This window comes from Salminus brasiliensis, chromosome 8, assembly GCF_030463535.1.
Source record: "Salminus brasiliensis chromosome 8, fSalBra1.hap2, whole genome shotgun sequence".
Classification (NCBI taxonomy): Eukaryota; Metazoa; Chordata; class Actinopteri; order Characiformes; family Bryconidae; genus Salminus; species Salminus brasiliensis.
In genome coordinates, this window is record NC_132885.1 from 7,371,241 (window position 1) to 7,478,521 (window position 107,281).

General features: G+C 41.9%; 2 protein-coding genes across 4 annotated transcripts in view; one reads left to right on the forward strand and one right to left on the reverse strand.

Moving 5' to 3' along the window:
* The window catches only part of stat4 (signal transducer and activator of transcription 4), a 65,061-nt gene extending 59,706 nt beyond the window's left edge, over window positions 1–5,355 (forward strand). The window contains exons 41-46 of the mRNA XM_072686234.1: window positions 832–923; window positions 1,735–1,874; window positions 3,321–3,509; window positions 3,639–3,714; window positions 3,843–3,939; window positions 4,839–5,355. Of these exons, the coding sequence (XP_072542335.1) occupies window positions 832–923; window positions 1,735–1,874; window positions 3,321–3,509; window positions 3,639–3,714; window positions 3,843–3,939; window positions 4,839–4,859 (615 nt within the window). The 3' untranslated portion in view covers window positions 4,860–5,355. The remainder of the gene's footprint in view (window positions 1–831; window positions 924–1,734; window positions 1,875–3,320; window positions 3,510–3,638; window positions 3,715–3,842; window positions 3,940–4,838) is intronic.
* A 3,640-nt stretch (window positions 5,356–8,995) lies between these two features.
* glsb (glutaminase b) lies at window positions 8,996–90,153 on the reverse strand. Of its 3 annotated transcripts, none has more exons than XM_072685472.1 (18): window positions 89,740–90,153; window positions 62,719–62,809; window positions 60,897–61,018; window positions 56,001–56,130; window positions 55,787–55,866; window positions 51,278–51,441; window positions 46,288–46,346; window positions 38,051–38,083; window positions 36,759–36,817; window positions 36,415–36,481; window positions 35,194–35,244; window positions 33,530–33,706; window positions 32,350–32,481; window positions 28,994–29,086; window positions 15,134–15,195; window positions 13,091–13,167; window positions 12,297–12,360; window positions 8,996–10,882 (listed from the first exon to the last, which is right to left on the reverse strand). In XM_072685472.1, exons 1-18 carry the CDS (start codon window positions 90,030–90,032, stop codon window positions 10,708–10,710), a joined length of 1,929 nt encoding a protein of 642 aa, XP_072541573.1. In that variant the 5' UTR covers window positions 90,033–90,153; the 3' UTR covers window positions 8,996–10,707. The 3 variants fall into 3 exon arrangements, with proteins under 3 accessions (XP_072541573.1, XP_072541572.1, XP_072541574.1); XM_072685471.1 differs by having other exon boundaries at window positions 62,719–62,815; XM_072685473.1 differs by lacking the exons at window positions 8,996–10,882; window positions 12,297–12,360; window positions 13,091–13,167; window positions 15,134–15,195 and adding an exon at window positions 22,617–26,585 and having other exon boundaries at window positions 62,719–62,815.
* Between the last annotated feature and the right edge of the window lie 17,128 nt (window positions 90,154–107,281).

Sequence of the window (107,281 nt, forward strand, 5' to 3'; positions counted from 1 at the left end):
AGACATGAGGTTGTTGTCTGACAGCGATGATATGCTAGGCTCATTGGCCTCACACTTCGTAACAGGGATGCAATCACCTGGATAAATCACCTCACTCTCAACTATTGCCAAATTTACTAACACAGGGTTGTACAGTACAATCAAACACTGTCTCATGCAGTAATAGGTGACAGTCATTTAAGACAAATAGACAAAACTCGAGACAGGGTGTGCAGACAATACGTACAAAATACACTAAAGACAATATAATAAATGCACGTCTCTGCAGGTACATGTGCTAATGTGTGCACAGCAGCAGGGTGATTAATGCGCAAGCTAAGTTGTGTTAACCCCTTAAAAAAAGCCTATGTTACGCCGGCGGGCTGCAAGTATTATTACAAACTTCTATTACCAGAGAATTACCCCACCAGTAATTACTGAGCAATACACCTTACAGCGCAATAAGCCTGGAAGTGGTAAGGGATTGGGTTAGCTACTATAGTAAGATGTAAAGGAAATAAATCGGTAGTCCTGCTATTACAACTGGGTGTTGTGTGTGTCACTGGAAGAGTGCAGTGAGTTCAGGTGTGTATGCTGAGGTAGACCAGGTCTGATGTTGTAAACATATGTGAACTCAGTGTGCAGTGCATTAATCAGTATAGCAGCTTAGTGCTCAGGAAACAGGACACAGTCTGCATGTAGAGAAAACAGTGAACAGCTTATTACATTTACATTACACATCTCGGTCAGTAGTTGAGGTGTGAGGGGTCAGAGCAGGGAAGACACTGACCACTCTGTCTGTAAGTAAAGTAGAGCCTTGTTTCAAATTCAGACTGAATGTTTTTCTTTCAGTCAACCAGCGAGAGAGGAGTTGTCTTCTGGTTGTGGTTAGATGCAATACTGGACCTCATTAAACGATGCCTCCTCAACATCTGGAATGATGGGTAAGAAGAAACGTATGATTATTATTAATCAATTCTTTTAAAGTGTTTTTTTTTTTTAAGTTGAATGAAATCCTTTCAGACTAAGGCCTTCATTTACTTACATTAACCCAAACCCAAAATTATATTTAGGATTGTTTATTATTATGATTTGAATCATAAAGACATGAGCTGTTCACTGCAGTTTTACTGTGTAACCAGTACTGGTGTTATATTATGTTATATTATTTATTTATTTTTCATAGCTGATAAGAAGAAAGTGAAATTATTAACACATAAGAAACGTTTCGTGGCAAGAGTAGAAATGATCCGACCCATGGGTGTCTAAATTTAAATGAATGAATGAAAACATGGGGGCAGTTTTCTGCAGGGTGGTCACAGATTTCACAAAATCAGCCATAAATCTGGAGCAAATAATCCAACCAACATGCTCATGAGGGGCTTACATGAGTGGAACGTGGGCTAGGTGGGTTTTAAATGGGCATTCAGCAACAAGAGTGTTAATAAGGTCAGGATTTTGGACCATCACCACCACACCTCATCCAAAACTCCTTAACTCATCCCAAAAGTACTGGATGGAGCACCAACCATTCATTATTACAAAGAACACAGTTCTTCCACTGCTCCACAGCTCAATGCTAGGGGGCTTTACATCCCTCTAGCCCACGCTTGGAATTAGGCATTTTACCAACCAGGTTATGTTTCATAAGAGAGTCCTATTCTATTGGCAAGATCTGAGCTTTATGAGTGTGGATGAAGGCAGGCTCACTATTTGGCAAGTGGTCAAAAACCTACCTCTCTGAAACCCCTACAGGTATATCATCGGCTTCATTAGTAAGGAGAAGGAGAAGACTCTGTTGTGGGACAAAAAGCCCGGCACTTTCCTGCTGCGCTTCAGTGAGACATGTAAAGAAGGAGGCATCACCATAACATGGGTGGAGAAGTCACAGAACGGTAAGGCAAAAACTATTGATCTCAGCAGGAAGTGTGTTTATGTCTGTAGAAACACAGTCATTAATCATAGTCCTGAACCTTCCATAGAGGCTTTTCTTTCTATTAAAATAAAACGCAGTCCAAACTTCAGCACAATCCCTGTATAACACACCAACCCTCCATGACATTGCAGTAGTCGGCCTTCACAGTGTGCTGCTCGTCGGTACGTTTTTGGTATGGTTGCTGTCATAGAAAAATCCTGAACCTCAAAAATCCTGAACCTCAAAAACAGCAAACATTGAGAAACAGCAACAACAGGCAGGCAGAGTGTGGTGTAGAGTACTGTGGTCTCCATACTGACCTCTGTATTTAGTAGTACCTAAGCTTAGAGGGATCTTTTAAATTCTAGCCGATACAAACTAGCTAAGGGTATTTTTGGAGTGAACAGTGAAGCACTATTGTAAACGTCTGCTAAATGCCTTCAATTTCAATGTAAACTACATATTTCTCACCTATTAAAATATATGAGCTGTCAACATGACTCTCAATTTGAACAACATATAATTCAATCATAAATATCAGCATATTTACCTTTGATGAAACCTTATATCTCTAAAAAAAATCTTATTTTTAAGGGAAGACGATGTAAACAATTGTATTCCGGGTCAGTTTGGAGTATTTGGAGATACAAGTTTTAAACATTTTGGCAGCACAGCACTGATATGTGTCATACATATATGTACTAGAATTTAGAGTTTAACACATATAGTTAAAAATATATGGTCACTGTCCTGCAAAAGCCTTGTTTTTTTTGGCACTATCTCACAATTTGGTGCTGCCAATTATCCCACCCATTCATAACTCCCCTAACACTGACAATACGGTGGTGTTAAGAACTTAACAGCACCAATACAGGCAAAGCCAGCCACCGGCTCTTTTGAACTGGCTGGGCAGCCGACACGCTCAGAGGACATGTTACGGGTCCCCAGCTTCACCGCTCCAGCTAACTGTGTCTGTATTAGCCAACATTGCTTAAGGGGGATAAGAGGAGAGAGCGCCATCTACCCACCTGGAGAGAGCACGGCCAGTTGTGCTTTTCCAGACTCCGGTTTCTGATGGCAAAGCGATTCTTGGGCCATGGTGGTAGCACGTTAGACTGCAAAGCCATTTAGAGGCCTGCTGTTTTTCACTTTCTGACATAATGTGAATCTGCTCGTTATTGTTGTCAGAATAGAAATGCTCCAAAACTTGATTTCCTTTGAACAATGATATGTTGGTTAGACGACTGCAGTTTGAAGGGCAGGTTAAGAACCACTAGCCTAGAACTACTTGAGTCTGAGACACAGAGACTCTACGTTTTTCGATACGTCATTGGGTTGACTTAAAGACTAGTGATTGTATATTCAAGCTCTGGATAAGTTCTGGATAATGCTGTAAAGGTAAATGTAAATGATGTGAAACACACAGGTGACCCACAGACACACTCAGTGGAGCCCTACACTAAGGCTGATCTCATCGACCTGACTTTCCCTGACGTCATCCGGAACTACACACTAATGGCTGTTGAGAACATCCCTGAAAACCCCCTGATGTTCCTGTATCCAGACATTCCGAAGGATGATGCTTTTGGCCATTACTACAGTAAGCCGAACGATGGTAAAAACTGATGTTTCTGATAAGGTTTCTAGAAAAAGCGCTATACAAATACATTTCTTCACTAAAAAAATTAAATAAATGAAAAATAAATGAAAAATCTCTTTATTTTTCCATCTGTTTTGATTTCAGATTCAGAAGACATGGATGTGGACAATCCAATAATAAGTCCCTACATGAGGAGACATAAGATTATAGTGTCACCTTTGTAAGTTTGGACAAATGTGCTTTGCCCAGCCAACATTTTACAACAATTACACATGAATGTACTGGCTGTGTCAAAAGTAGCTCATTCTCTAAAATGACCTAATTGTTGAAATTCTCTCCTCTCTCCAGTCCAGTCACAAGACTTCAGGACAGCATGCTGCCTTTGAGTCCAGAAGCATTTGGAACGCTTCAGGATATGAACAGAGGCAGTGGAATTGATACATTGGTAATAACTTGATGGGCACCATTTGACACATAAGGATCCCAAAAATGGATTGATAATCTGCAAGCTGTACACCATATGTCCCAAAGTATCCAGACGTCCCTTTTAGTGAATTATGTGCACACGCACAAACCAAAACTAATCATTCGACCTCGGTACCTAACCTCAGTAATGCTCTTTATCTGGTGTTTCTCTAAAGGACAGAGCTACACTGTTAAGAGCTAAGTTAAGAGAATGCTCTACCTGTGTTCCTTTGTTAGGAGTCCTTTTCTAGTCATTATGAGAGCAGCCTGAACGCTCAGTCTGTGGAAATACTGCGCAGCACTTGAAAAAATAGAGGTGCTACAAATGGTTCTTTAAGTGATGCCATAGAAGAACCACTTTTGGTTCCATAAAGAACCATGTTTGTATTTGAGATGGACGAATGTGAAGAACCTTTCAAAGACCCAAAAACATTTTCTTAAATAAAAGGTTCTTTACCAGGTTATTGGTCACATCTCTATTGCAAAAATGGTTCTTTATGGAACCAAAAGTGGTTCTTCTATGGCATCGCTCAAAGGGTGGTAAATAGGCATGAGCATTTATTACCTTAACAAATAAAGCAAGCTTACTTATTAATACATCAAACATCTTAAATTCTCAATAGTGCATTCTAGAAATCCTTGGGATGATCCACCAGATGACCTCTTTGCTGCATTCACTGAAAATGTAACGACTGAAATTGACCTTGGGTGAGACGTGGTCTAAAATATTTGAGAACCACTGCTCTAAATAAAACTATGAAGGCTTCAATACGGTGCAAACTTTCTTTTGAAGAGTTTTGACCTGAACGTCTGCAGAGTCATGTTTGTGAAGGCAGTGGCAGCTTCCAACCTGTGAACTGTCCTCTGTTTTCTCCTCAGTCCTCTACCTTACCACACTGATGCTCACACTGTTTCACACTGTCATGAGAGCACAGGAGTCCTTCAAGATCCTCAACATGACGCAGGAGAAGGAGAAGCACATAATGAACTGTGAAGCAGAGGATGTAGTTTATACAGTATACAGTCTTCGGAATTGGGAGTTTTTTCTGCGTTTTTCTGTTGATCGTGGTGAAATAGCTGGTGGAGAATACGAGTGTGTGAAACGTTTTAAATGTTATTCTGTTACTGTGTGCCAACAATCAAAGCTTTATTTAATTGTAAGTCAGCTTGTTTTAATTCAGTGCATGGGATATTTGCACATTTGCACACACACACACACACACACACACACACACACATTTTACACTTTGAACTCGGTCATATATGATCTAAGAGAATCAGAAAGAGAAAAAGGCTCCAGATGCTGTTCATGGATAATGTCCCGTCTGGTGCACACCATGAGCAACAATACCTTATAAATATTAATAATAAATAGAGCCGTTTCTTTGAACATTAATTCTGTGTGTTCATTTCTTTTGTCTTTCCTGCACCCCCCCTATCTACACTTCCACCAGACAGACATTCATCTCACATCATCTACACAGTAAAAAATGTCTAATCAGCAAATCAGCCAACTTAACATGATGCAGTAAATTAACTTTACTTTTAGTGTAATTTCTTACTTCTGCATCTCAGTTGGGATTACATTACAAACCAAGTTCAGCAGTTCTCAAAAGCATTAGTAGATGAGCTGCAGCTGAAACTAATTAAATACTGTGTAAGATGTATAGTCTGTGGCTCCGCCCCCTCAATCTGTTTACTGTTTAATCCCATCTGCAGGTTAGAACTCCCCTATCACATGGTGGGGGACAGGGGGCTTGATATTCGCAGACTGCTGACCACGGAGGGCTGTGGTGTTGATAGGATTTGAACTTGTGATCTTCTGAGTTTATTCACAAGCAGGCAGTTAGACAGTCACTCCACTCTAGAACTGTAAACCATGATCATTTCAGTGTTCAAGAAAGAACAGGAAGGTGAATTTACTCAGAACTGTGTTTTTATGTAGTGTGATTTCACAGCTCTAGACCGGCCCTACGGTCTAACTGCTGCTCATGAAGTGTGAGGAGGTCACAAGTTAAAATCCCAGCAAGGGCTCAGAGCTGCACTGTCAAAAGCCTCCAAGTCTGGGCATGTCATGTGATAGAAGTTCTAACACTGACTAAACATTTAATCAGTTTCAGCTGCAGCTCATTTCCTCATGTTTTAGAGGCTCAACTCACTGTGTATTGTCGTCCAAACTAGTTAGGAGAAAGCTAAGTTGAGTTTACTAAAAACCCTTTGTACCTTCAAGGTTAGTTGCTTTCAGACTCAGGATAAGAAATGCTTGTCATGGAAATTCTATAAGATGACCCCCCGCCTACCACCCACCACCCACCACCCACCACCCAGATAAAGAAGAATTACATGCACTGTTGTGCTAGAAGAGGGAAGCATTTTGACACCTATATTAGCACCTGAGCCCACTCTTACCCCTTCAGTGGAACTTCTGAAAACCGCAGGACACGTCTCTGTTCACACTCAAACACTGTTCAAAACCGTGTGATAGACCTGACTCACCTTGTAATTAAAGGAAAAGGCAGAATGACATTCAGCTGCTTTACAAGACAAACAGCAACACCCCCAGTGTAGAATTTACAGTTATATGTATGTAGGTCATTCAGAATATGTAGTATATAATACTACGTACTTACTATATAATATCAGCCCAGGCTGTTACCATTCCAATTCCATATGCCAGAGAAACGGGTTGGTCAGCTTTAAAGGACGAGTGGAGATGTATGTATTTTTTGTAATTCTACTTTAAATTGAATTTTAACATTTTATATTATTTTCCTCTTCTTAACACAATTCCACAACTATTTATTTATCATCTCCGTACTCCCTAAAGGCTTTAGCGTCATCTCCGTACTCTCTGATGACTTTAGCATAATTTCCGTACTCTCTGATGGCTTGTGTTATCTCTGTACTCTTAGGGTCATCTCCATACTCTCTGATGGCTTTAGTGTCATCTCCATACTCTCTGAGGGCTTTAGCAACATTTCTGTACTCTCTGATGGCTTGTGTTATCTCTGTACTCTTTAGCATTATCTCCATACTCTCTGATGGTTTTAGCGTCATCTCCATGCTCTCTGACGGCTTTAGTGTCATCTCCGTACTCTCTGAAGGCTTTAGCATCACGTCCGTACTCTCTGAAGGCTTTAGTGTCATCTCTGTACTCTCTGACGGCTTAAGTGTCATGTCCATACTCTCTGAAAGCTTTATCGTCATCTCTGTACTCTCTGAAGGCTTTAGTGTCATCTCTGTACTCTCTGAAGGCTTTAGCATCATCTCTGTACTCTCTGATGCTTTAGTGTCATCTCTGTACTCTCTGAAGGCTTTAGCATCATCTCTGTACTCTCTGATGCTTTAGTGTCATCTCTGTACTCTCTGAAGGCTTTAGTGTCATCTTCGTACTCTCTAAAGGCTTTAGTATCATCTCTGTACTCTCTTATGGCTTTAGTGTCATCTCTGTACTCTCTTATGGCTTTAGTGTCATCTCTGTACTCTCTTATGGCTTTAGTATCATCTCTGTACTCTCTTATGGCTTTAGTACATCTCTGTACTCTCTTATGGCTTTAGTGTCATCTTTGTACTCTCTTATGGCTTTAGTGTCATCTCTGTACTCTCTTATGGCTTTAGTGTCATCTCTGTACTCTCTTATGGCTTTAGTGTCATCTCTGTACTCTCTTATGGCTTTAGTGTCATCTTTGTACTCTCTTATGGCTTTAGTGTCATCTCTGTACTCTCTTATGGCTTTAGTATCATCTCTGTACTCTCTTATGGCTTAAGTGTCATCTCTGTACTCTCTTATGGCTTTAGTGTCATCTATGTACTCGCTTATGGCTTTAGTATCATCTCTGTACTCTCTTATGGCTTTAGTGTCATCTCTGTACTCTCTTATGGCTTTAGTGTCATCTCTGTACTCTCTTATGGCTTTAGTATCATCTCTGTACTCTCTTATGGCTTAAGTGTCATCTCTGTACTCTCTTATGGCTTTAGTGTCATCTATGTACTCTCTAATGGCTTTAGTATCATCTCTGTACTCTCTTATGGCTTTAGTGTCATCTCTGTACTCTCTTATGGCTTTAGTGTCATCTCTGTACTCTCTTATGGCTTTAGTATCATCTCTGTACTCTCTTATGGCTTTAGTACATCTCTGTACTCTCTTATGGCTTTAGTGTCATCTTTGTACTCTCTTATGGCTTTAGTGTCATCTCTGTACTCTCGTATGGCTTTAGTATCATCTCTGTACTCTCTTATGGCTTTAGTGTTATCTCTGTACTCTCTTATGGCTTTAGTGTTATCTCTGTACTCTCTTATGGCTTTAGTATCATCTCTGTACTCTCTTATGGCTTAAGTGTCATCTCTGTACTCTCTTATGGCTTTAGTGTCATCTATGTACTCTCTTATGGCTTTAGTATCATCTCTGTACTCTCTTATGGCTTTAGTATCATCTCTGTACTCTCTTATGGCTTTAGTGTCATCTCTGTACTCTCTTATGGCTTTAGTATCATCTCTGTACTCTCTTATGGCTTTAGTGTCATCTCTGTACTCTCTTATGGCTTTAGTATCATCTCTGTACTCTCTTATGGCTTTAGTGTCATCTCTGTACTCTCTTATGGCTTTAGTATCATCTCTGTACTCTCTTATGGCTTTAGTGTTATCTCTGTACTCTCTTATGGCTTTAGTATCATCTCTGTACTCGCTTATGGCTTTAGTGTCATCTTTGTACTCTCTGAAGGCTTCTCTATGATTTCTGTAATCTCTCAGGGCAGAATCAAATCATAACATTTTTTTCTAACATAACAAAACAGAAATCCTACTTGGCTTTAACAGCACAAATGTAATCGATGCAGCCATTCTTACTGATCTTATTACACTGAAATTCCTGTCATGGTTTTTAGCTCATAGTTAGACCTGATTTGATTTTCTTTAACAGTTAAGATACAGTTTTGCTTTGAGTATTGAATTTTATGATTAGAGGGAACCTTAGTGAATTTGTGTGCAAGAAGCTCTTGGTTTATTCTGCTGCTTTCAGGTGAAAATATGACACTTACTTCGTTTGAAAAGCATAGCTTTATTTAATTGTACATCAAAATAAATATAATTATAGTTCATTACATAGAACATCTGCACATGTATGCCCACCTCACACTTTGAACTCAAATCAGAAAAGAAAAAGGCACCAGATACAGCCATCATGCTGTTCGGTGAATTGTTCAGTCCCATCCTCGTTAAATCTGCTACACCTAGTGATTCAAATAAATAGAGAATTCTTTGTTCTATGGGCTGGTTGTTCGAGATGATGATGATTTCCTTTAGGCTTTGGTCTACCCTTCCACCAAACATTCATATCATGTCTTGACATCATTTTAAGAATAATTAATATTTTCCAAATGACTAATTTCCTGCAGTGGAACCTTCTTCGCTGAGGTTGGAGATGGATGAAGAAATGAAAGTGTAAGTAGAGCTTGGAGTGTGGAGAAAGCTGTGGCCAAAGGCTCAAGCTTGGAAAACAAGTTTCATCTCTGCTAAAGTGAACTTAAAGGTCAGCAAATATGGCAAATAAAAAATCATGATACTTTAAGACTTTTTTTTGATAATATGTGAGAACAGGTTAGAATGGAGGCAGCAATGCAGCAATTTCCATTTACCACATTTCCAGAGAAACCTCCAGAGAAAGTCTTGTCACAGAGGTAGGTGAACATAGAATTATGAGGCTCGCCAAACGACTCTTGTTGGTATAAGATGGCATGCTTGAGGAGCTGGGAAATTCAACCCCAGTTTGTTGTCCGGAGGACAGGGTAGACACACTAGTGTACCCTGACTTTTTTTTTTTAATTCACTGTTTGCAATTCTTAAAAAAACAAACCACTGGTAAAGAATGAAAAAGGAAGTGATCTAATGGATCTTCCTAGTTTATGCAGTTACTACAGTACTGTGCAAAAATATAAGCCACCTATGAAAAAGCTGCTTATCTGAGCAGTGTGTGTTTATTTGCTCAGTAAAACACTGATATTAGAATAAACACTAATAATAACACTCCTACAGAAAGTGGTGGTGGTGGTTCTCCATCACTGTGTTCATCATTAGAACATCTCCAAAGTTCTCCTCATGGAGTCTAGTGTTATTTAGAGTTCTCCTCATATCAACACCTGGTTTGGTGGTAAATCAGGGCTTAATGATGGTAAATCAGGTGAGCTGAGGAAGAATTAATGCAGAATGTAACTAATTCAGTGTTTAACTACATCATTTATCATCACAGCTCAGATCTGATGTTATGCAAATGACATGTATAGCAAAATGACCAGCATGGCTCTAGACTTCAAAGATGAACTTTGCCAGAAAATGACAGATAAGGCCCTTCTGTCTGGAGTGTGAGGTTTCATAGTGCTCTCTGTTCTTTACACTCTCTACTCTCGGCCATTTAACCGCTTTACAAGACAGACAGCGATACATCATTGATACAGTTTACAGTTACACGGTTGTTGTTGTATAAGATATAAGAGTTTAAGATAGAAGTTTTTCACAGATACAGGTTCTCATACAGAGAAAAGAAAAAGCAGTAAAAGTTACACATTAACACAGAAACGCTGATAAAGCAAAATCAAGGAAAGAAAACAGGACAAAAGCAAAAGCTGTACACGCCTCACACCACCAGCACATGTATAAACACCCCCTTACAATAACCCCCCCCCCCTCCACTGACATCACCACAGAAAACCACAGTCTTTGGGCATAGCTAAGTGCCCTCTCCTGGTGTGGAGGTCTATGTTTCCAACATACCGTCCAGATTATTGGCAGCGTTCTCTTTGTCCGCAGCAGTTTTCTCTGAAGGGCTGTGTTTCTCTGAAGGGCTGTATTTATTATGGTACTCCTGGAGAAGTGTCACCACCTCGTGATGACCAAAATGTGTCGCTTCATCCAGTGGTGTATTGCCCCACCTACAGGTCAATTCAGTTTAATCAATGCTTTCACAGACCAGTATTTTATACAATGTCAAAAAACTTAAATAATTATAATTATATAATAAATATTTACTTAAATAATGAGTCAAAAAATAAATAATAATAAATAATAAATATTAATACTTGGAAATTTTAACTTTTAATCCTGAACCTAGGAATTAATTGGTATACTTATTAGTACTAATTATTTATTTTATGTCTCAATGGCAGTTACGTAATTTATAATCAATAAATAATTAACTCTAAATTCATGAAGAAATGAAAGTGTAAGTAGAGCTTGGAGTGTGGAGAAAGCTGTGGCCAAAGGCTCAAGCTTGGAAAACGTTTTCATCTCTGCTGAAGTGAACTTAAAGGTCAGCAAATATGGCAAATAAAAAAAATCATGACCTCCTGAGAAAGTCTTGTCACAGAGGTAGGTGAACATAGAATTATGAGGCTCGCCAAACGAATAAATAATAAATAATAAATATTAATACTTGGAAATTGTAACTTTTAATCCTGAACCTAGGAATTAATTGGTATATTTATTAGTACTAATTATTTATTTTATGTCTCAATGGCAGTTACGTAATTTATAATCAATAAATAATTAACTCTAAATTCATTTCATTTACTGGCAAGTGCCGAGACTACTGCTATCCTAACTTTCTTTAAGTAAACTTTACATTTACAGTGTACCTGGTTAGAGGCAGGTGTGTGATGGTTTAGGCATGCAGTCTGCACAGTGCTATTCACTGTAGTATCTCGTAGCTCTATTGACAACGTCTTGTCTGATCAACTACATTTGGACTAAAATACACTGATCAGCCATAACATCTACAACAAGTACCACTACAGTGGCTCCACCTGTCAAGGGGTGGAGATTTTAGACAGCAAGTGACCTGTTAGTTCTTGAAGGTGAAAAATGGTCCAGCATAAGAATCATTAAAATGAGTCATTTTAACAAGAGCCAAATTCTGATGTCTAGATGACTGCAGGGCCAGAACACCTCCAAAACATCAAGCATTAGGTCTTGTGAGGTGTTCCTGGTATGCAGGGGTCAGTACCTACCAAATGTGGTCCAAGAAAGGATAACCGGTGAACCAGCAGCAGGGTCATGGGCACCTAAGGCTCATTGATGTGATTCATGGAGGTCCCACCCACCTCACAACCTAGAGAACTTAAAGGATCTGCTGCTAACACTAGTGTTGATGCCAGATACCACAGGACACCTTCAGAGGTCTTGTGGAGTTTTGGTGGCATGAGGGAAACCTAATCACTATTAGGCAGGTGGCGGTAATGCTATGGCTGATCAATGTATAGATATGGATATGGATTTACTGACTTATTATTAATACTAGGAATTATATTTGAGAACATTTAAGGTTTTTGAATTCGAGCTTTATCCTACCTGTCCTTTGGAATGGGGTTCACCTTGCAGGCCTCCAAAAGAAAACGCACAACATCAACATGTCCTATAAGCACAAGAAAAGAGTTTTACCCCTGAGCACTCCAAAGCTTATTACTCAGTAACTACAGGGACTGTACAAACTGGTGAGGCTATTCTCTGGTAACCTTTGGCCCGCCGGTGGCCCATAGGCTGTTTAAAGGATTGCACACACACACATAAAAACATGATGCTGGTGTTGACGGTACAGATAATTGTGCAAGTGTATTATTATATATACTCTTTTGTATGATAATATACTGTTATGTTGGCATAAATCATATTATTATGCACTATATATGCAAAAGTATCTAGACACTCTTCAGTTCTCAGTAACTCTTAGGTGCACCCATCCCATTCCTTATATAGAAGAGCACCGCCAATAGAATGAGACGCTCTGGAGCAGTGGAACTGGGTTACATGGAGTAATGTAGCTTGATCTAATACCTGTGAGAGGAGTTGGAGTGGCAGAACTAATCACCCAACATCAATCCCTGGCCTTACTAATTCTCTTACGACTGAATGCAATCAAATCCTCACAGCAATGTTCCAACCACCGCAAAGACCTCAGAGCCGAGTAGATGCTGTTATAGCAGCAAAGTAGGGTAAACTCCCCATATGAAATCAATACACTTCCAGAAGAAAGTGCTGGAGAAACAGGTGTCTACAAACTTTTGGATTTTTGGACGCTATTTTATTATATGTGTATAAGATATGCAGTACAAGCTGATCTGAACTACTAGGAAGGAGGTATTTACCCTCGGCAGCTGCCACATGCAGAGCAGTCCTGGAGTCATAGTCCCTCTGCTCCATGTCCACAGAGGACAGCGCAAACCTGGAGAGAGGACAGAGTGAGGTCAGACACACAGACACTGCAGCGTAGCGCAGAAAGCTAATCCACTGCCATGCAAAATGAGTTACAGTCCAGAGAGCACACTGTCATACTGAGTATCTGCTCACACAGCATATACAGAAAAATCCTACACTCAACTACACAGAGACAATGCTGCCTGCTCGTCTTAAATCTAGTCTAAATATCCAATATTTATCATTCTGATGCACATCTGAGTATACATATGGTGTATAGCATCTAATGTAGAATATAATATTAGATAAAATAATATTAATATTAATATATATATATATATATATATATATATATATATATATATATATATGTATGTGAAGAATTGAACATGCAGGTGTCCCAATACTTTTGTCCTAATAGTAAACAACATATTCACTATTCAGTCCTTTATTCACGTTTTAGATGCCTGCTCATCCAGTGTTTCTTCTGAAACAAAGGGTATCAATGGGGGGTTTGTCCCCCTTCGCTGCAGTAGCAGCCTCTACTCTTCTGGGAGGGCTTTGCAATAGATGTTGGAACATTGCTGTGAGGGTTTGCTCATATTCAGCCAATAGGAGCATTAGTGAGGTCAGGTATTGATGTTTGATGATTAGATCTGGATCACAAACGCAAATTATTGGACGGAGATCCATCACTCCAGAGAATGCAGTATCCAGGAGGATCCAGCAGGATCCATATTTTAAGTAGGTCCATTGCTAAGGTCACCATGAGTGAGAGTGGCTACAGGGGCAGAAAACCCCTCAGCATTGGGCTGTGGAGCAGCAGAACTGCATTCTCTGGGGTGATGGATCTCCATCACATAATTCTGGGATCAGATGAAGTTGCGTTTGTGATCCAGATCTAATCATCAAACATCAATACCTGACCTCACTTATGCTAATATGGGCTGAATATGAGCAAACCCTCACAGCAATGTTCCAACATCTATTGCAAAGCCCTCCCAGAAGAATAGAGGCTGTTACTGCAGCGAAGGGGGACAAACCCCCCATTGATACCCTTTGTTTCAGAAGAAACACTGGATGAGCAGGTGTAAAACTTGTATAAATGAATGAATAGTACTTAAGTAGTACACTAAAAGGACAAAAGTATTGGGACACCTGCCCATTCATTTCTTCTGAAATCAAGGCTATTAAAAAAAAGATTTGGTTGGAGTAACTGTCTCTACTGTCCAGGGAAAAAGGCTTTCTACTAGATTTTGGAACACTGCTGTGAGGATTTGATTGCACTCAGCCACAAGAGCGGTGGTGAGGTCAGAATGTTGGATGATCACCACCCCACCTCATCCTCCCAAACATCCCAACTCATTTCAATAGTATTGGATGGAGCACCACCATCATTTCAGAGAACACAGTTCCACTGCTCCACAGCTCAATGCTGGGGGGCTTTACACCCCATCTAGCCCACACCTGGCATTAGGCATGGTGCCAAAATATCTATGCTTATCAGCTCCATTGTGTGGAGTCTGTGTCAGCAGGGGGGTGCAACTGAAAAGTCCACATATCATATCACAAACATATAGTGTATACTGATTAATTCCCCTCATTTCAGAAGAAACACTGGATGAGCAGGTGTCTACAAACTTTTGGACACTATCAGTTATAGCTACATAATATTAGTGATGGTGATCGAGCCCAGAGCCAGAACTGATCGACTACAACAGTAACAGTGATACTCCTGATCCTGGTTGCGTTAGATCGCATGGGGCCAACAAGTAGAGACGATGACATGGAAAATAGCAGTGAACCTTGGTGTGTGTTGGAATTATGGGAATGTTAATGATCTGGGGGGATTATGGAGGCATTAAAGCAGCGTGTGAAGGCGATTAACATGCAGATGAACTTTCCACTGAACACAGCCTCTCACTTTTCATGCATGAGCTGGAACAGGATTTGCTGTGAGTGGGATGACTGCTGATAAGTAAACGCCTCCATACCTTCTGAGCGCAGATACGTCTCCGGTGTAGGCAGCGAAGAGGAGGTTGATGACAGACTTCACCTGTAACGGGAGGGAAGAGAGCACAGTTTGTGCATACTGGAAATGCAGGGGGGAAGGGGTTGCTGGAGGGGGAGGGGGGGGGGGGTGCAGCACCTGGAGCCCTCCGGCAGCACACTTTACACCTACACCCTGCTTTCCTTCAGATCAGGCACACTTGGAAAGGGAAGGGGAGGGGTACACAGAGAAACGAGGTGATCACATGATGATTAGATTCGATTAGGATTGTTTAGGTATAAATTTAGTGAATCGCAAAATCACATTTTGATGATTCATGATTCAAGTTACATTTGATCACAGTTTAATCTGATTTGAAATGATTTAGACTTTTGTGTTTTAGAAGTTTGGAGTGTTTCTTCTTCTGCAAACCTTTGGAAATACACTGAGAGTGTTGTGTCTACTGAATCGGTAATCAGACAAAAAAACTGACACTTTGATGAACATCAGGCTCCTGCAGATGGTGCTGCAAAGGCTGATGTGGCTATAAATACCAGTGGGGTGTGTGATGGGATTCACAGATTGAGAAGAGGTGGAGCAGTGCCGTGTGGAAAATGGGGAAATAGTTAATGACTGGCTAAAAGGAGTGACGGTATTTGGGCGTGTCAAAGACCACAGTGTGAAGGAAGCTGAATCTGCAGGTGTATGGAAGCATACGGTCATACTGGTCTACCAGCAGTGGCAGAAATCCCACCAGTCTACAGGTGATTCTTCTCATTCTTGAGCAGACATGAGTAAAGGCCTCTTTCATGCCACTCTGCTCCATATGCTGATGGTCTGCAGTCCTTGACTGGAAGTGAAGCGATTTCACAAGTGGTAAAACACTCAGATGGTCCCTGTCCGTCTGTTTTGTCTTTAGGCCACAACAGGAGGAAAATCTCCTGTAGACTGGAGGGATTTCTGCCATTGCTGGTAGACCAGTATGACCGTATGCTTCCGTACACCTGCAGATTCAGCTCCTTCCTTCACACTGTGAATCAATGATCTCAGCATTCCAATTCCCATGTCGGTGCGTCCCTCATTTCTGCCCAGATCTGGACTAAACATACTTTTACGTTTGTGGACCACAGGCCATGCAGTGGAGTTCTGGGTGGCTGATGATGGATCCGTGTAGCCGGGTCCAACGACATGAGGGTGAAGTGACAGGGGGAGGTACATAGATATATAGGACTAAGAAGGAGGAGTTAGGGCGTAGTCCTTCTCCCCAAATTAAGCCACCTCATAACTCCACTTATAACTGCCCACTTTTTGTTAAATGTTGCTTTACTGGAATGTTTCCACATATATCCTCAGTGTTGGAGCAGGAACTTGTATCTCCACAAGGAAAATGAAAAAAGGAAGAAAATTGTTTCAAAATGAGTAATTAGGAGATTTTCTATTGGCTCACTCATCATGGAAAGTGGTTGGTGTAGTGCACACTCTCAAAAATCAAGGTGCTTCAAATGATTCTTTGAGCGATGCCACATTTGAGTTATACCACTTTTGCTTCCATAAAGAACCTGGGTCTCATTTGCCAATATCTATATATTTACAGTATAATATAAATAAGTCGACATCAGATTAATGAGGTAGAAATGATTAATGATGGATCCTATTATAGATGGAATCCCAAATCCTAAAATGTCAGAATAGATGGAGATTGAGGTCCAGTGTTTGTAATATGGATGTGTGATTGTGAGGAACCGTACGTTCTTCAGTTCCTCTGTAAAAGGTTCTTCACCCTCACACTCATCTCTATTACAAACACTTCTTCATAGAACCAAAAGTGGTTCTCCTGTGGCATCCCTCAATGAAGGTACCCTAGCTGGGCAACCACACCAAACTACACCAGTAACAGCTCTTGGGCAAGGCTTTGAACACTACATGCTCTGTGTAATACGATTCCAATGGAAGTTCCTCTGGGTAAGACCATCAACCACCTGCTGTAATTAATGTAAGGTAAAGAGCTGCTGGTTCTTCTAATGATGTTCAAATATTAAAAATGGCAAAAATCAATATAAAAATGGAGATAGAAGGTTTTGTGTTTGTGCATTGACTGTTCACCTAAAAAAGACACAGCTTTAAATTTCTCTAGACAAAAACCCAAAAACTGAACACAAGCACAAAACCCCCACAAGGGGGCGCCACAAGTCTTCTGCTTAGTCCATTTGAATTTGTGCCCGTCTCCTCTGTTAACTCTAACACAGCAACCCCATGTTGTTCTCTAGATTGCACCATTAATTACTGATTAGCTTCCCTTCATTAATGCCAACAAAGTACAGATTCACCCTGTAAAGATCCAGAACAGCCAACAGCGAGGCTGCAAAAACAGTCAATCATCAGCGCCACATTTCATAAAACTGACCCTTCACGACACATACAGTGCATCAGACAGACAACAGAGAATGCAATTATGATCCAGTGCTCCTCCATAATAAGCCCTTAATCTCACTGTCCCACACACACCAGAGAGGGCTTCAGAGAGAGAAAGAAAATGACTCTAAGTCCTAAATGCTGCTAATTACCCCTCCAAATAAGGAGGCGGTGGTGTCAGGGTGTTATTCTGATGCTGTTTATTCAATTACATCTCAAATGAACTCAGTTATGCATAATTCAGCTTAATGACCTAGCTGTAATTATGAAGCACAGGTTTACTCAGTGTACGGTGTAATTGTGTCTGTGCTCTAATGTCTGTGGGAGATTAGGAACGAGTGTAATTACATGCACTTTGCCAATTCAGTGGTTTTTAGTTACATTCTGTGGGAACGGGGGTCCTGAAACAAGCTGAAGACTGGACTCACTGTACGTCTGCAGGATCTGGAGAACATTGCAGTGAGCCTTCAATACATCCAAACCTTGGTTAAACATCGGCCTGCTGGATTTTAGACCTCAACGATTTACACTGGATAGATCATATGTCAGCCTAGATTCAGCCACACAACCAAATTACCATTATGTGTGATTGACTAGGAGGCTCACAACACACAGTGAAGCACTCAGTGATTGGTTAGACTGTATTTGCATGTTGCACACTTCTGTCCTGAAGGCCAATTTTTATTATTCCTATTCAATCTGAAATGTTTGCTATGATTGTTTTGCCATATTGGCCTTATTTAACAGGTTTATTTGCTATTTGAAAGCAGACATTACATTGCAAGAAATACCGTAGCAAGATATCACAAAGAAATCCTCCTAAATTTAGTAAAAATACAGAATATTTCTCATTTGGAGAATATTATAATACTTTTATATGATTATGTAATTTCTTGTAACTTGTTTTTACTTATTTTAAGTACTACCTAAAAGTACTAAATAACTTAATCTATAGACAGATACTTTTGCATTACTTAGGAAACATATTTTAGTTTTTGTCAAGAAATACTGCTTAAAACAAGCCAAGTTATCTGCCAGTGGAAAATGATAAAATTGATAAAATCAATTAAAACAAATAAAAATAGGTAAATATAAATTAAATAATACTAAATAAATTACTACAATATTAGATATTTTAATTTAAATATAAAGTAATATAAATGATGTAATCCTAAAAAATACTACAATATTAGATATGTTAATTTAAATATAAGTTATTATAAATTAAATAATACTAAATAAATTACTATAATATTAGATATTTTAATTGAAATATTAGTAAATATAAATTAAATAATACTACATAAATTACTACAATATTAGCTATTTAAATGTAAATATAAGTTAATAGAAATTATGTAATCCTAAAAAAATACAATATTAGATATGTTAATTTAAATATAAGTTAATTATGTAAATTATGAAATTATGTAATTCTATACAATTCCTACAATATTAGATATTTTGAGTAAATAGGATTTCTTGATATCTGGCGAAGATATTTTTTGCAGTATTTTGTCTGTTATGTTTACAAATAGCAAATAAATCTGATATTTTGATGTTTAATAAGGCCAATACGGCAAAACCTATAAGATTTACAGACTGATAAGATCAGATTGAGTAATAAAAAAACGCAATAATCTATCTAATCTAATATGAAAAGATAAATATCAGATATTCAACCCTGATTAAAGCAGATTTCCTTCTCATTGATACATATTTAATACTTTATAAATTCTCAGTGTAAATTTCTAAACTTTCAACAATAGAAAGAAAAAACAGTGCTAACAATGCGTTGGTCTTTTTTTTGTTTTTAATCAGTTCTATATTTTCCTAGTTTAATCCACTAAACTATCAGTAGTTTGACGTCCAGCTGCTGACGTGCTGTATATCATGATTGTACAATAGCTCATCTTCATTAACTACAGCTTTTATGGCCTTAAAAGTGATATCTGCAGCACCTACATCAGTCTACACCAATGGGTTCTCTGAGCAATGCCACAGAAGAACCCGAGTGAAGAACCGTTTGCAGGTTAAAGAACCTTCACTCTCACATCTGTGTTACCAACACGGCCGATACCCTGAGTTCAGACATCAGAATCAGTATCAGGATAGGCATATATCACATATATCATAGCGACACATGCAGGAATGGGCATGACTGGTCTGTAACGCACACACACACACACACACACACACACACAGAGAAGATAAGGAGAGTGGGATAAAGACGTTTCTTGGGTGGAGGCTCTATGCAGTCATGTTGGACAAACCTTCAGGCATGTGGCCGTGATAACAGCAGCTCCAGCAGCTCCTGCACTGGATCAGTGTGTTCACACTCCTCACACCAAACAAGTGAAGGTCAGAGAGCAAAACAAGCCAGAGTGCAGACAAACACACAGTCATTCCAGTAAACTAGCACACACGCGCACACACACACACACACACACACACACACACACAGCAAAGCTCACATTTAAGAAAACACCACAAATGTACAGCTCATGTAAATCTGATCTGTTATAGGTGAAGTTTAGGTGAAGTTTAATAAATGAAATTTAAGAAATGAACACATGAACACATACATCCATTCAGTCAGTGGTATATCCACAGTGACGTCCACAGGAAAGCCCAAAGAGGCTCGATTGTGGTTACAGAGAGTGTCTGTATTCACCAACACAACGACATCTATAATCAGGAAAAGTAAAGTAAAGTGTGAAGACCAACTCAAGACTGTTTTCCCCTTTGTTTTATAGCCTTTCAGGCCTCCAGAGTTTTGCTAATGGTCACTCCACCAAACTAAGGTAAAGGTAAAGGTGCATGTATGTGTCACTGTACTATGTACATATAAACGTGCCCTCTGCATTTGACCCATCTATTGTAGTGAACACACACACACTAGTGAACTAGGAGCAGTGAGTACACACACCCCCAGAGCGGTGGGCAGAAACTCCAGCGCCCAGGGAGCAGAGAGGGTGAAGGGCCTTTTCCGAGCCCGGGGGTATTGAACCCACAACCCTGTCATCAATAGCCCGGAGCTCTAACCCCTGAGCCACCGCTGCCAGTCTCTGATATTGAATCTTTACAAGTAAAAGACTGTTAAGGTTGGACTAAATATCTGATATTTATCATTTTTACACTTTTGTAAGAATATTTGTTGTAAGATTTTTAACTTATGAACTATTACTAACTTCTTGCTAACAGTTGCTAATTTCACGTAGTGCAAGTGTCTGATCTGACGCCAGCAGACAGTTTTGCTTGTTTAAGTTTTATTTGGTAAATTATCTCCGCAACAGATTGCAGAAAGTTAAAAAATTAATTCATCTTAAAACGAGGAATTATCAACTATCTGGACTACAGTTAAGAGGACTTCACTTGCGGAGATGTACACTATGTGGACAAAAAGTATTGGGACACTTGCTCATTCATTATTGTCTTCTAAATTCAAGTGAATTAAGAGCTGACCCTGCTTACGTTGGAGTAACTGTCTCTACTGTCCATAAAAACGATTTTCGACTAGATTTTGCTTTTAGGATTTGATTGCATTCGGCGACAAGAACTTCAGTAAGGTCAGGATATTGAATGAACACCACTGATCAATGACCATGCCAGAGAACACCGCTCCACTGCTCCACAGCTCAATACAACACCCGGCCTTAGGCAGCACGGTGCTAATAGGTTCAGGTTTATCTGCTCCAGAGAGTCCTGTTCTATTGACAATACTTCTTCTACAGGTACCAGACAAGCTCTCGGTGTGTGTGTCTGTGTGTCTGTGCATGTACACATCTGCGGCAGCAATGGGTGCAAGCTAAAATAGCTGAATGCATTTATTAGAAGGGGTGTCTGCAAACATTTGGACATGCAGTGTAACTAACAAGTAATAGAAGCTTATGCACAACAGTTAACTAGCATTTTACTCACTGCATGCTACTACAACTGCTCCTGCTCATAGCCATCATGTGTCCATGTTTGAGATCAGTGAAGAGCTTCACACAGTTTCGAGGCGGGCGAGTGTGTGAGGAATTAGTGAGCAGCTTCCACAAACTTACTTCACTTGTTAGGTGCATTGGCCTCGGAGCTCCAGGGCAGAACTAAAGAAGCAAACTTCAGACCCAGGCAGACATGTTTCAGCTGACCGACTACATTAAGCCCAAAGGGGAAATTGAGTAAACTGTGTAAAGCCACAGTGTTAAAGTTTAGCACACACTCACACACACACACACAAACGTCTTCTTACAGCGTCTGTGTTTATTTATTCCTGGGTGAAGAACAAGATGTTGGTTCTAATAGAAATACAGTAGAGGACAGTGTTGTGTCTCCTGTCTGTCTTTCGGTCCTGTAGCAGTAACACTGTCCTCACTGCCTCGTCATTAAGACACATCAAGACAACCCACTGCAAGATATACTGTCGGCAAAACTCACGAAGAGTTAAACAGTGTGATTCAGAGCGTGCTAGTGTGAAATAGAGAGAGTTATTGACCGAGTCATTTTATTCACCATCCAAAGAAACCAGAGCACCTACACCTACGCCTACACCCACACCCACACCTTTTACCAGCACATTCTAGACCGAAACAGTGTCTCAGGCGTCAGCCAGCAAAATTATAACAATACTTCATGTAATAATGTTCAGTAATGTAGATTTAAGGGTCTTTTCAGATATATTATATTCCACTATATTGTTTATTGTTGCTGGCATGCAAAACCCTCGTATTTTACAGTAAAAGGGAAAAAACCTTTTTGACTCAATGGATGCCAATGTACAAATATTTGATAAGAAGTGATTTTGGAGCATTTGGATTGGTTCATTCATTATGAAATATTGACATAATGTAAGGGATGCCTGCCAGCTTCACACTGTGGCAGTGAAAAAGTGAAAAAAAAACGGCATAAATGCAGATATAAGTTTTTTGCAAGACGGCGCCGATTTTTGCTCATCAAGCTTTTCTACTATTTCACATCAAAGCTCTCTGAATGACTGTCAGTATTGGAAAGATCAGCATTTAGCAGATGCATGATGCAGATGTGAGACAAACAAGGGAACAAAATCAAACAGACATGGAGTAACAGCGAGATGGGATTAAATACATTTATTAAAATGATACAAAAATGTGAATTAACAGCAAGACACTGAAAGTGAACGACAACAGAAAGAACAAGCAAAAAAAAAGCAACACTGTCTTTGAAGCACTGTGAAGAATCTGTTCTATATACTGGAATAGTGTAACACCTGAAAGCAGCTCTAAATAAATACTGCTACTGCAAAGCCAAGACCTCAAAAGCATGGCTGTTTTTTTTTATTATTATTTATTTATTTTACAGTTCAAACAGGAACAGTCACATTAGTAATACAGAGAAAGATTTAGCTTCCCTTCATTGTTCAAGTAATCATCGTGTCCTGCTTCCGTTACACCTTTTCATAATGGGAGCCTGCCTGGCGCTCAGGCTTGGCTTCTCCAACCAACCAACCAGCCAGCCAGCCAACAGCATGACCACATAAGCGCGAGGCAGGCTCAGAGAAACTGCAGCGGCACAGAAAGCACACAAGCGTCCAAATCCGGTCAGTTAACATGGAAACAGAAAGAGCGAATGACAAATGCTGACACGAGGGGGTGGGGAAACATGCTAACGCCATGCCCTGTTACTTCAGGGGAGGTCGTGCTTGTACAAAATCATGGAAAAAGAAAATATCAGCATATATAATACATCACCAGTCAACACGAACGTACATGCTCTACACATAACTTAAGGAATGAGGCCTAGCAGTTCATACACATAGCAGTAACATAGCAGTGGATACTGGAGAAACACTGACAACGTCATTTTATTTAGGTTTCTGTTGCAGGAAATCCCCACAGTAGTCTCCACCCTTTCTCCACCTGTCCTCTTTATTCATTCAATCTACACACGGTCACTTTAGTCTGATATTAGAGTGAACGGCCCATGAAGAACAGCATCTACACATCTAATTTCTGCGAATCCCTTTCTTGCAACAGTAACCATTAAAAGCTAAAAGACTAAAGGCTCAGTCAGGTGCCGCGGCCCCAGGTAACCCAGTAAAGGATGCTGCTGAATAACAAGTTTAATGACCTTCAGCTATGCTCCAATATGCATCTCTGCAATTCATGGCCTGGCCTGCCGCAGCTCCTGAGCGAGGCTTTAACCCCCAAAACCATGCTGGACCTTAAACGTGATGGTGCAATGGTAAATGACCATGATACCTATTCAACAGCACATTATGCGGCGGCAGAACGCCAGGATAGGCTCCAGAGTAGCTAAGCAGCATAAGATCTAAGGCCTCCGCTGAAATATGTACATGTGCAAAGGGGGCCAGGTCAGCATTAAGGGCAGATATTTGGTGGGAAATATTGAATGCTTACGCCTCTGAGCCGGCTGCTGAAAAGCGACTACACACTTCTCTGATTCAACCACAGCGCACTGAGTATACACCAATCAGCCATAACATTAGGACCATTTATGATTACCTTCATCTACAGTGACTTCTGTAAGGGGATGCAGATATTATGCAGCGAGTGAACGGTCCGTTCTTGAAGGTGATGACGTGTTGTTAAAAGCAGGAAAAAAATGGTCAAGCATTAGAATCTGAGTCAATTTGACAAGAACCAAACTGTGATGGCTAGGTCAGGTCGACTGGGTCAGAACATCTCCAAAACATCAGACATGTCCTGTGGGGGTTTTACCTGGTACACCATGGTCAGTACCTACCCTAAGCAGCCCAAGAAAGGACAACTGGTAAGGTGACAGGGTCATGAGCACCCAAGGCTCACTGATGTGGCCCATGGAGGTCCCACCTCACAACTTGCAGTCTTTAAAGGGCTTAACAAACCTGCTGCTCCTAATGTCTTGGTGCCAGATACCACAGGACGCCTTCAGAGGTGCTGTGGAGTCCATGCCGCGAATGGCACAAGGGGGACCTACTTAACATTAGGGAGGTGGTGCTGATGCTATGGCTGATTGTCAGTGTAATAAGATTTTACTCCAGGTCATTTTGGAGGATTTCTATTGGTCATCAAAACAGCAACATTTTAGATTTATGGATTTATGAAGGAATGTAACTGCCTTCAACTCACCAGGACTTGCAAGTGCAAGCACAAGTGTGACAGCAGGGGGCGCTGTTGTCTACTGTAAGTCTTCTATGGCATCTCAGGTCTTGTGATTATTTCCATTCAGTTAGAAAGCAGTTTAGCATTTTCAGTGTAATACTACTGTAGGGCAAGAACGGCACAGCGGTAAGAACCTTACAGTACCACTCCCCCATAAATATACAGTTAAGCTAATGCTAATTCATTATTCTTTGCTATTTATAACCAAAATAATGACCAGGTTAGCAGTTGTTGGTAAAACAGCTATGCTAATTAGTGGAAAAGGCTTAAAGAAAGCAAGCTGAAGCGTTTGGGCCACTGAACCCAACATGGCTACAACAGAGTCTGAAGGTCATGCAAGCCTGCGTCACCACAACTCCTTCTGACACAACACACCGCACGCCCACCGATACACACTCTGTGAAGTCCCAGGGGTGTGTGTGTGTGTTTATGTGAGCGTGAGCACTCCTCTGAACTCAAAAGCTCACGACTGATGAGACTGATGAAGAAACGCTGCTGATGTAGAAGCGCTGCTGGCGTCACTGTGGGCTACAGAGAGGTGGGGGTGGGGCTAGTTTGTTGGATAACGCACATCCAAATTTACAAGGGACTGGATCACTCCTTTTTTCTAACGCTGTGGCTCGGAAGAGCTTTAATCTCTATTCAGCAGCCGGTCAGGATCGTAGTAATAGCCCTGATTTTTCACCTTAAAGCAGGGGTAGGCAACAAGTTCTGGAGTCCAGCATAGTTTCCTGATCTCCCTGCTGTAACAGACCTACTAAACCTAAAAATGTACAGGAGAGTTGAATTAGGTGTGCTTAAGAAGGAAAAGCACTAAACTGTGCAGGAATTCGGCCCTCCAGGACTGGAATTGCATTAAAGGAATGGCTCATGTTGCGAACAGTGAATGGGAGAAAGCCACCAATTAGAATAGAGTAATTTTCATGGTGCCAATTCACTTTCATTCACTGTTAATGACATTAGTTATGCTGACGTCCTTTAAAGGGGGAATTCCACCGATATTTACGCCAAACCTTCTGCATAATTTATCCATTAAGATAAAAAAAAAAGCTATTCAGAGTGGTGTGATGTGAAACGGCTGCTTGTAGGCACAGTTAATGACTCTGAAAACCAGGGGTTGCAATGTCCACAACACAAAATGTCACCTTTTTTCTTCCAAAAATATATTTTACATTCTCAAATCTTGTATAAAACAATACCCCAGGCATCAGGCATCAGATTTCTGGCAATTTCCACGTGTTAACTTTCAGTAATGTAGCTTTTAGAGTCATCAAACTTGTCTGGCTCTATTCACCACCACTGCATATATACCACCTCCACTCATTCAGTTTCTCTCTGAAAGCTCTCTGAATGACTTTGTTTGGAATTCCCCTTTAACACTTGCTGGTAAAATGAAGAGAATTAAAAAAAAAAATAAAAAAATAAAAATAAAAAAAAAACACACTTTCCTGCAACCTCCCTGAACTCCCTCCCTGCCCTTTCACCTGTCAATGCCCTTCCAGCCCTCCTTTCCTAACACAAGGCCCGACCCCTCCTTTTGCTTTGTTTTTCTGCAGAGTAACACACAGAACAGAAACAGAAGCAGAGCAGCTGCAACACTGTCTACCTTGGTGAGGGGACATGTCCCTTGCAGAGAGGAAGACAGACAACGTCTCCGCTAAGACAGTCACACAAACATGACAAAAATAAGAGAAAATAAAGCGAAAGAAAATAAATAGGCTGTCTGGCCCCCTTGTTTACGCCCTCCAGACGAAGCAGGTCCGTTTAGTTGCGCTCCCCGACACTCTCCATCCTATAGACTACAGTGGTGGAACTGTCCTCATTGGACTCAGTGGGCGAGACTTTTTTCCACAGAGTTTCTTTGAGAGCCAGCTCCTGCTGAAGGCTCTCGTAATCCATGGGTCCAAAGCAGGGGTGCTGCTGTGTTGAGCAACACGGGGAGAACACGTTAGTTTTGCTCGCCTGCAGGGCTGCTGCGTGTCTGTATATGTGTGTGTATCTGTGTGTGTATATGTGTGTGTAAGATTCACAGTATTAAATATAGTAACATCGTAACACCAGCAAATAAAAATAAAGAAAGGTGTGCCCTCTTATCTACAAGAGCACACGACCAAAACATGGGTGTGGTGGACGTCCTCCCCACTGCGCAAACAGTTTCTTAGCCTTCAGAACCAGTTATTCTTGCATGCCACAACACTCACTCACAGAGCTGTTACTAGGTACTGAAGAACCTAAAAAATACTGAAATAACTGACATTCCTTCATCTGAGAAGGTCGAAGGGGAACTGACGCCTTCAGAGCGAGACACACTGACCCCTGAATTGGAAATGAAAGCCATCAAACCAGCCTGAACCCCCTGAAAAGGTACACTCCACACAAAAATCCACCTCTACTGCCTGGGAAAAGGGAAAGTGGCGCGAGGCCTGCAGAACCAGGGCACGGCGCTTCAGGCAGAGCAGCTTTCAGCACATTTTACAGGGTATTATTGATTAGAAGTGTGCTGCTTCTGTAATTATCTTTACTGCAAAAAGGCCCGGCTGTATATTAATCATCTCTATTAACTGTGTAATTACATACTAACAATCCAGGCAACAGCAGAGTAACTACTGGTGCTGGATTCACTGTTACAGGTGGATTACAGGGGTACAGCTTGTGTAATTACATGTGTATCAACTACAGGATTAGTGTATTTCAGTAGCTGTTCAGGAGCTTTTAACGTATGTGGTTTTAGATTGGATTTACTAATGTGGATTTAGTATTAACCCTCTGGGGTCAGGTCTCTTGATGTTTCTATTAATATCTTTGTGATAATACAGCGCAGAAATGCGGTTCACACATTTTCGGAATCTGTAGAGCCAATGTTAGATCGTACCTGACTCACACCTGGAGTTCCGGGACTATAAAAAGACACGTCGAGATACTCGTCTCTGTGTCTTGCAGTCTCGAACTGGTGGATTCGTTTTGAGTGAAGCTGACCAACGAACCCTCAGAAACTCTTCTGCCTCTTGCCTTTATATACTAATTGATTCATGCATTCTGAATTTATACATGCACTAATTGTGTAAAGCTAAGACTCTGGTAAATCCATTTCAAGCACCAAAACAATTGGTTTACATGACTAAAGGGATGTTTTAACAGGAAATATGAAGAATTTCTAAAATCTCTTCACACAGTGCTCTAAGTCACATGGGTCTCATTATAGAGAATGCCAAGGTCACTTTTAAATATATATGTATACACACATTTGATCAGATTTTCACCCTTTTTCTCCCCAATTTGGACTCTATACCCATACGTACTCCTCTCCCATCACACGCAATGCCCTCGACACCAGTGTAGGCAGGCTATAGTGACAGTGCCTTAGTCCACTGGACCACCCGGGGTCACGCTCTGAACATTTTAATATACAGTATCATCTTGTTTGCAAGTGCCTTTAAAGGCAAATTTCAGAGGATATGCCAAAATGGAGAAAATGCCCTTATAGACTCCAGAGGGTTAATATGAACTGCTGCATTTCCTGTTACAGCTACTTAATGTAATTAAACCTGTAGTTAATACACATGTAATTACAGCAGCTGTACTTCTGTAATGCATCTGAAACAGTAAATACACCACTACATTAATATGACATGGATTATTAATGTGTAACTGCATAGTTATTAGAGACCAAATGATATTCATGCATTCAGCAGGGTGAAGCCATATGCATGGGTTAGTATGGTAACTTGTCATACCAACTTGAGAAAGTGCAATACTACCTTAGATTGACCTCATTAGAACACTAACCAATGTCCAGCCTTGTATTATACAACCTGGCTCATAACCTGAATGAAATATGGTCTCAACTGCAGCAGCATTCCTTCTCCTAGATCCTCTAAAAGTGCAGGGAAGACTGTCCCCCTGTTATTTCACACCTTCAGTACATCAAGAGCAGCTGTGAAGTCAGAAGGGGTAGCTAGCGCTCGCAGTCGCAGTTAGAAGTCACAGTTAAATTGGACGACAGCACTCGTCCCCCAGGCAGCACATTCTAAAGTTCACATTATTTGGCATGTAGTGTTAACACTGTCCTCTAGGGGGCGTGGGAAGTTTCACCAGTAGTTGTCTAGCATAGCAGCACCAGTCCGCAGAGAGCGACCGCGTGACAGGAAGAGGAGGCTTCCTGTGCTCTGCGCGAGCCTCAGCGCTCAACCGCCGGTCCACGGTAACGGAGGAAAGAGGAGGAGGCGGATTTGGAATCGGTGCAGTCACTCGTACAGGACGCTGTGTAGTGCGTTGATGGGGCATGCAGGGACGGCTAGGTGGGGAGGCAAATGAAAGAGTGCACTCACCCGCTGGTCACCGCCCTCACGCCGAGGGTCCAGCTTCTTGGCGAAGTGCCGCAAGTTGTCGTAGTTGTGGAAGTTGAACAAGGACACCAGATCCTGCCAGGAAGAGAAGATGAAAGGGACAAAACGTCAATGAGGGACAAAACGTGAAATGCACAAACACGCACATGAATGAATGGCTAAAGCCGACTAATGACTTGCTTTAGCCTTTCATTACACTGTGGCAGATGTGTGCGCTCACATCTGGCTTAAAAAAAATAAATAATAAAAATCTTTGGTTGGTTCTTTAGGAGTTTGACAAACTTTGGTTCATATCAGCCAAGTTCTTAGAAAAGCCTGAAGACTATACACCATATGCCAAGATTGCAGGTCAGTCGGTCATCCTGCATCTCCATAATAAATGAATGCGTCTTTCAGGAACGGTGCTGAAAGGGTTGCTCCTCACTGACTCAGGTAATATCCATCATCTGACTGAATCAGGCGGGCTACTGTTCTGCAGTCTTCTAAAGAGACCTGCTGCTTTGCACAAGTAAAAGACCAGACTGAGAGAAAACCCTAGGAGAGATAACCCCTGCAATCCTCTGTAAAGCAGTTCAATCATCTGCCTGCATACACTACATGTCCAAATGTTTGTGGACACCCCTTTTAACAAATGCATTCGGCTACTTTCAGTTGCACCCATTTCTGACACAGATGTGCAAATGCGCAGCTTGACTAGTCCCTCTGGAGCAGATAAACATGAACCTACTGGCACCATGCCTAATGCCAGGCGTGGGCTAGAGGGGTATAAACTCTGATGTTCTCTGGAATGACGTAGGACGTTTGGAATTAAAAGGGGATGAGGGGATGACTTCATTAACACTCCTGTCGCTGAGTGCAATCAAATCCTCACAGCAGTCTTCTTCCCTGGACAGTGGAGACAGTTACTCCAACAAAAGCAGGATACACTCTTTTTAATATCCTTGATTTCAGAAGAAACAAAGAATGAAAAGCTGTCCAAATACTTTTGTCCATATATAAAGAGTGTACCTAATCGCTTACTCAAGGACTTCCTCTGCCTCTCCCTCTCTCCTGTTGGGCCCCGTGAGGACAGTGAATGATCAAAAGTGTCTCTAGCACTCTCTACTCTCTCACTGCACTGTCTGTAGCTCTCTCCGTCTCTCGCTTTGCCTGCACACACGTGCTGAAGGGCGTACGTGGAACAGAGGTGCTGACGAACAGCAGGAGTTCTTAGAGAGGAGCTCTCCTCCTCTCTCAGCAGGCTTGGAAATTTACTGCAGAGCAGGAAATCTCACACACACATTAGAAAGGAGGTGAGGTGCAGTTCCAGTGAAAACTCAGAGGCTCGTGTGTGCCATGTAGAGTTAGGGGAACCGCCTCCGGACAGGCACGAGTTCTATACTATACGAGTTCTGTCACCTTCCTCATATCTTATCTAACATCCGGCTGTGCTGCAGTCAGAGCTCTTCAAATCTGCCCCCAGAGTGGCTGTGATGTGCATATCTGCACCAGCTGGAGTAAAATGGGTCAGCATGTGTAGTCAGAGCTTCCTGTGTGCTGCAGTGTTCATAGGTTTCAAGTCATTTTCCGTAAGCTGCAAAAATGTTTGACGTGTCCAGGATGATGTTAATATTCACAATATGTTAATATTTATAGGTGATCAAATCTGCAAAGTTGACAAAAAATAAATAACAAAAATAAATAGATATACATAATAATAATAATAATAATTATTATTATTTTATTATTATTAAAATATTATGGTATATTCTTTCAATGACAAGTAACAAGAAAATAAAATATTGATTATAATATTACTATATTATTAAATTATATTGACTATGTTTTCTTTTGGTAGTTTGTAACAAAAACATGAATGTTTAATTTTGTAATTATGTTTTTCACTAGGTTTAAGCAATAACAGAAATGTAGACAAATGAATTTCTGCAATAATTGCTATTATCAGGATGCAGATTCTGCTATAAAGAAGTGACCCTACAGAGCCTTTCATTTCTTTGTCACATGACCTTTTACTTGGGCTGCAGCCCACTTTAATGGCCTGCTGAGTCATTCAATATATTGGCAATAGGGAAGCACCTATAAACTTTTTCTGCTCCTATACCAATACAGACACAATTACTCTGTACCGATCCGATACTATTGTTTAACTAATATCATATAAATCATATGCCTCAGCATGTGGGAGGGACTTCTGGCGTCAGGATTAACTTAAAGACTGCTTTACTAATTAAACAAACTATAACAAATGAACACAGATAGAAATGAACTGAATTTCAATTTATTTGTCACTAAAATAAATAATGGTGCTGGACCATGGCACATTGTTGTCCGGGCTCAGGACTTTTATTCTAAAATTTTGAGGCCAAAGAGGAACAAGCAGCTCCTGCCTTCTCAGTTCTCCTTATATGGAAGTCCAGCTGTGGAAGTGACGTCATTACCCTAGAATACTTGCAGTGCAGGAATTGAGTCCAGTGAATGGATCGCTCCTGTGGATCGGCCTAATTATCTGACACCCGGTCCAGCTAATTTTGTTAGAAGGTCATTCTTTACAAATTTCTGCTGTTTTATGTGTATAAAAGGGGCGTCCGGCAGCTTTGTGGAGATTAAGATCATGAGAAAGGAAACCGCGTTACGGCTACATGTTGCAATTCTACCCACACTGCCAAACTCTTCTGTCAGATAAGCTGAATTCACTCTCATTTCAGATTTTTGCTTCTCGTGCTGTCTAGCAAACACATCAGCAATTTTGAAGGACTTCATTTTGAGTAGAAAAAAAGAACTGGACAGCATGGCTAGGATACACAGAGCCAGATCACTTGCAGTTCCTGCAGTTCACTTATACGCTCACAGTGTGGGTTTATGTACCAAAATTCTTCTTTATTCATTCATATGATCATTTTTTTATCTCTCTGCACCTCTTAAAAGAGGCGGGACATGTTACTATAATCTCCAATTACCAGAGAATAGCCCCACCAGTTTGTACAGAAGTCCCTGTAGTTACTGAGTAATACACCTCAGTGTGTAATAAGCCTTTCTGTGTTAGCAGGCTGTTTTTGCTAGTGTGCCTTTAATACTGAAATATTTAAACAATCTCTGACAGGGTGCCCTGAATTGTTTCTCAGATAAAATAGTTCTTATTATTGTGGAATGGGCGAGTTTCTTAATTGGCTGATCTAAGAGTTTTCACATCACATCAAATTAATTCTAAATAAGCCGTTTCCACACACACACACATACACACACACACACACATATATATATAATATTCTTTAAAAATTGTGAGGGAGAACATGTCAGTTTTCCCTAGCAGAACAAACACACAAGATTTTTTCACATACCTGGCAGAACTGGATGCCACGCACACTGTTGCCCAGTTTGTCCAGCGGAGGAGACCAGCACATGATGCCCATTACATTGGGTACCACCAGTAGAATGCCCCCTGCCACGCCTGACTTGGCTGGCAGACCCACCTGAGAAAGATAAATCACACACAGGTGTAAATACAATCACTAATATTAGCTGATAGATTTGATTGATGTTGTCCTCGCAGCATTTCTATTTTGTTTTTAGACATTTTGTTCTTTATTTGCTTCTTTATAAAATCCTTTAGTGACTCATAAACAATAATTACAGCATAGAAATTTAATGACTCTCATAAAAACTGTTAAACCCAGGAGCACTCTCTCAGCAGTAACTGAGTTTTTACTGTAGAAGCCTCCGATCTCATCAGAACAGATGCAGGTGAACATAAATCCAGTAAAAAGGAGAAATAAAAGCTTCTCATTCTGAAGAAAGAAAGTAGTGAGATCTTGTCGGTGAGCTAGTCTGAAGAACAGAACTCGGTTCCTCCAGGTTTCTCCTGGACGCCCCCCAGTACAGACAGCACAGCGTGGAGGATGTGTTCAACTCCATCAGCAGCAGCAGCAGCAGCAGCAGCAGCTCACCTTATTTACCATCATTAAGCCCTGATTTACCACCAAACCAGGTGTTGATCTGAGGAGAACTCTAAATAATACTAGACTCCATGAGAGAGGAGAACTTTGGAGATGTTCTAATGATGAACACAGTGATGGAGAACCACCACCACCACTTTCTGTAGGAGTGTTATTATTAGTGTTTATTCTAATATCAGTGTTTTACTGAGCAAATGTCAGGAAGTGCCATCAACCTACCCCTGAGAGAGCGAGGCTAACTGTGCTCTCGGGCTGCTGATGGCAAGCAGCATGGCCTGGAATTCGAACCAGTGATCCTCGGATCTTAAACATTTTTGGATTGTCTGCTTATTGTTAACATAATAATGTAATTAATTATTATGTTGTCATTATATCATAAAACGCTCCTAGAAATGACAAGAATAATAATTATAGCATTTATTTATGGGACAAGATATATTCCCAAAAACACAGATACAGAGACAGCCCTACTGCAACCAAGCTGGTTTTAGTCATAGTCATACTATACAGTGCTAGGGATGGCATGTACTGTGTGTGTGTGTGTGTGTGTGTGTGTGAGACTCACATGGAAGGCGAACTGTCCAGAGAAGTCATACATGCCGCAGGAGTGCATAAGGCTCAGAGTGTTGCGCACGGCCTCAGGACTCAGCACACGCTCGCCCGTGATTGGACAGAAGCCGCCGTTGGCCAGCGTGGCTGCCATCACACTGGCGCTCTCGCATGTGACCTCAATGGAGCACAGCTACACACAAACACAAAGCCAAAAATAGCAGTCAGTACTGTAACCCTATCCATTAACAGCTTTAAACCATTACCCATTAGCCCCTGAGAGCAAAAGCTATAATAAGGGGGGCCTGGGGGTTTCTCACTGAGCTCTGGGCTCTCAAACCTAAAGCCAAAAGGATGGCAGCCAGCAGCCCTGATCTGAACAGTGCAGAGCTGCTGAAGCAACAGTTCCCGCATGAGTGTGTGTCACGTCAACAGCATCAGCTATCCGGTTACACATTCCCACAGAGGCATAAGGCGGTCACCTGCTGTGTGTAAGTGAGTCAGAGTCTCCTGACCTCGACCTCAAGAGCCAGAGGTATCGGAGTCGTCCAAAAGTGTGTAGACACCTGCTCATCCATCATTTCTTCTGAAATTAAGGATATCAATAAAGGGGTTGTCCCCCAGTGCTGCTACTAGATGTTTAGAACACTGCTGTGAGGATTTGATTGCATTCAGCCACAAGACCATCAGTGAGGTCAGGTACTGATGTTGGATGATTAGTTCTGCCACTCCACCACATTGCAAATGTATTGGATAGAGCTCCATTACTCCAGTTCCACAGGGTGGTTTTGTAGCCCAGCTTTGGGCTCTGGGGCTCTTTGGGCTCTGGGGTTCTTTGGGCTCTGGGGTTCTTTGGGCTCTGGGGTTCTTTGGGCTCTGGGGTTCTTTGGGCTCTGGGGTTCTTTGGGCTCTGCTCTTGAGCATCCCATTCTATTAGCAATGCTTTTCTATGAAGATTATAAAAGATGGGTGTTCCTGTGTTATTTTGGACATATAGTGTATTTGATGAGCCTGGGTAGGATTTAGGCTCTACATTCAAGTTCAGCTAACACATTTAATAAAAGCTATTTCTCTATTTTCCCTTCATACCCCTCTTATCGTGTAGTTTTTTGTCTTCAAAATATCATATTTTTTAGCACAAAACATTATGTAAAGTTTCTCCAGAGCAGAATGCATTCTAATCACCTCGGAGGCCCTGATTAATGCATACACCTGATAAAGATTTCACTGGGGTTATTCAGTTTGCTTCATCTGTTTATCAACGATCTGATTTTGGTTAATTCTACACAATAACTTCGATGCTATCACATGGAAGGTAGAGTTTTAAGACTCCCGGATTGTTATGGTCAGGATTGGTATGTTTGGGATTTAGTGCAGTGGACTGGTTCAGGCTCATGTATAATGCTCTGGGGCTCGATTTCAGATCTGATTAAAGCTCTGGCATCCAGAGCAGGAGGGTTGATATAGAGTATCAGCTCAGTACTGCCCCTTTATTGGCATTCAAAAGATTTAGGAAAATACCAAATCAGAACTGCTATTGTGTAGTTAAGGAGGTACAACCTATATTCTATAGCGGTACATGATGTCCAAGCAGCAAATGCCCCGTGGGAAATGGAGTAAAGTGAGTAAACTGAAGCGAAAGCCGCTGTAGTGCTGAATACTACACTGCTCACTGCTCACCTGAAAGTAGAAGTCCAGGATGGAGGTCATATCTGTGCCCTCAGGGAAACACTGCACACAAAGGAGCATACATAATTAGCAGAGCAGATGGGACTAAAGGTCACATTAACAATGGAAAAGGGATGAGATGAATTAATGAGGGCTAATACAAATGATAGAGATGTTCAGAGAGTATTTCATTTATAGTTTATCAGCAAATAAGTTGAAACATATGAATTAAATACTGTTAAGTTTCATGCAGGATCATTCATTGTACAGCCCAAATAAAGTTAGACACAGAGTCTTTGCATCAGTTAGGTACAAAGACCCCTGATGATCCCTGTGAAGAGTGTGGGTAAAGGGAAGGTTATGTGTAACCTAAACTGTTAGGTGTAGGATCTTATTGTCTTTTCTGTCCCAACAGCAGTGTTGCTGATCGGATCATAAAAGGCCACAGCAACCTTAATTATCAGGTATAGGGGTTTGGCACTACTGTGTAGTTAGATGACATGTTTAACGATAAAGTGTTGCTGATCACACCATAAACGGCCTCAGCAACATAGGAAAGGAGGTCCCTACCCGAAAGAGCTTGAGATGTAGTGGGTGAGTAGAGTATAGGGGGAAAGGAAAGGGCTGGGCCGTATATGTAACCCCAGTTGTGAACCGGATTGTGTCCTTGAGCTCATGCATATACATACATTTAGTGAAATTCATTTTCACACAGATTATTCCTGGTTTTCCTGGTGTCCTGACATTTGACTTGGAAACTGAAGCAGCCGAACTGTGGCTCAAAACACGACAGTACTTTTTGTATTTGTGAAAGGGTCGCTGAATTTGGTACCATTGGGGTCTTCTTTATGATGCAATACCCTACCCACTATTTCTTAAAGGCATGTCAGAATAAAAGTCCTCAGTTGGGACACGTTGTGAAACTCGGAATTTATCATTTTGATTTATAGCCGCTCTATTCTGCAACATTTACAACTGTAAATGTTTGAAGCACAAAATCATGCAAAACTATTTCATTAATGAATTTAATTAATGAATGCATTGATTTAAGAGAAAGGTGTAAGGAGAATTTTAATTTCTTATTTATACAGGGGACAATTATATGCAAATGACCAAGGATGGCAAAACACCGGAACAGAAAATATAGATCTGAAAACATGTAACAGGGTAAAAGAGAAAAGAGTAATGCAGTGAATCAGTAACGCGGGGACACTGCAGCTTCTGAGCACCAACCTTCTTCTCTTTCAGATAGTAGCCGATAGCGAAATTCCGATCACCTGATTCACGCTCCGACTGGAATCTGGGTCACAAAGCACACGGACAGTCAGCTACTGAGCTAAAACTAACACACACCAACCATAACACACACCAACCATCATTATTTCTCTCATCCAGTCTCTACCCTCTCTCTTTCTCTTCCACCCATCATCCCCTTCATGTGAAGGGTGTTTATCCTGTGTTTATGCACCACAAGCGTACTCAGTATGCAGGACAGACTCATTAAGAATTAACAGAGCAGAGCCAGAGCAGTCAAAACAAGGTGGGCTGGTGAATAATGGAGAGAGGGCTCTACTTACGTTGCGTTGCTGAAACCCACGTACTCATTCCCTGCCATCTTATTGAGGAAATTCACCACCTGCCAGCCAGAACACACAGCGTTAAAAAAATACATAATAAGTGAAAACAGATGTGGACTGCAAGTACCTGTTTTAATCAGCTCCACAGGCCTCTATGAGCCTGTTTACACCTGGCATTGACATGCCATGTTTCATATCTGGACAGTGTGTGGACGCACTTTAGCCGAATTTCGGTTCAATTCTGTTACTTTTTTACTGAAATGGCGATTTTACACGCCCAATAAAAAGTAGATTAACACCCACTCTATTAAGGAAACACTTTCCAGGACTTTCCCAGGACATTTTTATACAATTAGCATCTGAGGATAAAATGTGCAAACTAGATGGCTCAATCTTTTAATTTCTCCAGGATCTCACTAATATTCCAGGACTTTTTTAGTCATTTCTAATTTTAGAGACAGTTTTTTAGACTGTCTAGGACTTGTGAGAGCCCTAACAAAGTGAGAGAGAGCGAGGGCGTTCATAAAACCAGTGTCTATGACCGTAATAATCACTTGCTCTAGCGTTTTTCAAAAGACATATTTCCACTTGCCCAACTGTATCCGGGCATGGAAACTGCATTCCGATTACACTAAGGCTGTCTTCAGACTGCAGGCAAATCGGATTCGCTTCTCAAATCAGATCTGGTGAGATGACAGACGACTGATGCGCACTGTTTTCTGCAAGTGATCGGATCGGATTTGCGTATCCGGACCTCGCAAACCTATCTGCATGAGTTGCTGTGGTTACGACCTAGGCTCTACCGAGCCGCTTTTACATGCAGAAGCAGGAGAGATGGAGGTCGCTCCGGATTTGGCATGGTCGGTTGTAAGTCGTGTGGAGAGTGACGCAAAAGAAACTTTGACATCCGATCTGAGCGTCCAGAGCGTCCAGGCTGAGACGCATCCGTACCATTCCAACTGCAATCGCCACCTTTGAATGTGGTTTGAATCGGATTTGCAGAAATCAGATTTCATGTGGTTTTTAGGCGTCCAGACTATCAACAATGTATCCAGATACCATCTGGATGGGATTTGGGCTGGCAGTCTGAACACTAAATGGGGTGGAGATGCGTCTCAGGTCACCTTCAAACGTGGTTAGTGTGCATCCTGGGTGTGTGTTGACACCTGGCTTTTTATAAGGTTGAGTAAAATCTCAAGGTGATCCGATCAGCACAAACACCAGTTCGTGCCAGGTGTAAACAGGTGTAAACAGCCTTCATGTGGCTTAGAATGTAATTCAATGACACTTACATAGTCAAACTTCTCTGCATTGCTTGCCTTTTGCTGAAAGAGATGGAAAAAAGAGAACCATCAACCCATTGGCACAAAACAGATCACTGCTACAAGTGTCATATAAACATAAATGTGAGGACAAATTCTCCATTATTAGCATTACTGAATACTAAAATATACACACACAATCACATAACGTCTTTAAAAAGAGAAATACACTTTTTCCCTACGGTGATGCAGAGCAAATCAGAAATGCATTCAAACAGAAACGTGACTACGTACTTGAAGATCACACAGGGTGATTTTAACATAGAAATCAAAGCAATCAAACACAACAAATCAGTTAGGGTTATTCTGTTAGACGTAAATGAGAGAGGAGGCTACAGAAAGATGAAGCCTATACGGAAACAAGTCATAAAAAGTGCTGTTATTTAGATATTAGCTACAGTAAATGTACTGCTGTCTGTAAATTAGCTAGGGTGATGCGCTGTTATTCTCTACATACGCAATGGAGGATGAACTGCTATAGGTAAACTGCTTTGGTTAAACTCCTACATGATAGTCTGCAGGCCAGACCGCTGGGCCAATCAATAAAGGGCATGATGAGTGTGTGTATTTGTGTGTTTCGCTTGTTTGAGTTGTATTTGATCCTGTAGCTGGTTGATTCCTCACACACACGTAACACTCGTTAAACTATGTCCTTCGACTCAGGTTGCTAGGAGACGAGGGTGAGCGGTAGGGCTGAACGATATGAAGAACATGAAATGTGTGGTTTTTGGTCGTTTTGCACAACTTGAGCTGTGCAAGAGCAAAGAAACGGGGGGGGGGGGGGGGGTTTCGTATAAATGAGGTAGGGCGAGGCATGGTGTCGCTATTAAATTAAATGATTTCATAACATTTAGCAGATTTTAAACGACCTAAGTGAGCCCTGAGAACCAATTAACCTTCAGCACAATGTCTAAAAACCCAGCACAATGCATGCTGGAAATGTACAGGTCTTAGTCAGGCAGAATTGTTAACCCCTTCAACCCAGTAGAGCCCCCATCTGCTGTTATGACCCTCTGGCAGCGTTCCTAATGAACCTTAGCCCATTCCTTGTGGGCAGTGGCCTCCAGTTCACTAATATTATTGAGTTTGCTGCTGCAGCCGTCTTCTTCAAATCAGAGATTTTCAATGGAGTTCTAATCAGACGACTGTTACAAACACCTCTAGAATCTTCCAGGACTTCTTCTAAAACCAAGCCTTGGTGGACTTTGAGCTACTCTTGGGATCATTGTCCTGTTGGAAGGACCAATGACACCCAAGCTTCAGCTTCTGTCTTCCTCACAGAAGACTGAATGATGTTTTCTTCAAGGATTTTACTGAATGCGTCTGGCCCTCCACATGCTGTGGGTTTTTAGTGCCAGAGGAAGCCAAGCAGCCCCAGACTATCACTGAGACACCACCATGCTACACTGCAGGCAGGGTGCACTTTCTAGCTTATGCTTTATTAATCCTTCTCCAGACATACAGCTGATCCATAGGCCTGTGAAACGAAGATGTTGTCTGGCTATGCATCACATCATAACAGCAGGAGGGTGCTCTACTGAGTACTAAAGACGCTTTAGTAGAAAGGGGGGGAATAATTCAGAGGCTGCAGTTGCCGATAAAAGTGGCATTTTGTGTTGAATTTGGAGAAGCACTTGTTCTAGTAGTTGTGTTGGGATATTTAAACTGCTCGTTTGATTGGTTTACTGCAAACAGGTAAGCGTTTGTACAGTGTGCTAATAAACCTAGCTTACAATGGGGATTGATTCATTTCCAATGCAACTGTGTGTCACATTAGAGTGTACTAACCATGAGTTGACATGCTAAAGACTAGGAAACCCCACTTCTGCTGCTGCATCTTGAAGGTGGGAGGGGCTTTTGAAACACTACAAGCGCTGCGGTGGATACGTAACGGCGGGCTGTTTAAAATGTCTGTATTTATTAGCCTTATTATCAGTGGATTTCTTCATTTTAGGGTGAAACACCCATTTAATTGTTTTTTCTAGATTGATTTATTCAATTAAAGAACTTGTCTGTGTTATCCTACAGTATCTACACTGGTTGTCTCTTTAAACAACCATGACTAATTATTAAAACAGCACTGTAGGCTGCTAGGAAGATGATCTTCATTGCCATAGTTTCGACCTTATCCCTGTGAATCTACTCTACCACAGTCCATTCCTGGCACTGGCTGTCTACCTGAGCCACCTTCATGACGAGTTTAGTGCAGGTGATTAAGTGTAACATTTAATTATTTGTAAATATTCAAGATAATAACTGCAAACTCCCACGTGTTGCGCATTATGGTTAGTCATAGGGTTGCAAAATTCCAGAAATTTTTTTAGTTGGGAAATTTGCCACGGAACTGTATGGGAATTAATGGAAATTAATGGGAATAAAATGGGAATATTCTAAGCTAAAGGTGAAAAACTTACATATAGTTGGGAAAAAAATATATACTGAAGCATAATCTTGGCTAAAATAATTTGATATGTTACCAAAACAGTTGAAAAGCAAAGCTGCTCCTCAATTCCAGACACATGACACATTACACACTAATGAGTTACTGAGACCACAGCCCCTGCATTCACTGTTCACTCCTCCATCACATGTCCAGCATATGTCCACATGATTTCTAGAAACCTGACACTCAGCACTACTGAAAGCACACATGTGGCACACATGAGGCAAGTTTTGGCCAGGTTCATATTTTTATTGACAGTAATAGCAATGAAACATTTAAGCAACTATTAAATCAAGGTGTGTTGCTCGATATCTGGTAAATCAGAAAAGCTTAATAAGCAATTTCATTTGAGGTTAGCTTACCAAGGCTAGCATAGGCTACCTATATTTTCTGCCTTAATGGGTTTCTGCAACCAAGAATAAATACATAAATACTTAATTATTTATTTAACATTTTGAAGACTATTAGAACACTCTTTTTGTTTGTTTTGATTGAACTATTGCTCGTTCAATGAAAGAATTAAGCATTTATAAAAGTCTGCTCACAACTATGTGTCACTTATCATTTGTATGGTTATGCCTGCTATGTCTGCTGTTGACAAAAAAACAGTACATTGATAAGGTATGATCTAGTTCCTTTAAATGATCCAATATTTCCTATTAATTCCAATAAATTCCCAAAATTTCCATGGAAAGTTTACATTTTGGAATATATTATATATATCAAAGTTCCCATGAAAATTATCATTATTTACTGGAAAGTTATCAGAAATTTTCCACCCCTTTGCAACCCTAGTTAGTCACTGCAGTTAAGATTGTTCACTTTATGATCATGAGGTTAGTTGCAATACTGTGACTAACAGTTAACCATAATATTGTGCAGCCCTAGCAGATGGGCTGGATGGTGGGACGCAGGAGGAAGGACTGAAGATCTCAGAGGTGCAGGTGGACTGGGGGTTGGGGAGAAAGATGAAGGACACTGAGGAGTGGACAGGGTGCCAGAAGGACAGGTATAGTTTATAAAAGAGATGTCAAACTGCACTCCTGTAAGGATCCAGCATTTTTCACTCGAGCTGCAGCTGATATCAGGGATGATAAGCGTGAGGGATTTGCTTTGTACTTAGTAAAACAGAGCTTGCTATTAAGGGCGTCGCACAGCGTGGGTCACACAGCGTGGGTCACACACCGGTATACAGTTGGTGGTCTGTGTTTTTTATTTTTCCATTCTAATTCAGACAACAATATTGTTTTACTCTGTAAAGTTCGGTCACTCAACCATAAGCGACTCCAAAATAATAAAATAATGACACAGCTTTGCTGTTTATGCCATTTTCAGCTGTCACAGCCACACCTGGTCTTTTGTATGAGAACAGAGAAGGGAGGAGCTGCTCGCTCCTCTTTGGTCTCATAGACTTTCAGAATTTCAGAAGTCCTGAGTCTAGACAACACTGAGCCAAAGTCCAGCACAGCTATTAATTTTAGTGACAAATAAACATAAATTTGGTTAATTTCTATCTGTGTTCATTTGTTATAGTTTACAAAGTTAGTGTTTAAGTCAATCCTGATGCCTGAAGTCTCTCCCACACAGGTATACAGTTAATTAATTCAACAATGGTATCAAATCAGCCTCTGCAACATTTAGGTATCAATATCAGAACAGAAAAAAGTCGGATGTCTCATATTTGTTTATCCATTTAACTCTAATCTTTAGTATAAACACACTGAAATAGTCTAGTAATATCTAGTAATATGGGGGGGTGGAGAAGACCAGAACGCAGAACAGCGGGACTGGATAAAAGCAACGCCTCGGCTAAAATACCCACAAGTATCCAGGCCGCCTAAAATGATCAAGGTCCTTTCCATATACTGTATGAGAAGTCGTTAACGTAATGATGGCAGCAGGCCTATAGTCAACAGACTATTCTATTACTTTCAGTAAAATTACTGCCTGTGCTAATCGATGTGGATTAAAACACGGAGGCAGGAGAGGAGGAGGCCAGTTTGAAGAATGGCAGCGTGCTCCTTTAACAAACCCGACAGCTCAGTGTTTGATTATTAAACTGTACATAACCTGATCTGGAGGAGCTGGAGCTGGGAAACACTGAAGAGTGCAATGCTGAGGCCCTGCAGGAGGGGAGTTTGACACTCCTGGTCTAAAGCTTTTAGTTCTGGTGCGAATCTATTTGCTACCTATTAACATCCTATTTATTTTGAGCCTCATATGTTAACAGTAACCAGACTAGTGGATGTGTGTGTCTGTCTGTGTGTCTGAGTTCTACAACAGCACAAAGAAAGTAACAAAAAAAAAGTGAATAAGGGTATCCTGTGCGTTTTCCTACATGATGTTTCTAAAGCATTATAGAAAAAGCTTCACAGGGTTTTGTATTTTGTAGCTTTACAGCTTATTAACCAGCACAGTGGGGTGCAGAGAACTCAGTGTGTCCCGGCTTGTTTCAATGAGAGGGGAGGGAGGAAAAAATGGAAAGGAAAAATTACCAACGTCATTGACCTGCTGCAGTGGTCAAAAAATCCCACAGTTCCTACGTCTGTAAAATATGCAACAACATAAAGAAAAAAGCATACAGAGAAAGCCTTCATCACCATATTGCACACGGCAGCCCGCGCGGACCCTCGAGGCAGGGAGGAAAATCTCATGCGTTAACTTGGTACAAAAGGGGTCCTACAAAAACAACAACAGCAGCTTCCACAGACAGTACAGCACTGGGCCAACACACTCACTCGCTCGCTCGCTCACTCACTCACATACATACATGCTGGTGTGTGTGCGTGTATGTGTGTGTGTGAGAGAGAAAAACAGAGAGAGACAACATTCATTCATTCACAGGTGAGCAATATGAGACAATGCAAGACTTCACACATGATGGACACAAGATATGAACCCCAAGTGTCTGAACCCCGATATGCAGAGGTCACATTCCATCAACTCTGTGGGGGTTAGCTGGATGAAGACACGGTATATGCAAAACAAATGAAAGCATGATTTGACTGTTCCTGTGTGAGTCCATTGTTAGTTCAATGGACGAACACTCTTCCTGTTGGCCTAACATGAAGTAACAGATGAGAACAGGCTGCAGAAAGCATGTGTGTGTTCACGGGGTGTCAGTGCTCTAGCGTTCAGTCGTGCTCGTTTACACTCAAATGTTGCATCTGCTTATCTACCTAGAGTCATTCTGATAGTCATCAGTAGGAAAATGTACCATACTCGAACCCTCTCATATCCAATGATGTGGAAAGGTACCACAGAACTGCTTCTTGAGAGCCGTGTTTGCCAACCTTGGTCCTGGAGGACGACCCCCTGCCCGGCACATTTTAGGGCTTTCCATGCTCTAACACACACTCTCCTATTCAAAAAGGGGTTGTTAATGAGCCGATTCCTTGAATGAGGTGTATTAGGAGAAGGGTAAACACTAACGCGTGGAGCCTCCAGGGCTGGGGTTGGGAACCACTGCTCTAACACACACACACACACACACACACACACACACACACACACACACACACACACACACACACACTTTTATTCAATACAGGGCTGTTCATGAGCCAAGTAGTTGAATCAGGTGTGTCAGGAGCAGGGAGCCTCCAGGACCAGGGTAAGGAAACAACCTGCATAGCTGTGTATGCCATGAATGAACATTTAAGAGGACTAAGGCTGGCCTGGACACTTGAACACTCCCTTAAAAACAATGATGCACTATATAGACAAAAGTATTGGGACACCTGCTTATTTTTTGTTTCTGACAGAATTTATGCTGTGTTTGTTGGAGGAACAGTCTCTACTGTCCAGGCAAGGCTTTTTAATAGATTCCTGTGATGATCATCACCCCACCTCATCTTCAACTACCCCACCCATCCTTAAAGCATTGGATGGAGACCCATCCATCATTCCAGACAACACAGCTCAATGCTGGGGGGCTTTATACCCCTCTAGGACACACCTGGGCATACTTTTCTATTCTAGTACCTCTCTACAGGGACTAGACAAGCTGTGTGTGTGCATTTGCACATCTGTGTCAGTAGCGGAGCGTGTTCATCAGAAAGGGTGTCCACAAACTTTCTTTAAAAACATTTGTTGTACATATTTTACACCATTCATAGATGGAGGTCCTGTATATTTATATTATATATTTATATCAGATAAGACGAAAGATGGGTCTGAGAGGATATTTGCTTATCGAGATAGCAGTGATGATACAGGACCGACCACTAGCTGTGTGTTCTCAGTGCATTTTAATACAGAATTCATCCAGATCTACAGCTGTATTATAATAACCTGATTAGCTATTCTGCATCTCTCAGCTACCACACTTGAATGTTGTCCAACAGTATAAAGGTTATTCTCTGTTTTACCATTTTAATACGCTTCACTTTCACTAATGAGGTGACGTGCAATTATTGTAGAGGAATATGTGGCTGGGTTTAGCTAATGGTAAAGGGATGACAATTTTTTAAGCTGAATATCACAACCATTGTTCAGTACCTGACATTCAGAACCATCGATATGTGGTCAGGGGTTATAACAGGCTGTCTGTAACAGACTGCTTCCTATTTTATGTGAGATATAACAGTTCGATAATGGGGTGAAAAGTATTCTAGTATTCTGAATAATAAGGAAAGTAATACCAGCATAACAAAGAAGTATCTGAGTATTCAGGATATTCAGGCCAGCCCTAAACAAGCTCTAGTTTTTTTTGTGATTTGTCTTGTCAAATCAGCAGTCCCATGTCCAAGACCAAACAACTAAATTTAGCGATGTAAACTCAATTTCAGTTATGTGGTTACATTGGAATTGTGTATTTCTTCAAATTTGTGCTCTGGGGAGCTTAAATAATATTTAGACCAAAGGCAAAGAAACCTTTCCTGAACAACAAAGGGTTAATGTTATTTTTTTCATTTTCTATTTTGGACAGTTCTCACCCTTGCTCTCCAGTTCGACCTACATTCCCACAATGTGGCCTCTGCAACACTACACCCAGGACTCACTAAGACATACATACACACACTAAATACACACACACTAAACACACACACAACAAACCAAAAACTGAGGGTGGGAAGCATGCCAGCAAAACCCAAGTCCACTATTTAATTAACTTGATCATCTTCTAGACTATTGTGAGTGTATCACTCAGCCAACGGCTCTGCTAGAGTTCAACAGCGTCTACTCAAGGATTACTGTGGTGGGTGGAGTCAGAGGAGATGGTGACTAGGCAGGAACAGGAAGTCCAAATGAATTTCACTGAAGAATTCATTGGAGACCAACAATCATTGGAATGTTCCCAGAACTAAGCGCCTTGAGTGAGAATGTCACTAGTCTGGATAGAGAGTGTACAGTTACAATGGAAGGGAAGTACACAAGCCAATCACTCGGCAATGCACATACGTGTCCCTGTGATGACTTCATTGTGAAACATGCATCGAGGGTCAAACCCAAACAGACCAGCCCAATATGTCCATAATCTTCCCACATGACAGTCACATTGAAAAAGTTACATGGAAACCTGTCACTAGTATGCCAAAGTACCTTCAGACTGGTTCTACCTGCTTGTTCTAAAAGGCCTGAGACATGAAATGCTGGTACATACAGTAAACCCCACACAGTGTGTTTAAGTCTAATCCCAACATTCATCTGTGTTAACTCTAACCTCTAACACACATCTGGACACTCTGGCCACTAAGCTGTGAGTCAAGTTAGAATAAGTCATTAAAACACAGAGGAACACAGAAACCTGGTGTATGCTTACCTTTATCAGAGAGGTACACACAATCGCACCAGCATTCACCATTGGATTATGGGGTTTATCTGTGGAGATAAGCAATGTTACATGTCAGGATAATATTCAATAAAAGCTCGACTTCAGAACGTTTCGAATTTCTGATCAAGATTAAGATCAGCCTTTACATTAACTGCACAGCCGGGCAACAGAATCCAACCTCCACGTTTCATCCCTTGAACTCCAGGGAACTCTATGAATTCTGATGCAGAAACTAGTGGGAACAAACCGGTGAACTGGAGTCCCACAGGGTTCAATTCTAGGACCTATAAAAACCTCTCAATTAGGAGTTTTTTTTTCTTTTTCAGATGTTTGTATGTTTTATTAAATATGTGTACACAGTAGAGTTCCTTACCATAGCACCCTCTGATTTCTGTGTATGGTGTATATGCATTTCTGTACATTCAGGGCTGTACCGCTGTAGAGTAATTTACCTGTAAATGAATGTCCCTTTTCTGCACACTGCTTGTTCTATTTACTTTTGACTATTTTTTTTAAAACATTTGTTAAATTAGCAGTTAGTGGGGCGGGCATGTCACCTGCAGAATAAACTTACACTGAGGGCTAATGTAATGAAATAAATTGCCATCCAAAAAGGGGTGTAATGCACAATATATATATATATATATATATATTATAAAAGCACACATTTATATTAATTTATAAAGTTTTATTAAACAAATATACAAATTGTGTTTTAAAAAAAGTCTTTAAAACTTGGATTTCGTCAGTAGTTTTTAAATTTCAATGCACTGGTTTGATTATGTTTTTATATATGTATATATTTTTTCATTTTTTCTATCCTGTTCCAATTGTTGCATCCTTGGTGAATTTGCTTTCACGCAGTGACACGAAGGCCCTAAATGTAATGAAATCGCAGGACTGAGGCTATTTCTCTGTGTGTCTTTCCCGAGTTTCATTAAGTGGCACACTCCGGTTGTGTTGTGTTTCGGAAACATTTAAACTACAAGGCCAAAGAAAAGGAAGCAGCAGGGCTGTCATCAGTGTGGAATTACACCTCACACTGGCTTCCTCTCGCACAGCTCTACAGATAGCATCAACATTCCTCTGCTGTTGCATCACTTCCTGACACCCATGTCCATGTTCTGAAAGCAGACTGCTGCTTCCCCTGTGACTTAAACTTCTGAGTCCATATTTATCAAAGCGCTGGCTGAAGATGCCGTGGTACAGCTTGAATGGAGCGGTTATGTGCACATGTGCGTACGACCTAGACTTGCTGGACTCTGATGATTTCCTTCAGATTAAGGACCCGTACTTCACCATGTTTTTGATAGCATTTTAATTTGGCCTTGCTGTGTCTGAATTTAACTGACCAGCTCATAACACTTGTTCATTTATGGCTTTTTTCCTGTTGTACAGGGTCCGTCAAGCTCAACTCAACCACCCCGTCACACAAAATTCACAGCTTCATCTTAATTACTATATTTGTATCATTGTTGCACTATTATAATAAATGACTGCAAATAATTATTATATTATATGTAATAATCTAATATAATCTGCAATTTCAAATTGATTGGCATGTGTGCTAGGTCAGGAACCTAAAGAACCGCTGCCATTTAAGGACGAAATGCACAACCCATCACGTGAATATGGCTCCCATGAATTAAAATGATATGAATATGAAATGTTTTTTGGAGGATAATCATGTCTTTCATGTTGAGAATTAAAAAGATTGTTTGATCCTGATGAAAGTATTTTTAAATTACAATATGGTAATGGTACATACATACTGTGCATCAGAAACAGGATTAGAAAGTAGGTATCGATGGGTATCGATACTGTGGGGCTGAAATCAGCTGAAAATGCTGGATCAGGTTTTGGAGGGGAAAGGTAGAAATCTGATGACAACCTGTGGCAAATCTAGCCTGAAATAGCACACACTCACACTGTGTGATGTGACGATGTGAGTCGTGTGTTTCTTCCTGTGGGGATGGGCATGATGACCTACTTTTAGATGCTCATCTCAAGTAAAGTGCTTCAATTAAAACAGCTTTTTAAAACCTCCAAATCTTGGCTGATGAAAGTGGTATAGAGCAAATTCCATGTATCATTTCATCCTCATCCCTGAAGACGAAATCCTATAACTCACTCTTGCGGCCATAAACGTTCCAGGCCTGTCATGATAACTTCTGATTTATCAATAGTATTTATCACATATTCTCAGAGAGACTTAAGGGTGAGTCCAGCAGAAGCATGTTAGCAGGGAGTAATAAGGCTTGGAGGCCTCAAGGCTTCTCATCATGGAATATACAGTGAGTCCAAGAAGTATTTGATCCCTTGCTGATTTTCTTCGTTGGCCCACTAATAAAGACATGATCATTCTATACTTTTAATGGTAGATGTATTCTTACATGGAGAGACAGAATATTAAAAAGAAAATCCAGAAAATAAATCTAAGGAATATATATTAATTGATTTGTATTTCATGGAGTGAAATAAGTATTTGATCCCTTAGTATTCATTAGCAGTTCTGGCTTTTACAGACCAGTTAGACACTCCCAATCAACTTGTTACCTGACCTGAAGCCACCTGTTCTCACTAATCACTTGTGTGAAAAACACCTGTCCACAGAATCAGACAGATCACACAGATTTCAAGTCTCCAACATGGGTAAAACCAAAGAGCTGTCACAGGACCTCAGAGTCAGAATTGTTGACCTTCACAAAGCTGGAATGGGCTACAAAAAGATTAGTAAGGTGTTGGATGTGAAAGTAACAACTATTGGTGCAATTATCAGAAAGTTTAAAGAGTATAACATGACAATCAACAGACCTCGGCCCGGTGCTCCAAAGAAGATTTCGCCTCGTGGGGTGGCAATGATGCTGAGAACAGTCAGAAATCGTCCTGCAACCACTCGGCAGGAGTTAGCAAATGACCTGAAGGCAGCTGGGACCACAGTTTGCAAGGAAACATTTGGCAACACTTTGCGCAACAATGGATTCACATCCTGCAGTGCCCGAAAGGTACCCCTGCTGAAGAGAGCACATGTGGAGGCGCGCCTCAAGTATGCCAATGATCATTTGAAAGATGAACCAAGTTATTGGGAGAAGGTTTTGTGGTCAGACGAGACCAAAATTGAACTTTTTGGCCTCAACTCCACCCGCCATGTGTGGAGGAAGAAAAATGCTGCCTATGACCCCAAGAATACTGTGCCCACCGTCAAGCATGGAGGTGGAAGCATGATGTTTTGGGGGTGTTCCTCTGCCAAGGGTACAGGGCTACTTCACCGCATCACTGGGAAGATGGATGGAGCCATGTACCGCACAATCCTGAGGGACAACCTCCTCCCCTCTGCCAGGGATCTGAAAATGGGCCGTGGTTGGGTCTTCCAACATGATAACGACCCTAAACATACAGCAAAGGCAACAAAGGATTGGCTCAAGAAAAATCACATTAAGGTCATGGAGTGGCCCAGCCAGTCGCCAGACCTCAATCCGATCGAAAATCTATGGAGGGAGCTGAAGGTCAGAGTTGCCAAGCGACAGCCCACCAACCTTCATGATTTAGAGAGGATCTGCAAAGAAGAGTGGGCCAAAATTCCCCCTGGTGTGTGTGCTAAACTTGTGGTTAACTACAACAAACGTCTCACCGCTGTGCTTGCAAACAAAGGCTTTGCCACTAAGTATTGAGTGTGTTTGGCAAGAGGGATCAAATACTTATTTTCCTCATTGAAATACAAATTAATTAAAATATATTCTTTAAAATTATATTCTGGATTTTTGTCTTGATATTCTGTCTCTCCATGTTAGAATATATCTACCATTAAAAGTGCAGAAGGATAGTGTCTTTATTAGTGGGCAAACAAAGAAAATCAGCAAGGGATCAAATACTTCTTGGACTCACTGTATATCCAATATCCAAAGAGTCACACTAGGCTGATCTGAATTTCATGAGCGGGTCATGGCCGCTCCACTGTTGCGTGCCTTCTGTGGTCAGTGGGATCATAGTGTTCCTGTGTTAGGTCCTTCAGTTTGGGTCAGAGCTTTAATATGTCGTTTGGGGATGTACCAGTATGTGTTTGATGTAGTACAGTCGCACAGAGAATACGCTGTGTGTGAAAAGCAATGGACTAAGTGTCCAAGAAGTCGATGAAGACAGCCAAATGTGAAAGCGTGAGTTTCACCTGGAAATCTTAAGCTGTAAGCAGTTAGCAAGTAAACTTTGGACTTGCATGGTGTTGTGGGAACTGCAGTTGATTCAGGAGTATCGCTCGCTATGGTAACTGTAGTTTTGCTGTCTCTACATTTTTTGTTATACATTCAGATTTCTTTCTTTTTTTTATCTTTCATTGATCTGTTTGCAGCAAAACGACTGAACATAAACATAAACATAAACATCAAAATCGCTTTCCAACATTCACAGTGAATTTAATGAGGACAGTGTGTCGGGGTTGTTAGACAGTCGACATTTGTGGGGTATGTGTGCAAAAAAACATGTCCAGCACACTAAGATTTACATTTTACTGCTTAAGTAACACATTACTGTATAGACGGTACGCCACAGGCTGTACAGACTACCTCCAGGGGGCGTTATACAGCAATTACCCCAAGTTAGCTAGCTTTATGCCTTTGTGTTTTGTTGTATTCCCCCTTATTGTACCAAACTTGTACTGAAATGTGAGGCTCAAACCATGACTATTGTGTACCGTTACACCTCATGAATGTCCCTTGATTAAAAAGTGCCCAGATTGTCTGATTTATGAATTATGATATAGATACTTCTACAACAGCACAAGCAAAAAGACTATCCTAGGTCCTATGATACCTCCTACTACTCTAAGTACATTAAATTCATACCTTGCAGTTGAGGTTAATAATTTGAATTCTGATACATCAAGAGAGCAGCCTCTGAGCTAAGCTGCTAAAACGCTAAACTCTAAACTCTCTGCCTGTGGTGGATGGGTGCCATTAGGAGGCTCAGAGCAGTTAATCCTCACCTTCCTCGTTCAGAAAGAGTTTGTTGAAGCGTAAGCCACTGGGCTCTTTGCCGATGAAGCGGTGCACATACTCCGTGCCATGGTCATGCACAGCGATGGCGTACTTCAGTGGCTTCACGCACGACTGCAGACAGAACGGCACTTTGGTGTCGCCCACGGTGTGTCTGTGTGGGAAAGCGAGAGGGAAAAATGACAAAGGGCGTGATTATCGTTTACATCACATACAGTCCTGTCAAGGTCATTAACCTCTGTTTTGTCAATCAAATCAGTAACATAATATATAGGACACGCTGACACAACAACGTCTGTAGCCTTTAGATCAATAAAAAGACTTTCGTTCAATAGCCAAAGCCTTTAGTCTTCAGACTAGTTCAAATCTTCTAAATAACCCAGTACGGCTCAAACCTCAGGGTAACCACAGGGACACTCCCTCCACCATGTTTGACAGATGAAGTGTCTCCTGTTAGCAGGCTTTGTCAATGATACACCTACCGTCCCCCCAGGAGTGTTCTTGATCATCTACTGTGTTCTAGGACGTCTTCTAGGACGTTGGAGTTGCTAAGTTTGTCAGTGCATTCCATTTTTTTTAGGATTGTACCAATTATTTTTATTATTTATTATATTTATTATTTTATTCCCCTTTTGAGTCATGGTTCCCTTTCGATCTGAGGCAGTTTTTCCTTGCCACTGTCGCCACTGGCTACAGCTGTAGGTGCAGCATAGTGGGCAACACAGTGGCTCTCCAAATGAGGCTGCTTCTACCTACAGGACAAGTCGAACATTTGGACACACCTTGTTGGATGTGTGCTGATCATCATTTTAAAAGGCATTTGACCCAAACGCTAGGATGACCATATTTTTGTTTTCACGAAAGAGGACACTGGGGACATGTGGGTATCCACGGTACATAGGATGTCGTGGCTGGGGGTGGGTGGTGGCTTGGAGGTTCAAGTAGGACAAAATATATAAACAAAAAAAAAAAGTGTGCCTTGCCTTTGTTTGTACTGAATCCAATAGTAACCCAAAACTCTTACGAAAGGTTACGCAGTATCATGACGGTAAACTCTCTCATCAGTTTGGAGTCAGTAATGTTAAAACTGACCCTTAAAAACATGAGCATGTGTATTTAGAGCCAAGTTCATGACACGCATCCCCACACAGGACGTCGATTATATAAAACGTAAACACTGATAAGGACGGTATATGTCTACGCCGAGCCAATATCGGCACGTCAAAGGGACCCTGAACCACAACAACAAGGGGGCCATGACGTTCTTATCTGGCAGCCCTACATGTTATATATCTTGCTTTATCATGAGTGCAGTGAGTCAAGGCCATCGGTTCTCTACACACTCAAAAGCTTTATGCTCAGGTTTTGTCAAAACTGGTTTACCGTGTGTGTCCACATACACAGAGATGACATGCAAATAGCACAAAATAGCAGAAGCAAGCAAGCTCAAAAGAGGGTGCTGACATTTACACTTTTCAGCTCATCAGGGTTCTTCTAGTTCTAAAAACGGCTCATTTTAACGGCAGCTGTCTTCAGTAGCTGCCTGTTTGTGGGCCTTTCTACCTTCAGTTTTGTCTTTACTAAATCACTAAATGAAAAGCTGTTTAATTTGGTTGAGGTCAGGTGACCAACTAGGCTATTCATGAACATCCCATTTCCTAAGAAGCCTTAAGAAGTTCCTCTGGGTTGCTTTCATGGTATGGCCTGAGTCATCTGTACTGTGAAGTGCCGTCCTATTCGTTTCACAGCATTCCACTCAAACCTGAGTAGAGCTAAATACACTTCAGAATCCATCCTGCTACTTCTATCTGCAGTCACATCATCAATAAACACCAGTGACCCAGTTCCACTGGCAGCCATACATGCCCATGCTATGACACTCCCTCCACCATGTTTGACAGATGAAGTGGTATGCTTTGAACCACTTTGGCCCTTCCTTTTCTTTTCCTTACTCCTCTCTTCCCACCTTTCTGCTACAAGTTAAAATTGGTTTCATCTGTCCAAAGAAGCTCGTTCCAGAAATTAGCAGACATGACATGTTTGACATGTTTTCTAGCAAAGTCTAACCTCGACATTCTGTTTTTGAGTGTTACCAGAGATTTGCATCTTGAGATTTCCCTCCTGGGATCAATAAAGTATTTCTGATTCTGAGATAAACCTCCTGTATTTACATTCATGAAGGCGTCCCCTGTTAGTAGACTTTGTCAATGATACACCTACCGCCCCCCCCCCCCAGTGTGTTCTTGACCTAAATACATTTTGCTATCACGCTTCTGGGATCTCTCCGATAGTTTGGATGTGCTCCCATATAGAAAGATTCCCTGGACATCTACCAAATGCAAACTCAACACTTGCAATCAACTGTAGACCTCTTTATCTTTGTCATTAAATAAAGAGGAAACTGGCTATACTAACTGCTCATCAGTGAAGCGTTTAATTACTTGTGAAATGAAGGAGCGACGACGTGAAAAACAGCTGTGATTTTAAACTGGCTCATTTCTAATCCACTGTAGTGGTGAACAAAGGGGTCAAATTATATCTATAACAAAAAGTGTCAGTCTGAATACTTACGGACCCCCCTGTATCAATCCAGGGTGTCAAATTATATAAGTAGTCCTTTAAAAAGTGATTTTACATCAGTATTAATACCTTACCTACATTACAGGTCTGTGTGATCTATGAAAGCACAAAGATCAGCCGACTCAGAGTGGGCAGCAAAAACAAAAAAAAAAAACCTTAAGGGCATGTCCACTACATATGGACATATAAATATGCATAATGTGTTCATGTCAACATATAGATGAAGTGGTAGGACCAGAAGCAGAACCTGGAGAATGACTAGAACAGGAAGAACAATATAATTAACAAGTTTTTTTACAAGCTGGGCCGTTCCATATAACTTTATGAGGACGTTGTGAAATCTTAAAATAAACACTATCTCTGTTAACTGTGACAAAGGCAAATTGATATGATGGTGCAGTATGGGATATCATGAAAAGCAAGCATGTCTTTATGGTCCTGTTATCAATAACAGAAGCAACTACAGAGCATTACGCTTCCCTAACCCTAACAACTGCGGTATTACCTAGAGAGAACTGCAGCACTAATCTACTATCATTTAGTCTAATCTAATCATCTAATCCACGTCCAATAGTCCCATGACTATGTAACAACAAATGACTCTGAACACAACACTGCTTGTATTTTTTGTACATTAAGTCACACATTTTCCGGGTTGTCTAATAGCGTATCTGTATTGGTGGGTATCGATATAAAGAAAAGCAATCAGATCCAAACCTCTGTCTAATCTTACTAGTTTTTGATGAGAGAAGTCTGAAATGTATCAGAATTAGAATCTCTTTATTTCGCCAAGTATGTTACACATACAGGAAAGTTTACTTTTAAAACGTTTCTACTTTTAGATCCCCATATTGAGTCATTTTAAGTGACTACTTTAAAAGCTTATTCATTTTTAAAGATATTTACTTCTTTTGGCTTTAACCCCTTAACGCAGAAAGGCGTATTACACACTAAGGCATATTATTCAGCAACTACAAGGGCTTCTGTACAAACTGGTGGGGCTGTTCTCTGGTATTCGTTTTGAATAACACTCCTAGCCTGCTGGCGGACCACAGGCTGCTTTAGAGGTTAAATTTTAATCTTAAGGTACTAATAATATCTACAATAAATTCTGAAAAGTATCCTGTTTATTACAATAAAATATCAGAATAATAGCTATATTATTATTGAATATGGTCATCTTTACTTTTATTGTTTGTTTGGGCTTAAACTTCTTTTTTTATTTGCTTAAATTTGAATATTAACAAGACAAAAACTTGCATATTAGTGAGTGCTGCACCAGTACCAGGGTTTCAGGCAGTGGAGCAGTGGTGGCTCAGCGGTTAGAGCGCCGGGTTATCGATAACAAGGTTGTGGGTTCGATTCCCGGGCTCTGCAAACTGTCACTGTTGGGCCCTTGAGCAAGGCCCTTTACCCTCTCTGCTCCCCGGGCGCTGGAGTTGGCTGCCCACCGCTCTGGTATGTGTGTACTCACTGCCCCTAGTTCACTAGTGTGTGTGTGTGTGTGTGTGTGTGTGTGTGTGTGTGTGTGTGTGTGTGTGTGTGTGTGTTCACTACCACATTTAAATGCGGAGGACACATTTCGCTGTACAGTGACAAATACGTGCACCTTTACATTCATGTTGCTGAACTTTTACATACTACACCTGAACAAACTACTCCTGCATTAATATGCACCGTGAACACTGGACTACTGTCCTATCCAACTTACTTATTAGTGTAGTAACATGTTACCACGTTAAATTGCACCCCTGCCTTCCTGCACTGTATTTGTCTATTGTCTGTTGTCTTTACTGTCTGTGCACCTTGTTTAGTATTTTGTCTGTTGTCAGTGTTTTGTCATACTGTACTGTACTGGACAATAAATCTCTTGACAGGTATGACGTCTTCCTTCACTGCAGATAAGAAGAAGTTCTCACCTTTGTCCATCCACCGTGCACAGGGAAACAGCCCACAGGTCCGGGCTGAACTTAGCCAGCTGGGGAATGTAGTCAGCAACCTGATGGAAACACCACACAAGTCACCCACATTAACACTGGCCACTCGGCCCTTAGCAACGTTTAGAGTAAAAGAAGCAAAAGAAGAAGATGGGAGAGGAGGCTGAGGTGGATGAGCTCACAGCATCAGTCTTACCTGACCTCCAGACATATTTTTGGCTTTCTCGTAAAGCTTGTCAATGTGGCCGGCAAAAGACATGAAATCGGGGATGACAAACTTCTTGCGGAAGGCTTGGGTCAGTAGCACTATGTTGCTCTGGACACACCTGCAGAAAATGAAACGTAGCGGAAAGAGAAGACAGCAGGACGGTAAATTCACATTCAGTCTGTGGTGCTGAAAAACAAAGGCAAACCTCAGCAGCTGGGACTGGTGGCTTAACATAAAAACATAAGGAACTTTCAATAATAATAATATTTTTTTATTTAATATTTTTATGATGAATTCTTCTGCAGATTATTTTCTAACAATTTGCATGAATTAATTAATAGATGTTTTTTTTTTAACTTTGCAAATAGTAAGAAATTTTTCATCTTCAATTCAGTTGCAATTTTGTTCCCAATACTGCATGCAGCAAAAAAAATAAATTTATAAAATAAATAAATAAATAATAAATAAATTATATATATATATATATATATATATATATATATATATATATATATATATATATATATTTATATACTATATGTATACTATATTTATACTGTCATATATAATTTGTTAAAACCTTTGTCTTTTTTAATATATTTAAACATCTGGACGTTTGATCTTCATGTGAACAACAAAGAGATGGAGGTAAAATAACTAAACCCAACTTATGAAATTATTTGTGAAACATAATTAATAGAAATGCAGTTTTCTTTTTGAGGCAAAAGTTTAAACGTCCCACATTTATTACTGTTTAAAATGTGTAAAATCAGAACATCAGCTGCAGATGATCACAACATGGTTGGAGAGGATTATTCTGGAGGAGTCTGTCTTATTTAAACCTCAGACATTTAGTCTGGTCTGCTCTTGATTGTTGAAGTGAGTGGTGAAGAAGATCACCATGGCCAAATCCAAAGAGCTCTCTGAGGCCTTCAGAAAGAAGCTTGTAGAAGCATAAAATAGATTGAATAGAACATATCAGATATCAGCCTAAAGTTTTCACATGGCCGTATATTCACACACATGATGGATTACACGCCCACAGCAGAGCCCCAGGCTCTAGAGGCATCTCTTGATTCGTCATCTCTCAAATGCAGTTTCTGGGTTCAGCACGGAGCCAAAAATCCTGCAGACTTTTTCTTCCAGCTGCAAGCATTTGCATTTTTCTTGCAGTGGATGCCACAGGACTTCGCCTGGAGCCAGACAACCATTTCAAGCAGCTCTGCTAATTAAGACAGCAGCAGAAAAACACCAAGGCATGAATCAGCATTTGCTCCGCTCCGAATGTCATTTTCATAAGCAAACTGAAAGGCCTGTCTAATCCAATGTGGAAGAACACAAGGAACATAAGGCATAAAGAAGGAAAGGCTGAAGCGAGAGGGTGTGGCCATGTTTACTAAAAGCAACCGGCTGTCACAGGGCAGTAAAACGAAAGCGGTCAGATTTGCACACCAACACTGTACAACAGCATGCTTTGTGCTTTGATTTTGGGGAAAGCAGGCCTCGTACCATGCACTTCCTGCGTCCCTACACAAACAGGAAGCCGAGCGATCCTGGCAAAGCCACAAACTGGCACAGCCACGCAGAAAGCCATGGTGACTTGGAGGAATGCGCTATCACAGTGTAAAAAATGTGGGAGCTGAGTCCGGGCTCGTCTCTAATCATCTCCGAGCAGACGAGCGGGCTAAAAATAGCAGTGCAGGGAGCTGGCTCCCAGATGAACGTAGATGTCTGTACAGACGCTGCTCTCTGGTGAGGCATCGTTTGCTCTCAGGGAAGGAAGAGAAGCCACAGGGAGAGCAGGGAACAGATGGTCAGCCCCACACAGTGACCCTGTCTCTACACACACACACACACATATGTACAAATACACATACCCCTCCTTCTGTCTCTCGCTGGACACTGAGGACGTGGACAGGTAGCTCTGAGTATTTGGTTAACCGGTCGAGGAGCCAGTATTAGCACTGGAAGCACCATTTTGATGTTTATTAGGTTTATCAAGGGAAGACAGAGAAAGTAAAGTTCTGCTGGGGTTGCAGCCGTATGAGATTTTACCATATGTCTCTGAAAATAGTGAAGTTTTACCATGTCACAGTATAAGGTTTCACAATTCTTCTTCCTGTTGTCCATTATTATTATTATTATTATTATAAACTGACCCTTGAAAAATACTATAGTTATAATACATACAGTTTATTGATGGGAGTAGATATAAAATACCTTTTAAAATAAATAAATAAATAAATAAAGCTGCAGGTGAGGTGGAGATCTTTGTATCTATTTAGTTTCTAGCTAATGATTATTTTTATTATAAATTAATCTGCTGCTTATTTTCTCCATTAATTAATTAATTGATTGTTTTTAAAACAGTAAGAAATTGGCGTGAATTTTGTTGCCAATACTGCTGCAGCGAGAAACTCGAAAACTGCCGTAAACCGCGTTCATTTGTGACCCTTATACAGTGAACAAAACAAACAGAGCTTTCGGAGGACTGTATGACTAGTAAAATATGGTAGCAGTGCCATTGCGGTTTATGGAACCTGTAACTGCACACACTTTTATTCAGGGCTTTATTTGCTGCACTTCACAACATTGCCTACTATGCTCCATAAATTATCAGGCCTAACGCGAGCATACATCTAGAACATTATTTCACAGCTGCCAACAAGCCACTGGTTTATCCAGCATCAGCAGTAAATATGACACAGTTCAGGGACTCTCAGAGGCTGGGAGGCTGACAAGCAGCGATCCATCAGGATGCCTAAGGGAACAAGGCATTAGTAATCAGCAGCATGTGGTGTGTGACCCAGTATAGCGTGAGTGTAGCGAGACTGTATGGGGTTTGCTCAGGCAGAACTAAGCGATTCCCTTTTAAATAAGACAAATAGCAGCCATCTGCAGAAGTCTGGAGAACTCTAGACTACTGCATTTAATGGCGGCACATCATCCACTGAGGAAAGAAATCTTGTGAAAAAAACAAAACAAAACCAAACGAGTCATTTAGTTAGTTCTAGTGGTAGTGCTAACTCATCTGGGGGGCCAGCTTCTGTTATTCAAGCTATTTTAACCCTCATTGATGAAAATATTTCATACCTATTTCATAGGTGCTTATGTTGGACTAGATTTTGGAGAAGCATTGCTGGAGAGATTTTAGCTGGGTTAGCTTTTAGCCTAGCACTTGCTTACTACCCTAGTTTGGCTTTCTTGAGTCTTACCAGTAAACAAAATAATCCAGTGCTTTCCCTTCTGATGTGTTTTTAGCTCCAGTTTGGTTCTGAGGGAGCGGGTGATGTAGAGATGCTAGTATCGGCTTGCTTTAGCTTTTAGCCTAGTGTGGATGCCTGTTTGCTTCCCCTGCTTTTACTTTGTTGCGTGCTGAGTTTGAGCTTCCCTTTTGCCGACACTGGTACAAGACAAAACACAGTCAATAGGCCTGAATGAATCATGTAGCAACTCATATTCCCGTAATTGTCCCATAGTTGTCTGCAGCTGCTGAATGTTACTAATAAAGTTACTTGTAATCTAACTTGGTTACTTTTAAAATCAAGTAATCAATAAAGCAACTAAGTTACTTTTTTTAACTGAGTAATCAGAAATCTGATGACTTTTTTGTCTCTGATGTTCTTTTGAATAAGGAGACGACAGTGTTTGGGGTTCACGCTTTGATAAATATAGTTCTAGGGCCTCTTCAAGTGGTAACGGTTTGGCTGAAGATTGGACCTGCATTGAAGCAGTCGTGAAGTAGAACTGTACTCTGGCAGACGGTCCCCTGATAATGTGGGCTAAGCTATGGGCCCAGGAAAGCTAGTTACCATGGTGATTGAAGGATAGCTACAGTTCATATACGTGCTGCAAATCGTAATGATAATGTAAGCCTGTATCAGATGAAGGGGGAGGGGATCTCTGTTCGTTATATTCAGGTAGACCGATGCATGTTCTGCCTCTGTGAGCGGCTCAGACCTCAATACTGAACTGCTGTGACATAACCGGACCTTTTGGTCACAGTATTGCCCCGGGGGCAACAGACGCTGTCTGTGAACTCGCCCTGAGTCTAGACTGTTTGATGAGGCAGTGGATCAAATGTGCTAACGCTGTACACAAACAGTACACACAATACACGAGTATGACTGGCCAACACTAATACTGAAGCATGCTCTGATATGTGCAATACATTAAATGTCCAAATGTTTGTGGACATGTAGAGAAGTCCCTGTAGAGAAGTATTGTCAATATAAAAGGACTCTCTGGAGCAGATAAACATGAACCTATCTGTACCATGTCTCACGCCAGGTGTGGGCTAGAGGGGTAAAAAGCCCCCCCCCAGCATTGAGCTGTGGAGCAGTGGAAGTGTGATCTCTCAAATGATGGATGGTGGTGCTCCATCCAATACTTCTGGGATGAGTTGGGGATGAGGTTGGGTGGTGATCACCCTGCCCTCACTAATACTCTTGTCACTGAATGCAATCGAATCCTCACAGCTTCCTAACAGCACGTCACTCCAAAAGGACAGGAACACTAACAGGTAAGTCTTGGAAATAAATAGCGTTTTTGTTACAACTATGCTATGATATGTGGGTTCTGCAAGCTTTTGCCAGCGTCATAAACCAGCGAATAAAGCAGAATGCATCTTCGGGACAAAATAACAGGGTGGTAAAAAGCTTGTTAAACCGAATCTGAGCATTTTTCACCCCAACCTACTTAAACAAGAACTTAAATACTCAATAAGTGCTTTCTAGGGACCTTTTAATTCCTAGCTTAGGGTGATGTCTACCTATGACCTAATTTCCTTCTCCAAGCGACCAAAAAAAAAATCTCTATATACACAAATATATGGTTGATCAGTCAGAGGGACCTTTCACAGCTGTTCCCTCAATGCTGACTTACTTCTTGAACAAATGTCGGTCCAGCATCACCCCGTCCGACGTGGACTTGAGGGTCACTTTCAGCATGTCCATACATTCCTTCAGTCGGGGGTCTCCTGTTCGCAGTCCAGTGGCCTTCAGTGCCTGCACACACACACACACACACACACACACACACACACACACAAACCCAATCTGAGCTGTGGCATAACAAGCCCTATATAGCATATTTTAAAGATAACAACAATTCTCGATTTAATTTCAGGGCAGGGTAAAGTAAACATGGCAGATTCTGTAGTAAACTACACTGCCCTGCTATCGGCAGAGTGTCAAGGTCTGACACAGCGAGGTGTACACAGCCTTAAATAAGATAACCTGTTAAGATAAGATAACCCAAGTGTAACTAAACAGGGCACTGTGCCTGTACTACAAGAGGGTGCACCAGCATAATGCTGCTACTCAGGCTCCATAGCTGAGATCTCAGGTACACTATGTACTGTACTGCTGGTTGACCCTGGGAGTCTGTGAGTGCAGCGATTGAGTAACTACTATTTTCAACCGTCTCCTGTGACATACCAAGCTGATGTCACTGGAGAGGAATGAGGGGACACATCCCCTCAAGTATTTGACCTTGAGCAGGTGTGAGAGTTTTTGCCTAGGCCATTCATTTCCATTCAGTTAAACAGAGTCAGTATATCATCTATTCTCTATTTTCACAGTTTTTTACTTTTTGACATTGTTTGAAAATGTCATGATGAATAGACCAATAGAAATGATCGTAAGTATGACAAAATCTTCTTACACTGACTTCCACTGAAAGTTGAGAAAGTTTTTTCCTTCTTCAGTGAAGCTAGAATGAACCACCACCCCAATATGTGGACTAGGGTTTGTCGATATAACAGAGAAACTGTTTACCGCTGTATTTAATAATCTCTCAAAACGAGGACGGTATTACAAAATTGTTTCTGATGTGTCAGATTTCTGTTGTGTGTCCATCTAGAACACAGCCAAATAAGCGCAATCTCCTATGTGCATTTAAAAAGAGCATGGAGAGAGAATGGGGGCTCTCTGGGAGCTCACTGATTGGTCATGTCAGGCTCTGAAAACAGGTGCAAAAACAAGCCCACCATAACTGCACGTGGGCTACAGATCCAAAACCACAGGAAATCTTTAACTGCAGCTTTCCGCCCTTTCAGCAGCAGTCGTACGATCTCGTCTAAACGTTTGTAAGTGGGGTGAATTTGTTCAGACTGTTACCCTGCTAGCTAAGCTGATGGTTTACTTATTGGATGAATGGTTTGAAATGGTGCACAGTGTTCACTTGGTTTGTCACCCTGTGAGCAAACTGAACTTCGGAAGCGGGGCCCTGGGTGGTCCAGCTCGAATCCCGGTCATGCTGCTAGCCATCGGCTGCCTAGGCACCAAGAGAGCACAATTGGCCGTGCTCTCTCCTGGGTGGATAGATGGCGCTCTCCCCCAACATTTATTCGTTGTGGTGCTGGTTGTCAATGGTGTCTTCAGGCTGGTGCGTTGAAGCCGGGTATGTGGCGCATTGGTTGCCCGGTGATGTTCCAAAAATAAGCTTGCCTGTGCACGCATTGAAGGGGGCGTGTGCTAGTCCACCCTCACTGGTCATGGGGGCATCTCGGATGCATGGGGGTTAGTTCTTGCAGTTCTTTGGGGCCCAAGAACTCTTATTGGTGTGGTAGTTCACTGGCCTTGTAACCACCACATACGAGGTTTTTGCCTGACAGCACAAATGTACAGACTTTGTGTTTTATGTAAGGTCAGTGCTCGTTGAGTCGTTAAGTCCACGTGTACGGGTGGGTAAGGCTGCTACTCACTGTTATAAACTTATGGGCAGGGATTCTCTCCTGGCCCTCCGCAATGGTATAGAACAACAGGTCCTCCAGGCTGGGCAGGATACCTGCCTTTCTTCTCCTGCAATAAACACACACATCCAAACAGATCCCATTTAGACATCTTTGACATTCTTTCACAGCTGATTCACTGGTCTCACACAAATACAGCGGCATATGAATGCAGAGGAACGTGTAAAGTACAGCGTTAACAAGAACAATGAGAGGATAACGCAGAGGAGGTTGGGTCAGCTGTGAGTAATGCACCGTAACAGCGTCACACAGTGTCTTAGACCAGTACGGAAGGGCTGGTTGTCCTCTCTATTAGTCACCTGCATTCATTTAATGATGTATGCTTATCTATCCAACCCTAGTCTAGGTTCGAGGGAGCAGCATGGATGACTGAAAACATTTACTGCCAGAGATTACCTTAGGAAGCTTAAGGTTTCCTCCCTATTATTTATCCTTGGTAGGTTGCACTCATCAAATGTATGCGATTAGCCATCGCATGTTATGATCATGATCTGGATGGGAATGCACTAGTATGGGAATCCAGGGTTGATGCCATTATCCAGTATTTTACCTGTAGTCAGGTGTTGATGCTGATACACACTTTTATAAAAAATAACCATTGAAAATATATATATGTACAGAATTAAAAGTCCAGTAAATGAATAAAATGCAGTCATTTTAGTGCTGTAGCTCACCTTCACCTAAATACAGGGAAGCGTGGCATTGGACAAATGTACAGTTTCTTCACTAAAATATCTGCATTTAATTCATTTAATCTACATTTTCATAGATTTAAAGACATGCTAAACAAGATGGGTTTAATTTCTTTTAGAAATTTCCATTGATTCATTAGCAATTGGAAGGCAAGTACCTCAAAAAAGACTTTGTTGAAGTACCCTGTTAAAAGTAGAAGATCCTCGAGGAACTTTTGGAGGTTCTTCAGTTTGAAACTGTGGAGGAACCTCTTAAGGTGCTTTGAGGAACCTTCAAGGAACCTTTTTCTTCTAAAAACCTTTCTTGAAGGTTGAAGGTTCCTCCACAGTTTCCTCAAAGATCTTCTACTTTTAACAGTGTAGGGTAGAGGGTAACAACACCACATCCCCTGTGACCGACTACTGCTCAACTCCCTGGCCAGGCAACGTCTTTAACCTTTTAAAGATTCTTTCGGCACAAAGCAATGGTTCTTTATGGAAGCAGAAATGGTTCTTCTATGGCTTACCTATCCCAAAACAAACAAGATGGTAACTTCATGGTAGAAATTCTAAACATTTATATTTTGGAGCTTTTTATGCATCTGTATATTATGAAATGCATATGCTGTTTAAATGCTGTAGAATTTAATATTTAGAATATATATTATATTATATATATTATGAATAAATGCATTTTAACGATGAATGTTCTTTGTAGGGCAGTGATGATGCACAGCTTGACTAAACATGGGAAATAATGATCAATCCAATCCCTCAAGCTTACTGGCCATTCGAGCACACTGTGTGAACGGAGTTACACTGCACATCACTCAGAGAGAGGGTCAGTCTGGAGGATTAATTAAGGGGTTTGATATTGAAGGCCCACTGATGGCTCGTCACTGGAGAAGCATGCAAGAAGAAAACAAGGCTTTGGGTAAGAGGTTAAGATTAGGACAGTGGGAATGTGTTCAGCAGGAAATAAAGAGGAAGGAAAGCATGAGGGGGTAAAATTCCCCTTAAATGCACCAATGACAATCACTCAATGGCAATAGTGCCATAGTATAGGAATGGTGAGGTTTAAGTATTTGGACAGTAGCAGTTACTGTGTGGGTTTGGGTGTATACTTCAACACTGGATTGGATCGACAAAGGGTGTCCATATATGAACCAGACACTTTTACACACAGCCCCACCATTTCAATAGACCATAAGAACTCCAACAGGCCTTGGGTATTAAAACATTAATATTATTACTATTATTAATAATATTAAAACCAAGCCACAAAGCCTGCTTTACATCAGAGGCCCTGAGGAGCTCCTGTATGACGTAGGTGTGCGTGTGTAAACCCTCTGTTGTTGGGTTAAAGGTAGTGGTTACCTAACTGAGCCGAGCCACGCATTATCACATTTGAATGGCTCAGGCTCTGATGTCTGCCAAGCCGCGGATAAGCTTCTCTGGCCTCTGGCCCACATGGTAGTCCGGGGACTGAGTGACTGGCTGTGGCCGGCATTCTCATGCTGCTATCCAAACACACTCGATCAGAGCAAAAGCCGCCTGGCATTCCCACCACTGAGCGCACACAATGCATCCACCAGTCCTATCAGTTCACTCCTCCCCACATTCATCCTACTGCGGTTCATTAGAGCAAGCACGCAGATCAGGAAAAAAGCCTCAGAATAATGAGAGAGAATTACATACAGTTCTGTGCAAAAGTTTTAGACACCTAAGCATATTATTTAAAACCACTTGTTAGAACAGATGCAGGTGAACAGAAATCCAATGAAAAGAAGAAACAAGAGCTTCTCATTCTGAAGAAAGAAAGTAGTGAGATCTTGTCGGTGAGCTAGTCTGAAGAACAGAGCTCGGTTCCTCCAGGTTTCTCCTGGACGCCCCCCAGTCCAGCCAGCACAGCGTGGAGGATGTGTTCAACTCCATCAGCAGCAGCAGCAGCAGCAGCAGCTCACCTGATTTACCATCATTAAGCCCTGATTTACCACCAAACCAGGTGTTGATCTGAGGAGAACTCTAAATAATACTAGACTCCATGAGAGAGGAGAACTTTGGAGATGTTCTAATGATGAACACAGTGATGGAGAACCACCACCCAACACTTTCTGTAGGAGTGTTATTATTAGTGTTTATTCTAATATCAGTTTTTTACTGAGGAGATAAACTCTTACTGCTCAGATAAGCAGCTTTTGTATTATTATAATTTTCACAGGTGTCTAAAACTCTGGCACAGTCCTTTATACTGTCATGCAAAAACCTTGTATCTTCCAACTTTTAATGGAAGTCAATGTAAAAAGATTTTATTTCAATTTCATTGTGGAGCATTTCTATTGGTCCAATCATCATGACACTTAGACATGATGTCAAGAACAACTGCCAGATTCGTATTATGTCAGAAAGTGGCGATACAAGGTTTTTGCGCGACTGTGAAAAGAGCAGAAAGCGTAAAAGGAAGGTAAGAAACGGCAAGTTTAGAAGAGGACGGTTTTTAGCTACTAGGAAATAAAATATGATAATAAAAATGATACTTACACAAAACACACACGGCCAAACAGTGCGATGAGGGAAAGGAAAAACATGCAGAATGGATGAGAGACGTTACACTCGAGCTGAAACTCCAAACAGGTTTTCTCATGCACAAAACAGACATAACTCAACACAACAAGGAAATATTATCAAAAATATATATATTATTAAACACAGCAAATTAATATACAGTGTTATTAAAGTCAAGATCAATTTCATGGTAGCCTAGAATTAAAAACTGTAGTCATCTTGCTAAAGCTGAATGATGTACACTGAATGAGTTCAGTGTGACTTGGGTAAGCAATGAAAGTAAAACAGAGCTGAAAAACAGTCAATTCCAAAACCCCAGCACAGTTACAAAATATCAGTCTTGGTTAATTTGATTGACACCCCCCCAAAACGCCCAACCTTCAACAAAAAGAGCCAATCAGCTTTGCTGGTTATGCTGCAAACGGAGGCACCCCGACCTCAATGTGGAGATCTGAGCAGATGCAATAGCCAGAACAAGCCAAATAACCATGAGTTTGTGCACCGTTGAGCCGAACGCTACAAACTACTCACTGTTTCTTCTGTTTCCAGTGTTTTGGTCTTTCTCCATTCATAGAGATAGGAGACTGTTCTCCTGTGACTGGAAATAACTGCCCGGCGGCGTTGCAAAGACTGCCACAGAGCGAGAACAGGCCAGCCTCCAAGGACTTTGGCAGCAGCAACTTGCGAAATATGCATCATATGATCTGACCAGCTCTCAAGATCGGGCTGAAAATATCATAATAACATTATTATGTCGGCTTCCGCTAATTGTTTTATTGAAAATTGAAAATTAGCAGATACCGACACATAGCCAATTGATCCCTTCATCTCTACCAGGAACCAATAAAAAATATTATTAACCCCTTAACATAGTAAGCCTTATTACACACTCAGGCGTATTACACAGTGACTACAGGGACGTCTATAGAAACTGGTGGGGCTATTCTTTAGTAATAGAAGTTGGGCCGGTGGGCCATAGGTTGGTTAAGGGGTTAGTAAAATAGTAAAAGGCTTCACCACCCTCCTCCTACCACTCTCACCTATCAAACAGAAACACTGAGCTACCACAGAAACCTCTGATACCAAGTTTCACAGGTTTTATTGCAGAGATTCAATGTGTTTATAATTTTGAGAAGCATTTTTGCATGACATCAAAAACCAACAGCAGGATCCATTAAACACACTGGAGAGAACACTGTAAAGAATAGCGGGATTCAACGGCAAAACAGTCAAATCCCATAAACCCAAACAAACAGTCTGCAGTCAGTCTTAAACTGGTTTTAATCCCGTCTCAAGGCAGATCCACTGTGGAAGTGAGATGAAGTGAAGTGAGGACAATGCGTAGGTGGAGAACATGTCTCATCATCACATTCTGAAACGCAGCGAGTTACATAAAGCAAATATCAGTTGGCTGGCTGTGATTTCAGTGTGAGTGAAGCAGAGGCTGTAATGAAGCAGACAGAAGCTCCAGACAGGGCAGGTCGTGGCCTCTGCTCACAGTCATCAGCAGATAAAACACAGGCTCTGCAGGACCTGCAGGTTCCAATTAGCACCTCCGGCTCTGAAGGTCTCTGAGGTCTTCTCTCGTTTTCGTGTGTGTGTGTGTGTGTGTGTGTGTGTGTGTGTGTGTGTGTGTATATATATATATATATATATATATATATATATATATATATATATATATATATATATATATATATACACACACACACACACACACACACAGGCAGTCGAGAGCTAAAAAGGGCAAGCTCGCCTCACAACCTCCCTGCAGGACACTGCGTCTGAAGAACAGCAGTTTGTGAAGCCCCCACAGTGCAGCTGCCCTCTGCCGCTTCCCCTCAGCCACTCTCTCTCAGCCTGTGCGTGCAACAGCCTATCCACAGTCGCCATTTCTCTCCATATTTCTCTCTGCCTCTCTCACTCGCTCATATCTCAGTGAAGGACAGCAGGAATGCAGGGAGTGCTCGATGCCCCACCCCCTGTAGGAACGGCAGAGTAAACAGAGCAGCATGATTCACACACAGCCTACTCGCAGCTCTGACAACGAGAGTAAAGAGATCTGGCCACTGTCTATAGTAACAGTGTTTACTGCTTGGGTAAACTGCTTTCACAAATGTAGAGACCTGTGACCTGATCTGGCGAAGGGTGAATTGCCCTGAAATGTGGGACTGGAACGCTTAAGCTTTATGTAGTGTGGTGTAGGTCTTCCTCGGACTATTAAACGTCAGTAAAACTGTGGGGTAACACGAGCTGTGGTGGTCCAGTCTCCGATTAGGGTGGAGGAATCTTTATATATGAAGCATCTCCAATGCAAAAACGTCCCACATCAGGCTAAAGCCCCGGTCACACCGGGTTTGTGCATTTTGCAGCTCCTTGTGAAATGGGCGTGGCTGCAAGCTGGGCCTGACATCAGTGGTGTAAACGGGCCTCTGTTTGGGTTCAGCAGTTTCACAAACTACTACAAACCCCAGAAGAATATATTTATTTAAGATAATTACCTAATCTAACCCAATCTTAGCGGTTAGAGCGCCGGGCTATCGATAACAAGGTTGTGGGTTCGATTCCCGGGCTTGGCAAGCTGCCACTGTTGGGCCCTTGAGCAAGGCCCTTTACCCTCTCTGCTCCCCGGACGCTGGAGTTGGCTGCCCACCGCTCTGGGTGTGTGTGTGTACTCACTGGCCCTAGTTCACTAGTGTGTGTGTGTTCACTACCACAGATGGGTTAAATGCGGAGGACACATTTCGCTGTGTAGTATACACTGCACAGTGACAAAATACGTGCACCTTATCTAATCCCACCTCCTCTTGCTGGTGTCGTATTTTGTAGATGCGTTTACAAAAATTCATTTTTCGATCCATTCGAATTTGATTAATTTGAATGATCCGATATCGGTTCGTATAAGCCAGAGACGCCAGAGCACATTCCACCTGTTGTGCGTTTGCTTGGCCAAGTGAGGCGCATTGCATAATTTTTTTCATTGAAGCTCTTTAGCAAGCCACAGAGTTCATATAAACACAATATTTTAATAATGGTAGGTTGAGTGTTCCTTGTACATTTACAACATTAGTTCTTAGAAAATCTTTTTTCATATTCAAACAAGACATTTTATTGTAACGGAAATATCCCTAAATGAATGGATATTGAATTGAATCAAGTCAAATTGGGACCTTGTGTGATACCCAGGTCAGTATTTTGTAGAATATCTCCTGTTCCGAAAGCACAACAAATCGCTTCCTCCATGTTGGCTCAGACGGAGCAGAGACAGTACAGATGTGGCATTGGTCACACAGCCAAAGCCGCGGTGTGAGTTCCACAAAGGAGCTCTAATGCATATCACCGATATCTCGACCAAGCTGCCAGTGTGGTCCCGTCGGTCACCCAGAGGGTAGGCAGCACCCCTGCCATCTACGTATATCAGGATCTGTGAGGGTCCTAATGTTAAAGACCTGAGGCTGACGAGGGGGCCTTCGCCAAAGCCTTTAACAATTACAATTATTGTTCTCTATGACTTGTTAAATTTATCGTTATTGAGTTATTGAGAGAATCTGTCTGGTAGAACTGAACTCCCAGTCTCTTCTCAGGTCCTAAAATTTAACATCCTGGACAAATTACTCAATACTGCTCTTTGGGATTGCAAATAAATCCATCAAATATTGGTTTGAAATGTCAGTCGATATTATATATTATCGTCAGTCGATATTATATTATATTATAGGAGTCCGATATAATAGTTCATCCCGATATGCGTGTTACAATCTTCTTACTGAATTAAGAAATAGTAGTATTAATCAGTGTACGGGTGTATGGTTTATTTAGGTTAATTTCAGTTTCAATAAAATGTTTTGATTGAATGTGAAAAGAGAGTTTCTGAGAACTAATGTTGTAAATGTAGAACACTCAACCTACCATTATTAAAACTATTGTGGGGAAGAGTAGAGTACTATGGTCTCCTTACTGACTAGCTGAGGTTATTCTTGAGTAATTAGCCACAATTAGCACTTTTGTAAGTTGCTCTGGATAAGAGGGTCTGTGCCTTAAATGTAAATGGTTACACGCCTATCACGGATGTATGAACCCACTACTACCTGCCAGTGAGCTACAACAGCCACATGGGAGACTGGGGTTCGATTCCCGGTCTGGGTGACTATGCTGTGCTACACCTTGGGCAAGACTCCTAATACTAGGTTGGCCCTCCTCTGTAACACGAGTAACCTTGTAAGTCGCTCTGGATAAGATGCATATCTGGATAAGAGCGTCGGCTAAATGTCATAAATGTAAATGTAAAATGAAACCGCTGAGGAGAATCCTTCCCAGGAAGGCTTTAAACTAAACACAGCAGATCTATTGCATAACCCTGCCTTTCATAATAATCACCACCGACACGACCATACCAACAAGCACAAGGTCGAAGCTCCACACCCTCCGCCGCTGTTCTTCAACCTCTCAAAAACCTCAGAACCTCTCCTCATGATGGCCTTGCCCAGTGACTCAGCTATTCTGCCGGCTACTCTCAGACAGGGGATGCCAGAACGTCGGACTGCTGGCGAGGAGCTGAGGTGCCGAGGACGTTCTATCCTCGCTCTCGGTTTCAAGCGCGGGACATCTTCGGCCTTCACGTGCATCAGGTGAGATTTCACTCGCAACGAAGACCCTGGGAAAATGTGATATTGACCAATTGTGGAAAGGCACTCGCTGTGGTTGCCAGGAAACTGTGAGTGTTTTGCAATGGCATCAGGAAGCTCTTTAGGGGAGAGAGCAGCAGCAGGTCCAGGGCAGTGCTGATCCATTCGTGGCTCCATCAAAACAAGCATGCTCCAGCTAACCAGAGAAAATGGGCTCCATTTCCGGGAAGGCTGTGTGTGTAATACGGTGCCTTTACTGTCCGTATATTAGCCGTTAGATGTTTGCCCTTCCATTTCTCCAAGTCTATAATGCACCCAAAGAACATCTAACACATAGTGTAAGGCAGGGTAAAAATCTACTGATTAAAAATTACACTAAAAATCCACAAATTTGCCAGACTCTCTTATTCAGAGCAACATATAAAGGTGGGGGACTCTTGTTGTGGTGTTTCTGTCTGGAAAAGTAACCTTCAGTCTTGTGTGTCAGAGAGCTGATGTTCCATTAATTTCAGTGCCCATTAACTAGAGCTCATTAACTCGGGCATCAAGGCCTTGAGCTGTAATGTTATTATTGGACCAATTTCCCCATTTATCCGTAAATAGACCATCATCACTGTTAGCCATATATTTAATTGATAAGAGGATTTTATATATCTATAATAACGCCCATAAACGCATTTCTATTTACATTTATGGCGGATAGCTGATGCTCTTATCCAGAGCGACTTACAAGGTAACTCATATTACAGAGGTGGGCCAATGTAGTGTTCAGAGTCTTGCCCAGGCACCCAGACTGGGAATCGTGGTGTGGTAGCTCACTGGCAGGTAGTGGTGTTCCATCCATAGTGCCACACCAACCACGCAAAAGCCTTAATCCTGTTGGAAATCAGTTGTAGGGTTATTTATCCATGGATTTCCAGGCTCTGAGCATTAATCTACAGACTATTTTGCCAATAAATAAATAAATTGTGGTAAGGCATAAATGTGGTATATAAAGTTCTTTTTTTATTTAATTACTAATTACTTTTAATTACATTTAATTATTTTTTAAAATTAATTACTAAAAAACATTTCAATATAAGCCACATTTTAATTATCTATCAAAAAAAGAATTTTATTAATGGAAACTTAAATATCTGATCCTGACTCAATCCCAAATCAAATCTCAGTGCTTATCTAAGACCCCCCCCACCCCCCTGACAGATGCTGCAGGTGGTGGTGCTGTAATCCAGATTATGTCCAGCTGAAAACTCCCATCACAGCCAGTAATGCTGAGCGGTGTGCGGTGCATTAGGCACGGTTGTCTTGCTCAGGGTTAAGTGTTTGTTCTCCTGAGCGCAGTGAGCAGAGTGGGAGACGGACTACACAGTGTTCTGCAGCAGAACTGCTGACTCCACGTCTTGCTGAAACACGCTGTGCTAACAGGACGCAAATACGGCGGAACAGCCCATACACTACAACAGGTGAACACATCTGCTATCCAATTATTTAGAAACGTGATGGGGTTTCCATAAAAATGGCCACTTTTCACAGAACCACACCACACGCTCCATTGAGTTGAGGGGTAATACATTACTAAGAGGTGATTATAAATACAGAACCAGCAAACCTAACCATGCACCAATACAAGAGGACTTCAGCAATGCAATGCTACATCAGAAAAGGTGGGATATTAGGGGACATGGTTTGGTCGTGTGATTCATTTCACACTGTATTTGGTTTAAAATGTAATACTGTTACATCTCATGACAACAAAATGACTTTGTACATTGACTTCCATTGAAAGTTAAGGTTTTTCCATCTCCTTTAAAGTTATGATTAATCTAGCCGGCCCTAGAGGCCAATTTTGCGGGATGTTTTGATAGTCTGACGTACCTTAACTCAAATTACATGAAAGTATTTAAAGGAGACAGCCCCCCATGCCATGATCCTAGGCTTTCATCTGAGATGTAAATATTAACAGAATTGAATTATTTGTACATATAAAACTTTACTGGGTTGTTTTGTGGTTTTATTTTGCTTGTAAGGACTACAACAACCCACATTCAATAAATCTTGAGGGAATTTGAGCTGAAATGCAATAATTTAGATGATTCATTATTTGTATTGATTATACTGACAAGGAAAGTTATTTCTAGTACGAACACACACACACACACACACACACACACACACACACACACACACACACACACACACACAGCTTGTCTAGTCCCTGTAGAAAAGTACTGCCAATAGAATAGGACTCTCTGGAGCAGATAAATATGAACCTATTGGTACCATGCTGTCTAATGCCAGGTGGTAATCGTGCAACATCCTGACCTCACTAATGCTCTTTTCACTGAATGCAATCAAATCCTCACAATAATGCTCCTCCAAAATCTAGTAGAAAGCCTTCTTTCCTGGACAGTAGAGACAGTTACTCCAGTAAAAGCAGGATAAACTCTTTTTTTAGGACTTTAGGTGATTTTGAACAAAAGCAATGAATCAGCAGGTGTCCCAATACTTTTGTCCATATAGTGTATTTTATGTCACCTACTTTTTAAGATTATGATGAGGTGGCAAGAATGAATTTTGACCCCATGGTCACGAGGGTAAGAAGTCTCCAGACCTGCTCGGCCTTCCTCCTCCTCCTCCTCCTCCTCCTCCTCCTCTTCCTCTTCCTCCTCGTCTACTCTCGTATTTCAGCCCTTTGTCTGAGAGAGGACCTCCTGGCTGCTTTCTTTGTGCAGCTCTCTAGAGAGCCTTCATTCGGCGTGTGTGTGTGTACGCAAGAGGCCCTCCTGCGCGTGTGTTTGTGTGTGATGGCAGCTGAGCAGAGCGGCGGCTGGTCTTCTCCGGTGGAGTGTAAACTTTCCCCCCCACTTTCCCTCCTGACAGACGTCTGGCAGCCTGCCTCCCAGCAGCTTATGCTGTAATGGGCAGATTCATGTCTCTGTTCATTTCTGTTTGTATTGTACTGTAATTTGTCCGGCCTCAGGCAGGTTGTGATTGAGCGATTAGGTTTCAGGGCTGAGGCCTAAACACAGCGTGTCCGTGTCCCTGTCCCTGTGCAGCTGCTCAAGAACTACAAGCTTTGACAGCTGTCACAACCGGGGAGCATGGGTGGCAACCTAGCACATCCTTTAAGTCCTGTGAATTGAGAGGTGGGGCCTCCATTGATTGGACTTGTCTGTCCAGGACATCCCACAGATGCTTGATGGTTCCTCAAAGCACTCCTGAACATCCTCCTGCTGGAAGAGGCCCCTGCTATTAGGGAAAACCGATGCCATGAAGGGGTGTGCTTGGTCTGGAACAATGTTCAGGTAGGCATCACAGGAGCCAAGATTTCCAGAAAGGACATGGTCTCCACCGTCTTCATATAGGGCATCCTGGTGCCATCTCTTCTCCTGGTAAGCGCACCCACACCCAGCTGTCCACGTGATGTAACCAATTACCTTATTGATTAGACCAGGCCACCTTCTTCCATTGCTCCATGGTCCAATTCTGATTCCCACCTGTTCACTGTAGGCATATTGAGCATCAGATTGGGCAGAGGTGGACAGGGGTCGGCATGGGCAGACTGTCCAGTCTGCACCTACGCAGCAGGCTGTGCCCTTTCATAGCCAGCTGTACGTTTTTCTTCAGTTTGTGCTAGAGCAGCTCTTCTGTAGGATCGGGCCAGAGGAGCTGGCCTTTGCTCTCCAAACACATATCGATGAGCCTTGGGTGCCCATGAGCCTGTCGCAGGTTCACCGGCTGTTGTTCCTTGGGCTACTTCTGGTAGGTTTTGACCACTGCATACTGAGAATGCTTCACAAGACCTTTTTGGAGCATTTTGGAGATTCCCTGACCACAGCATATCCATCATAATTCATTTTTCTTGCTTCCAACAAATCAACTTTGCTATAATATGACCTCTAAGAAGGGAATATGAAAAAAGGGGAGGGGCCTGTGGACTGTCTTTACTGTTTATTTGGGGGTGTTTGTGGTTACAACGTAAAGTCTTATGGAGGCTGTTCATCTAACTATCCATTCACTACTAATATAATGGATGACGACAGGCCCACACACTCGTTAAAGTGTCATCAGGCCGATTTACACACACACTGCATGCAGCACACGTGTTGTCCCGGAAGGGCTCATTTCAGGAAACCGTGGCAGCCCTGCAGGAGTTTAGCCCTACACATTTAGTGCGGTAATAGCTTCCGCACTACCGACATACATCACGCTTCCTACTCGGCCTAATCCCTGCTATATAAAGGGTTCTGATTAAGTCATGGCAGAGGCCAGGAGGGGATGGAATGAGTGGACACATCAACATCTAAAGGATCTGGAATTAGCCTGCGGTGCCGGAGCTTTGTTAATTAACGAAGAAAAAAAACAGAGGTCCTGACCACAGTGCGCCGGATCAGGGCACAGTCAATTCTTCACACGGCGCCGACTCGACACAATTAGCGGGTCCGTTAGCTGATTGAGCTCATTCGTCTAGTTAGAGCTGAGGGCTGCGAGGGTCGTCCGGCGCAGAGGTCGACATGAGCATTGCAGCATTTCCACCAGACTAATGATCTCAACACCACGCCACATGAACTTCCACACTCTCAGCAGTCAGTTTACTGGGAGCAGGGCGTACAATTACACTGACTCCAGCGTTCTCTTATTACAATGCTGAATTCAGGGTCTGCACATCTGACATTACCTATAGTGCAGTACAACCACCCCACTGGAGGTCAGCTCTTCACTTTATTTCTCAGATGTTATTTTTTTTTCTCCAGGCCATGCCTTCAGCATATGAGAGTGTGGGAGGAATCTGAAGGAGAGAGAAGCACTCAGAGCTTCTGCTTTGGGCTAGAAGGCCAGACCCACCTTTGATAAGTGGAGCAAGATTGAGAGACATGAGTTAAAGGAAGGTGGGAGGCTGAAAAACTTGGACATGATGGACAATGAATGTAGATCTGGGAATTTTTAGGATGCTGGATTGGGAGGACGAGTGCTTCTGCCATGTGCCTCCTCCCAAACTTCAGTTATTTTATTAGTCCACCTAAAAGAGGCTGCCCAGTCGGTGTCTTTCATACAGTAATAATTTCCTCACTTTAGCGAATGGCTAAAACTATTGGACATCAAAATCTCCTGGGACATCTAGGACTTGAAGGAGGGTTTTTTTTCTGGCCATCAGCAGTTTTCCCCAGGTTTAGCCTTTATTTCCGTCCCTGTAGGAATCCTTCAACACTTATTCATCATCCTCAATTATTTGGATCATGCCATCAGCATATAATTACATAAAAGACGACTGTATGAGAGGAGGGAGAACTTCGAGAACTGCAGGATGGAGGTCAGGTGGTGTGTGCTTCGAGCTAGAGTGCCAGACCGTCCTCTGATCAGAGGACCAGAGGTCCTAGCATCCATCATCCCCATTAAGCATCTTTAAATTACATCAAGAGAAGGTTCTCTAACCCTTTACGCGGTTCTTCACGCTGCAGTATCCATGTCCACTGCAAACAAGCTTCTTCATGGAAGTAAAACTGCTCCTTCTCTGGCAAACATGGCTCAGAGAACCTGCTGTGGTGTAGCACATCATGAACACAGACCTGCCCAGTGGTGCCCGTATGACCCCGGGATGAGTTCACACTGCTGGGTATTTCTCATTACTCATCATGCTCTCTCGGTCTTCCTCCATCTCTCTCTTTCCTCATGACCCACAGAGCTGGAATTAGTCATTCACATTCACAAACAAAGCCACAGCGTCAATGGACCTGCTGCCTCTTGTGAGTGTGCGTAACTGACGAGTGCAGGAAGTGATCCTGGGGGAAACGATGTGTGTACAAGTATCTAATATGAAGAGCCTGATATGAAAAATACATAATAATAAGCTTATCAGGTCGCCTGGAGGAGGACAAACACTCAGAAGCTGATATAGTGGCAGGAGACGCAGGCCTGTTGATCACCATATCAGTACAGGCAGAATGTAAATATTTGAGCACCAAAAGGCTATTAATCTATTAAAGCCTGAACCAACAAATAATTACCAGAGAAATAATGATTATATTATAATTATTATTTATTTATTTATCATATTTCATAAATTAGGAATGTATAGCTCAGAGCATATATATATATATATATATATATATATATATATATAATCAAATATATTTGCTATATATGAAGAAAATAATTACACACATATGTATAATTTATATTTATTATAAATTATTATATTTTTTTAAATAATTATATTTTTAATAAATATTTTACAATTACACACACACTTATATATATATATATATATATATATATATATATATATATATATATATATATATATATATATATATATATATAATTCTTTTTTTAGTAATTAAGTACAGCAGGTAAGTCCAGAAATCTGTATGTAATTTTCTGGTGCATGCAGTTCACAGATAACCCACCAGAAAAAAATTATCTGATTTTCTTTTCTTTTTATGTCGCTAGTTATTATTTACTGAATTTAATCACTGATAAAATAAATTACTGAATTTATCATTGTTATGACTTAAAATAAATTATTTATAAACATTAGCAACATATTTAATACAATTATTATTGTCATCATTTAATATGAGTTATTAGTAGCAACACAATTTATGAAAATATTGTTATGATTTATAAATTGCTTATTAATAATATGACGATTATTGTTTTATCAAACTGATGTTGCAGAGGTCTCAGAGACTCAAATATCACAATACAAACAATACACTGGGCTTAGAAAAGCTATTGACCTTTACAAGACATTGGTCCTGATATCTATAATAAAACGAAAGGCATTGATTATTTTGGAAAGGACGCAACGTAAAGCAGCCGATATAACTGTAGAAAAGAGTAAAACCAGCAACACTTTCAGTAACCAAGGTGTTTTGGCTCATAAACTAATCAAGGCTGAAGCCAATAGTGATTTGCACTGCTGTTTAAATATAAAAAACAATACACACATCATTTCCTTTTGAAAACAACCAATAAAATGGCTGCAACACCCATATCTTAACACTTATCCTCCAATCAGAAGAAAGGAATTTACAGAGTCAATCTATAGGTAGTTTACACATCGAAGACCTTTGAGCTCTTACATTGGGTCTAACAAATCTTCAAAATCAGAAAAATATAAGACCACCATGGCATTAAAAATAAAATTACAGTATAAGACAATAAGCAGATAAAGATAAATCTATTGGCACCATGACAAAAGCCAGAGCATTGAGCTGTGGAGTGGTGGAACTGTGTCCACCCAATACTTCGGTGAGGAGTTGGGGATGAGGTACGGTGAGGATCATCCACCCATCCAGAGAAAGTCTTCTCAGGACAGTAGAGACAGTTACTCTAACAAAAGCAGGATCAGCTCTTTTTAATACCCTTGATTTCAGCAGAAACACTAAATGAGCAGGTGTCCCAATACTTTTGTCTATATAGTGCATCTCCTCTTGTGCAATTTACTTCTCTGCTTCAGGATAAATCATTTATTATAGACGAACAGGCAACGACCTACGCTTGAATGCCTGGCCTACGCTCGTATGAGAAGGTCAACATTTCTCAAGAACTCGCAGTCCGTAGACTTCACGGCAGTAATAGCCCTGTGGGAATGTCTGTCCATTGACCAATTGTTCTGAGCAACAGTGCCTCCATGCCACACTGCACGCACCCACCCAGAACACAAAAACACCCACAGGCCATGATGAATTAGTGATGAAGGATAATGAGGAGATGCAGGTACACGCACCAGGCAGTGAGCGGTCATGTGACTGTCTCTGGGCTGATGGAGGTTTCCGGTTATGAGATCAGGAATCAAAAGCATACGCCGTATCGGTTCTCATATAACTGCAGTGATGCCACAGGAGAACCACATTTAGCTCCATAAAGAACCAAGCATGGAACCAAAAGTGGCTCTTCTATGGCATCACTTCCAGAACTCACCTTTGAAGCACCATCGTTTTAAAAGTGTTAATGTTATTTACGCTCAGCAGAGGCTCTGGAAAACGATGGTAACCCTCATGGTGGTCATCAGAATGATCAAAGTTAGAAAAAGACCACCGCAATATTAGCCTAAAACGCTCTGGGCTCTAATATAAACCCAACTGGAGCTGAAGCCAGACTGCAGAGAGATGGAAAAACGGGGGGGAGGAAGAAAAGGCCTTCGGCAGCCTGGCGAATATCTGAGCCTCAACTGACCATGCTAACGTGGCGCTACAAAACAAACAGGCTCTGGTGGAGGAACTTCCACATCCAGACTATGAGAGAGTGGCGAGAGCAACTGCAGTCATAGGTTCAGGATTTCGCTCAGGAAAAAGCCTGGGCTTCCAGAAAGAGTCTCCAGCAAACAGGAAACACCAGCGACGTTTCTCATCAGCGATAAGAGCTCAGCTCAGATGTTCAGACTGCCAGCCCAAACCTGATTTTTGGATTTTTGGGGTATCTAGATTGATTTTATTTATAATTGCTGCTTTGGTGAAGCGGCAGAGCGTCGGTCTCGCCTGGGTTCGAGTCCTGGGTGGCTTTAATTTGAGAATTTCCCCACTGTGGGACTAATAAAGGATTATCTGAAGAATTATCTTATTTTTGATAGTGTGGACATCTAAAAACTAGGGCTGCACCGATACCACTTTTTCCTTTCTGATAACGATACTAGATTTTCAAGTATCTGCCGACACCAACTCTGACTTAAATACTGGACAGACGGCTCTAAATCCTGATATTTACAGTGTTCCACTTTTTATAGGTTGTACTTTTTAATGTTCTACGCCAAATAAGATCTAATAAGCTTGAAAGAACAGCGTTTACTGGTTGATGAACTGCAGATTTGAAAAGTTTCAGAGCTGTGAAAAAATTTAAACGGCCACAATGCAGAAACACCCGCAGGTAAGGAGGCAGAATCGGGTTAAGCTTCACCAAACAGCTTTTATGTGGTGTTTAATTCACATTTCAGAGCAGTGGAAAAACACCAGTTCAGAAACAGAAAGAGCTTCTGCATTAGTTTCACATTCAGGTTCACGTCTCTGTGTAAAAAGCTACTAAACTTCAGTGTTTCCTTTAAACTCTGCTGAAACTCAACTCTTGATTTTAGAACCAAATAAACACCACATGGAGACAAAAAGTGCTGAAAGTTTCATTAAATGTCTGTTTAATTGTAATAACTGTTCATCACTGGCTTTTATTGTTTGTTTAATCTTTTGATTTCATAACAAAATATGCAAATAAAAATGTTCTATGTAATAAATAAATGAATAAATAAATGTAGGGTGTCAGGAGGCTTCATGGTAGTGGTGCTCTTTATTGCCGTGTATTGCTGTGTGTAAGTGCCAGTATCAGCAACACTACTAAAAACCACGGGCAATACGATGAATTTTGCAAATCGGATCCAAAGCACAATTGAAGGTCCGCTAAAATCTGATGTCAAAGTTCCTTTCGTGTCAGAAGTTTAAGGAGTATGCTAAATCCAGAGCGACCTCCGTCTCTCCCGCTTCTGCCTACGTCGCTACCGCAGCAACCCATGCAGATAGGTCACATCCAAATATGTCCAGACATGCAAATCTGACCTGATCCCTTGCAAATAACAGTGAGGACGGTCATCTGGCCAGATCTGATCTGAGAAACAAATCCGATTTGCCTGCAGTCTGAATAACCTAACATAACCTAACAAATGAAACCAGCACTCAGAAAACGTCTGCTTTGACATAAAGCCACAGTGTAGAGATCTGCAGCAGTAAAAGTGCAGCACAATGAGTAACAACACTGCTCTCCTGTAGACGACTAGGGTTCGATTCCCCGCCCGAGGCAAGAACACCACACCAATAACAGTCCTTGGACAAGTCTCCTAACTCCACATTCTTCTACCAAAAAAATCATTCATTCAAGTCTTCCTCAAACTAACTGTCAAGATGTATGTTGTATGGACAAAAGTATTGGGACACTTCCTACTAGATTTTGGAGGAGCATTGTTGTGAGGATTTGAACAAGAGCATTAGTAAGGTCAGGATGTTGGATGATCACCACCCCACCTCATCACCCCCAACTCCAAAACTCCTCCCAAAAGTATTGGATGGAGCACCACCATCCATCATTCCAGAGAACACAGTTCTTCCACTGTCTTTAAACCCCTATAGCCCACACCTGGCATTAGGCAGCATGGTGCCAATAGGCTCATGTTTATCTGCTCCAGAGACAGTCCTACTGTATTGGTAATCCTTCTCTAAAAGGACTGGACAAGCTGTGTGGGTGCATCTGTGTCAGGAATGGGTGCAACTTAAAATAGCTGAATGCATTTATTAGAAGGGGTGTCCACAAACATTTGGATATGCAGTGAATCTTCTCTGCTAGTCCAACATCACTTTGTAGTTTTTTTTGTTAAATATTTTAACTTTTGTTAACATGCACTAACAGTACCCTGCTTTCTTCTTGGCCCAAATGTATTACAGGGCCGCTGCAAAAAAATGATATCAAATTCAATGCTTTTTCATATCTTTCCAAGAGAAAATATGATACACTGTTCTCACAGCAGTGCATACAAATACACGTGTGGCTGTTGTATAATGTCAGTTTTATCTAAACAGTGGTCATTTTCTGAAAACAGGCCTAGGGTCAGCTTTCAGTTTGTTTTAGTTTAATATTCAAAATAAGCCTTTCAATCACTTCTTCAGGCATGCTTTTAAAATCCAATACCTATAACATTAATAACAGTAACACAATAACAGTAGAAAATAAGACATAAGACAAGACTTTTACATCAGTTTTGAAGACTTCATATGTTCAGTAACCCTCTATTGAACAGTGCCATATTTTCATTTCCCTTATTTTCTTTATTTTAGAGATACACGAGCTTTCCGGACCGTGCCAGAGACTGTGCATGCCAAGCTGAGAGTATGACACAACATGCAGGCTCTATCACAAGATATTCCAGGCATTTGTTGAACATGCAAAGCAATCAAGAGACGCCCCATGTCTGCAGACACGTAGGACGTTTGCATGACTGGCCCATTCAGAGCGAAAAGTGTTCTGTTTCAGCCATTAGAAAACGTGGACGTCACGCCACGTCTAACTCTGGACTGCAGCCCTGGCACGGCCCCTGTTTCACAGCGGCCCGGCTGGCCACTGACTCCCTATTTGCATTTTTATTTAACGCTCTGAAACTAGACTCTGAACAAATAGCTCAATTAGACGCTGCAGGTAAGAGTACAGCCGGGCCATTTTTAGAGCTAAATTACACAGGAGCTGACCCCTGATGGCCTACTCAGTTTATATATACATATACTATCAACACACTAGCATAAAAGACAGCATTTACCTCTAGCGTTTATTTCTGCAATTCCTACCACAAGAAACGTGACAAACTTCACATCCAGGCAGCCTGAAGAGTTGAATGTGGTGTTAACCCCTTGCAACCTAAGGGCCTGCATATGTTTAACTACAGTACCGTGTAAAGGTTTTAGGCAGCTGTGAAGATAGTAGAGCTACTTATCTGAGCAGTGTGTGTTTATCTCCTCAGTAAAACACTGATATTAGAATAAACACTAATAATAACACTCCTACAGAAAGTGGTGGTGGTGGTTCTCCATCACTGTGTTCATCATTAGAACATCTCCAAAGTTCTCCTCTCTCATGGAGTCTAGTGTTATTTAGAGTTCTCCTCAGATCAACACCTGGTTTGGTGGTAAATCAGGGCTTAATGATGGTAAATCAGGTGAGCTGCTGCTGCTGATGATGATGATGATGATGGAGTTGAACACATCCTCCACGCTGTGCTGGCTGGACTGGGGGGCGTCCAGGAGAAACCTGGAGGAACCGAGCTCTGTTTTTCAGACTAGCTCAAAAGGATTTATGTTCACCTGCATCTGTTCTGATCTGAACTGTATATGATTTTGATTAAGTGATTAAGATGAATAATTCATAATGAGAGACACATATAATAATAATAATAATAATAATAAAGCTCTAACAGGACCCTAAGGACTAAACACCACTGCTCGTTGTAGTACGTCTGCCCACGATGACTCAACCTAACCAATGCTGGCCAGAAACTGTGGAACGTCAGGCTGGTTGTTATGGCAATGGCTGATTGGGGCTGGGACTCCATAGCAGCATCTGTCACGTCTCTGATCCCAGCATGCCTCTGTGCTATATCCATAATATCAGAGACCTGATTAGGTTTCCTCCGATGACACTAATCCTTTTGTTACTCAGCTGGGCATGGCTGGAAACATCCCATACCCACATGCTTACACAGCCCTGTCAATACTCTGTGCAACCCGATCCTACCTAACAGTTTTCCATTCATACGTACAGAGCAAATTCTGTGCCTTTGTGCACCTTAGTTCATCACATGTCCACAGTGGTGCAGCTATCTAAGCCTGACCCCTTCATCAGGAGATCGCCAGCTTAATCGCTGAAGGTGCCACAGCCATCCGTGGCCGGGAGTCCCTGGGGAGCATCACTGGCCTAATGCTTGGTGAATAGGACGGCCCTCCCTCTACCCACTGCCCCCCAGTCTATCACTGAGAGTGATGCTAGTCAGTGTCTATCTGTCCACTTATTAACAGCAGTTCAAAAAGAAGTGGATGGCTCGTTTCATATGACTTACAGGGAGCACATGCTAGCTTCCACCCTCCCAGTTCTGGGACCATCATGCAGAAGATGGACTAGGAACTGGAAATTGCTCAAATTGGGGGGGAAACTGGAGGAAATCCCCCACCCCCTCAAGACACAATGGATGAGTGTCTTTTCAATCACTATATAACATAGGCTGATGCTGCCCTTATTGTTGGATTCACAGTGACACATTCAGAATGCAATTCTGGCCACTAAGCTCTGAAGTGTACTTCTACTGATATGTCTGTTGGCTCAAAATGCTAGTTTCTGACACAAGCAAAATCCAAATCTACAAATTTTCATTTTCACAACAATTAGGCATTATTAACAGTGATTTTTTTTGGCTTGGGAACAAATGGTTAAATGCTTCTAGCATTTTCAGGAGAGTACGCACCACTCTCTCTGTTGGATATCATGACGAATCCACCAAGAACGGCAATGCAATATCTGAAATCTAATTTCTGTGATACTGTGATGTAACTGTGATATTGATCACATGGTAATGTTCTTCTTGGTTCTACATGGTGGTGTAATAACTTGCTGCCAGGCTGGATGTGAAATGCCTTCTGTTGCAACACCTCTGTAACCGCATACCCCAGGACCCCAGGACTAACCGTGCTTCAAAAGGCCACAGGACAAACAGTTCTGCTACTTGTACAGTATTAAGCCTAGTCTTAGCCTTAGTCCCAGACACCCCACACACTGAGGTACACGGACTGTCTGATATATACTGAACGCTAAGATTGGACACGAGTATCAGACAATTTTTCAGTCTCAGTATCTTTAGTTGCCCAAGAGTTTGTTCTGAAGCATTTGGTAGCAAGTAAATAGGATATTCTCACCAGCTGCCACCTACCAGTCCGACCATCAGGCCCCCCACCCACCACTACCCATACCAGACCAGCGGCACACCCTCCTACCACTGCTACCTGTTTAATGACCATGTTAAAACCTAAATGGACTCGTAACTATCTGCCACTATTAATATCACCACTATTAACTATTAATCTGTTGTCTCTGGTTTGGTCATTTTTATCAATAATGTTTGAATAGTTCTGACCAGAGGAGGACGGGTCGGGTCTCCCTTGTGAGTCTTGGTTCCTCCTAAGGTTTCTTCCTCCAGCTCTGAGGGAGTTTTTCCTTGCTAGTGTTGCCGTTGGCTGCTCACTGGGGGTCTTTGATCCTTCATGTCTTACATTATTTCTTTTTTTTGTCTCTGTCTTTTATTAATTACTAATTATGTAAAGCTGCTTTGTGACGACAACAGTTGTAAAAAGCTATACAAATAAATCTGACTTGACTTGACTTGACTCATGTGTTTGCCACTGTTGCTGTAGCGCCGGTGTAAATAACAGACCCATATATAATAATATAGAATAACAGATAACCCATTTATACCAGGATGAGCAGTGATATTGATAATGGCATTGCTTTGGATGGTGGAAAGAGAAAACCTCTTGGCTGATATGTGGGAAGAAGGAAGTGAGCGGGTTGATGTCAGTCATTTTTATGAAATCGGAACAGCCAAACTAGCCATGATAAAAAAAGCAGGTTCTAGCTAGTGAGGGAGATGATGAAAATAGCCACTGCAAAAGCAATCTTCGTTCAGCGTGGCAGTTAAGAGGCTTTGGCATTGTTTCTGCCCATGGTTCGAGTAACGTCTGCAATCTTAAAAAATTAAGGTGCTACCAAATCCAAAGAAGAAGCACTTTTGGAAATGTGAAAATGTGAATAACCTTTATATCATCTGGACGTTCTTTAATCCTTTATAAACCCCTTTATAAGCACAGTTCTTCAGGGAACAGTTCTGTAGCGGTTCTGCTATGACACCACCCCAAAAAACCCCACATTTTTAAGAGTGTGTTGTTATATAACAGTGCTGAAATTTGGTAGCACACTTACTTTCATGAGTCATTTCAATCTGCATGACTCAAATTTCTCCTGCTCTGTCGAGGTAGGTGGTGACTGGTCACATTTTACAACATAACCCCTCCAACTAAAGCCTGTAAGTTATAATATGAAGCCTAGGTAACTCTTAGTTACTCTTATAACTCTTAAAACTTAAGCACTAATGTTCTAGCACACTTCACACACACACAAAAACAAAACAAAGATCTGCCTTCTCTCACTCCCGGAACTGCACCCCTACACACGCCCATCAGCTCATTTGTTCCACAGCACATACAGGGTCCTGCAGGGTATGTTGTTGGTTCACTCATATCTATAAACCTCACTCAGGCCTGTAAAACCTCTGAGACCAAGTGAACCCTCCCAAATGTTCCATGTCCATCACAGAAAGCCAGGACGTTCGGTCATTTGATCAAATCTGCAAATAAACCCAGGCTGTTGGAAAGCATAGAGCCCCTGCACCGTCTGCAGAGTTCTCTGCAGGCATAGCCAACTGATGACTCACAGCCCACAGAGAGTCTGAGAAAGAAGAGCACGAGTTGATATCAGCAGTACGCCTGGCAGGCTGCGCTCCGACCGTGCCATCAATAGTGCCAATGTCTAAACCTCCCGTATCTCAGAACATGCCCCTGCTGAGAGCGGGATTCTTCGCAACCTGAACGGCCGAACAGCCGACCTGTTCTTCGTTTCAAATCTGACGGATCTTCTGCGAGACTTTAACAGTTTTAACAGTTTCTGAAGAAGAATAAGGATCACTGCACAGCTGCCACGCATGACAAAGCCTGAATTACACCAATCCCAGCGGAGCGGAGCAGACAAATAAGCTTCACCACTCCTTTTTTCTTCTACTTTCCAATCAATCAGCCGATAAATCAATGCAATGTAAATTTTCCTTTTAAATCTCTCCAGCGGACCACCGGGCGGTTTGCTGTGTGGAAAGTAGCTGGTGTCCATGCTGTCGGTTCAAGCGATGCAAAAATATTCAGTGCAGTTGGATGAAAAAGTACAGTGCTTATATAACTTTAACTGGACTGAAATGAGCGCTGTGAGAGCCGATTCACCACTGCAGGCCTTCTAATTCTACAATGCAGGTGTAAACACTGTCCATCTCATACATCCGACACAATTAAAAGGCTCCTAGTGAAGACGGGCCTGGCCTGTACCTGACTATAACTGCAGGACTGCTTTGGCTCTCATTATAAACACAGATGTTTCTGATGCTCTAAACTTTTTTAAGCCTTTTGAGGCTCGGTTGCTGGTGTAAGCTATGGTTGGCTGCTGATTAAAATAACTGCATTCACTGCGATTATCAGTCACTTTTGTACTTTGCTATGAAACTGGAAATTACTTGAGATATCCCCCTTCGATGGTATTCCATTGATATCACTCCATGTAAGCAGGGATGCACTAAGGTTGGACTTCTGGGCCGATGCTCATAGAAATTTGGGTATAATGATAACGATACTGAATTATCTGCCAATAAGACGCGCCACACAGACATCGTTCCCATATCACCGTGCATCCCTATTCTCCATATATCCTGCTTTGACTCAAGGCTTTTTATTTTATATACGAGCACTGCAAAGGCCAACTCAGCACTGCAAGAGTCCAATCAGCTATAGAACTGCAAGGTTAATATCAGTACTGCAAGGGCCAATTCAGCACTTTGTATTACTTCAGCATTTCTTTATTCAGCACTAAAAGAGCTGAATTAACATTTGCAGAAAGAGCTACTAATGTTGATTTAACACTGTACGAGTTCATTCAGCACTATAAGGGGGGGATTCAGTACCATAAGGGAGCAATTCTGCACCTTAGGCATTACTTCAACCTGTGGAAATTCAGTACTACAAGTTAGAATCTCAAAGATTTCTACCAATGTTGATTTAACACTGTACTGAGTTCATTCAGTACTGCAAGAGGCAATTTAGCACCATAAGCATTACTTCAACCTGTGCAAATTCAGTACTATAAGGGGCAATATAGGACTGTAAGCCTTACTTCAGTACTATAAAGAGTTACATTCACTAGAAAGAGCTAATAATGTTGGATCAACCCTGTAAAGGCTAATTCAGCACTGTAAGAGTTAATTCAGCACTGTAAGAGTTAATTCAGCACTGTAAGAGTTAATTCAGCACTATAACAATATAACTATAACACTATAGCAATTCAGTACGGTAAATTCTCCGGAAAGAGCAACCAATGCTTAGCTCAGCGTTTCTTTATTCAGTACTGTAAGAGTTCAATTAACCCTGAAAGAGCTACTAATTAAAGCTGAGCACTGTAAGGGCCAATTCAGTTCTGTAAGGGCCAATTCAGCTCTGTAAGGGCCAATTCAGTTCTGTAAGGGCCAATTCAGCTCTGTAAGGGCCAATTCAGCACTGTAAGGGTCAATTCAGCTCTGTAAGGGTCAATTCAGCTCTGTAAGGGCCAATTCAGCTCTGTAAGGGCCAATTCAGCACTGTAAGGGTCAATTCAGCTCTGTAAGGGTCAATTCAGCTCTGTAAGGGCCAATTCAGCTCTGTAAGGGCCAATTCAGCACTGTAAGAGTCAGCCCAACCCTGCGAGGGCCAATTCAGCTCTGTAAGGGTCAATTCAGCTCTGTAAGGGCCAATTCAGCTCTGTAAGGGTCAATTCAGCTCTGTAAGGGTCAATTCAGCTCTGTAAGGGCCAATTCAGCTCTGTAAGGGCCAATTCAGCACTGTAAGGGTCAATTCAGCTCTGTAAGGGCCAATTCAGCACTGTAAGGGTCAATTCAGCTCTGTAAGGGTCAATTCAGCTCTGTAAGGGCCAATTCAGCTCTGTAAGGGCCAATTCAGCACTGTAAGAGTCAGCCCAACCCTGCGAGGGCCAATTCAGCTCTGTAAGGGTCAATTCAGCTCTGTAAGGGCCAATTCAGCTCTGTAAGGGTCAATTCAGCTCTGTAAGGGTCAATTCAGCTCTGTAAGGGCCAATTCAGCTCTGTAAGGGCCAATTCAGCACTGTAAGGGTCAATTCAGCTCTGTAAGGGCCAATTCAGCACTGTAAGAGTCAGCCCAACCCTGCGAGGGCCAATTCAGCTCTGTAAGGGTCAATTCAGCTCTGTAAGGGCCAATTCAGCTCTGTCAGGGCCAATTCAGTTCTGTCAGGGCCAATTCAGCTCTGTCAGGGTCAATTCAGCTCTGTCAGGGCCAATTCAGCTCTGTAAGAGTCAGCCCAACCCTGCGGGGGCCAATTCAGCTCTGTAAGGGCCAAATCAGCTCTGTAAGAGTCAGCCCAACCCTGCGAGGGCCAATTCAGCTCTGCAAGGGTCAATTCAGCTCTGTAAGGGTCAATTCAGCTCTGTAAGGGCCAATTCAGCTCTGTAAGGGTCAATTCAGCTCTGTAAGGGTCAATTCAGCTCTGTAAGGGCCAATTCAGCTCTGTAAGGGTCAATTCAGCTCTGTAAGGGCCAATTCAGCTCTGTAAGGGTCAATTCAGCTCTGTAAGGGCCAATTCAGCTCTGTAAGGGTCAGCCCAACCCTGCAAGGGCCAATTCAGCTCTGTAAGGGCCAATTCAGCTCTGTAAGGGCCAATTCAGCTCTGTAAGAGTCAGCCCAACCCTGCAAGGGCCAATTCAGCACTGTAAGGGTCAATTCAGCTCTGTAAGGGCCAATTCAGCTCTGTAAGGGCCAATTCAGCACTGTAAGAGTCAGCCCAACCCTGCGAGGGTCAATTCAGCTCTGTAAGGGTCAATTCAGCTCTGTAAGGGCCAATTCAGCTCTGTAAGGGCCAATTCAGCACTGTAAGGGTCAATTCAGCTCTGTAAGGGCCAATTCAGCACTGTAAGAGTCAGCCCAACCCTGCGAGGGCCAATTCAGCTCTGTAAGGGTCAATTCAGCTCTGTAAGGGCCAATTCAGCTCTGTAAGGGTCAATTCAGCTCTGTAAGGGCCAATTCAGCTCTGTCAGGGCCAATTCAGTTCTGTCAGGGCCAATTCAGCTCTGTCAGGGTCAATTCAGCTCTGTCAGGGCCAATTCAGCTCTGTAAGAGTCAGCCCAACCCTGCGGGGGCCAATTCAGCTCTGTAAGGGCCAAATCAGCTCTGTAAGAGTCAGCCCAACCCTGCGAGGGCCAATTCAGCTCTGCAAGGGTCAATTCAGCTCTGTAAGGGTCAATTCAGCTCTGTAAGGGCCAATTCAGCTCTGTAAGGGCCAATTCAGCTCTGTAAGGGTCAATTCAGCTCTATAAGGGTCAATTCAGCTCTGTAAGGGTCAATTCAGCTCTGTAAGGGCCAATTCAGCTCTGTAAGGGTCAGCCCAACCCTGCAAGGGCCAATTCAGCTCTGTAAGGGCCAATTCAGCTCTGTAAGGGCCAATTCAGCTCTGTAAGAGTCAGCCCAACCCTGCAAGGGCCAATTCAGCTCTGTAAGGGTCAATTCAGCTCTGTAAGGGTCAATTCAGCACTGTAAGGGTCAATTCAGCTCTGTAAGAGCACCACTGCTGACCCTGAAGCAGCAACACAGGGGTCAGTTCAGCACTGTCTCACCTCAGCAGGGGTCAGTCCAGTGCTGTAGGGGTTAAATGACCCCTGAGAGGGTCAGCAGTGTACAGGCTGAGTGGGTAAAGGGGTAAAGGCTCTCTAGAGGATCTCTTACTTGTCTGCTGCAGCTTCCTGTACGAGTTCATCCTTTTTGGCCGGCTCGCTGGGCTCCAGCGCTCCTTCAGTCTTAGTACAGAGGGCTCTCCTCCACGGCGGCGAGGTGTGGGAGAAAGCCCGGTGCCCCCCGCCGCGGGGGGTCTTCAGTGCAGACGTGGGGTGGACATGAGCAGGGCAGGAGTACAGCTGTGGCGCACCACAGCCTTTATGTCTCACGATGTCGGTGAACGGACGCGTGCGGCTCGTCTGAAAGAACTTCTCCAGGACAGTTGAAAACCTAAACTGTAACATCTCAATCCTGTCGAGCTTCGGGGGGTGAAATCGTCTTAATTAACGCCGGTTTGGTTAGAAAATCAGACAGTGCTTGTCCTCGACCACCTCTCCGCTAGCGCGCCTTCCCGGACTGTAACACGACGCCGTTACTAGTCGGTGTAAAAAAAAAAAAAAAATCGTTGGTAGTCACGCCCCCTCTGAAGCCTCATTGGTTGGAGCCAACGCTACACGCCGTCTCATTGGCTGGCTCGAACGTCGATCATAACTGCCGCGCCTGCGTCACCTCCTGGGCTGAAATGATTCGTGTGTGTGGAGCCTCGTGTCACCAGAGGCGTGCGTGGTCGTGCTGCTGCTTCATCGTATGGAGATCGATCAGAAATGGCTGAGGAACCATTGATCATTGATCGGACTCAGATCGGACTCAGAACTTGTCAGATGCTTAGTGAAAACAATCAAGCGATGACGTCAGCAATGTGCAGAAGGCACATTACGCGATTTAGGCTCCACGTGCAGTGGTGTGTTTCATGGCTGATGCTGAGTTCAGGCCTGCAGTGAATTGGTGGGATTAGGTGAGGTGTAGTGGTATTCACCCCTTACTGACCACAGTGAGAATGACTGGATGTTCTTGAGGACTGTGCCAGACGAGATCAAGCTGCAGCATTAGACAGACGTGAAAGTTTTGTTGGAAATTAAAGTCATATATTATTTATATATATATATATATATATATATATATATATATATATATATATATATCAATCAAAAAACAGCAATTAGGGAAGTCAAGCTTCAACATTAGACAGATGTTGCATTTTCATTGGATATTAAAGTCACATATCAATCAAAAACCAGCAATAAGGGAAGTCAAGCTTCAACATTAGACAGATGTTGAATTACTATTGGAAATGAAAGTTACATATCAATCAAAAAACAACAATGGGGGAGTCAAGCTTCAACGTTAGACAGATGTTGAATTACTATTGGAAATTAAAGTCACATATCAATCAAAAAACAGCAATGGGGGGAGTCAAGCTTCAATGTTAGACAGATGTTGCATTTTCATTGCATATTAAAGTCACATACCAATCAAAAACCAACATTGGGTTAAGATGAAGCGTCAACATTAGACAGATGTTGAATTACTGTTGGAAATGCAAGTCACATATCAATCAAAAAACAGCAATGGGGGAGGCAAGCTTCAACGTTAGACAGATGTTGCATTTTCATTGCATATTAAAGTCACATACCAATCAAAAACCAGCAATGGGTTAAGATGAAGCGTCAACATTAGACAGATGTTGAATTACTGTTGGAAATGCAAGTCACATATCAATCAAAAAAACAGCAATTAGGGAAGTCAAGCTTTAACGTTAGACAGATGTTGAATTACTGTTGGAAATAAAAGTCACATATTAATCAAAAATCAACACTGGGTTGAGATCAAGCTTCAACATTAGGCAGATGTAGAATTTTCGCTGGATATTAAAGTCACATACCAATCAAAAACCAGCAATGGGGAAGTCAAGCTTCAACGTTAGACAGATGTTGCATTTTCATTGGATATTAAAGTCACATACCAATCAAAAACCAGCAATGGGGGGAGTCAAGCTTCAACATTAGACAGATGTTGCATTTTCATTGAATATTAAAGTCACATATTAATCAAACACCAACATTGAGTTGAGATCAAGCTTCAACATTAGACAGATGTTGAATTTTCATTGAACATTAAAGTCACATATTAATCAAAAACCAACATTAGGTTGAGATGAAGCTTCAACATTAGACAGATGTTGAATCTTAATTTGATATTAAAGTCACATATCAATCAAAAAACATTATTGGTTGAGATGAAGCGTCAACATTAGACAGATGTTGAATTACTATTAAAAATTATAGTCACATACCAATCAAAAACAACATTGGGTTGAGATCAAGCTTTAACGTTGGACAGATGTTGCATTTTCATTGGATATTAAAGTCACATACCAATCAAAAAACAGCAATGAGGGGAGTCAAGCTTCAACGTTAGACAGATGTTGAATTTTCATTGAATATTAAAGTCACATACCAATCAAAAACAACATTGGGTTCAGATCAAGCTTCAACGTCAGACAGATGTTGGATTTCGGTCGCTAAACACCAACAACATTAACATTAACATTAACTATGTTAAAATCACACACTGTGTGGTTGTTACTGTTAAGGGCACTGATAGGGAGTTTGCCTCACCCTACTGTTCTGGGAGGGTAGGGTTTTACTGCTTGCAGCAACCTGAACATGGGTGAGGTCAGACCGTGATGTTAGAGGATTAGTCCAAAGACACTGGGTGAAGCTCTGTCAGTCTAGAGAACATAGCTGGAGGTCTCTTTACCCTTCTAGTCAACACTTGGCACTGTGCATACTAGGCATAGCCCAGAATGTCCAAATCTATGGACATTGAGATTGTAGGCCTACAGGCTACAGGGTGTGTGCCTGTATTATGAATACATTTCTTATGTAATGACTCTGTGAGGAACTCGGTGCCAAAACTGGTTGGTATGATTGTCTAATAGAAAGCTCTGGACTGTACAGGAGTGGTATGAGAGGTTTCTGCTCAATAACTAGATCGCCCTCCCACTCTCCTATCTTTCCTGGCATCATCCACTCACCCACATGGCTTTCCCAGCTTTGCCCTTCTCAAACTGCACCACCAGCTCTGCTACATAAACAAAAAGGGAACCAGTGCATTTATAGCGTTGGCCTATCTAGTGAATATTCTACAATTCTACATTTCATGATGAATATAATTCACATCCACATATACTATGTCCAAAAGTATCCGGACATCATCTGCTCACAGAAAAGCATTGCTAATGCAATGGGATGGTCTGGAGCAGCCACACATATGCCAAACATTATCTAGAGGGGTATGAAGGCCCTAGGGTTGGGCTGTGGAGCAGTGGAACTGTGCACTCTGGAGCGATGGAGCTCTATCCAATGCCTTTGGGATGAGTTGGAGTGCCAGAACTAATCATCCAGCATCCGTATCTGACCTCACTGATGCTCTCGTGGCTGAATGGAATTAATTCCTCACAGGAATCCTCTGATATAATTCTATAAGTCCTGCAATATCTAGTGTAAAGCTGTTCCAGACCAGCAGAGGCTGTTACTGCAGAACAAGGGGACAAACAACCTATTAAGACCCTTGATTCAGAAGAAACATTGGACAAACTGGTGTCTGTAAACTTTTAGACATGTGGCTCTTTCTCTTTCCTTTTTTCTTTGCTTGCAGACCACGTGTTCTTCTCATAGAAGGCGACTAGAGGGTTATGCTATGAGTCATGACTCACTGAATCTAGGTCTTTCCCCTTCCAGCAACTTCTCATTCTTCAGGCAGGCCTCCTGTCTTCTGACTGAGGTATTGCATAGTAAGCTCCACCAAGGCACTGACAGACACAAACTGTTCCTGTAGTGGTGTTCTGACACCTAGTGGAGACCAGGAACACTGCAGGGGGGGCTGAGTGGGTCTAGTCTAAATTTAACATACAGTAGATTAGGCCTATTTTTAAGTGAAGGCCCAGGCTGTGGGGTTGCAAATAGAAGTCCTGCCTATATATAAAGCCAGTGCAACAGCTTATAATATACCTAAAACCACACATTACCACTAAAACAACATATTATGCCCCTTAGTTTATCTAAAATATTTTTTAGGTAGGCGTATGGTGCCACCAAACAGTAATATGCCCCCCCCCCCCCCCCCAGTCATGAGCCGCTAATCTTGGTCTTTCTCCTTCCAGAAACGACTAATTCCTCAGACTGAGGCCAGCAATGGAACATTGCTGTAAGAATCTGATTGCACTGAGCCTCAAGAGTACCATGGTCAGGTACTGACCTCTGACACTTCTCAAAGGCACTGGATGAAGCTCCGTCACTCCAGAGAACCCAGTTACAATGCTCCACAGCCCATTGCTGGGGGCTTTATACCCCTCAAGCACACACTCAGGGATTGGACCTGGTGACCTTAGGTCAAAGTTGTCCAGAAATGCCTGCAAACAAGCCCGAGCACATCTGTTTCCACCTGTTTAATCAGCTGATGTCAGCTTTCAAACATGTGAACAGATGTTCTCCTGCATTGTTGGAACGAAAACGTACGATCAGACCGTCCCTTTGCCCTTTGTAAGTACAACTGGACACCCTGCCTTAGTTCTGTTGTCCTTTGTGCTTTTCTGTGGAGAGATGTGGACAATGGCTGCATTTTAAAGTAGCTGAAGTCACTAATTAGCTTGTCAATAACCTGGTCATGCTGATTAAGCTGGTTGACCGGCTTAGCCCCAGCATAGGGTATGCTTTAGAGTGAGTTTGATGGTCCACAAGAGTGATAAACCTGAGCAAGCTAAACAATTAGTATGACCAAGCTGGCTGACCAGCTAGTTTACCAGCATAGGGTATGTTTTCTCCTGGATGGCCTGCTTTTCAACCCCCTTGACCATCAAGGACCAGCTCAGATCACCAGAAATCATCCATTCATGTTCTGACCCGCTTCATCCTGGTCAGGGTCACAGGGTAACACAGAATTCTGCAGGGTTCATTCGTACACACTCATACCTAGGGTCTGTTTAGCACAGCTAGTCTATTTTTGTGAGGCAGGAAGAAGCTGAAGTACTCGGAAGGAACCCATGCAGACATAGGGAGAACACACCAAGCTTCTCACAGACAGCAACTGGAGTGGGGATTGAACACACAACCCCAGGCCCCTGGAGCTGTGGGGCACCACCGGTACCTGCGACCCCACCTTAAACCAGCTACCAGCAAAGGCTTGTTCTGGCAGTGAAGTTGTCATGCAACTGGCATTCACTAGAGGGCAGCATGTGGAAGGCTTTCTGCCACACACAGCTTTCTATCACATGCGAAAGGACAGACCCATTGCTAACACAGAAGCACAAATACACACACAGCTTATCTAGTCCCTGTAGAGAAGTATTGCCAATTGAATAGGACTCTCTGGAGCAGATACACAGATACTCTTGAACTGCTATTGGCACCATGCTGCCTAATGCCAGGCGTGGGCTAGAGGGGTTTAAAGACCCCCAGCATTGAGCTGTGGAGAAGTGAAGGAACTGTGTTCTTTGGAACAATGGTTGGTGCTCCATACAGTACTTTTGGGATGAGTTGGGGAGTTTGGGATGATGAGGTGAGGTGGTGATCATCCAACATCCTGACCATACTAGTGCTCTTGTTGCTGAATGCAATCAAATCCTCACAGCAATGCTCTTCCAAAATCGTGGAAAGCCTTTCCTGGACAGTAGACCCTAGTACAAAAAAGCTGCACTAGTGAAAATGCCTGTCTCTGTGTATGAGTTGTTGTTTATGTTTCCCCTTCTGTTCTTCTGCACATGGCTCTGTTTTGTGTTGTTGACCCCGCCCTAGCCCCGCCCAGTCATTAGTGTTACCATCTATATCTCCTTTATAGCCCTGCCCTCTCGTTATCCTCTCCAAGTGTTCCTGTTTGTGGCTTGTGCTTTCATTCCTCTGTGTTTGCTCGGTTCCTTGTCCAGCATTGTTGATGTAGCTGTATGGTCACTGGGCTGTGTTTCGGGTTCCTTGTTCTGGTCTCTGTGGTTTGTTATGTTGTCAGTATTTTGGGTTTTGTTTCTTTGTGTTTCTATGATGGATAGTTCTGTACTACTTCTACTTCTGGATTCTGTAACCTCTGTTTGGAATGATATTAAAAGGATTACTAAAAATAACTCACACTTGCATCCTGCCTCAGCCCCCCGATTGTTTCAATGTGATTTAAAACATACTGATTTGTCTGAGTATGTTATAAATATACTAGCAAAAGTGCATACTTTTTTCAAAATGTTTGAAATATATTAATATTAATAATTGTATTGCTTTCATTAAATACTTGCAAGTAAACCTCAATCACACTTAAAAATATATAGTATATTCTTTATGAATGCATACTAAGCCGTATACTTTTTGTTAAAAATGTAATTTAATTTAATATAATTTAATTTAACATATTTCTTAAGTAATCGTGTTGAAATACAATGCAGAAATGTACAAGTCTATTAAATACAACTACTACAGTATTTTACACATAGCACACAATTATGTGAATATCCTGTAATCTCAAAAATTGTTTCTACCCAAATAAATGAAGGCTGTCATAAATAAGATTTACAGATTTTTAGCTGAATTGACTCAATTTTTAATTGAATTGCCCATTTAAACTTACTTAACACACCCAAAAATAATAAACTGCTAAAGTTGGACTGACTCATTTCTCAAATGTTGATGTTTGATGACAGTGGGGACAGTGGGATGACAGTGACTCACAACTTTCCCATTGGCTTCTGGCACCACCTATTTGGTGTGTCTTTCCTCTCTTCACTCACTGTCAGCATGAAGTCATAACCCCAAGGCTACCTTCCCCTATGTGCTCCCTTATAATCTACATAGTGTTGTAGTTGCCTGGTCTTCATGTTCTAAGCAAGTGACGATTAATGCAGAATTATCCCATCAGCATTTGTGACGCTGAGACTTGTTCATATCTTAGTTAGGTTAACCTCTGTCTAAGTCTGACAAAGGTTTGTAGATCTAGAATTTGAAATCTTTGGTAGATATGACATTATGTGGGCGACCCATTACATTAACTGTTGTTTAACCTCTTCTGAGAACAAAATCCAGCACTGGAAACTGGATTGACTGTCTTAATGTAAATACATTTAATGTCTACCTTAGTACCTCTCCAATACACTCAGTGTGTAATAGTGATGCTGACATTATACTTGTTAAATGTGTTTTAGTTCCCCTTTAAATTTATGTCAAATATGGATTTAAACACATATGTGGCAGTCTAGCAGTGTAGCAGTAAAGTCTACCTACATATTTAAAATAGTTCAATTTTAGGTATAATTAAGTTCACGTAACACAATTTTATGCTTCCATACTACATTTGTACATTTAAACTATAATAAGTGTAAAAATAGTTAGTCATTATTGTGGCTACAAGTACACTTTAGTGCTTTATTTTTCATTTGGGGAGACAGTTACTCCAACAAAAGCAGAAAAGGCTCTTTTTAATACCCTTGATTTCCGAGGAAACTGTAAATGAGCAGGTGTCCAAATACTTTTGTCCATTTATGTCAAATCTGCACACTTAGAACAAATAAAATGGATACAAATAAGTCGATGATGCATTTCTTAAATACCAGCCAAGTAAATCTGTGCGTTCATGACCTTGTTCACATGAAACTGGGCGGTGCAGGCCTCCACCCTCTCTTTCTCTCCATTCCGAACACAAAGTCATATGAAAGACACAGTGTACCGGAGAGGAATGAGGAAAGATGGTGTTTTTTTGTCTCTCTTGTCCAGTCTATGTTTGTGTTATGTCTCCTCCCATGACCGTGCTGTAATGCTCAAATTTCTGGTTGCACTTGCATTACGAATGTGTTTTAATGAATTTGCATAGCTTCATTCAACCCATATCTCTGGTTCAGAAGGTCATGCCAGGGCTCTTTTCAAAGGGCAGGCCGTGCCATCTCTTGGGCCCCTTTTTGAGGCCTGCATGGCTCTGTAGACATGAATGGCTAACTGACATAGCAGCTGTGCAGATCCCCCTTACAAAAAGAGGACCTCATTAATAGAACTTCTACGTTCACTCAAATATCATCTTCATCATCATCATCATCATCACTGTCTTTTTTTACCATCTTATTCCAAATTCAGGGTCACATTGGCAGTAGGGCAAGCAAAGGAGCCCAGCCATCCCTGACCCCAGCTATATCTACCAGCTCCTCCTTGAGGGACGCCAGATATGATCCCTGGGTCTTCATCCTGGGACCTCATCGGGGTCTCCTCCAACAGGAGGCGAACAGGTGGGCATCTTCATTACATGCCTAAACCACCTCCGCTGGTTGCTCTCAAAGCAAAGGAGCAGCAGCTCTACTCCCGGCCTCTTCTGAATATATCAGAGCTCCTCATCCTGTCGCAAAGAGTGAGCCCAGCTCTTCCTGTCATTACCCAGAGTTCCTGCCATTTTTTCAAGCCTAATATTTGGCTTCAGGACACTTCAGAGTTACTATACCCTCTACCAGTCTAACTAACACAGTAACACATGTGGCTTCAGAGCTGCTTCAGTTGCAGGTCGTCATTTTCTTCAGCTGTGTAAACTGCTTCTGGCACACATCTTGGGACCAGACATTTTCCTTCATGTGGTGTGAGATGTTTGCCTGGATCCAGAGCCAGACTTCTGCCCACGGAAATCCCACCGTCTGGAATTGTCCCATTCAGGCCTTCGGTCTGCCAGGGTCGCAAAGAAGTTGAACTTGCCAGGCAAGAACCTCAGTCAAGTTTTGCCAATCGCAGCAAGTAACAACACGCACCATCAACACTCACTAAAGCACAGACCTCCTGAGCAGTTAGACACCTGGAAACACAGTGAAATGTGAACTGCACTGGCACCAAGGCTAGAGCGGCTATAGGGGTCTTCTTTGTGCAGAATTTCTATATTCTATATGTATTATAATTATTATATAATATATATCATTATTATAATTATTGTAGTAACTATAGAAATATAGATTTTATATCAGCATTAGGCTTTGTTTGACATCACAACCAGAAAACTGTGTGGTGAATTAGTGTTAAGAACAGCTATGACAAAGATACCATTACATTATTATAAGAAACTGAATTTTTACTATTTACTATTTTTTACCATTAATACACTAAAAATAGTGTAAAATTACATCAACAACAACAATACTACTAATTATAATATAATATGATATAATATAATATAATATAATATAATATAATATAATATAATAATATTACTATAACTACTACTAATAATACTAATGTTAATTATATAATCCTACAAAGCCACAAATGGACCAGCTCCTCCATACTTGATGGTAATGGTCAAAAGCCGATCCGCACCAAGAGCCCTTCCAGCTCCAAGTACGGCTCGGCTCGACCCGCCATCCCTTAAGATCCAAGGAAGACACGCGTCCAGGCTTTTTCTGTCCTGCACCGAAGTGGGGGACTGAACTTCCCCTGGATGTCCGAACAGAAGAGTCACTCACTGTCTCCAAACTCAGACTAAAGACCCTCCTTGTCCAGGAGTACTTGGGTGAAGTGTAGTGTTGAGTACTGTGGTCTCCATACTGACTTCTGTATTCAGTAGTATCTATGCTTAGAGGGAACTTCTGGATTCTAGTCTATACACTAAACTAGCTAAGGGTATTTTCTGAGTAAACAGTGAAGCACTTTTGTAAGTCACTCTGGATAAGAGTCTGATAAATGCCTTTAATGTAATGTAATAATAATAATAATATTTATGGCATTTAGCTGACGCTCTTATCCAGAGCGACTTACAAGGTTACACGTATTACAGAGGAGGGCCAATGTAGTGTTAGGAGTCTTGCCCAAGGACTCTTATTGGTGTAGCACAGCACAGTCACCCAGACTGGGAATCGAACCCCAGTCTCCCATGTGGTGTAGCAGCTCACTGGCAGGTAGTGGTGTTATCTGTTGCGCCACACCAACCACCACAAAATAGCCTATGATGTAGAACATTTTAAAAGCTGGCAACTGCATAATAATAATAATAATAATGATAATTCTGTATATAATCTAAATGTTGGAAAAAGGTTTAAAAACAATCATTTTAAAGCATCCATTTCTCGGCCAATAACATTCATTAAAGGAAACTAAGGCTGTTTTGAACTCTTTTAGTTTCTGAGATATAATTTGCATATATCTACATATTCAGCTTACAGCAGTTTAGCCCCGCCCACTCCAAGATATAAGGTGTTTCTGCCCAGACTACTTTTCTCACAGATAGAGATAGCACAATAGAAATCATCCAATCAGTCTTCAAAAGTTTGGGCACTCCTGGTTAAATTACATTGATATAACTGGACATCCTCAACAGAGACACTCCTGCACAATCCAAAGCATAATTACTGTGTATTTGCTTAATTTAACAGATTGGGGGGAAAAAGAACATTAAGCATGGCGTGTGCAAAAGTAATAGGGCGTTAAATAGTCAACACAGTCGGTTCTCGAAGGTGATGAGGTGCTAAAAGCAGGAAAATGGTCAAGCATAAGAACCTGAGCTGCTTCCACAAGAACTAAAGTGTGATGACTGGACGACCGCAGGGTCCGAACCAAAACACCTCCAAAACATCAGGCAGGTCTTGTTCCGTGTCTTTTTCTGGTATGCTGTGGTCAGTGCCTACTCCAAGAAAGGACGGCCGGTGAGCCGGCAGCAGGGTTATGGGCATTTGAGGCTCACTGATGTGATTCATGGAAGCCCCACCCACCTCACAATTTACAGGACATTTACAGGATCTGCTGGTCTTGCAAGTCTTGATGCCGGACACCACAGATCTGTTGTGGCGGCACAAGGGGGACCTACTCATTATTAGGCACTGGTACTAATGTTATGGCTGATTGGTGTATGACATATTTCAGTTGATGGATGTTTTTCTCTGTGATTTTTTTATTTAGATGTATTTACCCCCGGTGTGTGAGCTGTCACACACAGAAATGCTGTAAGATGTGGTAAACAGAGCCTGCAGCCGCAGGCCCCCGATCCTTTCAGCGCGAAAATCAAGAGTCTGCAAGTTTGTTTTGCAGATTGCAGCTATTATTGCCATCAGATAGCAAAACTTTTGGGTGACACTTCATCACTTTATTTAGCTCGCTAATGATGTGAATTTGCCTGGTGTTTTTTTTTTCCTTTCCAGCTGGTGTGCAAAAAAAAAATAAAAAAAGCACCAAAGAGGAGATGAGCCCACCTGCCAGCCCACACAGAAACTGCACCAGCACTCTAGTGACAAGAGCTCAAAGTCACGCAGAGCTGCTACTGCTCTCCTTTTCTCCTTTTTCTGCAGAACAGACCGTCTGTTATTAGCGGAGAGGCACCGGAGGCCCGACGTGGGAGAGGCGCTTACGGGAGCGCTACCGGGCGCAATTAAAGGAGGCAAGCGCCTCGTTTTGTCACAGATTACGCAGAAATTTCAAAGTAGCTTTTACAGCGTGCAGAAGTGGAGGACGTGATAATTCGCCCACCACACACGGGCAAAAAAACCCCAAACAAACAAAAAAAAAACAAAAATGCCTCTAAAATGAGAGCGGCTCATTATAATCAATCATGCTCCTTGTTAGCATAATCACTGTTTGTTTGTCTTAGCACCACCTATTGCTAACCTATCAGGGGGCTCTGGTGTGATGTGTCTCTAATCAACCCCTAGTTGTGGTAAACCTACTAGCATTCAGTCATTTTCTTAGGAACACACCCATATGCAGAAATAACCCCACGCTATAATAACCCTATATATATATACATACATATATATATATATATATATATATATAATCAAATAAATAGGAATTGTGTTTTAAAGTGGGCAGAAACAGCATGACCAGCTGGGAGGAGACCCCGATGAAGACCCAGGACCTGCTTAAGGGATCATATCTGGCAGGAGCTTGTAGATATAGCTGGGGTCAGGGATGTCTGGGCTCCTTTGCTTGCCGTACTGCCAATGTGACCCTGAATTTGGACTAAGTAAAAAAAAAACAGTAATGATGATGATGAAGATGAAGATGATATTTGAGTTTTACTTAAAAAATCAACTAAGTGTGTTGTTTAACGAGGGGTGCTCAAACTTTTGCACAAGAATGTATAAAAACACAGTGGATCATTCTAAAAAAGAAAGAGGAAAATGATGAACATGAATTATGACTGATTTTTAAACATTAAAAAACACAGAATAATGGTTGTGAGTGGAGAGGGGGTGCAGATATGGCCCAAAGGTTAGGGTAAGGTTTAGGACTGCGAAGGTCGTCGGTTTGATCCCCTGGACCGGCAGGAGGTGGAGGCAGGGGCAGTGAAGGAACAGACAGAGGTTTCTCCCCTTTCATTGTTCATGACTTAGAGCAAGACACCTCTTGATCACCTCTAGCAACTACTAATTGTTCCTTGGGTGATTCCATGTATGATGTATGGAGAACCTTTACATTGGTAAACAAGCATTATCATCAAGGGAAAGGTTCTTCACAGGTTCTTCACCTTCCCACATTGAAAATGTTCTTCTACAGCTTCTGTAGCATCTTTTGTTTCCATAAAGATGCATGTATGCAGTGGAGGGGAGTGTGAGGGTGAACCTTTAAAAGGTCTACAGAACCTTTCACTTCATGTAAAAGTTCTTTACCAGTGTAAAAGTTCTAACGTTATAAATGTGGAACCAACCATGGTTTTTCTACAGCATCACTCAAAGAACCATTGGAAGCACCTTGATTTTTAGCATTTTAGAGACTGACCTGTTCACAACACACCTAATACAACTAATGCACTCATTAACAAGCCCTTCCTGGGGTGAGGTATGTGTGCAAGCCAGACCAGGACCAGGACCAGGACTGAGGTGCCCTAGAATACAATTGTTGAGTATTTAGTTATTCGCTGATGTTTGATGGATAAATGGTAAGCATGTGCTCAGATGTCATTTAACAGGCCTATTTACCACCCTGTTATTTGAATGTTATTGGTAGTGGTTGAAACATGGATTTTCCTCTTACAGAGGGCTCGGAAAAAATGAAACAGTGATAGGCACAGCTTCGACTGGCTTGTTTACAGTACAGGCAGCAGCTTGCAGAGGCCTCATATTCTAGAGTAGTTTTAACACTGAACAATCCAGCCATCCATCTTCTTATTCGCCGCTTCCCGGTCAGGGTCGCTGTGGGGCCTACGCAGAATCTTTGGGCACAAAGCAGGCCATCGCCATGTCACACACAAGCATTCACCTACACACTCGCGCATAGGGGTGATTTAGCCTTGCCAATTCACCTACTATGTGCATTTTTAGGGGAACAGGAGGATGCCGGAATACCCAGAGGAAACTTGCTAGTGGGAGAAAACACCAAACAAACAGACACGGTAATTATTTCTAAGCCTTACAGAATAATGCTGCTGTCCTCTCTCTGTGACCTCTCAGCGCGATGTGCTGTTAGCAAGCTAAAAAGACTGCAGCCGGGTTAGCATTAAGCCTTGTCCACGCTTGCTACTCTAGGTTCAGCTTTCTCGACTTTCGAGGGAAAGCTAGCATTAGCTTTTAGCTACACAGCATTTATTTAATCATTATTTAAGCCGAGTTTAAGCTTCTCTTCTGCAAACACTGGCACAGGAATAGCCGCGGTCATGAGGTCTGGTTCGCGTAGCAACCCGTATTGGAGGTGGAGTCTCCCGTCTGCAGGTGATGTGCTGCCCAAGCATAAGAATCTGAGCATAAGGCCCAAAGTGGGAGGGCTAGACGGTCTCCAAGACATCAGTCTTGAGGTTTTTTCAGGTACACAAAAGGTCAGTATCTACCCAAAGTGCTCAAAGAAAGGACAACCAGTGAACTGGCTCAAAGTCATAGATACCCCAGGCTCATTGATGCAGTCCATGGAGGTCCCACCTCACAGCTTACAGGATTTCAAGGATCTGCTGCTCAAGTTTTGGTGCCAGATACCACAGCAGGACGTCTCCAGAGGTCTTGTGTGATCTTGAGTCCATGCCTCAAATGGTCTGGATCTGTTGTGGCAGCACAAGGGGGGTACTAATGTTATGTCTATTTGTGTACTTGTGTACTTACTTTTATAAAAACCGAGGATATGAGTGGTGAAGGAAAGAAGCTTTGTGAGGAACCAAGTCAAAAGGGGGAGTCAAAAGGGGAACCCACCCTCTTCTGGTGGACACCGGACAACACAACTGAAGCAACAGAGCTGTGTAGTTGTGTGTCCTCCTGTAGTCCCACATTAGAAACTCTGGGTGGGTAGACTCTATTTCTCTATTTCTATTTCAGAGCTGAATGAAGAGGTCACAAATATTAATACTACATTCATGCTACAGGTAGCCTAGCATTCATGTGCATAGAAGACAAACACTATGAAAATGTATGAAATCAAAGGAGATAGTTTGGTCAAATTGGCTATTGAGGCATTCACTCCTTGTAAAGCAGTAAATGTATGTATTAATATTGATTATGCTGCATGATTTTATCATGATTTTGACTCCTTCCACCCCTTCTCTCACTCACATTTTTCCAATCACTAAGCCTTAGACTAAGGCCTGCTTGAAGCCTCAGCTACATAACCTTAACCACGTTGGACGCCTGTGTGTCCCCAGTGTCCTCATTTATTAAAACCTAAATATATATTATAATATATATTTATTCTACATTTGATTCCACAGTAATATTGTCTGTTAACCAGGTTTGCTAGGTTATTTTTTATTGCTATATTATTTTTACAGTACTACAGTACCTCTACTACTACTACTACTACTACTTTTATTAGAATCTCTGGGACTGTGATTCTGGGACCTCGTTTACACCAGGTCACTTCATGTCTCTTGAGTTTTAGGAGTATATCTGAATAAGGCCGAGCCAAGTGCAAACGCACAAATCCCATCCCTCAAACCACTTCAGGAGGTGACCTGAGACCCCATTTACACCTGAGACCCCATTTACACCTGGTCACTTCATGTGACTAGTATCGGGATTGTGTCCTGGTCAGATTTAGCCTCATGCGTTTATACTCAGTAGTCAATGTGTCTCTGGGTAGACAGACTGAAATTTGATTGGTGTGTGGGACGGAATATGCAAATTTTCTCGTTGTGCTGCAATTATTACTGGTGTTTCAGCTGTAGTGGGAGGAGTTTTGGTTGAGTCTGAAGAGACTGATGAGTTTACACTGCTGTAACATGTGGGACAAATGCGTCTGAGGATCTGAGGTTTACACTTGTCATTGAAATGCGTCCCCGGTGGGATCAGATGAGATCAGATTTTACTGTCCCGTGTAAACAGCTCACCAACTCGTACAGCTTTTCCATTTTCTTTCCTGTAAACATCAGTTTATCATCCAAACTGTCCCGCTCCGGGAGACTGTGAACAGTTTAGAGGGGCGGTGAAGGTGTTTCTACAACGCTGTGGAACAATCAATGGTTCTCACATTCAAACTCTGTAATACTGCCCTCATCTACCGGTAAAAAAGCATGAGAGAGAGAGAGAGGGTGATAGAGCAAGAGGGAGAGAGAAGCCAAGATCACAGTAAAAGTAAAGTTTGTTTTCGACACAGTGTTTCCACAGTGTTTCCGCTTGCCTGACGCATTGCGTTCACAATTGTATTAAATGTGGACAGGATCTGTCTCTAACCACCTCCGGATGTGGCTGGAGTGATCCGATCAAAATGCATCTAGGGGGGGTTTACCTGGCTTTTTTATGCTAAGACGTGAAATCCGAGTGTGATCAGATCACCAGAAACACAAGTTAACGCCAGGTGTACATGGGGTCTCAGGCCAACTCCTGAAGACGTTTGAGGGATGGGATGGGTGTGTTCGCACCTGCATTTTTAGGTGGTTCGGCCTTATCCAGATATAATCCTGAGACTGAAGACTCACGAAGTGACCAGGTGTAAACGAGGTCCGAGACATTTGAGCCACATCCACGTCCTAGCAGTGTAAACGCACCGTCTCTCCAAGACGCATTCGACAACCAAAACCCCTCCCAGCACAACCCAAACACCAGTAATAATCACTGCACAACAGCGGATTTGCATATTCTGCACCATTCAGCAATCAGACCTCAGTCTGACTAACCGGAGACGCATTTGAGCAAGTGTTGAAGCATGTGGTTAGAAACTGATCAGGATACAGTCCAGATTCTAGTCCCATGAAGTGACCCGGTGTAGCACTGTTACTGTAGGGCATAGTAAAGTCTCATTGTGAGCAAAGGAAAATAATGATAATAATGTCAATTACTGTAAAAAGACCGGAATGAAATAAATGCAGTTTTAGTTCCTTTAAAGCAATTCTGCAAGACTGATGGAAAAGAGAACTCGTACTCATTGCTGTAATCGCTGTCATGCAAAAAAAAAAAAAAAAAAAGTATCTCCAAAATGTCAACTTTACAGGAGAAGGAAAAAAATGAACTTTTAATGGAAGTCAATGGAATTTTTTTTTTATTCCAAGCCATTTTGGAGTTTTTCATTTGGTCCATTTATCATGAAATTCTGACATAACGTAAAGGACAACCAGCAGATTCAGAATATGTCAAAAGTTTGTGGACACTTGTTCAGCATTTCTCCTCAAATCAAGGCTATTAATTAGGAGTCTGTCCGTCCTTGCAGCAGGAACAGCCCCTGGGAAGGCTTTAACCTAGATGTTTAAACAGTGCTATGAGGATTTGAATATTTCATATTTATTTATGTTTATGTTATAACTGTCCTCAACATTTGTAAGACACTGTATTGTTCAGACCTCTGCACCCCACTGTGGTGTGTGTGTAAGAGCGACAGTAAGCAGTTCTCACTGCAGGCTGTGTAGAGTTCAGTGTCTTGTGCAGCAAGATGGGGAAGGAGGAGGAGTGTACATGCGTGTGGATGTGCGTGTGTGTGAGTCATCTCAGCACTTTCGATATGTGTAAATGCGATGCACACGCAAATGATAAGAGGCGAAGACACCACCACGGCCCACATACACACACACACACACACACACACACACACACACACACATACTGTCCTGCCCTGTTGACCCAAGTGGCAGAGCTCATTTTGAGCAATGGAAAATAATAATAATAATTTTAAAAAGACAGGAATTAAATAAGTGCATTTTTTAGTTCCTTTTAAAGCAATTCTTTCACAGATATTCGTCGCTGTCATGCAAAAAAAAAAGAATCTACAAAATGTCAACTTTACAGGAGAGGGAAAAAACCTTCGAAACATTCAATGGAAGTCAATGGAAAAAGATTTTATTCCAAGCCATTTTGGAGCTTTTGATTTGGTTGAATTATTAAAATTTTGAGGTAAAAGGTTTTTCCGTCACAGCGACGCTTTACTCATGCAGCCAGTTTTAGTTAGCTGTTTTTTTGACCCCCCCCCCCATTTCCTCCCTAATGTATTTATTTCCAATTCCCACCCACCATCTAGTACTCCTCTTTCACACAGTTCTACCAGCTCTAGGAGGATGAAGCCAGCATATGCACAGCACCTCATCTTTTTGATGATGCTAATGCTAATGAACAGCACCGGTTCTGTTTCATCAGCTAACAAACAGTCATGCTGGCTAGCTTCACTCTGAGTGTTGTAGTAAAAGGAAGGCCATCTCAATCATCCAGAGAGAGGTCAAGGTCAGAGAGGTCACGGATGGCTGTGGCCTCACAGCTGCACCCATTTTTGTTCTAGTCAGGTTTAAGAACAACCCATCCTGAAGAGTCGAGATTAAGCACACC

What these genes read in the sequence shown, in the direction of transcription:
- glsb (XM_072685471.1), bottom strand. Translation starts at nt 90,032, where the DNA reads ATGTTACAGTTTAGGTTTTCAACTGTCCTGGAGAAGTTCTTTCAGACG. An exon ending in ACTCTTTCTGAACGAGGAAG is followed by an intron (nt 46,347 to 51,277) that starts GTGAGGATTAAC and finishes TTATCTCCACAG; the next exon opens with ATAAACCCCATAATCCAATG. An exon ending in GACGTATCTGCGCTCAGAAG is followed by an intron (nt 13,168 to 15,133) that starts GTATGGAGGCGT and finishes TCCTCTCTCCAG; the next exon opens with GTTTGCGCTGTCCTCTGTGG.